We start from the raw sequence: 144,179 nt of genomic DNA on the forward strand, positions 1-144,179 counted from the left end.
AAAATGTGCAGAGACACTTTCAAATGCCAAGCTCACATAATAGGAAAGCAATATAAACCCTCTAAATATAAAAATGGTAGTGAATTTACTTGTATGTAATAATAGATTATACTCTATGTGCATGGCTAACCATATGGTAAAGAAGCTGGTAGTCTTTTGCGTCTATCTGAAAGAATAGCATCTCTATACAAAGAAACTGCCTTTTCACCGTAATCAAAAGAAGTGGGAGGAATCATTTTACTGTAGAATCATTTGCTCCTTACTAAGAGAAGGAACAACAAATTGTATTTACTGTCACTCAAACTTCATCCGAAACAGTCTGACAAAAAATACATATAGATTTAGGAGTTTGGCAGACAGTAAGTTGCTGTGAAGTAAAGTTTTTGTGGTTTTGCCTGATACTTTTAAAAAAGTAGCTCTGTCATAAGTGATAATCCAGTAAACCCAGACTGTTTCTGTTTGTTTGTTTACTTTCTACACTATAAATTAGACTTAAAATAATCCTGCCTGTGTGTCGTCAACTCTACATCAGACAGTCACAGATCATAATGCAGCATTCAGTGCCACCTTTGCACTAAGAATTACTGTTTTCAACATCCTGAGACAAAACAATGAGTGAATGGGACTTCTCTTTATATTTTACTTTTGGTCCAGTGGAGGGTGACTGCAGCCACTTGTGTTTAAAATTCTAAAAGAGGCATCTAAAGTCAAGATAGAAGGAGAAAAGCGTTACATCATCTAACAAAATACCATATATCTGCCCCCCCCCCCAATTTTTTGGCTTTATCCACTGAAGTCTTACCTCTCATAGCAGCTTTCTTTTTGCCATTGTGCTTGTAAAAAAGAAAAAGAGATTGAAAAAAAAAGTAAAAAGGAAAAGAAAGAAAAAGAAAAAGAGAAAAAGAGAAAAAGGAAAAGGAAAAGGAAAAGGAAAAGGAAAAGAAAAAGAAAAAGAAAAAGAAAAAGAAAAAGAAAAAGAAAAAGAAAAAGAAAAAGAAAAAGAAAAAGAAAAAGAAAAAGAAAAAGAAAAAGAAAAAGAAAAAGAAAAAGAAAAAGAAAAAGAAAAAGAGGAGAAAGGAAGAGAAAAGGATAAAAAGAATGAAAAGAAAGAAAAAGAGAACAAATATTCATAAATGTTTTTAGACGTAGTTTATGCACTGGTGAATGGTTCTTTATACATGATACTTATGGGGTATTTGGTTTGTTTTGTGATTTTGTTTTAACTTTTAAGAAGTGCTGTTAATGTGATTAATTAGCAAGAATTTATTGACTAAAAAACTCTGCACAGCCAAACATATATGATTTTTAAAATGTATTTTTTCAGGTGAAACTATAAACCAGGGTCCTAATTAAGCCCTGCTGTTTCCTGAGATTTTGTGTGCACTACGCTGGGAAGGAAAGTTACATGGAACTTTACTTGATCATGGAAGAAAAATCTGGAGAGTAAATTCAAGCATTCTATTCAGTTCTCAAATATAGTCTTCACTTGAGGGCTACAGTGAATTTATGCCCATGTTAAACATTAAAGCTCTGTTATGGGGCCAAATAAGGGGAAAACTCAAATCAGCTCAAACATCAGGAGGGTAGAACTTCAGCACCACTGTAGCAGAGATCCCTGGCATTCCTCGATTTTCCCTGAAATACTGTGATTGATCACAGAGTTTGTTATTATGACATTCTATTACACGCATTCTCTTCCCATTACTTTGCTAAATTGGGAACCTTATTTTCTATAATACAAAACAATTTGTAATAAGTATAGTGTATTATAAAAGGGATTTGAAGCTTTGAAATTTGCCTTGGAGGGAGCTTGTGGGTAGCTATAGATGAAACTATACTCCACTGAGATCTTAACCCACTTCAGAGAGAAGGTCTTTATAAAAACTGGGGGGGGGGGAAGATTAGCATAATCACTGATTTACGTAAATTTCTGACAGAATCTAGGTTTCTGTCTCCTATGAGATATCTACATAGCTAAGACTCAGATGTGCAAATATGAATATACACACTTGAATGCCATCAAAAAGTACTACCACTTTAACACAGTGCCATAAATAACTGTGGAATTCACAGGAAAGGATAAGCAGAGCTGCTAGATTTATACAGGAAACTTTTTTAAGGTAATTTAGGAAGAAACAACTAGGTTGTCCATTAGGGAAGGATCCAAATTCAATTAACATGTATGCATTTATAACAAAAACAGTCTCACCAAGAAAAAATGTATATAGATCTTTTAATGTAAATGGTAAAATATTCCTGTTGACACTTTTATCTGTAAATCCCATTTCAGTTATTTTGCACTTAAATACAGAAAATAGAGTCTGGATTAAATTAAATTGTGTACAGGCAAATGTATTATATATAAGCTATCCTACAGTTGAGTCCCTGTCTCTTAAATAGTTTGTGTTAAGAAGGTGATCATGCTACCTGTCATTTGCAAATCATTGCCTTTCTCATTTCTGTGGCTCCATACGTAGTGTATTTTGGGAAAGTGTAAGTCATTTCCATTTTCTCTGCTGTGATTACTTCCACTTTATCTCTTCTACATCAAACTTCGAGATGCAGACCAAGTCCAGGCTGCAGCTTTTGGCTTGAAAATAAACAACCTAGACATTTCATATAGATATTCAACCTTAGATTTTTATACCTGATATGATTCAGGCAGGTGCATTTCTCTAAAATGAACCTTGAAACAAGGCACTTGTTCTTCTTTAAGGTATCTCACAGACTTGTTCATATTCCTCTTTAGGCACTAAGGTAAGCTCCCAAAATCCCACCCCTTGACATTTCAAGTGCTTCATGTAAAATGCTGCTATCTTCTCTCAGCTTGGAGAATGGGGAATCATACAAGAGCACACTGCTGAACAATAGCACTGTGACAGCCAGACACCCTCCTCCAACAGTGGAGTGCCTTGACAAATATCTTTGCTGACCCCCTTCAGCACAGTCAAACTTGCCTTGTCATGGTAGCCATGTCAATGAAAGATCCGTTCAAATGAATAAAACATTGGGATGTACCTAGTTCATCCAGCTGCACTAGATAAGGGCATAGAAATTGCTTTTGGTGGATGCAAAACATGCAACACAGATAGAAACATCAAAGAAATTATTTTTAACTGGATATCTGAAATTTCTTCAGCTGTTCATATCAGCAAGTCTTTCAATAGTGAACCTTTGTAACATGATTGGAAGCTATTTAGTATACCTAAGATCCTATAGGAACAAAATCTGACTTTTGAAATACCTTCCCCATTGCCTTGTCTTCGAAAGGCATTAAAAGACTGTGAAGGATGATTTTTGCTTATGTTTCACCCCCTTTTCAGCAGGTTTTAGGCCTTGGGCTATTGGTATCCAAGTAGTTAAAACTACATCAGCACTAATAGCTATGAGCTCATCTTGTATAAGCACACTTTTAGTTAAACACCGCAATCTTGGAAAAAAAATGTTAGTGTGCTTAAACAGCCTGGCTCAGAATAGCTCACAATATGACGCATACCACAGGAAATAAACTGGTATGAGGCACCTACAAAATATTTTTCAAACAAGTCATTGAAGCTGTAAGCCCCATGCCTCAGCTTTAGGAAGTCACTTATTAAGAATCAACACCAGACGTGCCAAGCTAAGCTCTTGCTCTTGGTGATTTTCCAATTGAATATTCAGGGCCCTGTCTCGGTCTTGTTTTCAGGGAAGTACATGCCTGGAATGTTAGCAAGCTATTTGCTGGAAAAAATGCCCACAACAGGCCCAATGTTGATCACATTAATGCGTTTGAGTGGGTATAGAGTGCAAATGATTGAAAGTGCTTCCAGATCTTGGTTGCTGGGGACAAAGCAGGCTCTGTTCTCTGATCTGGTGGTCATTTTTTTCAGCGGAGGATGTGGTGCAGGAAGAGGGAACAGTGCCAATCTGTGTCTAATGGCTCCAAACAGGGCCTGGGCCTGGTTCTTTGGATGCTGATGAGTGGGAAATGAAACACAGATGGGTCAGATGGGTAAGGAGAGGGGGGATTACAGGTCAGGCCAAAGAGTTGGAATAAATTAAGTGCTTATGAGGTACAGAATGGCACATTGTTAAAGTAAATGGACAGGAAAAAAAAAACCCAACATTTTGCCATTGTTAGGCACAGTGAGCAGAAAAAACATCTTGTCTTCCCAGACCACTTTCGCACATCACACCCTCATTGGAATTATCACGTTTGATATATGAATTACTTTCTATAACACGGGCACTACAAGGCTGCAGTGCTCTGTAGTACCTAAGAGGAGCTAATTTTCTAGTAAACACTTCAGATGTCATTTATTGGGAGAAATACTTTGGTTCATGGTTCCAATCATAAGAGGTAAGCAACCATGTATGAATATTCTGAGGAAACTAAGCAACAAAAGGAGTATTTCATGCATTCTTGAAATGCTGAATCCATGTTTGGTTTTAGTCCTTTCAAATCTTTGAATCTGAATGAAAAAAAAAAAATAGAAAAGGCATTTGGTTTAAAGAAAGAATCCAAAAGGATTCTGGCAAAGAAACAAAACGGGGGATTTTCCTGGAAACATACATCAGCAATTTTACCCTGTACACCAAAAAAACCCCATGCTGTTATAAAAAAACCTTTTTGTTAAATAATATGCACAGAGGTTCACTGCACTTACTTTTGGCACATCTATTCCATACATAAAAACCAAAAATGCATTACCAAACTCTCTGTTGACTTGTACAGCAGATTTGAAAATCATTGAATTAGTAAAACTTGTAAATGAAAACTGTGCCCATGAATTCAAACTAAGTTTGGAGGGAGTTTCAACAGCTTTTTTCTTCAGTCCTCAAATCCAGATTCTTTCTTGACCCATGACTATTTATTCCTCATGCAAACATGGTAAGTATGACAGGCAAAATAAATCCTTGTCCTTCCACAGAGAATGACTAGAGATCAAGTGAGAGTCCTCACAATGTGGTACAGGCATGTATCAAAATTGGGATCAAAGCTAAGAAGTGACAGCCTTAGTGACAGAATGGCTAAAAGAAACACTGAATAACAGGCAACAACCCTCTCAAGCTCTTTTTACCACAGAAAGCCATTTGTCTTTTTAGCAGCAAAACTTCTGGCATATGTGTCCACCTCTCGTCTACCAGCCACAGCAGCTTTCACACTGTGACCCACCTGAGGTCATGCCCATGGGTAATGTCTCTGAATTTCCCAGTATTCCTCTTCTTTTCCTGCCTTCCTCCTTCCCAGCTGATAGAGCCACAGACCCACACTTCATGTGCTGATGAGCCAGATAGAAGACACATGTAGAGGGGCCAACTGACATGCCAGAGCAGATACAGCTTTTCCATAGGTGAAGGCAGTGAGGGAAGAGGAAGAGATTAGACCATCTGGAGTGTTTGACCTAAATCATCTATAAGTCACTACGAAGCCTGAATGAACTTTACATTTTTAAGGCAATGCTTTATTGAATTTAACTGAGCTTGATTTGAAGAGGAATTGTGCTTGGGAGATGAGGAGATCAAAGACAGACAGTTATACTGATGATCAGAAATTTGCAGGAAATAAGGCCAAAAAGAACCTAGACTTGTGCAAAGCATCTGACATGATATACTAGCACATGATATACTAGTTTCTGAATTGAAGAGACATGGATTTAACAGATGGGCTTCTTGGTGGATAAGGAATTGGCTTGGATGATTGCACTCATAGTGTTGCAGTCAACGGCTCAATGTCCAATCAAGGATCAGTGACAAATGGTGTTCCTCAGGGGCTGGTATTGGGACCATCATTGTTTGACATCTTTGTCAGCAACGGGGACAGTGGGACTGAGTGCACCCTCAGCAAGTTTGCTGACAACACTAAACTCTGTGGTGCAGTTAACACACCGGAGAGAAGGGATGCTGTCCAAAGGGACCTTGACAGGCTTGAGAGGTGGGCTTGTGCAAACCTCCTGAAGTTCAACAAGGCCAAGTTCAAGGCCCTGCACATGGGCCAGGGCAATCCAAAGCACAAATACAGGCTGGGTGAAGAGTGAAGAGCAGCCCTGAGGAGAAGGATGTGAGTGTGTTTGCTGATGAGAAGCTCAACACGATTTGGCAAAGTGCACGAGCAGCCCTGAGGAGAAGAACATGAGGATATTTGTTGATGAGAAGCTCAACATGATCTGGCAATGTGCATTTGCCATCCAGAAAGCTAATTGTACCCTGGACTACCTCAAAAGAAATGTGACCAGCAGGTTGAGGGAGGTGGTTCTGTCTCTCTACTCCATTCTTGTGAGACCCCATCTCGAGTATTGTGTCCAGATCTGGGGCCCTCCACATAAGAAGGACATGGACCTGTTAGAGCAAGTCCAGAGATGAGCCACCAAGATGATCAGAGGGCCACCAAGGTGATCAGAGGGCTGGAGTACCTCTCCTATGAATACAGGTTGAGAGGGTTGGGGTTGTTCAGCCTGGAGAAGAGAAGACTCTGGAGAGACCTTATTGCAGCTTTCCAGTACATAAAGAGGACCTATAAGAAAGCTCAAGAGGGACTTTTTACAAGGGCATGTAGTGACAAGACAAGGGGTAATGGCTTTACACTGAAAGATGGTAGATTTAGATTGGATACGAGGAAGAAACTCTTTACTATGAGGGTGGCAAAGCACTGTAACAGGTTGCCCATATAAGTTGTGGATGCCACATCCCTGGAAGTGTTCAAAACCAGGTTAGATAGGGCTTTGAGCAACCTGGTCTAGTAGAAGGTGTCCCTGCCTGTGACAGCAGGGTTGTAACTATATGATCTTCCAACCCAACCCATTCTATGATTCTGTGAATTAGAGTGATAGAAATAATGGAAAAGAAAAAAAAAATAGAAAGGGAAAGAAATAAGGCACATTTCTGAAAGTAAAGGCAGAAATACAGTTAAAAGAAGTGGTCTTTGTACAGCATAAAAGAGCAACAAGCTGCTGAGAGAAGACAAAGGGAAGGCAGGATACGGCAACATTCAGATGAGAAGCATTCCTGAAAGGTTGCCTGCTAGAGGCCCAATGTAGATATTTTTTAAGAATTGCTTTCTGAAATTCTCTGCTCCTGCCTGATCAAGAGAGGAGCTCAAATTTGGTAGGAAGAAGAACAGAGTAGGCACCAGACCTGTCTGAAAGACTGGTATTTACACAGTCAGAAGGGAATCAGGAGAGCTCAGGCTGGAATGCAGCATGCCTTGTGCTCCCATACAGTACCACACTGTCTGAGCTCTGCAGTGTTTCTCACGGCCAGTGGGAAAGATGTTTTTTTCCTTTTAGGTCCTGCTCTGAGCAAGTGGTAGGACATATAGAAGGCAAGATGCAGACACATGGATCTCTCTACCTTCCAAATTCCTGTTCAATCTAGATGGCTATTTTCTGAATAACTGCAATTGGCCTTTTCTTCACCCAAAGTCTCAAATTTAAAGTAGCGTTTTCAGTGGTTTCAGTCCTAGTGTAGACTGAAAGGAGATTTAATATTAGAAAAAAATACAAGATGAAGGGACTAACATCCTATTTGCAAAGAGTAGGAGTCCAAGTGAAGGCTATCAGAAAGTACGAACCATGCTCTTGCAATTTACCCTGCTTACATTTCACACTTTCCCTGCAGTATTTAACATGAGACACTTCTAGTAAGAGGCATATGTGGATTGCTTATATGACACTGACCATCTGACAGCCCTATAAGGTGTCCGTGGTTACCGGGTGGATGACTTTGTTGAACAACCCTGGTTGAGGTTATGCCCTGCTTATACATAATGCAGACACATCCTTGAGCTACCACATCCTGAGGTAGAACAGGAAGAGGAGTCCATCTAGGATGTCTTACAGAAGATGCACTCAGAAATGAGTGTAAGCAAGAGCATTGTAACGAAACAAAAAGTGCAGAAGTTAAAATTATTGGCACACACTTCTGATCAGAAAAGTCCAAAGGCAGTGTAGACAGTTATTCTAGTCTTGGGAAGGTAAAAGCTGTCCCTGTGATTCAACAAAAATAAATTCCGGTGACAAAACTCCCTCATCATAGCATAGCATTAGGTGGTAACTATCAAAATGACAGTGTGGGAAAGTGAGACCATTGTTTTGCCTCATTTTGCATGGCCAGTAAAACTGGCGGGGCGTTGGAAAAGAAATACATTTCACCTTGCTTCATAGGCCAAATTTGCCTGTTGTTCCAGCACGTGAGCTCCTTCTCTAGTAGCAAATATAGCTGAATTCTTCCTTATATTTGAGGGCAAAGTTTCCCTCACAGAGCTGGAAAGTTCAATGTGGAAGGAATTCCACTTCAGAACTACATTATTCTACCTGCTTGGTAGCACCTGTTGGTTTAAAAATAAATGATAGTTATTGTCTATTATTAGGCAAAATATTATATCTTGTTGGGAAGCTGCAGTTTATGTCAGTCTCAGGGATTTTTATAAAACTTTTCAGTGGTTTCATATGCTCTTAAGTAACCTAGACCTCAGAAATTAAAAAAGCTCTCCATCTTCCAGAGAAAATGTAGGTTTTTGCCCTAATATTTATTCATAATGAACTAATTATATTAAACCAACCCCTAAATGACTCACTAAGATAATGAGAGGTACTTAGGATGATGGAGGCACTTAGGTAATGAAAAACCTAGACAGACAGAAAAATAGATCTTATTTTAAAAACTAGCAGTTTGTGAAGAGTGTTTTTCTAAATAAGAAGTGCAACTCAGTATGTAAAAACAGCAATGGAAAGGGAATCTGGTCCAACTTATGCAAAAAGCCTCACTCTTCAATATTTGCTAGTTCTCAACCCTGCCTCTCTGGCCTTTACTTTTAGAACAAGGCTTCTTTAAGTCCTGCTGATGCAATAACTAAAAACAGGGCTCAGCCTTCAATGGCTGGTATTAAACTGGTGCTTTGCTGCTAATGTGCTCCATTGTATGGCTCTGCAAACAGTAGAGCCCTCATACAGTAAGCACCCTTATATGAAATGATTCCATTATCAGATACATGTCACAGAGGATTTCCTCCTATGTAAAACGTTGACATAAATTGCCGAGCTACAAGATTTATCCATTTACTGTGCCACATTTTTCACAGGATTTTGCCTTCTTACACACAGACATTACTTTATGAGTCTATTTCTGTACAAAGAAGCTTCGTAAAAAAAAAAAAATAAAAAAATCAGCATAGCACTTATTCTGTCAAGAAGTGTTTTTCCTTAAGTGGGAATTTCTTGAACCAGATTTGGCTGAATACAGTATGTTATGACCACTAGAATAAAATGGAAAACCTGTGGGACAATACCAGATTTTGGCAGGATACTGTTGTCGCTTTTCAGTTTTCACTTCAACCACTGGCCAAATGCCACACCACAGCCTTGTTCTAACAGTGTAAGTCACACCACAGTCATCACCATCCCATGTACTAAATGCACTGTACCAACCACTACCTACTCTGAAATAAAACATTGCCTGTCAACTCTTGCTGCACGTTCCTCATAGACTAATATTTGAGGTGTTACATATGTACAGGTTGTACATGCCTCTGAAATATTCATGTCGTTCCACTTTTGTGCACTGTGACAGACTGTTTCCATTCTCAGTTTGCCTTTAAACTTCTTGATATCATTTTACTGGACAGATTGTCTGTCGTAGAGAACTATGAATAAAGGAAAAAAGAAAAAAAAAAGGAAGCTATTTCATATTTTCAAGGTTCAATTTGGCTTGTCTTACATGCTCATCTGGGCAACTGGAAACTTACAAAAGTATTATCCCAAAGTTCTGAATCTAATATGAACCACACAGGTCAGGAAACCCCATCTTTAAAAATTCCTGACAGCCTTTGATCTCAAAATTATAAGACTATCCCACAGAACACACCCTGTCTCTGCTTGCTGCTTTTCCTGAAATAATTTGGCTAATAATAGAAAGGAAATTCTGAGTTACTGTGGACGACGTCCTGAGGACCTTACTCAGGTTTTACTCAGACTCGACTCAGATAATTTCCCTTGAATGGACAAGAGCTAGCCAGCTTGTGTTAAATCAGAGTGAAGTTCATAGGATTTTCCAGGAGTTACTCAATTTTCACTTTCTCATTGTGCTGAATCACACATGAAATACGTCACATCCTGCATAAAAATAACAACATTCCTGTTTCCTAATCCATCAAATACAGTGGTATTTTGTTGGTTTGCTTATACCTAGAAGAGGTTAGCATTTTTCAGATAAATACAGTTTTGATGAAAAACACTGAGGAAGTAAGCTCAAAAATTGTTCTCAGTCTCTCAGGGTTTCTGAAATTGGAGTTTTCTTGACCTTGTGGCAGGTGTGTGTGTACCTGGAACCCAGAGGGCTTCAGGCAGCTGGTTGAGGTCTGCAGCTAGAGAGAACAGCAGCTACCAGCTACCAGCTTCAGGATTTGGTAGACACAACAAACTATCTGATATTTTCTTCATCATGCCAAGACAAGGTCTGTTGTCCTATGTGAATAATGACCAAAGAAAGGGATCAGGCAGCCGTTTGTTCTGAAACTCTTAGGGTTTTTTCCAGTGACACACTCAGTGTATTTGGTCTTACATTTTCCTGAAGATGATATCCTATGTAATTGCTCACTTGCAGACTTTGCTAATATCAATTCCAGAATAATAATGAATTGTTGAATGAATAAATGAAGTAGTGAGTAGGAATCCAGCCCCCAGTAAGTGTCCAGGTGTCATGTGAGAAAGATGTAAAAACAGATGAGGATGAAGGTGACAAAGATTTTTAAAAAGAGAAGAGTTTTTGTCCTAGTACTCCAGAAGAAAACTGAACTCAAAAGCTTTTCATTTAGCAGAAGGGATGGATGGAAGTCATTGGAGAATCATCAACATGGAGGAAGGTCAAAGTTCAAGGTGCAAAATATTGAATAGAAATCAAAGATATGATCAAATGACAAGAGAATAACTCTCTATGATACATTTTCAGAGATGATTGATTATTAATATGGGAGAATAGTAATGGGATAGTACACCCAATGTCCTTGGAGGTTACAGAACCAGATGAATCAGGGGTCAATGAATGATTCTGTCATGACTGATCATATTCTAAAATATGGCAAAGATAATCTTTGCTTCTCATGTTGCAAAAAAAGAGTAGCACTAGCAATGAGCCATACTGTCTGTTGTGTAGTATCAGTTTTATGCCAGTAAAGTTTCAATAAAGTCCAGTTGCAATGGTACAAAGCTTGTGCAAGGTGTTGAAAGCCATGCCTGATATATCTACCCTTCTTGTATGAAAATCAATATTAGCAAGGTTTTCCAGACGTTGCAGTGCCTGTGCAACTGCTTTTCTTGGACAACTCCTGGGCAGCACAGGATCACGGCAGAGGAGGAGGGGAGCAACCATCCAGATCTGCCCCAAGGCCTAGACTCTGTTCTCCAGTCAGCACCATGCCCTGATTTACAACCTGGTCCAGGAATCCTACCTACAATGCAGCTATATCAACACCTGCATCCTGGGGAAAACAAATATTTTTTAAGGTGAGGTTGTTGGGTACAAATAAGCTGCAAAGTATAAAGCTGGCTGGGAGCCAGGCCCAACAAGGGCATTAGGCACTGCAACGCTCAGCGTTGCTAGTTCCAGAATGAACTATTAAAGGGATCATTAAAACGACATGTAAAATCAGCCTGTTACTGTGAGGTGCTAAGTGCTTCCATTGAAAAGCTTTAAGGGAGCCGAGCCTTCCCTGCGTCTTATAAGATTGGACCCATATTTTCTAAAAATGTGATGAAATGATGCATTTTTATTTTACATCTTGACAAATCAATTTCCTGAATGAGTGTTGAGTTCACAGAAGGGGCAGCACATGTTGCATTCCATTAAAAAGAATTTACTAACCATTTTTCTTTTTCTTTTTTTTAGGTGATGTATATGGTGTGCTGTGAACACTGAAAATTAATGTTAATTTATTTATCATTAAAAATAAGGAAATGGAGCTAGGCAGCATGGAGAGAAACTCTGGAAAGTGTGAAAGTATGTTCTGTATTCATTACTTTCTATAGGTACTATTTTTGTTTCACTCGATAATCTCAAAGGGACACCAAATAAATTGGGGGTGACTGAGCTATTAAAATCGCTTATTTAATGGCTTCTCTCTTAGTAGGGGGAAAACTTTTCAGTCTGTTTAGACTGAAACAATCTAGGTGGAAAAAATCTGGTCCCATAGATTTGTTTTGGCGCCAGTTAACAAAGCCCTCTGCCTCAGCTGTTTCATTTTGATCTTATTTAGTTACATTTTCATCAAGATGAACACGACAACTGCAGTGGACCATCTCTGAATACAATACAGATTAAAAAGTAACTGTCCTTATACACAAAATTATCTCAAGCTCAATGGTTGTCTGTCAGGCAGGTATCTAACTTTGTGTGGTTTCTACCACAATACAAATAACAATCATACCGCCAAAACAGACATTCACTGAAACATTTCCCTCCTTAAAGAAGTACTTTGGTCTCTCTTCACAAACAAAAATGCCTAAGATGGCTTGGAAAAAAGGTCCTGGAGGAGCTCTTTACAGAGATGCTAACACAGGATAGAAGGAAGCTCTCTGTGGAGTGGGGAAAGACAAGGAGAAGACGAGCCACATTTTTAGCACAGGGGAAGACAGTGAAAGGGACTCCAGTTTTGGATGTCCCTGTTCATTGCAAGAAGGTTGGACTAGATGACCTTTGAAGGTCCCTTCCAATCCAAACTATTCTATGATTCTACAGTTCTGTGAAACAAGAAGCATGCCTGGAAAAGCAAGTGCAGCTGGAGCGCTGGAGAGGGGAGAGGCTCCTCAAATTTCTGGCCTGGAGGGGTGGGAAATAAAGCACACAGTTTTGTCTTGCTGCAAGTTCTCCTTTGTGAGTGTGACAGAGGTTGAAATTCTGACCCTTTGGAGTCAAGAGGGCTAAGACTGCCGAGTGACCTCACTTGCTTTTCCAACACCTGAAGCGGAGTTTTTATTTTGGCTTAGCTGGTGCAATCCCTATATTCAGAGAATAGGTGTTATCTCAGGTTAGATTTCATAAATGTACTGTAATCTCTGCAGTTATTGTATCTTGTACACATTTTATACTGAGAAAAATCAGATCGACTATTTCAGAGAATCTGAAATGTGACCGCTAGACTTTCATTAGCTAAAGAACATGGGTTTTACTAGGTGCTAACTAGTAAGATGACTGAGTAGTTCCACTGAAAGATCAAACAAAACCAAATACTTAATACGTTTCTATTAATATGCTGAGTTTCCCAATCTGCAAAGACAGAAAGTGGAACAGTTTTTCATATTGCTGCAATTCCTATAATAATTTGGTTATAGTATATCTTTTCAAGTACAGCCAGATTATCTCTTCAAATATAACCAGTAATCTGAATATAGTATATAATGTCAGATTTCCAAACTAAAGTGAATGGAATTGTAAACTTCAGGAATTTTCCAAACCAGAAAGACAGGATGGAAATACAACATCGAAATCTGAGAAAGTTAATAAGTTTTAGCTTAGTAGGAAATATTTTTTTACCATAGGGAGGTTTAAAATCACTTCAGAAAAATAGAAGTGCAGGAGTCATTTCTCTTTTAAAAAATATGTCACAGTCAGTAGTCATGAAAAAGGTGATTTATTGCAGGATTCTATGCCCAAGTTGTAGGTGCTTAACGACAAGTATGTGCTTACGTGCTTTTCCAAATAGAAGTGTATTTAAGCAAATGCTTCAGTTTGGTATTGAACTAGAGCCTTAAAGGTCTAAGAGGACAGCCCTCAGGCCTGGATTTACGCAGCTACCTCCAACCACTTAGCTGAGACAAACCTAAAACAAGAGCCTTGTCATCCTACTCTCTCTTTATTGAATATAGGTGGAGTTCAGGGTAAACTAGCCTCCACAGTTAAATTCTTAGGTTCAGTGGGATGAATCCAGCCTCATCCTGAACTGAATCTAATCTAAATGAATGGCCCTATTGCTTTCAAGCCATCTCATTAGAAAATGTAGGAGAAGAAAGACAAAGTCTGCAGTATGCCATGAAATCACCTAACAAATATGAAAACAGCAGAAGCAGGAGGCAGTCACCAACAGCTAAAGCATTTATCTAGGAAATGAGAAAACAGGAATAAAATTCTACCTGAGGGGATTCTAAACTTCCTGCCTTTTATTTCCCAGGAGACAGTCTTAGTCACTGCAGTACAGGCTACAATAAACCAGGATAAGGCCACAATACATTTTTCCTCACGAAGCTATGCCATTGTTCAAGGAAGAATTCAGTATTTATAGGTCAAAGAGAAAATAAAGAGACATCTTGTTATTGTGTTTTTCTGTGATTAGAAGAGTCCTCTGTATGGGGAATTGTGAGTTCTTATCCTTGCTGACCATGTTCATTATGCTTTTAAAGATTTAATGAGTCTTTAAAGGAAAATTATAATAGTCCCTCTCTAATAGGGATGGAAGTACTGATGCCCTGAATTCTTAATTCAATCCACTTGTTGCTCATATGTTGTATATTTTTTAATGGTAACAGATAACAAAAGGGTTTGTACATAACATGACTTAACTGCCTACATGCAAAATTATGAAAATAAAAGTCACGTAAGCCACAAATGAAAATTTTGATATTTGACTGGGATCTGAGTTAAATGCTACATCCCTTGTAAATCTGGTCACTGATTATCATATGGTTATCATATGTTAAAGCAACAATAAATTAGCAAAATACACCATGTGAAATTTGGAACAGTGCAGCAGTCAGAACATGTGTCAAACCTGCAGGTCTCTGGAAAATTGTGATGTAGCTGGATCAAGTTGAAACAGACCATTCATTCTTTGTCTCTGAGACATGAGTGACAGTCAAGACAATGAAATTCAGAAAACAGCTTATTTTTACAACAGCTGTTTCTGAAGCACTTGGTGGTTTTAATAGTTTTCAGTCAGCTAAGGCTAATCATGAAAAGGTGATAAGAAACCTTATTCACAGAAACATGAATCTTATCTAAGAGATGATGCAGGAGGAGGGCAAAACCAGCATAGCAATTTGTGACTGATCTCAGGCTCAAAAGCTTGCAATATTAGCAAGCAAGCCCCTGATAGAAAACAGGTTTACAGGATCCTGGAAGAAAGGGGGGGTGAGAAGAGGAGAAACTCTGTTTGATGAATCTAGAAATGATTATTAACAAAACAGTTTGAGTTTGACAGGAGGCAAAGGCTCTAAGTTCAGAATGAAACTTACTGAAGATGGACATTGTTCTGACACTTCAGTGGATTGTTTCAAATCACTGTAAGAAAGGGAAGTAGGAATAGGAAAAGTCCCAGAAGAACTGGGAATAGAGCTGAAATAGACAAAAATTCAGCAACTCATACACAAAGGAAAGATCCTCTTACCCTAAGACAGACTATGTTGTTTATTGCTCTGGGAGACATGCAACAAAAAAGAACCACTAGAGTGTATACGTTTTCTAGCACTTTAGACTAAAAAAGAGACAAATCTCTGCCTATCTGAAGAATCAGATATACAAAATGGGACAATTTTCCACTGCCTATGAGAGGAGACATACTGGGGAACATGGGTAACGCCAAATAGCTTTCAACAGGGTGCCCTAAGAAAAACAGAAGATTTTTGTTCACACTCAACAGTGCCTTTGAGAAATATTGTTTCTGCAGACTACCATTTGGGTTGCTTCCAGCCCCTGAGGGGTTTCACTGCAAAATATAGCATTTTTTGTTAGTATGGAGGATAAGAAAGACTATAAAGATGATGTTTAAGTATGGGAAGAAAAGGTTGTATGGCACAACCAGAAGCTTTGAAGAAAGATGGAGCAGCTGGGATAAATCTAAATAAGTAGGAATGTAACTTCTCTGTGAAGACAATAAAATATGTGGGTGTGACAGTAACGTGAGAAAGTGTTCAGGTAGGTCACATCAAAGTTGAGGTCATGAATAGCAGGCAAGTCTTAATAGATGTGAAACTGGTACAAAATTCTTTGAAATTAAGATTTATGTAAATATGCTTAGTCTAACAGCCTAAACTGACTACTTAGGAATGCTTCGGTGCAAAGCTATTCAACAGGCATGGGAAACTGAGGCAATGAGGCCCTGATCCTGAAATATAATTACATGAGGAGCAACACTAAGTTCTCAGAAGATCCTGCAAGTAGGCTATTGTCTTGGTCTTCATGTAACAGCACAACTGAAACTAGCAACCAGTGTTTTATTCGTCCCACTTTCTAGCAGAGAACAATTATTCATCAGAGGGGTTTTGGCCCCGGTCAATGGTATAATGGTATAAATGGTATAAAAAGTTTCATGCTTTTGTTTATGTGAGGATGTTAGTAACTAAAATTGCCCATAAAGTTGTTCTCAGGGCTAAAAAGTGCCCCAAAAATACACAGCCCACAAGAAATACTCTTTCAGTTACAAATCACTGAGTTTTAGAACAATATGACACTCACAGGAACACTTTCTAGAGGTCTCAGCAAAAGTGATGAGATCAACATTCACCAAGAAATTTTTTATCCATCTTTTTTTTTTGAAAGTGTGCAGTGCCTATGTGCAATTGAAACAAGGTCACCAGTGACTTGACAGTACACAGAAGGCAATTGTGGCAAAAGACACATATTCCATATCATAAAATACAATTTGGTATTTGGACAAACTTTGTGTGCTGTAACTGGGGCGAAAAATGAACATGAACAGAAATATAATACTGAACAGTGAGATGTCTTGCAGTCTTGAGAAGTTGGCAGCTTAGACAGACATGAACCATGGGAGAACAGTGACAGATTTTCCACCTGTCTGAAGAGGGAAAACTAAGGTTAGTAGCAGGGAATTATGTCAAAAGTTGAAGGATTAGAGACACAAGAAATAAAAGCAAAAATAAAACTAGTGTCTCCTTTTGAAAGCAACAGTCTTTCTTGTGGAGCCTCAGTCAACCTAGACTGCCTCACAGACCAATTGAACATCCTCATTAAGTTTAATTATCTGACTGATTACTGGTATGTGCAATTGTGTGTTAAGTGATGAAGTTTTCCAAATGATATTATTCCACACCTTGACTTAACAGACACCAGACATTTAAAACAGTGACAGTGGGGTACTGCAAAGATCTCAGCATTGTTTGGCAAAGGCAGTTACACCCAGGTACAGAATAATTGACTTTCTGAAACCTTCAAGACAGAAATTCAGAACAGTCTCTGAACAATTTACTGTGTGACGGTGAAGACCTTATACATGCAGAAGGAGGTCCAAAGCCTGCCACAGTCATGAGATGTCTTCCTAGTGACTCTACTGGGCTTTGGATCAGAGGGACTTCCTTCATGGACCTACATCCACCACTATCCTCCTCAGTGCTGCCCAGTGCCTACTCTTAGTTGTAGCTGTTGATGCTGGTGGGTACGTAGCTCCATTTCACAGCATACATCTGGAGCACCAGCAGCTCTGGCAGCTGCGTCTCTCATGGCATTTCCATATAACCCTACAAAGCCTCAGTAAATAAACCTGCAAACACGTGAGAGAGGTTAAAAATATAATATTTCTGTTTGGATCTTGTGGGGGTGGTCAAAATGAGTTCATTTGCCTTTCAGTCCCTCTAACAGCAGCAACATACACAATATGAAACACACCACTTCCCAATTTCCAGGCTCAAGGCTACAGTGGTAGGCAGCACCTGCCCAAAATCCTTCCAGAGGAAATGGGGGGGAGTCACTAGAAGCACTTCGTACAATGCTCCCTTTTTCCCTTGAAGTTGGTCCATGGCCCCGCACTACCCCGCTTGCAAATTATGCAGAGATGGCTTCCCTGATCTGCTTTGTTTTAAAGATGAAGTGCTATACCCTGTTTTGCTTGGGGCCTCTGTACGTGAGGCATATGAGGGTAATCAAAAAACATCACATTAAAAGAGTGAACACACTGATCAGGAATGAATGAACATGAACCACAAGGGGAAACTTTAGTGAAAGCACGGGAGTACCAAATCATTATTCAGATGCTTTTTTTCTCTTTGTTATCTATCACTTCATCAGAGCTAAGTGGAAGCTGGCAAAAAAAAAATAAAAAAAATAAATGTTTGGGCATAAATATACCATTTTTACTTACTTGGTATCTGTGATGCTACAGCTATAAGTGTTCTTTGTGAACCAGGCATTCATACAGGGAAAAGAAGGCAGAGAGGGTTGCGATTACTAAGGCTACAGGCACTGTAGAATAAAAGGCTTGGCTTTTCAGACTTTATGTATTCCAAAACCCTCCACAAACAAACACAGCTAAAACTGTAGAACAAATACTTTTACTTCCTCTCAACTTTCTATTAGAGCGTTTAGCTTATGGACACATTTGTCCAAGTTTGATTCCTTCAGAAACATTTTAGTAGTCTAATTTAATCGTAAAGGGAGGGGGTAGGCAGGCTTTTTCTCCAATCCCTGCTGTTAAAAAAACACCCTTGGTGTGGAATTTGGGTGAGTCTCTCCCCAGAGGTACAGAATGCAATAAAGATAAGAAGGACTACACCTTGCACCACAGATCCGTGGGGTTGCATGAAAGGGGCTGCACAGTTACCAGCTGTCTCCCCCAGTCCCTTTCTGAAGAACAGCTGGAAATGCATTCTCCAGAGATTGCATCTGGCTGGCTTCCCCTGCACTCAAATCCCATTGATCTGGTTCCGTTCTAGCCCTCTGTACTCGCAGTTCAAAGAACAGCGAGGCCTGTAAAGAAATTACTGCCATATTGTTCAATCGGCCACAGTGAGCAATATATAGGATTATAATTAGGAACACATTAAGGGAAACAGCTCAGTGGAGATAAGCTGTTTGACTGCATATGCTTTTTGATGAGGGCTTAGTGCCAATCCCAGAATAAAAAAGATTAAATGTTTGTTACCAATCCTTTTGAACTGCTGGCAGAACATGTGGTAAAGCATTTTTGATTCAAATTAAAAGCATCCTAGGATAAAAATAACCCTGTTCTGTTAGACCTTTCCAAGTGAAACCATTTGTAGGCTGATTTATTGTCTTTTCCTTCACCTCCTTCCACCAGCATGATTAACATATGCATTTCAGAATCACATGTAAGCCTGGACAGGTATTTGTCTTGTTACACATCTGTGTAACAAATGGCAATACAAATTGTATACAGAACAGATGTAGATTTTCAAAGTTTCAGCAGATGGTATTTGACCAAGCACATAGATAAAAGTTTTATTGCAATTTATTGTTTCTTTCCGGTGGAGGCAGACTTACGAGGAGTCACCAGTCTGCAGGTGACAATACTGATGCAGAGCCCACTGCAACCAAAGCAGACAGGTTTATAATCAGGGAAAAACCTGTAGCAAGTGAAATACAGGCAAAGAAGAAAACAAATCTCCATTAATATCCTCATGAAGTGCTTATCACTGCTCTCTGTGGTGTCTAATTTATATATCTGGCAGATGTTGGGTTTAGGATTCTTTTTTCAATCTCTAGAAGGTTTTGAACTGGTGCCAAATATACCAAAGAGACTGGAATTTGACAGATTCATGCTACATTCATGGAGCCTCCCACACTGAGACAGGTTTATGATATTACTGCATGTAAATTACCAGGGCTCAGGGAAAGAGCTACTTTCTCACTCACGTCCCCGTACACACTGAAATATCTTTTTTTACACACTTTTAAATTTCCATTTTTAGTGAGCTAGTTAAAGATATGCAATTAGATAGGTACTGACTGCCTTCAACAGGAAATATGCCTACTAGCATTAACAGAAATATCCACAACAGACTGTCCAACTCCATTGTAGAAACAGGCTAAAAAAAAAAATCAGGAAATTTGTAACAAGAGGATGGATTTAAAAGGCTAAATATATAAAGTGATCTTACATTCAGAGCAGTATTTCTTCTTCTAGGAAATCCAATCTAATAACACTAAATGCTTTTAAGCAGTACTATTTTTACAACATGTGGAACTTCATATAATTGCCTCAGTTCCCATCTACTTGGGATTTAGAGAATTTGTACTAAGTCTAACATACCACGGGAACATACTCATACCAAGTGAAGAGTAGTCATTTTGCACATGATGTGCTCCGGAAATGACAGCCTGTTGTGAGGACAGACTTCCAGGCAGTCACGGACCCAAACTGCTGATTGCTTTTGGCCAGAGCGAATCCCGGGTGGTGTCCCTATAGATGGACAGAAGGCCCCCCTCCACTTAAAACAGGCATCCTCTTCTCCACACTGAGCCCTCAGCTGTTAGAATCATAGAATCACAGAATAGTCTGTGTTGGAAGTGACCTTCAAAAGTCATCTAGATCCACCCCCTCTGCAATGGGCAGGAACATCTTTAACTAGATCAGGTTGCTTAGAGCCCTGTCCAGCCTGGCCTTGAATGTCTCCAGGGATGGCTACTGTACCATACCTGAGAGATGTTTATAGAGGCTCTGCTCCCCACTCTCGTCCTTGCTGCTGTGCTTACAAGCCCTGGCCCTTTCCTCAAAGGCCCTTTCCTCACTTTTAGCTTCAGCTGCAGCAATCTCAATTCAGACAGACCCAACTTCTACTCAGTCCTTTCTCAAGGAAAATCCAACTGAATTCATTACAAGATTTCACTGAATGGATGCAGTCACAGGGCTGTGGGCATTGGCATGCATTTTATGAAGTCTGCAAGTTGCTTTGAGATCACTGGTTCAAAGTTTCAGTAGATGACACAAAATTATTGTTTTAAGATGTGAAATAAAATGCATGGGACCTAGACTGAAAAGGAGACAGTCACGTTAATGAAATATTCACTGCAGTAGATGCTTATGGTAATCATATTCAAGCTTTAGGCCAAAGCTCTTGTTAATTGCTGGCAGAGATGGTGCCAAACTTGGTCAGAAACTCCAGAGCAAAAGAATAAAGTGTATCAGGCAGGGGTCTGGCCTGGGTCCCAAACACAAAGAAGGACCATTTTGGTAGCTGAATTCAGGAATCAACATCCTACCAACAGCATCTTTAATTCCCAGGCCAAGAGGCATTCTTTTGCCTGGAGGTGGGATCCTGATTCTCCACTTCCTGATCCTGTGTTTTTGAAATAAAGCCTTTGTTGCATACCGCCCAGGTTTACTCATGTAATTCCTTTGAAGGTACAAACAACCCAGGTTGCTGTTCTTCACAAAAGCCTGTGTGTGTTGGGAAGTATTAGCAGAAATAATCACCCAGACTCACCGATGCTGATTTGACTTACCTGGTATGCCAGTGTTGCTCATGTTTTGGGGACTAGTATGATTAGAAAGGAATGTAGTAAACAAGGAATATTAAAAAGTTCACATGCTATATATCCAGAATCTCAGTAAAGAGAATCATGAAAATCAAATTAAACAAGCACTGGTAATGTTGCTGCAATGGTAACATGGAGAGAGATAATGATTAAAAGTTTTGATGTATGTCTCACAAAAATAATTAAAACAACAACAACAACCAAAATTTAAAAAACCACACAACAACAACAAAAAAAGTGGAGATTGAAATCTCAAAGGAAGGAAAGGAGAACAGAGAAGGGAGCTGGTACTAACCCAGTAGAGCTGTTTTGAAAATGACATTAAAACTTTTGAACTAAAGTTTTCTTCTTTCTTTTTCTTTTTTTTTTCTTTTTTTTTTTTTTTTTAAGGGAGGTAAGCAGTAGCTTTGTGGTGGAGAATACAATATAAATTTCGATTTAAGAATGCTAAAATATTCAAATAAATTTGCTATCTCAAATGCTAAGCTATCAAAAATAAACCTTCAAATTAATTTTCTTCTCAGGTAGACAGCAGAAAGCTCACATTGCAATATTACACCCAGAAAATTAAATAATTATTCCTTTTTATATATTAAAAAAAACTTGACTGAAATGCTTAACCAGAAATTTATATTTCTTTAACCTGCTCATTCTTTTTTGCACCTCTCTAAAATTCTTTCTTTCTGTCCCTTCCACCAAGGAAAAGTATCCCAAAATAAGAACTGTGTGTCTTCATTCTGCATTTAAGAAGGCTTGGCACTACTCTCATTTTTCAGAGAACCAGCTAAAAAGCAAAATAAAACACCTTCAAAGCAACCACATCACACAATTTGTTCCCTTGACTTCTGAAGTGGAAGATACATGCCTGTCTACGTGAGACGCCTGATTATCCATTGCCTTGCTCACATACATGCTCACTTAAAATTATCCAAAGGAACTGCGAGATGAGCACCAAATACTACCACTTCGGGTTTCCATTTGGCATTCAGTTTGCATCCACCTTTCCAAACGAATAAAGAACTGTAGATCTGCAAAAATAAAGGCATAACTTCACAAGTGTTTCCCTCACAAACATTACTCTCTCGCAGACCCTCCCTACTACTCATTACCAGCCAGGCATCTTCCCTTCCACATAATCCTCATATGGCCACAAGTGAACACATGCCAGTCCTCAAGATACTCCTGCCACAAACTCACAAACCCGACCACCTGTGAGGCCACCACAGATGTAAAGTACAGAAGGCTGGGCTGCGAAATGCTTTTGTATGCAAGCTGACTCTTATTTAGTCTATAAGAGGCTCTGTACTGAGGTCTCCTGTTGTTCCAGTGAATAACTCTAACCAAAGGGCAGCCTTCATAAGTGGCACTCTCCCCAAAGACCATTAGCTATAAAAGACAGATGATGAAGTATCTCACGTCCTCATTTCTATCACCCTGCAATGACAATGAAGCTTGCCAGCTGAGAATTAATTGCATTTAGATGGTTGTTTTGGAAGCTGTGGTCAACACTGTTGGTTGACAAAGTAGATGGTGGGCTTCTTGAACATGTTTTCCATCATGTAGTGTAGAATCAAAGAATCATTTTGATCACCCTTAAGATCATCAAGTCCAACCATAACCTAAATCTAGCACTAAACCATGTCCCTAAGAGCCTCATCTACATGTCTTCTAAACACCTCCAAGGATTGTGACTCAACCACTCCTGTAAGTGAGAAAATAGGCCTAAACAAATGAAGAACAAATGCTAGAAAAATATGAAGTGCTTAGAAACTGTACCGAGGGGGTTCAGCAAACAATTATAGATGGTCAGTGTTTGTCTGGAGAGGTCTCACAGTTTTTTCATAGCTTGATTTGCATATTTTCTCACCAAAATTTCCTGTCCTCTCTCTTTGTTAAGAGGGAGTCTATCATTTTCATCCAAGTGTCTTTAGAGGTGTCACTGTGCATGCCACAGTAACTGAATCTCTTATTCAAGAGGGTTTCTGCTCTTTTCCATTGCTGCACAAACTATGAGATCTCCACAAGTTTTCATTACCCTTAGGAATCATGAGAGCCAACTACAAAGTTTATCAGACTCTTAAAATAGATGCAGCTGGTGAAAGGAGCTTAATCTAAGAGAATAAGGAACATTTCTGAGCCAAGTTTGTATTACAGTTATTGCTTTTTTCATTGAAGGCAAATGTGTGTTTAGAATAATGTGACTGTCAAAGGAAATATTTACAGCAAAGAAGGACCTAGTCAAAAAAAGCCTTCATGCAAACCATGGGCACATGTGCATGCCTTTGGCCAGGTCTCCCTGTAGCTCCTGCCTGCCTGGGTCTGGTGAGTGCTCAGCAAGAGACAGGTTTTAACATACCTCCTCTCCAGAGCAAAGAATGGCATCTTCAGTGCCACTTACCCAAGAAGAATCTTGGGAGGCAGAGCATTTCAGAGATGCTGAGGCACAATTTCCTTCCTGTTTTCCATTTGCCCCCAAATGCTGCTAATTCACTGCAGGCTTACATCAGCATTGAACTACTTCTCTGTCAGTGCTAGCTCAGATGCTCTAGTTTGTCAATAAAGACGGCCATGTTCATTCCTTCCTTCTCAGTCCACCATATCCCACCTGCTCTTGGCCCACTTGCCCGCAGCAGATCACTGACTGAGGGGCATCAATTCTTCTGCACCTAACTCTTTCACTTGGGTAATCCAAAGCACCCTCCAGGAGTAAGTCCATGAAGAATGTTACGGAAAAGTTTTCCTTCATCTTAGGTGCTTGCAGAAAATCAGTGGAATATGGTTAATAATATACAGTGTAACTAACTGTAGGAATTTACTGAAACATGAGGCCCTGAAGTAAAACTCTTACTATGTGGAACTCTGATCCAGTTGTCTAAGCTTTTCCAGAAAGAACCCCAAGACAGTATTGTTAAGAGAAGATACCCAGAATATAATAAATAACTTTAAAAAATGGTGCTAAAGGAAAAAGTCCAATCCATCTGCAGGAAATGGTTCATATAACTTGGAGAAGCCTCAGCCTTGCTGAGTAGCAGTCTTGGCAAGGTTCAGAAGTTTTTCATATTGTTGTTGGCAGGGCCCTGCCTACAACCGTGATATCTTCAGTTGCTGAGGTACCACACTTCAGAAAGTTCTGTTATGGTTAATTAAGCAACAGGCAGAGCAAAGCTTGTTTATTCTTTATTTTACAGAAGCGTTAATTGAGAAATAAGCAAGCGGGTTGAAATTACCAATTGCCTCAGCAGTTTCTCATGATCTCAGAAAATTGTAAACAGTCTGTTCTCATTTCTCATTGGCTTTGTCATTTTTCTTTTAAATCAGAGAGCATAGTATCTATTCCGTATAAGGAATTTAATATCTTTAAAAAGGAATAATTTACTTACTTGATATATGTTTCACATTAAACTATACGCTTTGCAGATGTCATTGTCATGGAATAATTCACCCCAGAATTTGGATCAATTCTTAGACTTTCTGTTTTTCAAAAGACATTCAGCATTATATTCATGTTGTTGGTAATAACACACAAATAAAAACTAAGAATAGAGAGGAAAGCTGTGTGATTGCTCCATCCTGGTGTCTAATCAAAGCCTACTCATGTGTCTAGCTTCCAAGCAGGTAATACCATGTTACATGTAAAAGTATTGGTTACACCACAGAAACCTACGTCTAGTCTAAAATACTGTTTTGCTGCAATGGGAATAAGAAGTTGTCATTAAGCTGCACAAAGGCTGTGCACCTTTTCATATGGTAGTAAAGGAATGATATTAGAGTACATGATTAATTAAAATATGTCTTATGAGGCTCATGAACTTTTATATTTTAATATTTAGTCTAGAAAAGGAAGCAGGCAGAATATAGCAAACGGACGGCACCAAAAGATGGGTTGGTTGGTCTTACCATTTATTTTCCTTGTATCAGGACCCTCAAGCACAAGCTGTACTGAAGTAATTAGAGCAGTCACAAGTACTTAGGCCATGTGATGTTTTTCCAATGTTTCACTGTGGTTTGTACTGCATACTGTGTAAATACTCAAATTCTTCTCATTCTGGTTTCATTTGTGTACAGATTTGCCACTAAGACACTGTAGCCAACACATTGATGAATGTATATAACATATTTCATTATGAAGGTTTATTGTCCCCTACCATTACTCTCAAACTTAGATGTTCAGGATACATCTGTAATAGAAAATTAAACATCACTTGAATATTTTTTCTGGCACTGAGGCCAGCTGATAAGAACCAGGGTGTATCTGTAGTATCTCTTTTACCTTCAAAAACAGGGTGGCTACATGCACATCCCCGGGTAGGAATGGCTGCTGGTCTGTGGCCTCTGTGTGCTCCTAAACCAGGTCAAAGAATTGTTTTGTGGAGTCCTAAAAGGAATAGATGAAAAACACACCATGAGCTGTTTAAATAACTGATTATTATTGATGATTGAATTCCAGTGGCCAGGAACACTCACTGGCATTGCTTAATTTACCAACGGAAAGAAAAACCTCAAGGAATGATTCACCTAATGTAACTGTACAAGTCTTCGGTGTAGATGCCTTCACCTCAGCTAATCACGCTAAGTTGCTTTCAAAGCCAAAGAGTGAAGTAAATACTCTTAAAGAAAAAATCCTTTCAAATCCTCCAACTGCCTGAATTAGGATGAGATCAACTATTCTTTAAAAGCACCTTTGTTTCCCCACTACTCAAGAGGACTCAGGCAACCGGTTCAAATGTAGATGCCCACCATAGATCAGGTGTTTTTCTGCATGGGAGCTAGACCATGGAGTGCCACAGGTTTTACTGCATGGAGTTAGGACTGCGTTCCTTCTCAGCCTCTCTCTTTCTCTCAGAAGCATACACTTGAATTTTATTTTGGGACAGAAGCATGAAGAAAAGCAAAGCAGAAAAGTCTTTGTTTTGCTGCTTAATTACTAATAATTAAATCTGACTGGAAGTTACACAAAAGGTCAGTATCCCTGGAATCCCAGGCAGTATATGCCACTAGATGAGAAAACAGGTATTTTAAAAGAGCAGCTCAAACCTTTCCTAAGTTGTGCACTTTCCTGAAAAATACATGACAAGCAATTAGGAAAAATATTAGGGCTGAGAGGAAACCAATTTCCAACTGATAATGCAAAATCACCATGTGTTCAGTGGCTGGTGATTGCTGGGAATCAACCTGATTCAGCTATTGGGAATCTGTACTTTGACTGATCAAACTATGAAGTTTGCATTGTCCATTCTCTTCTTGTATTGCATTGTCTCTTCTCTCCTCAAACTTGTTGAAACAGCATTAATAGATTTTATGTATTGTTTATCTTGCACTAAATAGTGAAGCTTATGTAATCTCACAAAAAGAAACAGTGACATTTTACTTCCCCAAAGTTTGCAAATTAAAGACAGACAAAGAGTATCTGGCAAAGGGTAGGGGAATGTGACTGTAGATTTATTTGGATCAATACAGCACTAGAAGTACTTTTAATTTTTTTAATGTGCTGGATTTAACATTGCATTAGTTCAAATTCATGTCTCTGTAAATCTCCTAAATTCCTTGAAATTCAAATGGAAGAAAAATTAAAAAATAAAATAAAATTAAATTAAATTAAATTAAAATTAAAAAAAAAAAAAAAGACCACAGCCACAAGCCTGTACTTGTATATATAAAATCTCCACTTTCCAGGGATACGAAGTTAGATGAGTTGCTTGTTCCTGACTTTTAGAAGTGTCAGACAAACACCTGCTGGTAACTGCATTCCTTTAAGATGTCCTAAAAACTTAGGCTGTGTTGTTCCATTAATAAGATTTTTTTGTAAGAAGGATCATTAAAAAATGAGGCAAAAATATTATGTTTGGTGGTATAACAACACAGCAAGAAAAAAGACAGGGAAAGGAAACTTTGGACCAACCACATAAGTGGGATTCTTTTTTGTTTCGCCTTACTTTTTTTCTTTCCATTTTTTCTCATTGAAATCATAATACCCCTTTTCAGTTAAGCTTAACATAAACTATACATACAAAACTGGCTAGCTCTTTGTGTTTTCCCTCACAAGACCACTTAGGAGTGCTCAATTTTGAGGAATTAAATCCTTAATGTCCTGAATATGTCCAGGAATACTGCTGACAGTTTAACACACATTGAGAAAGAGATCACTCAGACTGTGCTGACCCTGGCAGTCCTGTCTCCAGAAAAGCTGCTATCACTTTCTGGAAAAGAACCATCCAAGCTGACCAAGGTAAAGTGAGACCTAATGGGTTATTTGCATTCTCAGCTATCTAGAAGACATGAGCAAAGTTAAGAAAGACAGCTTGCTCACAGAGAAAGTAGAGTGACAAGCATGAAACAATGGAGTGTTTTGTTTGTTTTGTTGTTGTTATTTTTTAAATAAACACTTTCCAAAAGGATATAGATATTGCCCAGCTAAGCATGACATCAGTATGAATGCAAAAAATGGCATTCACAGTTTTGAGTTAGTGCTCAACTGCATTAAACTCTGGACTTGAGGGATGCCTGTACCTAAAGTAGGAGATAGGAATGACAGAATCACAGAATGGTTGGTGTTGGAAGTAGCCTCTGGAGATCATCTAGTTCAAACCACCTGCTAAAGCAGGTTCACCCAGGGCAGATTGCACAGGAATATGTGCAGGTGGGTTTTGAATGTATCCAGAGAAGACTCCACAACCTCTCTGGGCAGCCTGTTCCAGTGCTTTGGCACCCTCAGCATACAGAAGTCTCTCCTCAGAGTCAGATGGAACCTCCTGTACTTCAGTCTGTGCCCTTTGCCCTTCACGCTATCATTGGGCACCACTGCTCCCATCCTCCTAACACTCACCCTTGAGATATTTATAAGCATTTATAAGATCCCCTCTCAACCTTCTCTTCTCCAGGCTGAACAGACCCAGTTCTCTCAGTCTCCTCATAAGAAAGGTGCTCCAGACCCTTGATCATCTTCATAGCCCACCACTGGATTCCCTCCAGTCATTCCTTGTCCTTCTTAAAATGGGGAGTCCAGAACTAGACACAGTACTCCAGATGTGGTCTCATCAGGGCAGAGTAGAGAGGGTCACACTCTTCCTAGTGCACCCCAGGATATCATTGGCCTTCTTGGCCACAAGGGCACATGGCTGGCTCATCATCAACCTGTTGTCAACCAGAACTCTCAAGTCCTTCTCTACAGTGCTGTTTTCCAGCAGGTCCACCCCTAACCTGTACTGGTGCCTGGGGTTATTCCTCCCCAGGAGAAGGACCCTACACTTGCCCTTGTTGAATTTCATCAGGTTCTTCTCTGCCCAGTCCTCCAGCCTGTCCAGATCTCGCTGGATGGCAGCACAGCCTTCTGGTGTATGAGCCACTCCTCCCAGTTTTGTATCAACAGCAAATTTGCCGAGGGTGCACTCAGTTTCTTCAGACAGGTCATTGATGAACAGGTTGAACAAGACTGGACCCAGTACTACAATATTTAGAAATGAAGCATGCTTGAAATCTTGTCTCTCCAGCATATGTAGAAGCATCTTTTCACAACTGAAGATAAAAACCTACATGCAATTTGGTTTCATAGCTCGAAATCTTCTCCCATACTTGGAGGTAAGAATTAGGTTCCCCTCATTACATATCTGGAAATTTTATTTTTAAACACATGGGCAGGAAAACCATTTGTGCTCGGATTTTTGCAGTTTCTTTGTAGTTAGAGCACAAAATGTGTAAGACCTTTTCCCTCACTTTCAGAAAGCACAGTCCCACAGCTCTCACCTGTACAGAAATCACCTTTACCACCACAGAGCCTTGAGCCAAAGGTCTTCCACTGTGCAGAGCAAAATGGGGCCACTGGGAAAATAAGCAAAAAGAAATGTTTCTCTTCTTCAGTGATGAGTACAGTCCTTTAAGAGGAGGAAGACGTTTCAGGTTCTCTTTATCTGCATAATGTACTATGTATTCTGTATTCATTAAGTTATTACTGAACAAAACACAAAGGCAGAGTCAGAACTTCAGGCAGTCCAACTATTCTTGTCAGAAGTCTATAGAATCATCTTCTCCTGGCTGTTGTTCTCTGTCCTAAGTCTGGGGAGTTTAAAGTGGCTTCATCATTCTTTGTAGTGCAGTAGTTTGGAGACATGCTTATTCCTTAAGTTTACTGAGCTGCTGCATCACCTGATGAATTAACAAATCCAACTTGATAAATTATCATAAGTCCTTGCTACAAGATCTTGCAGGGACATAGGCTAATTAGTTCAGCAACATGAAATTACGTCTGTCTGAACACCTATGTTGAACATGTTGAGTTTTACCCGTATTTTGCCTGCAAATATCTTACTTGCTACCTGTATTTCTTAATTTACTTAGTTTATCTTAATTTCCCTACTTTATCTTAATTTCTTTGTTCTAATGCTTATGTCACCTCTTCTGGATGACACAAAATACTCACTTTGTTCTATGTGTCATATTGATTTTGTGTTTCATCTGAACCCGTTCTCAGTGCTGAGACACCTCACATCTAATTCTGCTTTCTCTTAGATCTCAGGGAATAGTTTTCGTAAAGTTCTCTAGGCCTGTCTTTTTGAAATAAAGACTCACCATTGCTCTCTAGCCTGTATTTGGGTTTATATTTAATTTAAACTAAATCAGCTCAGAATTCAAAGCTATCTGCTATAATTAGAACTACCATTATCTCTCCACAATGTGCCAAAACAAAACTGATAAAAGTATTACATCCTGTTCATGAGTCCCTCAAACCCCACTATATCAGGATGTTATCAATATAGACTACAAATATTTTTCATACTGTTTACATGAAATTAAGTTTCCCATAATAGCACAATTCTGGCAATATTTCTATCTCTTAATCCATTAAGGAAACTTGTATCCATGTCTAAATCTGGTCTGGAATCACATCAGAATTCTGACATAAAATGTCACCACCAACTACATCTTCGGGGCGGGGGGAAGTTTAATTTGTCTTAATCTTGAATTTGTAAAGCTTGGTGGTAAAAGTTGCAAAGAGAGATCTCCTTGAGAAATTAAGAGATATTTCCAACTTTTTCTTTTTTTTTCTTTCTGGTAAGACAGCTCTACAAGCAAAGGTAGCTCTGTAGCATTTTCTGTTTCTACTTGCTTGCCTGGCTGGAACCAGGAATTAGAAAAGCAACTATAGAACAAAACTGGAAAGGTGATGTCAGCTGTTTGTTTAAAACCGAAGTACTGATACATTGGAAACACACTTTGAGTTTTGAACAGTTGTTTAAGTCAGTTCTTCTTTTGTTCAGACTGGTTTGCCCATTCCAGATTTGACAAAGACTTTTTCAGTAGTGCTATCAGGGAAAGTGGTCTCTGGCAGGTTCAACTTTGTTGGTAAGGTTAGCGTATAAAGTCTTCTAGCAAAATCGGCACCCACCAACCCACACTGACCACCTGTGATGAGTTTCCAGCAAAACCATTAAGGATGATGAATCCAGACTGGTGAAACTTTTTCTGGCCTTGTGAAGGCAGGATGAAAACTCTTGGTTACAGGGCAACCTTGGCAACAGACTCACCAACAATTGCGATTACAGAATTTTAAAACTTCAGAATTTAAGACATTAGAACAAAACTAATTGTTCTCTTGTGTATTTACCCAAAAGCACTTTTGAGTGCTTGTTTTAAGTATCCCTTCATTTTGCATATAAAACACCTTACAAGACTGAGACTCTTATTACACCTATTCTTCATGTATTGCTACTTTCCATAATTGCAGCATTTCATCCATACAAGCCAAACATGGAACTTATTGTTTGAATATTTTAAGCAGTCAATTATAAAAATACATATATACATTAAACAAGGTATAGTTTTTCATGACAATAGCAATATTAAGAATTTTAAAAATTGTTATAATGCTAGAATGGCTGCACTAGAGAAATGAGGCAGTCTCCCCCACATCTGTCTTGAGACCTGCTCTTTCTTCTCCACATATGAAAAAAGAATTGAGTAGAATTTCTCAATGATATGATTGTATGTTTAGATAACTATTTGGTCTTCGACTGCTCATTTTGCATGCAGTCAGAGGTTTCTAAGCACTTGGTCTTATATAAAGTTATTATCACAATATGAATTGGAAATATCATAGGAAACATTCATTTCTTTCTGCATGAATTGGAAATATTATGTCATACTGCTTTGTAATCAATATGATAATCTTGAGAAAATGTTTTTCCTGCATTTAATATCCTGTCATCCAAGTAAATGTTTCCTAAATCTGAATTCATTCAAAATAACTAGGTCACCTGCATCAAGATAGCAGAACTGCTAGAGGTGCTGATTGAGAGGTGTGGAAGGACTGCTCTCTAGCTCCAACTCATCTTCATTTTGTCATGCCTGTTTAAATTCTGTTGCAGTCAAATGGGATTATTCAGGGCTTAAAATCGAGCATGTGTTTAAGCACTTTGGCAAATCATAGTATTGTCCACGGAACTCATTCCAGGTATTAACCATAGACCTGAAGATATCCAGTTGGACAGTTTCTTAAGCTTTTACTGCATGAAAATATTTTTATTCTGTCTGCTCTTTTTTTCAATTTGGATTTGCAGGGAGAAGTTTTATAGTTCATCACTGGATGGGAATGTTAATGATGAGATAAAAAAATCAAACATTTTTCCAGCTGCTGGAAAAAGTTGGATGTTCTGTATTAATCAGTCAAGTGTCAGTGTGAGGTGTACAATAAAAAAAAAAAATCTGCTTCTCCGGCCTTCTTTTCTTAGCCATCTCTAGCACCTGTGCTGTTCTCTTAAGAGTTCATTGATTGAGGTCATATCACCGGCATAGTTTTCTGTGGATAAATCCAAATACAGTTTTTCTTCTTAAGCCCTAAATCCTAATAGCATGGACAGAGAAGAAGCCAACCACAGCAGTCTCTTAATTGCTCAGAGATTTTGTTCTGAAACTGACAGCATCTCTGTTTTCATTCATTCACTATTATTCAGCCTTTTGAAAATCTACTGAAAGACGATCTGTTGAAACAGGTACTCACATTTACAAAAAGAAAAATGGAATTATTTTTTCATAATGGCAGTTCATGCACAAGTTGGAAAGGGGGTTGATAAGCAATTGAGAAGATAAGCATCTGAAACACTGTTATTTGTCAGCTGGCTGACTTCTATTTTATGTTTGCAAAGACGGAACTTAATCTTTAAATTGCCATACAAAACACATGGAAGCCTAAAAAAGAAGGAAAAGAAAATCTATGCCCACCTAACAGGTACCCCTTCTCCCATCCATCAGCCAATAACTTTACAAAGACCACAGATACCATACCCTCAGATGATGCACTTGTGACTCTGCACTTTACACATGCCAAAGTTTTAGATTTTTTTCCTCCCTGTGAAAAAAATCACAACCCACCTTATCCCTTCAAGCACAATAATACACAAAAAAACCCCAACCAACCAACTAAAACAAAGCAAAACAAAACAAAACAAACCCCTGGTCATGGGTAACTTTCTAAAGAGAAGTTGTGGTAAGAGGTTAGAATGCCAGTCTGTGACATCGAGTACAAAAGTGGGAGTGAGTATTTGTGGCTGTAACCTGCTACTAGTGACAACGTTACTTTTCTGTCTTCTCTGTGTTTCTGTCAGGTATCTGTAAAGCAATTTCACCTGACTGACAGCTAAGGTTGTATATACTTTTGGTATAACATTTTTTGGTGTCAAAATACACAGCAGAAATTGGCGAAACTGCATAGGAATAGATTCCTCTGCTTTTCCACAGTTATTATTTCTAAAGATCAAGTTAATTCAGTTCAATCTGGTAAACCGTATTTCTGAGCTTCAGTTTTAGACTTTGTATTGAGTACTGTGTGAAAATACATCTTGCAGCCAAATCTGCAAATAAGCTGAAGTCATAAAGAAAATATCAGACATAGCAGTCGTGAGACACAGGAGCACTACACATAAAATGAATGTGTGGTGCCCCGGCTCGGGGGGACCGGCAATGGGGTGTTCACAGTGGAGGGCCCCCGCCGCTGAAACCTGCTTCCTTTGGCCCCTCGCCAGAGCCCCAGTTTGGCGAAATTCAGAGCACGATGTAAGGCCTGTCTGTTCAGCGGGGCGGTTAAAATACCGTTGGATTATTCTTAGCAATAGGATACGGTTTGGGGAGTTGGGGGTTTTATTTTGTTGTTTATAAGATCCTTGATTATTGAGAGTTCTATATTTTTCTGATGTTTAGGATTGTCATTCAAGAAGCGTGGTGCAGATGCACGATAGCGGGTGGCCAATATTCATTAATTAGATTTGCTTCGTTTTCAATCAGGCATTGCACACTTGAATGAGAGTACAATAAAATCATGCTCCAAATCATAGATTCAGGATGACTATTTCGTTCTTGGTAGAGAGCACAATTTTTAATCAACTTTCCGTGATTTCAAATATACACCATCCTCTCTGGCATGTCACCTTGCATTTAGCAAATGAATTGCATATTTTCCAATTTGAAGTTATCTGAGTTCTTGCCAATTTGGGCTGAAATTACTTCCTGAGCTATAGACAGTTTAGAAGGTTTTTGTTGTTGTTGTTTTAAAACCTGCTGTGCTGGAGGGAAATGAAGTCTTGACTTTGATGTTCTTAGTGCCTTTACAGCTGTAGAGTTGGACCATCTGTGCCCCCTCAGGTTTGCCTCAGAGAAGAGCAGTGGGATGCAGCTCACAGCCTTTGGGAATGAGATGTCTCTAGATGAAGAGAATGGCCGAGGACTCTCACAGACCTCAGATCCTGACTGCAAAGACATCGCCCATAAGGGTTACTGGAATTAACTTAAAATATCCTGTGATAATTTACAGCTTTGTTTCTTGCCTTGATCTCAAGAACATCTAGATGGTTAAAAGCAGGTTTTTCTGATTTTTCTTTCAGGGTAAGCCACACAGCCTGTTTTGAACTTATTTCATGGCCATATGACAAGGCCCCTCTTCTGTAACATGAATTATCTTTGTTACTGAGAAGAGTAACTAATAAAGCTGGGTTTCCTGCAGATTCGTGTCTTCTGTTCCATGCACTGGAATATCCCTATTTCCCTCCCAAATCCTCGACGTTCTGACCTGTTGGAAAGGAAAGGGCACTGTTAGTTATGGTTGAACCGTGTATGTGTGGTTAGCTAGTTATTTATACAAATCCTTCTTGATCAGATAGTAGTTACGTCTTGACTCTGAACATCCATACAGAAAAGACAAGAGAAGATCCCTCTATATATTTCCCTTAAATGGGACCCCAGCAGGGTATCTCTCTTCCAAAAAGTCAGTCAATGCTGATTAAACTCATGAGACATCTATGCTTCTATCAAAAACTGTCCAACACATTTTTACAGTTTGAGGGGGGCTGACAATAGAGAGGAAAATGGAAGGTTGTGTAGACGGTGTAATAACATACAACTTGCTTCTTTGGGAAATGAGGAAGAAATAGTCCTAAAGCTGGATGTTCACATATTCTGGCTGAAAAGTTTTGAAGAAAATTTATAATAGATGAAAGGTACTTCAGATACAAAAAAATGTAGGCTACTTAGAATCCCATCTTGTCAAAGACGATTTCAGTGGAAAATACTAAACAAATATTTTTTTCTTTATACATTATATATCGTGTATGTATACATGGAAATGTAAATCCTGTATTTTACTCTGTGTATGTCTATCATGGTATCATTGTTCATGTTCATAACTGAGGCTGTTGTGGTTTTTTTTTTAATACAAGAATTCTGCTACTTACAAGTACAAGCTTATGCTATCCAAAATTATAGTGCTTTCTCTTTAAATTTAGAAGACAGCTTCTTGAAAATTGCAAATAAAATAATCTTCATTCATAGTTTGATTGATTTAAAATGGAGATTTTAAGAAATATGCTATTATATTTCATGGGGTTTTTTCCTGATAAATTGCCTTGGCAACATAACAGCACTTGACATCGTGTTTACCAGAAATGGTAGGTTGTGGTGTCCCTTTTAGATTGAAAGAGTGAATCTTCATAAGGCTAGAAGGGATCATTAGACTTATTTATTTTACACAACTACATAACACAGAGCATAGAATTTCAACAGGTACTTCTGACATCCAGTCCATGACTATAGGCTGAAAGCGTATGTTTTAGATGTACTTGATTTAAGTGCTTAAACTCTCACAGGATCCAGAACAGCCTAGGAAAGGTGTTGTGGAGGTTATTTGCTTCAGCTTCTAGTTTGCAGCCATCACAAATCTTTTTCTGGTGAGACATGTACAGGCTCTATTTTTTAAATCACGCATTTCACCAGCCATTTTCAAAACAGATGGCCCAGAGAAGATGAGGATAACGTAAGTTTTGCAAGAAGGAGTGGGAAAGACGCCAGGGAATGAAGAGCCTGAAAAAGGGAGAGAATGTCAAAGATAGTGTGGGTTAAGAGATGTGTGAAGATAAGGGAATCCACAGGAAGCAGGAAGAAATATATGAGCATTTCAGTTACTTTCCACTGTTCTGGGGAGGCAAAACAGTTGTAAATCCAATTCAGTGAGCCAATCCATTCCACAGGCTTTGCACTACTGATAAGCAAACACTCAAAGAAGCCCACAACATCTGAACAACTAGATCACCCAGGCAACACCAGGACTGGGTGAGGCAAATAAGAAAAGAACTATTGTTCAAAAATCAGCCTAGTTTAATCTGGAACAACAAACACTGAAATGCCCAAATCATACTTTTCCCATGATATAACTTATGAGGCGGATTTAACATAATTTAAGTAGTATGCATGTCCAAAGACTGGAGTAAGTTTGGATTTCTTGAAAATTTCATGCTAGTTGTCATGATTCCTGTCTTTAATACCCTAACTTTCAAGGTCACCTGAACACAATTTTATCATTTGTTGGCTCCTCAGTTCAAAAATGCCTGTTTTTTAAACCAAAATAAACCAAGAAAAGGTGTTAATTCCAAAAATAACCAGGTTGGCTCTGTGGCAGCTTTTCCAGTCTCTGATTCCCGGGCTGTTAGTGTAGCTAACCATTTGGGTGCATATCAATATGGTGTCCATGGCTATGATGCTCTGTAGCTTATCTACAATGTGCAGTCATTAAGCCAGGTTATCCCAGGTGTGACACCAGATTTGTTTTGAAAAATCCCATTTCCATTTTTTTACATTTTATTTGTCATATCATTTCAAATATCATGATATTTCAAACATATACTTCTGAATATTTTTTATCATGATAGGATGTTTGATTCTGGTCCTCTCCTAAGACCAATATAGTATCACTGTATTTTTTTGCCTTAAACTATTGTTATGAACTCTCAGCATCCATTCCATTTTAACCTTATCTTTGACAAAGAAATAGAAATATGAGTAATTGGGAAGATGAAAGATAGAGAAAGGGAGCTATATATTAGCTGAGTGGGAAATATTCTTCTCTCTTTGATGCCAAAGGCTGATGTTCTAGGATAAATCCGAGATGAATTAACATAGTACAAGCATCAAAAATTGCTATTGATTTATTAATTTGATATTCTTTTACAAACTTTAAAAATCTTGCTTCCTAGTCCAGATCTGTATCTATTATAGCTGTGAAGCACTGAGCTCCCTCTTGTGACTAGCACTTGAACACTATTCTCATTTTGGTACTACACATCCTGCATATTCCTGAGAGAAGCAGAACTGTTTCAGATGCTGGATTCTAGCAGTCCAGCTCTACTTGCATTTATTAATGTTGTTTAAAAATGGCATGAGTAGCTGTCTGGAAAGAATACAGACTTAGTCTTCCTCATTTTTGGTAAATCACCCTTTCCCTAGCTGGACTTTCAAAGATAAAGCAACTGGGTCTCCTCAAAAAAATCACAATTTCTAATGGTGGATCTGTGTTTTCTTGGAAATTATTTGATTATCTCTTAGTGACCGATGATCCAATGAACAATATGGATAGTTGATAATGAAATTAAGGCTAAATATAAATTTACCAACCATAGAGCCATGCAATACAATCCGTCATATCTGACAGCAATTTCCTTACAGAGTTGTGAGGTTGTATTTCTTTATTTACATTTGGTGACTCAAGCAAAATGTTTCATTAGCATAGGTACAGTAATTTCTGTATGATCAGTGTTGCATGTGTATAGCTTATTCTGAGATGGTATTAGGAATAACATACTTATGTAACTATGAATACAGTATGTTTGCACTAATATATCAATAACAATCAACTTTCATTTCATACAAGTATATCGATAGAATTGTTCTGTGTAGACAGGATTCTCAGCAGAAGACTGAATTAAGAAAACGTCTGAAATGTACAGAACAAGAGGAGTCCAGGTCAATATGCTCTTGTTTAGCGTTCTGATCTGGAACATGAGTTCTTTGAGACTATTTCTTTATGCATGAGGAAGAACAAGCAACACCATTCCATAAAAAATCCGAGTTGTATAATCATATCTGGGCAACATATATCTATGAATAATGTAATTTATTGGTCTCTAACAGTTTTCCATCTCTTTGAATTTAAAAGGGAGCTATAAAGGGGTAATTTTAAAATCTTTTTAATTTAAAAGAGCAACAAAGGAACAATTAAAAAACATGTTGCTTAACAGAGTTATTTGTAAGAACATTCATTTTCACCTCTTCCAAGTTCTATTATTAACTAGTACCAAAAACTCCAGGTTGCCATTCTTAACATGCTCAGTTAATGTGAATCCCATCATCTGACAGTCTAAAAATAGGATTACGCTTACAATTGCTACCATTACGAAGGACCTAAAATCTAACACTGGATATAAATTTCCCATTTTCTCAAACTATTGCAAAACCCAATTTTATTGCATCTAGCGCACAGATAAGCACATGTCGCTGTGAAAAATCAAATGTCTTTGCTAATCTTGCTATCCACAGATGCAGTAATATATTTTTCCAGGCAGGAGAAAAACATATACCCTGAACTCTATAGTCCTTACTCATACTAATCTACTGCTGAAGTGGACTGGAGTTTTGAACAGTGTAGAGTTACAGTTTAATGAATGCTGGTTCTTCTGTATAGGAGAAATTCATATGCTTTCATACTCTCTCAGCTTCATTTCCTTCCAAGGCTCATTAAGTTTTAAAAGAGCTAGCTTTCTTACCCTTGCCTCCTAGTAGGTGGTGTTGCACTAGCATAAATATAAGAGTATTTATATTTTTAGCAGGGAGAAGAGGAAAGGAGTATGATAAAGCTCAATTGCTCAGCCAAAGAGGTTTGGCTAAGTATCCACATTAAGTCTAAGGAAAACATCAATAGATTTCATGGTGGTCACTGAGTTGCCTAAATTGGCCACACAACATTTCTGTTATTGTCCAGCAGGCATGGACACTTGGAACTTCACAGGACCCAAGCAATTTGTCTGGATTCAGATGCTGTGCCTGTCACAGTCTGACCACACAGTGAAGAAGGAACAGATATTTTCATTTTTCAGAATCCCAGGTTTATCCACCGCAACTTAGAGACTTTTTCAGCACAGTGGAGCATGTAATAAATAATGCATTCATTCTGATGTGTTCAAGTTACCGAATGTGGAGGTGTTTTCTTTTTTTTTTTCTTTTATTTTTTTTTTAAGCAAAATATTTTAAAATGTACCAGAAAAGTTGGCAACTTTAATGTTGGAAGATTCACCAAAATAAAAATTGCTTCTTGTCTGCAAAATGTTACCGAAGTAGTAAAAGGAGACAAGTGGAAACAGTAATAAACAGTGGTGAATGGCCCAGAAGTTATGGTAGAGACACAAGCAAAGTTTAAAATACCACTTAATCATCTTTGTTTCCTCATCTTCATAGCAATATTCTTAGTCAGTACTGTTGATATTCCCTTCAGGTCAGTAAAAAGCCTTTTCCCTTCCATTCAGTCTTTATCTTCTATTTCTTGAGTAGTTCTATAATCTACTGTCTAAATGATGCAATATACTACTTTCATCTTTACAGAGTAAGATATTGATCCCATTTTGTGGTGTATTTCCATCACTTCCTTTGATTTTTCTGTTCATTCTTTGCCATCTTAAAGAGACCAACAAAAATTCCAGGGTAAAAGTGAGAATGTGACCCTCTGACAGATGAGTGGAAGGTCCTTTGAAACCTGCCAAGGTCCTGGAAAAATCTTTCTCTTTCCTTTTCCATCCTACTGAGCTGATCTTGGCCTGACACATAGTTATCTAAGAAATATTTCAACGGCTCTTTGATTCAGTGTACCCTGTCAAAAGCCGGAAGTCTACAAATCCAAGTAGTATTACCAATCACAAGGTTCTCATTAAACAGACTAGTATACTAAGCTGAGTTTTGCTTGAGCAAAATTAGGGAAGGATTGGAGAATTTGATTTTTCTTTGCTCCTTTATGAGGACCATGCTGTGAGTGCTTTGGTTGGACACAATACATTGTTGACAATAATCCTTGGGTTTGTTAGGTGAAGCAAGACAATTTTTGTTTGCTGCAGAGGATCTCAGGAAACCTCTCCTGATCACAGTAGGCAAAAGAAGAAATTTCTCAGAGGTTAGTACTCCTTGAAAGATGCCTAGCAGCTTATGTGTCATCTGAAGCAAGCTTAATTAAAATTTGAATCTTCATAACACGGATTGCTGCAGCTGTAGGCAACCTCTATGTTGATACAGAAAGTTCTTTTCTTCCCACTGCATCCACACATAGGATGCATGTACAAGGGCAATTTTTATGCCAAGTGAGTGATCACAAATTTTTCAAAACAGTAGATACAGAACACTTTATGCTTAGGGCTTCTGAAAGAGTTGAAAAGCTTCAGTTATGGAAAGATTCATGAACATGAACTGTAAAATTTATTCATAACAAAGATCCTGAAAGAAACACTAATTTTGAAAGTATGTCCAGTCTGTAATTGCTGATTTGTCACCTAGAAGGCCCTGTATACTGACATTTCTCCTTCTGATTTGATAAGTAATATTCAAACTTCTGACACCACTTAGCTGTATGGTGGAGACTTGCTAACAAGGAGCTCCAGAAGGTAATCTCTGACTGTGGCTAATCAAAGCAGAAGAGAATAAAGAGGAATTGATTTTGCCCCTGATCCATGAGCAATTCCTTTCACACAGATATTGGAACTTTAAACTTCTCCTGTCAGGGTAAAAGTTACCATAAGATGCTTGTGTGGGCCTCTTCTGCCTCCTGCTTCTTTATGCTGCTCTATTTTATATTAATGATTTAAATGTCAGTTGATGCAGAGAGAGAGAGACAGAGAATGACTTCAGCTTAGGCACATGCAATGTTTTTGGATGCAGTCTCTTCAATAACAAATAGCCATGGATTCAGTGAAAAGTTAAATGTTTCTCACCTTGTTTAAAGTAGTCTGTCTTGGGCTGCAGAGCACTTTAGTTGTCCCAAAATATCTTCCAGTTTAGTGGATAAAAGCCCAACTGGGGAGCTGTGGAGAAAGAGTCAAGCCCCAAATGTAACAGAAGAGCAGGATCCGAATATTTCAAATGGTAGGTGAGTGCTCACTATTCACAGAAGAAAAGAACTAACAACATCCTATTTTTCCTCAGAGGGTGTTACCTGGCTGAGATATCTAACTCAATGGGAGGGTTCACAGCTGTGAGCCCTCACAGAAAGAAGAGTCTCTACCTAGAACCAGTGACTAGATCTTCTCCTTCACACTTCCTTTTGGCAAGCAAAGGCAGCTTCATTCTCTTTGTAACTATTGGGAAGTTCAGAATTAGGATCCTAACTCTCTGCATCCCACATTCCTCTCAAGCGAACAGCAGCAAATCAATTAAAAATCAGGCATTGTGACATCTGTGGCCCTTATTGAACTAGGGCAAGATAAAAAACAGGATTTAGAGAGACTTGGTTGATTAGCCTGAAATTGTAGCTCAGAAAGCTGTGCTTTGATTTTTGCCTTTCTTTTATGTTTTCTTATTTTACCTTGAAGTTTCTGAAGTATCTGCAGTTTTACTGCAATTCAAGTGAAGAACTAGTCTGGCCTAGCATCCCTGCACTTCGCTCCCTGCTAAGCCTAAGTGACATCTTCTCAGAGGGACCTTCTCTTTTTGCCAGGGTTACAGAGATAGGTTACAGGCATTTTTTTCTTTCTGGGCCTCCAGTCACCTCAGTTTCTGAGGAGCAGCCCCAGCCCAGCTCCAGCAAGATCTTCTTTCCCAGGCTCAACCTTCTTGGCTGGGCAGCAGGGGAGCAGGTTCAAACATCCTGGAATTACAGAAAGGAGTGATGCTCAGTTCTCCTGCTCCCTGGGCAAGCACTCTTACTGTTGGGTTATTGCACAGAGAGTGGGCAGCATCAGTTACAGTGCCTTCTCTGCCTGTGTTTTCAAAGGAAACACTAAGCTCTTGCTTCACTTTTTCAAAGAACTGAGATAGGCAGCTGCTCTCAGGAAAGGACCTGGTTTATGGCTGGATAGAGGCACCTGTTGGCTGCCATGGCAAAGGGGCTCTTTTCACTTCAAGTCAGTCAGCTTGGGCAGTTCTTTCTGCAAATGCTATTTTGAAACATCTTTCTCATCCTTCAGACGGTTTAGGAAGCCTAAATGAATAAGTGTGCTTTTTATTTTCACTAAGGAGCCAGGACAAGATTCAGAGAGGTTTTAAAGTTCGTACTCTAATGACACTAAGTGCTTAAATGCCTGTCTTTATTGAATGTACTCCTTAACCCCAAGGAACACAAATTCCTCTGGGCTCTTTTTTTTTAATTCCCATCCCCTTCCTGTCTGAATGGGATCTGCTCGCCTAAATGGGGACTGGCTTTTGAAAATCTCATCCATAAAATGCTCATTACTGAGGAAAACTTTGTGCAGCCATCGGAGTGAATTTTCAGTCATGTAAGCCAACCCAAACTGAATGTGGCAGGGTTCATTCAGAGCACTACCCCTGAGTATATTTTTCAGTAAGCAGGTAAATTAGCTACGCACACATGCACGGCACAACTTCCTTCCGAACATTCAGCTGTCATTAAAACCACTGCTGTTATTTAAAAACGTCTAAGCATGTATGATGTGCAGTTTTCAAGGGCTCATAATTCAACCAAATCAAAACCAGTTTTCACCAAACTGCTCCAAGGCTTCTTGATGGAAAAGGTTTCCTTGCAGAGTGCCATTGTTTCCAGTTATTTCATCCTGCTAGGTGTCTGAAAAAGAAAGTCACAAGAATTTGTATTTGTATAAGAACTTTCACTCTCTCATTCAAAAATATAGCACTGAGGATAAGCTTAGTAGGAGTAAGAAGGATTAGGCATTTATGTGGATAATGAGAACATCCATGATTACATCAGGGGGGTGAATAGGATGAAAACTCTGCAGCAACCAGCCCTCCCCTGGAATTTTTTAACATTTGTTTAAAAATTTTACAGGAGAAAAACTCCCATAATGGTGTAAACAAAGGAAGAGGGTTAATCAGACACGGATTAAATTGAAGTCGTCCACCTAAGCACATTGATCGCGGAGATTAAAAGCACCATCACCTTTCATCTATCTTGTTTACCTCCCAAGCACCCTCTGGCTTTTGTGTGGCATTTTGGTTTCCATGGCCACTGAAGGTTCCTTCCTATAATCAAAAACGACCTCCTGTTATAAAAGACTCAGAGCCTTTGCTCAGCAGGCCATTTCCCCCTTTTATTATTCTTTTCTCTTGCCTTCAGGGAAAGCTTTGTGTGAGCAGGACAGAGCACTTGGTTGGTTGGCGGTTGACCTCAGTCGCACACAATGAGCTCTGAGTGCTACCTGAAATGTGTGACAAAGAGGGAAGGGTCACTGGCTTAGAGCATTACAAGGGCATGGGCAGGCAACTGTGATGACACTTGCCAAATGTCAGCATTCACCTAATTCAGGAGGGTCCCCGCTGATTGACAGTTCCTCACTCTTCAGCAGCTAAAGACAGAAAATACACAAGTTCATTAATTAATAACCCTGCTAGACTCTGAAGACATAAAGGCTAAAAAAACCCCAAACAGCTAAGCGTGGGATGAAGTATATACAAATTATATATATATTTTAGGAGCACGCCTCACTAGTTTAAAGCCATTTTAACAGCCTACAGGCAAAATTTGTCATGGTATGTAGCTGAGTGCTGTGCTTGCTTAAAATGCTTTTGACAATGTGAGGAAAGCCTTTAAGCATTTGATGAAGGTAAGGTGGTTAGCAGGGCTTGGAAGCCAGTTTGGAGGTTCCAAGATAATTCCTCAGAATCCAATTAAACTGTTGAAATTTACATTCATTCAATTTTTCTAATGCGTTTAGTTAAGGGGATTTCTCCCACACTTCACCTCCCCACACACCCCATACTCCCAAACCAATGATTTTAAATAGTTTTGTGTGACTTTTTAGCTGGTTTCTCCCTTTGATTGTTGAAGTGTGTTACCTCTGAAAAAAAAAAAAAAAAAGCTTTGAGCACATTTTTCTCTCCTGGCTACAGCAACTGGGAGATTTGATGCTATATATCATAGCTGAAATAAGAGCTTTGGTTTTGATGCCGGAGTTGTATCTGAGAGCAATGCCTGTGGATAGTTGCTAAAGACAGTACAATGCTGATAGTTTCCTATACCAGAAACTTACTGTGTTTCTCAGATACCTGCTGTAGGATACCAAAACACTGAACAAAACAGGCTGTGAGAACAACAGAATTCATATTGCATACATGTACTCAGGACAAGGGAAATCTACAGTTATCAACACTATCAGATTTTCAACAAATATTATTTAAAGATGAGTTTAGCTGTTATTCTACTGTAAGAATTCTTACGACAAAAAAGAAGCAAGTGTGGGAGCTCAAGGTCTTTGTAAAAGTACTATTTTTACATGTGAGCACAGCAGATTCTAGTAGTGTAACCTTTATGTTTCCTAATGTGGAAATGCAAATATTTTCTGACATTTTCTATCACGTTAGCATCTTTTTTAGACATGAGCATGAATACTGTGTCATAACAAAGAATATGTTCAGCTGTCAGACTTAAATGACAAGCTGTCTTCCAAAAGGGTCTTGAAACCATGAAATATGATGTAGCATTGTATTGTAAGTTTTATACCAAAATACTTTTTTGCTCAGTCTGAATTAATAGCTTTTAGTAAACTCTAACAGAAATAATGAGAAAATTAAGACATTTATATACAGCAGTCAATTAACAAACTTCTGAATCTGAAAACAGTAACTTGTCTTCATGGTTGAAACTTTTATAGCGCACATACAAGATACCAACATGACCAGTGAAACTCTCCTGCCACTTACAAGAGTGTAATCACATCTGCAGAATACTGCAGTTTATCTTGGAGTAGGCACTTTCACTGCTCAGTTGTGAAGAGTATAAATTGGTCTTGTAGCTGAAAACATTTCTCCTGACAGAGGATATTGAGAACAGGGATTTCTGCCAGGAACTCCATGCTGCTGCTCGTACAGCTTTCATCTTTGGAATGTTACATTCAGATCTGCTTTAGATCATAAAAGGGCCATGATTTTCTCCACATCAGTAGGAATCAGGGCACAGTATGGCATATGCAAAATTTGAGGAAGAAGAAAGAATTCTATTGTTGAAAACGATTTTATTACCGAAAGAGTTGCTTTTGTTTTGTTGTTGTGTTGTCCTGTTTTGGTTTTTACATGGGTTTTGTTGTTGTTGTTGTTTTTTGGGTGTTGTTTTTTGTTGGTTTTTTTTTTTTTTTTGGTCAGGATTGAATGAATGACAGTTCACAGAAATACGTGGCCAGAATATGCAAATGGGTTAAATTTGAGCATACTGCAACATGTATTTTTCTCCCTACTGTGCAAAGAAAAAACAGAGGGATGTAGGGCCAAAGAGGAACTCATCTCTAAATTGTGTAAAATAGCCCAGTCTTAATTTTTACATACCAAAGCTCTCACTGAAGTTCCTAAGATAAATATACAGTATATCATACTTAAATTGGCATAAATATGGCTTGTCATAAACAATGTAATTACTTAGGAGTCTACTGCCTTAAATAGCATCTAATCACATTATTTAAATGATCTCTACCGACTAGGCACCATGCTCACCAAAGGCCCAGCCCAACATCTGAAAAGCCACCATTGGCATCAGCAGACCAGGAATGCCCTTTAAATGGTAAGAAGTTACCCATAACCAACTAACACTAGCTAAGTTATGCTTCTTGCACCTAATTTCTGGATTCCCTTGTAGTTCCATTTTCAAATATCAGGCGGGTATATTTCATGTTAAAGAAATATAGTTAAGAAATAATGTTAAAGAAATGCTCCCTTTGTTCTAAATTATCTTCCCACAGACAGTCACTCAGCTTCCAGTGCCTTCCAAACCAGCTAAGCTAAAGCACCTGAATGCAAATTCAGCTTTAAAAGAATAACGTTGTACGCATCTGGAGGAAAGGTCATTTAGCAGATTGATTTGGTCACTGAACATTTTCCCTGCTGCCATCTTAAGACTTAGACCTCTAATCAGTTGCACTTGCTGCTCCGTGACCCCCTGGCATTACCTTTCTTCATTCCAGTGGCAAGAGTTCACTGCTGGCTTCTGAGGCCATGTATTGTATGTTTTGTGAACAAAGCTCCTAGAAATGGTCAGTATTCTTCCTCCATCTCATCTCTACCATCTTAAGGTCATCTCTTTAACGGAAATAGACTGCAGGTGTGTATGCTTCCCCCTCCCCTCTTCCCCTTCACTTCTCAGAAAGGTCAATAAATGGGATTAAAATTCTCTCGCTGTGCATCAGGGTCTCAAAGCGAAGGCAACGTGGACATGTGCATGAGCAAGTGTATCCACACACACTCACACCCACGTGCGTAGGAATACATGTACCTCTTTACATTTGTGCATATAACAGATGTTGGTATGGGCCTCGAAATCTCTTCATTGCTCCAATGAAAGCAGGATTCAGGATGCATAGCACAGTGGGATTGCCATCTTGATACAGGCTTTTAGACTCTACAAATCAAATATGTCAAACAATAAATAACATGAAGCAGAGAAGAATCTAACTTTACCTAATTCAAAAGAACATGCCAAAACATTTGGACTTAGCTTTCTACATTCATTTCAATTATTTTCTTGAAAACACTAACACATTAAAACAATCAGTTTTTTCAAATGAAGAGCAAAGAGGAGAAATACGTTGACATTCCATTTTTCTAATGAGACACTCCTTTCTTTTCCTTGGGTAAAATATACGTAGGCAAGCATACCAAGTCTTAAAGTAAAAATTTAGTCCGTAATCAGAGCTACATATTTCAAATTCAGTCAACAGTTCCCCATATCAAGATTTCCATCAATTTTAATTTAAAGTTTTACCTCGGGGAAAACTTGCTCATTTCACTAATTCATGTAATTCTATTGAAATCAATGGGACTATTTGTGTTAGTAAATTAAACTCTAATTAACTATTTAATTCTAACTTTTTGGCCTATTCCAGGTTAAGAACATTATCAGAAATATCTTTTAAATAAATATTTCCTTTCTGAATCATGAGAATGTAGTTTTAATGAAGAAATTGTATGAACAGATTTTGAGCTAGGGAACGTAAGATGAAAATAGTTTTACATGACCAAGACTGGAAAAAGTGTAATTCACTTACATGTTGACAAACCTCCTCGTTTGGTGACAGGACAGCCATGTGACACATCCAAGTCATGTAGCTGAGGTGCAGGTTCTTGGCATGGTTTGAGGAATAAGCCAAGGGGCGTGTGGGTGAATATGGTGGAGAAGGCTTGAAGTCAGGCTGCTACCAATGAAACATAGCTTCCAGAAAAGTCCAGTGCAACACCAACACTTCTATTCCTGGAGTTCAGAAAACAGCACACTGAATAGTCCCTTGAGTGGAAGAGAAGCTGTTGAGCTGCACTGTGAACACATAAGACTGTGACACAGCAGCCAGCAGCGTGTGTTTGGATGAGCTTGCAGGACTGAAAAAGGTGATCTAAATCCATGCTTGGAGGGACACAGAGGATAGACCAAGCTGAGAGAGATGGTGAAAACAGTAGGGAGGTTCTCTTCAGCAATTAGGTCAAAGGCGAAACCTTCACAAAATCTTGCTTCAGCAGTAAGGGCCTGATTTGTACAACTGAATGCTGTTGATCTGGTTGATTGGGAAAAAAACACAATTCACTCTCAGAAGAAAAGATTGAAGTCCTACTGCTTCTGAGATTCATTACAGTGGTGGGTTGGTGGGTCACAATGTACACACACAGGTGTTTATCGGAGGGAACCGCAGGGTTCCAAGGCTTCAGTTCAGCTCATGTGGAAACCCTCCTTACCACTCCCAGCATGTAAGAAGTACAAGGGGAAGGTAAAAAGTATCATGTGTCACATCTTCCTTTCCTTGGGAAGAGGATCAATACACAACCATCTCTCAAGAAGTTATCACCTTTATCTCATTTCTCATCAGCAGATGGGATATGAAAGCCTGATCTGTCAGCATGTAGGTAATTTTTTTTTCCCTTTGGAGCTTTCCTTCCAAGTCTGACATTTCTTGCAGGTATTCATGGGCAGATTTAGCTTTTAAGTATTCATTCACTATGTAGCAATGGGATTTGTGTATTGCATCACTCAGCATCCCTTTGAGATGGCATGCAAAGAACTGGAAGTGCAAACACCTTCATTTCCTTCCAACCATAAAGTGCAACAGAAAGATTACTGAAGAGGCTCACTATTACTCAAGTTCAAGGTTTGTCTTTTCCACAGTATTTGACCAGTTTCATAAGACGTCATCTGCAACAAGCTGTATTTCCACATAAGGAGTGTCAGAAAATACTTCTTGCCTTTTTCAGAGCATGTTCCTCTCTTGATGTGCTGAAATTTCATGTCTGTCAGAGATGGCTTCTAGCCATGGAGAGCACCAGGTGTTCTTCCCTGTTGTCTTCTTATGGCAGTCTCGTTCACATGCCCAGTCCTGAAGAATTAGTCTGTTGAAGAAGCATCAGAGACCTAAGTGGGTTTTTTATGCATCTAAAAGGTTTATTGAGGTTTCAAAACATCAAACCTAGGGTTCTGATAATCTCATAAGGAATGAGGCATTGGAGAGGTATCTGTTTTGTGGAGAAAATTTCATGGATTTGTGGCAGCTACCCAGAATTCCTTGGTCTCTCTAAACAGATTTTGTGCTTGAACTTTTTAAGGTTGAATTTGCAAACAAGGGATATAATTTAGGTCTTCCCAGTATGTTCTAGACATGCGTAGTGTTGCATATCACATGCAATTTTAATTCTACATAGAGGGATACCAACAAGTTACTTGATACGGGCTTCCTAGCTGTGGAAAAAAACCAGTATACAATCTATGTGGTGTGAGAACTCAGTCCATTAATTACTTATGCCACACAATTCAAACAAAGGCCATTCAAACTTTTATGATCCAAACAGAGAAGAAAAATTCATGTCCTGTCCATGTTACACAATTACTAGTATGAATCTGCTGGTTCCTTTTGAGACATTCAGTATGGTAATGCACACATCACCTTCCTGAGTGAGCAAGTATCTTCTAATTTTAGAGACAACAGCTACTGAGTTGAAAACTTTGAAGGTTCTTAATTAATAATTGGGATGATGAGACAAACCTCTCTCAGCAAGATGCAGGCAATTCAGAATTGGGAGAAGTGGATGATACACCAGATGGGTGTGCTGAGAGGGACCTTGACAGGCTGGAGAAATGAGCTGTCAAGAACCTCATGAAGTCCCACAAAGGGAAGTGGAATGTCCTGCTCTTGGGTAGGAACAGCACCACGCATCATTATAGACTGCGGGCCAACCAGATGGAAAACGGCTTTCCAGAAGAGGACCTGGGAGTCCTATTGGACACCATGTTCAACCATGAGCTAGCAATCTGCCCTTGCAGCAAAGAAGGCAAACAGCCTTCTGGGCTTCAGCAGGGCATTGCCAGCCATTTAAGGGAGCTGATCTTTCCCTTCTAGTCAGCACTGGTAAGACGGATCTGGAGTGTCTCAAAACAGCCTCAAACGTCTTGATTCTAGATGATTCTGTGAAATAAATGGTTCCTTCCAATTAAGAAATTTATGAAAATGGCCTGTGGCAGTCTGTGTGTGACTCCTCAGCAACACAGGTACTGCTGTGATCTGGTACCGCTGCCACACTTTGACCTGAGCTGTTGTGCTCTTATAGAATGGTTTGGGTTGGAAGCGGTCTTAAAAACCACCTAGTTCCAACCACCCTGCAATGGGCAGGGACACCTTCCACTCGACCAGGTTGCTCAAAGCCCATCCAATTTGATCTCAAACACATCCACAACTTCTCTGAGTAACCTGTCCCAGTGCCTCACCACACTCATAGCAAAGAATTATCATTAAATTAAATATGCTGTCTTGGCTCAGCCTGATGTTGTGGTAGATTACATGGATTCAGCCAGGCACTATTTTTTACTTGCCTGCATACAAAGGGATTTTTTAACCTCTTCTTCAGTAGATATGGCCAATCTCCTAGGGTTTGATTTCTTTTTCTGGTATTTTTTCCTCGCCTCTGTTTAGTTTCAGTTTCTGTAATATACCATGCTAGTCCAGTTTATCTGGAGGTCATGGACTTCAGTTGTACTTCATTTATTGCCCAAATTTCTTAACCAGTGCTGTTGGCAACCCTGCCACAATAGAACATCACGGTCAACTGTATATGCTATTTAGCAGAGAACTCTGTGCCTTTGTGCATGCAGTGAAAGTAAGTAGTTGCAAAAATTACCTGGCCTGGGAGCAAGTGGTCCCAAACCAGACTATAGCTTCACTCTGAACCAGCCAGTTGTTTTCACTTCCAAACAGTTTTCCAGGCACTACAAGGAGGCAGTTTTGAAGGACTGGAACCAGGAGCTGAATTCCTATCATGCAGAACTGTCTTCTGCATGGGGATATTTGTGATGTGTGCAAAATGGGCAACGAGATGAAAATCAGATTCATAGGGCATAGAGGGAAGATCTGGTTCACTTCCAAACTCATTGGATGATTCTTATTTACTACAAAATCTTCCTGTTCCCATACTCTAATACTCTTGTTTTCATTACTTTGATTCCCTGATTTTTTCTTTTTTTGGGGAGGGGGAGGCTACTAATTTAATTTTAATTTTTTGTTTTAAAGATACAAAATAATTCAAATACATTAAATTCAGATACAGTAAGGAATTTAAACCTTTATTACACCCTTATTACACTTTTTATGACCTTTTCAATGAAATTTCTTGTAGTAAAATTAGCACAATATCTCACAGACAAGGATCTCTGATGACTGTATAGATGTTAATTAACTAATTAAGTATTTTGCAAGCATTTAAATATTATTATACCAATTTTGCAGAAGGATAATCTGAATTAGATTATATCAAAGCCAAAGAAAACTCAAAAACCTCAGATATAGTAATTTCAAAGTCCCACTTGTAATAAGTAGTTTACAGGTGCATCTGAAATGTTGGTCTTGCAACACATTTTGAAACAACATTTCATATTTTGAGGATTTCTGAAAAAAATCTGTCAGGTTCAGAGCTCGGTCATTCAGATTTCATTGTGAACAACCTGATAACTGACTTTATGAACAACATACTGTATTGCTCATATTAGCTAGAATATCTAAGAACTTTCTATTCTATTCTATAAACAGTACCTGTGATTACCTTTTTCTGTTATAAATCTGAGATTAAAAACTAAAATCCATTCTAAGGAAATATCTTTTGCTGTAGTTCCACCGTACTGTATAGAAAAGGGAGTTCACATTCCTTCAAGTAAAGGACACTTCACTCTTACCAAGCTGCATTTTAAAGGAAAGCAGAAATCCAGTCATGTATCCAAATACAACTTCTGGCTCTAGATCTTAACTTTAGAGGCCCCTGTCTCAAGGATGTAGTTAATTCTTGTGTCTGGGCAAGAGACACGATCTCAGATATATCTTTTTCACAGCTTTTACTTTTTGGTTCTTTAGGTATACCTCTGCTCAGTGTGCTAGGTGCTGTAAATCCTAGTCTTTGGCACGACCACTTCCTGTTCATGGACCAGACTTCTTATTTCCTAATTTAGAGTTGTATGCACCATTCTCATCTAACTAGCAAAAAGACATTATTGCACTGATTGACATCATTCCCAAGTTCTCCCTGATTCTATGTTCCTAAATCCTGTTGATGTCATTACTTAAGCTACTTTTGAAAATGCAAATTAGTCTCCAGAGACACTTCACTCTTGAATATTTTGTCTTTGGATCATGGATCGCATGGGAGTGAAGTCAAATGTTCTTAAAAACAAAGCAGGAGAAACCTAACATTTTGAAAAAAAAATAGTTCATGCTGATAATTCAAACAAGTTGTGTATAAGCAAAATAAGAAGGAACTCAAGGATTTCTATGGCAACAGAAAATAAAATATCTCACACTACATTTGCAATTTAAGCATCTATTTAAAAAAAAAAACACCCTCATGAATCGGCAGGAATAGCAATAATAATGATGAAGATATTCCTGTGTGTCATCACGAAAGTATATGTTTCCAGATGCATTTTGCTTGGGTAAAAGAGAAAAATCAAACTTTCATAGCACTTTGCCTCACTGGACCAAATTTATCTCTGTTGTAGCCTGATGATGTCAACAGAGTTACAGTGTGGATGAATACAGGTCATTGTTTGTGCAGTTGGCAGAGGGTACATGTGTGGGAGGAGAAAAATGAGATCTTCAAACCCGGATTTGCAGAAAAAAACATGGGTATGAGTTTAGACACATACTCCTATTAAAACCGCACAATAATTTTGTCACTGGAAGTTTCAGAACAAATGAGCTCCAAATGAAACAGAGCGAGGGCGTTTCTCCAAGTGATTTCCTGTGCTGCGGTCAGCACGGCTGCGTGATAGAGTGCGACCATGTGATGTTAGTCTTGAGATGTAAAACATTGCAACTGGCTTTTCTTAGTGGTTTCCAGACCGTGAATTCCAGCAAAGCTAGGTGTCTGGTTTCTACCCAGAACTTACCTGTCACTAATTAAAGCAAAAAAACCCCAGTCCGCATGGACCTCTTGGCTGTGTTTGATGCTCAGTCCCCTAGAAAGCAGATTGAGTGCCATGCTATTTATCCCGTTTTCTTCAGTATAAAGTTTCTCTTAAGTCATAAAAAACAGTTATATGAAAGAGGATTCAAGTGCAATGCAGAAAGCTACAGTACAAGCAGTATCTTTTTTTCTAATATTTTGACTTTGGCATTTGCTATGTACCTCATCGGCTCATTTGGCCAGGGACTGATCCCAAGTGTTCTAAAGTTCTTTGCTCTTTATTGAAGATCCCACTGCTGGGCTACAGAGATGCTCTTTACCACCTGCTTGACTTGCAGATGCCATGGGAATATCAATTTTTTTTGCTTTGGTTATTCATTGCCCAGTCAGCAACCGATAGATATAATTTCACAGAAGTAGTTTTGGGAAGCACTAAAGTTTTCTGGATGGATATCTGCGGCACAGATGGACTACAGCAGAACATGTACTCACAGTCAGAAAAAAATTATTTCTATCAAGACAACTGAAGAAGTTGCTGCAGTATCACCTCCACCCAAACTTAATTCCCCATACCACCAGCTTCTGCATTGTTTTGTAGAACTCCTTGGCATGAGTAGGAAATCAGAGCAGAGAGTCCTGGAAAATGTGTGAACATCTACAGTTTAGGAGTGAAACTGGTGTGTGACCTTGCCTCTTTGTACACAAGACTAGAAGAAGCCACCAGGTCTGGTGTTTTGAAACAAATGCAGTTTTCTTTGTCAATCATTCCTTCAAAACTGAGTCACCTGTATAAAACTGCTGTGATTAGATATCTAATTCTTCCAAATAGGTGTTGGCATCAAAAATAAGCATATTGTCCTTATTGCTAGAAAGGGTGAATGAAAATGAAAGCTATTTAAGTCATAGGTAGATCTTGAAGTACACTGGAGTATGCTGATATGTTCTGGAACATTTTCAAAACTATTCTTCTCTTTCTGAATTTATATAAAGAAAAAAACAAAAGTACTCCAGAAATTCCAATGTATCTGGTTTATGTATGCTGTAAAAGAAATCTTGTGAGCTTCTGCAAAGGCAATTTGAGATTTCAGGTAGAATGAAATTCATGTTCACAGTTCAGTAGTAAGAAGTGTAAAGGAAAACATTTCTAGCAGCCAGATTTATTTTTCACGGAGCATATATACCTTCTGCAGTCACCCTGTATAGCACACACACCTCCTTCTGTTCAAGGGAGCCATCCCCTGCTTTCCTGCTTCCCCACTTAAGAAACAGTGCACAGCAAATTTGTTTATGGCCTCCATTTTATTAATAGTGGCAATCAGAGGAGCTTTTATGGATATGCTTTGTTTGCTTCAACCCTCACTTTGTCTTCTGAGTTGGTGGGAACCCCCGCAGGACACTCATAAATGGACAAATTTACAATCTAGCCTGTGTAAAGTGCCCACAGCAGCATCTACATCCAAGTTGTCTTTGTGCTCATGCACCAGCTGTGATGCCAGAGGGCGTGGGGTCAGAGCAGAGGGCTTCCTCTGGCTTTCTGCAAACCGGGATCAGCCAGCCTTCATTTATCTACAGTTAAGGACTTGTTTTGGTTTCTCAGATCATGACTCTGCAGAGCTGTTTGGATATTTTTAATCGAAAGACAAAGCACTTCCTCTTCCAAACTTGGTGCCTGCAAGGAACATAACAAACTAATCATTCAGAATAATTAATTCTGTCAGAAAAATCTCTACAATTCTTACTAACGCTGAGTGTTTTGTAATCCTAATGAAAGGAAAAACCCGTCACTGTGATAATTTTCGATTGACCCACTTTCTTCAGTGGTTGGGGAGAAGGGAGTGTAGTGTGTTTTTATCTCTAAGGAGCATAAGCATGAAAATGATATCCATAAATCTTGCATTTCAGCCTCATATTCCCAACTCAGCCTTCAAAGGAAACATTAGCTAGTCAAAAGAGCCCAGTAAGATCATCAAATTGATCATGGGTATATGTGTAGCAGAGTGTCTTTCAGTTACCTGTGACTTTCATCTCAAAATGTTCCCAGGATAGGGAAACATTATTACTTTTCTGTGTTAGTAAATGGGAATCTGAGATGGAGAAAATATAAGCAGCTTGGCAAGGCCATGCAGGTAGTCTTTGCAAAGCCAGGGACTGGAATCCAAATCCTGAGTGTTCGAGCCTAGCATTTGAAAGCACACCCTCCCTGTGGGTTTTAATGTAATATTAGAAGTTTAGGATTGAGATGCTGTTTCTAAAAAAGTTTTTATGAGAAAACGTGGAAAACAAAATATTAGTTTCCTACATTTGCCTAATATTGTAAACACTTAACTACCAACCTCAGTGAGGAAGCTGTCAAACAAACACAAAAAGGCACAACAAAAAATACCTTCAGTATTAGAGATTTTTTTTTTTCCATATTGTTATACTTTAAGGTTATCTGTTTCTGTTGGATTTGACAGATGAAAGTTAAATGTGGCAGACAGTTGCATTTCTCATTACCGGAGACAGAACGGTATAGGAAATTTGTTCTTCAATATGCCGCCTTTTATTTCTAGGTCACTAATTTGAATCGATCCCTGATCAATAGTGACTGAAAGGCATTCATATCCGGCAGCTGTTCTGTGGTCTGTGTTAAATGAGGGAGCATCTTCGTTTTTTCCCAGCAGTAGCTGCTCTCTAGCACTACCAGAACAAGCTGGCAGTTTTCACAGAGAAACTATGGACTGATTGCACATGGCACTTGCAGAGATCTGAAAAGTAATTAACCTATTTTAGTTGTTTTTTAAGGAGAGTATTTGTTTTTCCTAATGATTCGTATTTTTTCACCATGGGCTTTTTTAATATTAAGCAGGATCATCCTGCTGCTTTTGTGTAAATGTATTCTGCCACATTCAGCATCATGACTGCAGTGGTGATGCTGCTGGCAATGATTAGAGGTTGGTTATTTACAAGTACAACAAGGAGGGACAAAACAACACACATAGATGGTTTCTGTGGATGGGATTCATATCGTTTAATTTCAACTATCTACAAGTCTTATGTCTAATGTTATCTGTCTGGTCTAAATGAATCACCTAGTCTGCTACTGTACTCCAGATCTCTCAATTAAAAGATGCATCCACAAATGCTTCATCCATACCAAGGATAGCTGGCTACAGAAGAATCCAATGTTTTTTACATTCCCTTCAGTAACAGCTGCAGAAACCCTCTGTCACTGTACAGAAGATACTGGCTTTCTTTATAAGGATGCATCTGTATCATCTAGCGGTTGAGAAAGGCAAGTTTAATTGCTAGATTCATATTTTCCAGGCACCAGATTCCTGGTGAGTAGGTGAAGATGATGAAATACAGTGTGGCTGCTTTTCTTTTTTTTTTTTTCTAAATTTCTCCTACCACTCTGACATGACCTCCCAAAAGGCTGGCATACAGTATACAATGCACAATGCCTCTACTCCCAAAATATCTCTGCTTTGAACAATGCTTTCCACAAATTACTTACTGTCTCTGGCAGTGTGCTGAAACCTAATCATTCATCCACCCACAAATAATTCTAGCATTTATTACCATCCTTTCTTCTCTTTTTCCAAACATGTTAAAACCTGCTGAACAGAAACAACACTAGAAATCATAATAACTGTCTAGTGCCACCAGTTCCCCAACATAATGAGTTGAGGAACTAGTATTTCTTTTAGCATTTTGATAACAATATGATGTAGCCAAATTGTCTGGTAGCATTAAAAAAAATGACAGAAAAAAATGTATAAGTTGGCTGTAAAAATTCACTGAAACTTGGCATAAAGGGTTTTAGACAAGAAGTTAGTTTTCTTTACAAAATATAAAATCCTTTCAGATTCTTTCCATGACCTTAAAAGCAGCTTTCATTGTTTTCAAAGAGGCATGTTGCAAGCCAGTAAACTATGATGTTTCTAACTATGCTTGTGAAAAGAAAACAGAATGAGGAAAGAAACCTAAAGTGCCTTCAAGATTTTGTGTGGAAACCAGGCTATTTTTAAATAGCATTTTAAGGAATTTCCTAGGCATTTAATTCACAGCCTCAAAGTTCATTCATAATAGTGCTCATGCTTAATTATAAACTTTGGTTTTTGTATTTTTCTTAAAGCCACATTTCCTACCATCTCAGGGTATGTATGGGGAGGTATATAGTAATTACCTAGTCTCTGTAGGTGAACAGAAAACCTAAAATAAGGAGAAAATTTTATTCTGCATTATACCCATATAAATGTGAATTATTTATATTTAAAGGAGTTACTCTTGATTTAGTTTTGTGTGACCGAGAAGGTTATTACTAATAATTACTACTTGTATTACCCAAGCAAACTGGAAACCCTAGTCAGGAATGAGGACCCCATTGCTTTAGGCATTGTACTAATGAGAACAAAAAAAGGAAGATTTCAGCGGTTTGAGTGCTTACACTAGATGGAATCAGACAGCCTGATGGGAGAGCTGGAGGAAACTATGTAATAGCACTGGTCTATGGAATAGACTTTTTGAGGTCAGAAAATAAAGCAGGTTTGCACGCATTTATGGGAATTTCCTCCCAAGCCTGCGTGGAGAGAAAGATGAAAAATTGGAAATGCATGCCTGAAAATTGAAAAGGAGATGATGGAAACCGATCCCACAGTCCAAATGGAGGTAATAGTTGGCCTTTTGGTACTGATTACAGCGATGTTTAAGTTGAAATACGGAAAAGTAGTGCATTTGTTACAGTAGAGAAGGAGGAGACAGTGCAAAGAGACAAATAGAGTTATGACAAACTCAAGGCAACAGATGGGGATAACGATCTTGACAGCAACAGTCCAGATAGATATGAAGAGAGCATGGCTGCTGCAATTTGTCAGAAAGAAAAACACAGGACACAGGAGTAACTGAGATACATGACTGCAACACCCAAAATGAGTCTGGATAAGAGTTTTAGCTATATGAAAGAGAGAAAAAAAGGCCTGCACTTGTGACACAACACAAAAATAATTAGCAAGGCGTGGGCATATTCTGGAAATGAGGTCCCTTGGAGACATGACCTATAGAGCAAGTCACTCTCTGGAGCTAAGTGGCAGGCCAGATGGTTTAGTTGTTCACAGTGATTGAACAAGAGAGGCTGTGGGGCACACTGAGGATGTGGATGTGATTGTTGCAGCCACGCAGGTCTGGGACTGACTGAATAAAAGGGGAGGGAGAGATGAGGAGGACGCTGCAAAGGAAGCAGAAAGAGCAACAGAAATGCAGGAGGTGCAGGTGGAAAGCAGCTTCTGATGCCCTTGTCATACCAAGTAGCATTTCAGCCTCCTGCCAATTAAGCACTATTTATACACACACTGGATATGGTACCACTCATCACACAACACTTTTATATGAGCACGAGTGGCAAGATCTGCTCCTTCCCACTCTGAAAGATGGATCATGAAGCTTTTAATTTATTAAAGGTCTGCCTTGAACAGATTTGTTATTTAAGTGTTCTTGGGAGTACCTGAAAATGACTACTTGGCATAGCTTTGAACTTCGATAGATTTCTAGTGCGCTAGCTTCACTGATTTCTGTCTCACTAGTCAGAGGGCTCAGAATTAGCACATTAGCCCTTATAACTCTCTGGATCTGACTCAAAAATATGCAACTCTACTGAAAATCCAGTGTTTTAAAACATCTGATTTTAACCAATTGTATCTTCACTGATGGACCATATCTTGTCAAGAAACAAAAAAAAAAAAAAGCTAACATGTATTAAGCATGCCAAATATGCTGAGATTTCAGGCTACATTTAGCTGAATTCATTTGGAAACTCAAATTTCAGCCACAGCCCTACCAGCTTTTGCCTTTTTGTCTCTACCTATCCAGAGATGTTTCCTCTCCTCAGACTGATTTTAAATATCTGGGGTTTGCATTTGCATATAAATGCAGATAGATTGAGCATATAAAGCTGTGATTTTGGCATTCAAATATGTGTTAAACCAAAATATTTTTAAGTCATATGCTCATATGCAGGAACATTTTTCCTGACTCAAAAAGAAAGAATATTTTTTTAAAATGCCTCGCTGGTGTCCTTAACGCATACTGATATATACACTGGTGTTCTTAATATACAGTTGTTCCTAAAGAATGAAAATTCTTTCTCTGCCTCATTTATGTAAAAGGGTTTTTAATTATTAAAGTCACATTTATTCTAATGTTTTAGGGATTTAGGTATTTTATTCTTTCACTGGTGTTTTAGTTATTCACTTAGTGAAATTTTCTGCCAACCCCCTCCCCTCGTGTTTTTTTTCTTTGCATGTGATAAATCAAGTTACTTTTTCACTCTGGACTCCATTATGGGATCACAGTGGCTATACAAACCACACGGAGTTAAGCAAACAAAGGAATTTTTTCATTTTCTCTTTCATTCAATAAAGTTCCATTTTCTGTCACCCTGCAACCTTTTGACCTGCATCCTAATGGCACTGGTCACTCAAGGGCAAAAGTTCAGCTGTAGGTTAAGTCTGTATATGTTTGCGCTGGGCAGGGAGACGGTCGCTTCTTGTTTCCTGCGTCTCCCCCCCAGCCCTGCCATCGCTCCCCAAACCGTCCCCCTTGCCCCTGCTGTGAGCTCCCCCCACTCCAGCCCTCCCCCTGTGAAGGAGGTAAGGAGGGCTTGGAGGAAGCATTCCCCCAGCCTTTTGTTTTTCTTGCAGCTGTCATCAAAAAAATATCATCTTATTTTCTTGCTCTGGGGGATGAAAAAGCAAGAAATATCTAGCCAGAATACCTTAGCCTGGCAGTCAGTGCGAACTTCTTACTTCCAGTCATTTTGGTCACTGTTACGCGTTCCTTTAGTCAGCATCTATAAGTTGCCTGTATTTCTGAGAGACTCTCTAGACCCCTTCCTTGCTCTGGAGAGCACTTGCACAAATTGTCTTACTTATTAGCTCCTGGTGTGAGTGGTGGACTCCTTGTTTACACTTTGCAGTTTTCAGAATAGTATTTCAAGGCACTTTGAATGCAAATTGTACCTCAGGTGCACCTGCCTCGCCCAAACCCCTCCAGTGGACTTTTCCAGGTAGCTTGGGAATGACCTAATGATACATTTCTGCAGGCCACAAGCATCATGCACATCCTCAGAGACTCATACTGCTGGACATACCATCCCACTCCAAGTCAGTGGCTCTGGCATGACATACTGCTGTCCTCTCTTTCCTAATAATACGTCACTGTCCTGTTCAATAGCTCCTCTCAGCCTCCTCTTGCTTGCTAAACTCATAGCTCTTCAGGCAGCACATCCTTCATCAGCAGACAACAGGCCACCACTTATCCAATGAAGTCACCCATATCCAACAGACCTGCCTGAATAGGTGAATTGCCTAAAGAGGTGCAGGGTAAGAGTAGCTCCTATGTTGTCAAAGGAGCTTCCTCCCTCCCAGACCACAGGAACTGATCAACAGGGTGCTACTGAGTACATTTCTGACTCTCTAGACCTGCAGAGGCAGAGCAGACATGTGCAGAGAGAGGAAGACTCCTTGTGCAAGAGAAACAGAACAAGTATTGGATGTACTCGGTAGTGAATAAAATCTCAGCCTTTTCTTAAACAAAATTTTGGTTTAACAATCTAACAAGCTGTTGTAGCATGCCCTGTTGGCTTAAAGGACCACATTATGCTTACCCAGTAACAGTCTGTGAACTTGCAATAACACAAGGTGAGTGCAATCTTGGCCCAAAATGAGGGCTAGTAGCAATGCAGATAGTGCTGTCCCACATCACCTCCCCTGTGGATAAGCAGGCTTCCTCATTTCCAGACTACCCAGCAGCTCCTGAAAGCAGCAAAGAGGACCCAGGTTATGGAGGAGTTTTGCTGGAAAGAGAGCAATCAGACTGCTCGCAACTTTGCCAAGAGCTCCGTGATTGCATGATAACTACAGACTATTAGGACTATCCATGTTTCTGATGGAGCAAAACCAGAGGTATGAGAAAAGTGGACCAGGAGTTTAAAATAACGGACTGGACTACAAACTGCAAAGGGAATGTCATAAACCCACCTCATCCAGCATTCCACCTTAGCCATAGTCATGCTTTACTTCCTCTAAATACGTAAGAGATGACTACACTGGCTAAACACCCACTGATTTTGTAGGCTCCCACAGCCTCAAGGGTAGAGAGCTGAGTTATGGAACTGTGCCTGCAAGGATCAAGCCATAAAGGGCATTTGGGTAGACAGTAATAAAGATGGTTACCACCTGTGTCTTGAGGCAGGTGGCCCAAGGGTGGCAGATGAGAAAGGAGTCTTGGGCGTGTAAACCTGCAGGAGAGCATGGCAGAATTCTTGAGAGTGATCTCTTCAGAGATCTGTGCTTTCTTTTCCCTAATTTTATCTCATATATAATAGAATTACTGAGCTGAATGAAAACTAAACTAGTAGCCTCCAAGCTTGTTAACTCAGCTTCTGCAGAAATGTATTTTCTGTCTTTTCCATAGTAACCTGCTGAAGGCCATTAACACAGCAAGGGCCTCCAGTTGTATTTAGTCTGAGAGGATCAAGAGGGACTCCAAATGGCCCCATAAATAGGGGAGCTGGGCTGCTTCTGTTGTAAAACCACGCCAAATCTGAGCTAGGCCTCGAGAACAAGGTGGCCTATATCAAAACCCTTCAAAACCCTTCTAAGCTGCAATTTCTGCATGCCGCAAAATGCGCTTGGAGGAAAAATGGGCCTATAGGTAATTTTTTTTCCTTCCTAATTTTAAGTCTCCCAGCACAAATGGCTATTGGGACTGCCCTAACTGAGGAAACTAAGCTCTCAACCTAGCTAATCTAGTTATAAGTATAGTCTGAGCTTTAAGCATAGATACACCAGTTGCAGTAGAACCCTTCATGTGCTAAAGTTAAGGCTAAGCGGGGCTCTGTCTTCTAGGGCACAAGGGAATGTACCATAAGCTTTAAGACTTTTCTGTCTAGTAAGGACGGAGTTCAGACTGCTCTATTTTTAAGTGATTTGTAAAGATCTATACACAAATTATTAGAATACATTGAAAAGTTCAGACAGTTGTCTGAGTATAAAATTAATTGGAACAAGCTTGAGCTGTTAGGATTGACTGAACAAACATACCAAGCATTACTTAGTCAGTGGGATTTTCCCAATAACATTAAAACATCTAGGTATTCTAATCCCCAGGGATTTAAAACAAACAGTTAAAATCAACTTAGCTCTGATTATCATGCAAATTATTAATGGCTTGGTAAATGGAGATCTGGCTTGGCTGCTGGGGAAAATTGACATAATGAAAAAAAATATACTAATTAGACTTGCTTACCAACTCAGAAGCCTTATTTTCTGAAGTCCCCCATACAAGCACTGATTCCCAAGGCTGCCTGGCCTTGGGGTCCCAGGGTTAGTGACACCTAGAACAGGCAGCTTGTCCAGTTTTCTTCAGTACCATGAGTCCCTGAGATGTTCTTATTACTCATTGCATGTTTTGTTCCCGTTCAAAATATCTAAAATAACATGAGAATTGTGTCACTGCTGCCACGGGGGACTAAAGTTATTTATTGCCTTCTTTAGTGGGTGCTGTGGAGGCCTGTATGGGTATTTGAGGGTTGGGATGCTGTTGGAAGATTGTTTAGGATAGATTGAGGCCAGATTGGTACAGTCATGTCCTCTGAAATGAACCCTCCTCAGCCACTCCCGAGCTTAGTCATAGAGGCAGCTAACAGGAACAGTTCAAAATGGAGTTAAGGAATGAAACAGTAGTTAAATACTATGGAAAATCAAGGATCTATTTCTTGATGGGATTGTGGCCTCACTTTTGTTTATTGGTGTCATCATACAGTCAGAGAATGCCTCAGAAATAAGGGAGGACATGTTGTTACCCAAACACCAAGAAGCTGCTGTTTCAGCTTCTGCAGCGTGCCTGCAAAGGTTCAGGTGGCTACCAAAATCAAACGGATTTATTCAATACACTTCTACAAGCTGTTGGATAGGAACCAACATTAAGGTTTTTGGTGAAAGCTGATATTCCTCCTTAATCCCCTTGCTCTGACAATGAAAGCTTTTGGAAAAAATGCAAAAAGACATACAGCAAGACTTCAGAACATTAGTTTTGTAAGGTAATCACGTTCTATGGATATTATTTTCTAGCAGGTATTGGTATAGGTTCTTCTGGGAAAAGGAGGGGTGTTTATATGTCTTGTATACCTCTATTTTCTTATATATATAGATAGATGTATATATAAAACCAGATATTGATATAAATGTCCTGCTGAAAGGTTAAAGTGCATCTTTACACATTGCAGTCAGTTTATTAGATGCACTAAAGAACATTAAAACATTTTCCACCAATTACAGGTTTCTAATAAATTACCATAAAGTTGAAATATATTATTTATAATTTATCTTTTATATTGCTGAAACAACAACAACAAATTAATCAGGACCAAAAAGCCATGGCTGTTTTAAAAAGTGTTGTTTGCATGTGAGCTCTTTAACTGGAAGGTATTTCTGAAATAACATCTAATTTTGCATTTTATAGAGAATTCACAATCTGATAGTAAAATAATAATGGAAATAATGGAAAGTTATTATTTTTAAATGTTCTTTAAAAATACATATCTTTGACGCTGAATACTCATGTAGTTGCAGCTTCTTTATAATCATGTATCCTTGCATTCCAGCATTTTTTTAAAAAGTTGGTTCTATAAATCAGCAGACAAAGACGGAAAACAACTCACAGCGCCACTTAGTAGAGTTTTAAGTAGGTTGGATACCGTAGTTACCAGTAATTAATTGCACAAACATCACTCTCAAGGCTTGAGAAATCTTAGCTCACATGCTGCATTCCACACTAAAACTCTTTTTTGCCTTACAGAGAATAAATAAGGTAAAACATCAATGTACTCTTCAGCACTGAGGAAGACGACACTAGTTGCCTTACAACCCAAAGGTAATACTGAAATCACTGTAGAGGGTAACTATGAAGTGTATGGTCTGCTACAACTTCACTCAAGGCTTTATGTGATTCATCAGCTTGACTAGACCCTAACAGCAGCACACAATGCAGTTTGAGTGTGCTTTTGGGGTTTTGCTGCAGCTACACCATTGAATCTTGCCCAGGCTGTGCCATTAAAAGCCAACTTGCCCACATGCCCATCCAACTGACCTACAAGACAAGACATTGACTTGAGGTCTAAGAGACTTGGCTTTCATCACTAAGGAAAATGCATCTTTAAATGACGGGAAGATTTTATTAATCTGCTATTAGCTCTCAACTAATGTGCTTCTCAGAGGGCTGTCTGACTGTACCATTGTCTCTTCCCTTTTCATTGTCAATCTGTCAGACCCAGCTGCAGGGAGATGGCTCTAGAACAGGCTGATTTATGTCAGGGAGACTTTCTAGACTGCTGAAATCAGGGAAGCAATTTGGTACTCAGATTCTACTATTTGCAAGGGAAAATGCAAGGGCATGGGTGGAGGGAAGGAGGAGAGGAGAATGTGCCTGAAGAAAGCTAAGAATCGCTAATAATGGTTTGGCAGGACTGTTAATAGCTTTTATTCTTATTCTGATATTCCACATTGATAGCCCCGTGGCTTGTTAATCGATTGTTTTTAAAAAAGTTTGCATGTTTTTGAGTGGCCTTCCATGGCTGCAGCTATTTTCATTACCCCATCACCATTAGCTTCTAAGTGCTTACTGGCAAAGTGACACACATGTGGTTAACACATGAGTATCTGTGAATTGGTTTCTTTAGCAGGGCCCAGGGGATAATACTTAAAACTGTCTGTCTACATGCTGTCTCATTTTTACTAGGAAAGGAGGGGTAGTTTGAAGAGGGACATTTGTAAATTGAATTTACTATAGCATGGGATCCAGATTGATTGAAGTCAAGCATGCTTGCTTCAGACCAGAGTTTAGGGAGACCCTGTGGTGGGAAACGATAATGTATACTAAGTGATGTTACTACGGCTCTGAAAAGAGAGGGATTCTCCAACTGTCAGCCTCAGGAACAATTTTTTTTTTTTAAAGCATAGTCTTTATACCCCTTCCCTGTGTCTTTGTATCACAAGGAATATGTTTAAAGGGAAGGCAGACGCAGGCCACCATCCTGGTTCGCCAAGTGTATTGGAAGATGCCAGGGCTCATTCCTCACCTCTGAACATGTTTTTTCCCCAAAGTGAGGACGGAGTGCAGACACCTCCAAGTCCAATGTGCACACCAGTGTTACTGGGGTACATGACTACGGGGCATGCTGTCCAGCTTAGTTAGCCTTTGGTTTGGGCATGGCCCACCTGACCCAGAGAGAGAGGTGGCAACCCTAGAGGAAGGACCCAGCCATTGAGGCAGCCAAAGAAAAGCACTGAAAACGGGAAATGGAAACAGAGGCTGAGCCACATTCTGCTATTGGCAATTTCAGGCAACTGCAGCCATTGGAAACAACAGTTTGGATGCCTCACTGCCTATTGCCACCTTTTGTTAACCATTTTTCAGACCCCTTCAAGCCAGAACAAGAGCAGTTTGGGCCCTTGCATTTGCTTGTTTAGGCATTATGAGAAGTGAAGGTTTAGAGTCAAAAGCAATCAGTTTCAAGCTACAAGGTGGATTTTTCTCTTTTCTTTCTTTACCATGACAGTGAATAACCATTGGCACAAACTACCTAGGGAAGTGCTGGGTCCTTCATCTCTCAAAGCCTTTAAATCAAAACTGAATGTCCTTCTGGAATATATACTTAATCTAAAAACAGGTTGTGTGTTTCAGTGTAGGAGTTAACTGGAAGAAATTATGACATCTTCAGGTGAGGTAAGACTGGGTTATCCAAGGCCAGAAGGGAGCATTACATAAACCAACAAGTTCTTAGGGAAGACTTCTCTCTGTAACCCTTTAATTTCTTCTTTGTTCTGATTGTTATAATCCATCCACCTCTTAATATTAACACGTAAGCGCAAAATCCTAGTATTGATATATTTTGGAGAGCACCGTAGGGATAAACACAGAGCAGTAAGTACCAATATCAGAATTTCTCACTCAATTCCATCAATATTGAATTTCTGGAAAGGTCAGGTCTTGACTTGCCTAATGCTACAGTAAACACTAGAGCCTTTTTGCTGTTTCTTTTAACAGTGTCTGCACAATCCCACTAATTTTAAGTAAAGGTACAGTTGAGACCTATACTCTCCATTTGTGGTTGAGGCTTCTGTTCAGAGTAACTCCCAGACAGTTGTGGAAGTGGCCCTTGTTTGTACCAGATAAACAAAACTAATTTAAGAACTCTGGCTGAAGAAAAGCTGGAAGGATGGTAAGTGTTAAAACCTCCCTGCACTGTAGTAAACAGATACGCCCTTCATGAGGCTGGGCAACATTTCCCAGGCACAGATAACAAACTGGCAGTGCCCAGCCAATGGATCTCTCAACACCACTGATTTGCTGCGGATGGAAATGAGACTGCATTTGCCTAATGCACCCTGGAGCCTGACAGACATAATTGTGCATCCAAACTGTCAGAGAAGAGATGGAGCAAGAGGCGACCTTCTTCCCATGCAGACAGCTGCAATAAAGACACCTCCCTATCCACTGTTTGTTGAATGAGACCTAGATGATAGTAATCCTGTTGTAACAACCCAAAACCAAAACTGAATTCATTCATTTTATTGAGCACCGTAGACTGACTGCAACAATAAAGTGGTAATACCTGTCCTCCACTGATTTTATCTTTATTGTTCACAGCTTAATTGTCCCTCTAGCACTAGGATATACAAATGTATTATTGAAATGAGACATCTGGCAGTGGCCCTAAATGCCTCTATGTCAGGAATTTACTGTGCATTACTTGTAACAGTAAATCTGTTGTGCACATCTGCACCGGCAGAGAAAATCACATCTGACAGCAATGATACAAAACATTCACAGGAGCTTTGCAAAAGCACGAGACTGAATGAATCCAGGCTTTTACAGTCCTTTACGATCTTCGCTGAACCTGATCGAGCTGAAGAAACCCATTTTATGGCACTTCTCTCAATTTCAAATCATCCATCCGTCCTTTCTTGAAGCAGAACACCAAAAAATCTTTTAAATAAATACGCCTACAATGAATTATTTTTCATGGCACTGTTTATGAACTGGAAATTGTGTGCATGTTTGTGTGCTTTGTGGATTCAGGCCTAGCTGTTTTATTTGCTAGAAATAATTTCAGATGCTCACGTGAACAAATCCAAAAGACTCCTAAACAATCTATGTGGTCAAGTTACTACCTCAAAACTTGTTTCCTTTAAACCCATTTGTAAGACAAGGATTTCCTTAAAAATATCCAGTAATATTCTTGATATTCAGGAAATGTTAACATTTCTATGTAGTTTCATCTTACCCTAGGTTTAGGAAAGATTGTCTTGAAGCAAAACTTCACATTTTAAATTGCATTTCAGAAATTATTATAAGTTTTATTTGATGGGTACAGTTTTGTTTTGTATAGTCAATGTTCCTGAAAGTTTGGTTATATTGAAACAATTTAATTTAAAATTTAAAATTCTAATCCTCTCGTGGTCTCTTCTCCTCCCTCCCCCCCCAAATAAATAAATAAATATATATTTTTTTAGCATGAGGATCAAATTTATAATATTGAAAAATAATTTACATTTTTGTTTTAAACATGCAAGCTCAGATGTATTTTTTCAGGCCTGATGAGGAAAAATAGAGATACACTAGCATGAATGCTTGCAGTACATCACATTAAAATAACAGATTTAGTCTTAACAGCATACATAATGTTTCATATTATCTGATATATATAAAATTTTACAGAATGAGTGACATTGAACTTGTCAAGTTACAGAAAAAAATTACTTTATAAACAAGAGCACAGTCTTGCACTATATTTTACAGTGAGGGTTTTTCAGATATAGCCATAGTCTATCAGAGTTATACAATAAAGAAGCTATTTGGTGTTATTCTCATCTGGTAGTTACTTCTCATATTCCTATCTTTATGTGTATTAATTTAAAATAGTCTTGTCTGATGAGTGAGCCAGAGCTCTGGTTTTGTCTCCCAGGACCGATATGCAGTTTTTTATTATGTTTCTAGAGCAAGGATCAATTCTGTTATATATTCTGCTGCTTCTCAAAATCAACAATAAGTACTTCTTAGTATAGACTCAGAAAATACTTTTTTATTTCTATAAAGGTGTTTTGCTTGGATATTGTTTTCCCTTTTCATGACAGTGAAGAACCAACTCTGATATCAGTAAATATTTTACTGTCTTGATGTAGCTCCTGGGGAAAATAACACTACATCTCCAGATTCTCTCTTTGCAGTTTCATCAGACCCATAATTTGGGTGACAGAAATTACAAGCCAATCACAAAAGACCCCTATACATTCTAGATACAGTTTTGCAAGTCACAGGGAGAATCCTGCAATTCTTCCTCAAGCAAGAGGAGAGAGCAGAGGCTGTGTCTGTGCACAGACAGATAACTCATACCGAAACATGAAAGTATCTGATTAGGAGGAAAAAGAAATAAAAAGACACTATGAAGCTGCACAAATGAGCAAAAGAGAGAGAGTTACACACTGAGGCAAGCACACCCACATACTCCTGGCACGAAAGCGTGGTAGCTAACTGCTCTGTCACAGAGATGGGCCAGGCGCCGAGGAAGCATCACTCATTTTAATTGTCAAGAGCGCCCCTTCTCAAAGAGCAAACATCTGAAGGCTTCTAGGAATATCAAAATCAACACTTAACATCGGACCAGAAATATAAAATAATAATATAACTTGGTTACATAAAATGGCACCAGCACAGACTCAGACGAACTAAGTCTGTGTGCTTTTTTCAGCATACAGCTCTTATTAGCCAGATACTTTTTTAGAATTAACTGATATTTCCAAGTGGCCTGTATTGCGTTAACAAGCAGCATTAACTTGCATTTGCTCTACGCTGTCACGTGTATGTTCTCTTGCCAACAGATATCGTGTGAGAATCCAGGACTAATCTCAAACCTCTCTTGGTTGCTGTACTTTTGGACAAAGGGTGAGTGAATCCTCTCAATAACAGGGATTAACATCAGTCCTGCTATGCTTTCTCTCTTTATGACTCAGGATACAAACACCATTCCCTGTTCCTTGGATCCAGAGAAATCATCTCCCACACTAGAGCCTGAAGCCTTGTGTCATGTGGAAAGAAGCCACCAGGAAGAGCAAGATTACAAACCAGCATGAGGATGGGAAAGGAAAGCTTAAGCAGAAAGTATTCCTCCAAACTAAAACTACCCAGTGCCCAGGAGTTAATATTTCCACCCATGCAAAAATTAACTGCCATGGGATCCAGAACAACAGTAATCGGTCACCACATTACTCTCTTCTCCCATCGGAAGGACAGTACTTCAAAGAGAGCTGCGTAGCTGGATAGTGGGGCGTAAGTTCAATATTGACAGAGGGAAGCTTGCCACCTACTGAATCATCACCTGAATCACCCCGTAGCTGAACCACATATTAGAAAGCTGGAAGCATGTGCTGCCATGCTGGAAACCATCGGCAATGATGCTACACTGAGGTCTGAGCCAGGGGAACTTCACAGGTTGCAGATTTTCTGTCTTGTGGTTCATTGGCACAGGAAACATGAAGTGTACACAACAGGCTATAAAATCCACTTTTAGTATAAACCACAGAGCTTGACGTGCATGAGGCTTGAGAAAATAGTTTCCATTTTCTGTAACAGTGATAGTGTATACAACATCTACCTGTAAATGTAAAATACAAACTTGGATTATCTAAACATCCGCCTGCAAGCCTCTCACAGCTGCAAAACCCCTGAAGGAGCCGCAGGAAGAAACATAGCAATGGTTAGTGTTACATTTGAAGCACTGGAAAAATAATGACTGATCCTTATTAAAAACTTAAAACTATTTGAGAGGTTTTTTCCAGACCATTGAGAATGTTAAGGTGGTGGTGAGTCCTGAGCTCATGTCAGTTTGCTTTCTGTTCCTGCTGCTTTCATTGCTGTTGTATGAATATGACCGTTGTTACTTGAAGATTTGCTGCAGATGTTTACAGAATGAGTTTTAGTTAATCTGAGCCAGTTAACCTGGTTCCTGCTCACAGGCTGTCCCCAGGAAAATTGGTGAAAGTACAGAATAGGTAGGATAAATTGCATCCACGGTTTACTTTTCCCTTACATATCTAAAATAGTAGGACAATATGTTCAAGCAAGAATCCTAGTTTGTTCCACATTTCAATATTCCTTTATTGCTTCATCCTCTTGTCATCAATTAACACCGAGCTTCACCCATCCCAATGTACAGTGATAAAAACCTGCATTCCACAGGCTTCTGTATGATTGCTCGCTCTCTGAGCTCAGCAGCTCTCCATCTGATGTAAAATTGGTGAAAAACAATGTGCAGTGCAGAGCAGGCGTTCTTGGCATGGTGAAGCTCCCATTTTGGCTAATGGGCTTGGTCCTCCCCACTCCAGTGGCACTTAGGAAACAGAGTCTGTTTAGGGCTGAGGGCTGCATATGTAGTTATGTAGGGTACGACACCAAGTCATAGGAGTCATGTCCAGTGTGTCTGCAGAAGGGATGTGCTGCAAGGAAGGGGGCCAGGGCAGTGTGTCCCTGTGGGGAAGGGTAGCAGGTTGCAGCCACCCCAGACCAGAAATGACTCAAGGAGCCCAACTCTCAGACGGGCCCCAGGCCTGGCTTTTGTGAACTCGTGAGACAGGCAGGCTTTTATTTGCATGAAAATAGACTTTAGGAAGCCATTAAAATGTAACAAAAAAGTCTTTAATGCCCTAGAGTGTACCAAGCTTATATCAACCTCCTTATTAGACCTTCCTTTTCTCTTTTTTTTTCTTCTCCTCCCCTCCCTTGGCATGGCACTGCTGCACAAACAGCCCATATGGAAAACAGCGCAGGCTGGAAACACCTAGCTCTCACCGTCCTCTTTTGCTTTTGGCTTTTGCAGCTGCTGTTTTCTCAGTGTTGTCTTGGGGCAGTTTCCTGTTGCCATAGCTGATAGCCTGCCAGCGCCTGCCTGGGCCTTTCAAGTGTCAACACGGCGAAGTTTGCTGCGATGGCCAAACGCTTGTTAATGAGATATAGCAGCTGGGTAGGGGTGAACCACTGAGATGGATAAAGGCACGCCGCTGGTGCAGGAAGCGATGCCTTTTGAATCTTTTCAGCGCTCTGAAAGCATTCAAATCAAAGAGGGTATGTTGTATTCATTAATAAGCCCAAGTTCCCATGCAACTGTGTTAAAGCCAGTAGTTTAACTTTGCAATGGACAGGTGAATTTTTCAACAGTGTTTTACACTGGAAGACAAAGGGCAAGAAAACAAGAGTTTATGTACTGCCAAAAGCATTACTTCCCTATCTAGCAGCCAGACAGAATTGTTAAACTGAGCTAGGTATTTGCCTTTTCCTGACAATAAAAGCTTCTTTTTTTCCTTTATTTTTCGTGCTTCAAAGCTCACAGCAGCCTGCTTGATCTCTGTCTCTCACACTTCTTTTAGACTCATTTCTTATTTTTTTGTAAACCATGATTAAAAGCTAGAATTAAAAAAAAAAAAAAGAAATATTGTTAAAAAAAAAAAAAAAGGCAAAGTACATACAGACAGGATTAATGACCAAAGCTGCTTTCATTCAACTGGAGCAGTCCATGTGATCTGTATTCTGCATCTGTTTTGCTATAACAGGACATCGCAGTGCCCAACAGCTGGGCAAAACAGGCAGAAGGCAAAAACAAAAGAAAATAGCACACAGTGCAAAGTTTTGAAGGCAACATGAGCCAAAGAGCATCTTAAAGTGTTTTCCAGCATTTAATTGGGTTGGAACATTTTCTTTTCTTCTCTCTTTTTTCTTTCTTTTTTTTTTTTTTTTTTTTTTTTAGGAGAGGGGCAGCTGGGGAAAAGATTGAATGCTAGGAAAACATACTTAAAACTGAAACAACCACAGTAATAATAGTAACAAAATTGCTTTGGAAAAGTTAAACAAAAGAAGTGTTAGAAACAGGAAAGGGCCATATGGCTCAACACGCCTGCCATTTTCTGGTTTATCTTAATTGTTTCCCTCACTTCTCCGCAAATGAATACAAGTGTCTCAGACTCATTTATATGCTTTCATTTCCCTTTCACAGTAACTTGTTCCAAGGTAATTTAAGCCAAGCCACTTAAGTGATATTCAGCTATTTGACTGTTTAGAGAACAGCAGTTTAGCTATATTCATCAGCCCACTGCAGCTACTGTACTTGTTTTCAGAATTTAGTTACACCAATCAACTATCTCCTAAATGGCTCTCTTTGGGGTAAACTAAGTCACACAGGCCCTGATCCAGAAGCCACTAAGGTCAAGAGAAGTCATGCCATCCACTTTAACAGATTTTTGTTCAGACATATTCTTCCACTCTAAAATTTAATTTCAGTGAAATCTAAAAGGTTTGGGCTGGTTTTTGTTTGTTTGTTTTTAATTCACAGAAATGTAGACCTTTAATTTATATTTTCTGTAAAATGCTTCATTTTAAGATAGTCACATATCACATTAGTGTGATTGAAATGACAGATAAAACCTGAATTCTCTGTAATACTTCCCCAAAACATTTTCCACCAGACTTTGTCTGGGGGGGGGGGGGGAAGGCGGGGAGGGAGAAGGGTGGAGAGAGAGGGTACTGTGGATTAAAGGATATTTTTCTATGTGAAAATTTCTTCCAAATAGAAGATTTCAAATCAGGCCAGCCCTGCACTGAGCCAGGCTCTGATCATTTTGGCCTTGATTTTAGATATTGTGGTCCCTGTGCTGCCTATGTGGTCATGCAGATGTGACTGCAGAACATGTGGAAGGAGCCTGAAGGAAAGTGTATTTAGATGTCTGGGGATGACCACATTGCAAAAAGGACCCTAAGTCAGGGAGGAAAGAGAGTCAAAACAAAACACTTCCTATTAACAAGAATATCAAATGAAACCATGGCAAGCTGTTAAGCCTTTAAATAAACACACTATGACAAGCTGAAGCATAAGCTTCAACCAGCTTGTTAGAACACAGTCCTCTACCATGACAGAAGTTAAGACGTTCTGCATGCACGATGCCCGTGCCAAAACACAAGCTGCATCTTGGCTACTCTGGCCACTCAGAGGAAGCAGCAGATGATGTGGGAAGCACTGTTAATGGAGGAAGACAGCAGTTTTCTCATCTTCAGGCCCTTTTCAGCCTCAGAAAATGCTGACTTGTAGAATCCGCTCAGAAAACTCTTGTTCAGACACAAGCCAGTAAATTCGTTCATTCTTACAAAAGATAATGAATGATTAATAAATGAGTCAATTCAGTGAATGTCTGGCCTGTGCTCCTCCCCATATGGCTTCAAGAAGATAATTGCAGCAGTGGGGACACAGAAAGGAGGGACAGACATCTGTTGAGTGAGAGCAGAGATAATTTTTTTGAACAGTTTCTGGAGGTTTACTCATTTGATGGAGAAAAAGGGGGGAAAGGGGGGATTTTCATATCAATTACTTTACCGAGTGTTTAAAACAAGGCGGGAATATAACTATATGTTTCCTTCTTCCACTATAGTAACACCACAGACTGGGGAGCAGTGGGCTTTCTAGGGTACCCAGACCAGAACTCCTGCCTTCAGTAGGAGATTTAAGTGAAAAGAAGTCAAAGTAGAAAACAAACAGACCTGTTTGGTTTTCTCTTGCTTTTCTAGTAGTCTTTCAGAATACTATCAAACCTGTAAGTCATCGTATTCCTGAAAGGAAAAGATTAATAGAGATAATGGCTGATATTGTCACAGACAATTAGTTTGTCTATTGCAAAGGTAAGAAAAGTGTAAACTCTTCTCACAGATGATCTCATTTAAAAGGAAAAAACTTTTTTAAGGTCCTCCAAAAAAAAAATCTTGAAAGATGGCTAATGTCCTTTGGAATCACTTGCATTTGCTACACAATTTAATTGAATATATACATACAGAAAACACCATGGTGAGGGGCAGGGGGTAAGAACAAGCAGCTTTTCTAGATCCCCAAAACACTGTCTAATTTTACCATAGCACACCACTGTGCTTTCTGATTGAGCTTATGACACGGCTGTTCCTAAACCTAGGCTTAATTCTTAAGCTCAGTTTTCTCATCTCCAGATCATGTTTTTTTCCATACTAAATGCTATCTGCATGTGCACTTCTGAGTTTATACAGTTTATATTATTGTATCAGCATGTGGTTTATACCCCAAATACCTTGTCCTTTACTTTGGATGTGTTAGGTTTTCTAAATTGCAGACAGACAAACTGTGACTGGTTCCTTCCTTCCTTATGTTATGCCTGACGCTTTTCTCATCTTAACCTTCCTAAACTTAACTTCACAGATTGTTCCTAGTGTCTCATCCTCAGCTCTTGGGTTTATTGGAGATTTCCTCTGACTTTGGATACAAAACAAGACCACTGCTAAATGCCAGCTCCTGAGCAGAAAGAAGCACATCTCTTCCCCAGGTTTGTCCTTGGCACATTAATGAAAAAAAACACACATCAACGGTCTTTCTCCTTTTATTTCCAGAACAGTAGTTGTATATGCATGTTTGTATGTCCCTTTTTCAGAGAAAGACAGACCGAGCCCATAAGGATCTCAGACTCTCCCGTCTACCTGAAAGTGACACTTGTGTAACCCTACAGTTTCCTTCATCTTGCTTTCCTGAAAGCCTACAGACCTCATCTTCCCTCAAGGAATTATAGACTCTTCATGCTTATTCCTAAAACAGGCATTAGGGGCATTTCCTCAGGGGAACAGTGCAACTTGTTTGACACCCCCTTCTCAGACAGAGACTGCAATAAGCTGTGTGGATTACAAAGAGGAATGCTGGAGGGGATTCCAACATTATATTAGGTCTGCCAACCTGACAGGTTCAGCAGAAACCTCTGAAGTTTCCTATCCCCATGCAGTGACCCGTAGCTAATCTGCATGACAATGTTCTGTGTAATTGCAGGAAGCCACTACAATATCGTTCAGGAACAGGAAGCCTGGGAACTGTTTACAGCCACCGCTATGGTGACAAAACTTGTCCTTGCCTTGTGCACTGTTTCTTCTGAAACATGGATGCAATTGCAAAGTCTTATCACTCAGCTTTATAGGGAAGATATGCTGAAGTAATAGAATAACATGGGAAGAACAAAAAAAGAGACTGGGTTTGGTTGATTGCTGTCATGATTACATTACATGGGTTGAAAGACAGTTTCGGCAATTGCTTATTGTGCATGAGAAGACAGAATTGTTTGCCATCAGTTAGGCTTCAGTTAAGTTTACTGTTCCTTATCTCTTGTTTAAGGTAGTACTTCAAAGGAGTACTTGCTTCTTGTCCTTTGACTCAAGTGGGCACAGCAACAGGATGCCATGTGGGAGATGCAGATTTGAGAGCATTCATGTGCTCCCAACTCTCAGGCTAACAAGAGGTGGGCAATTCTGCCAATTATTTTCCCTGCTAATTTAGATTACCTCATTTATTCAGGCACAGAACTTTCAAAATGCAAAATAATAAGTATTGCTGTAACTGAGTCACATATTTTTTGGTTCACTAACCAGCTCTTCCCTATCACCCCAAGCCCCCTGGAAATAGATTGGACAAATTCGATAGGAATGCACAAAGTGCTTCATTAGCTCAAATAGGTGGAGAGGTATTAGTTTAAATTTTTACTAAGCTGTATTGCTCTTCCGAGGTTAGGGTTTGAATTCATTGTACTTTTAGCCACAGAGAGCTAGCATGTGTTTATTTGATGTAGTGTTGAAATTAATGTTATTTGTATTACAGTAGCATCCTAATACCCAGGTTATGGAGCATTGTGTCTTCTTGTGGTCTACAGAGCCAGTCAGTAAAAGACAATATTTGCGTCAGTGAAGAATTTATAACCTAAACATTTAGAGTAGAATATAGGAAACAAACAGTCTGACCAACAGTTAGTCAGAAACAGGTACCAACACTGTAGCTGGGATTCATCTGTCCAAATTTCAAAAGCTACAAAGTGCATGCTTATGTTTGATGGACTTTTTCTAGACTCATTTTTTAATCAATAGAGAGAATCAGACCCTTCCAGGGTAGAACTTATTTCATCTAAAATGACCTTATAGGATAGATCAGATGAGCTACAAGCATCTGTTTTTCTATTCTTGTTAGAAAGGCAGTACAAATCTGCAGATCAGCCATGATGTCAGTACTGCTGAAGCCCACAGCTGGGTGTGATGAACCCCATGCTGTGGGCCAGGGAGCTGTGAGAACAGGCTGCACCGAGGGGGAAAGCAGCCTGGGAGCCACAGGTCACAGCAATGCAGGCAAGGCAACGGCCTGCCTGACAAGAGACCCAGCCCCACAGCACCTGTGCAGGGCAGGGCAGGTCTGGGGATGGTGATCAGCATCAACCGAGAGCTCGTTAATCACTCTGCAAATCCACTGAGGTGAACCAGGTGTAAGGCCAAGTAAAAAGGCCAAGTCAGTGGGTCAGGGTCAAGGTCCAAATTAGGGAGATAGGAGACCAGGAGCAGGCACACCTCTGGTATAACTCGGGCAGAGACCAAGAGTGAGATCCAGAGCTAACAAACAGCTCCCAAGTAAAGGAGACATAGCCCCACTGAGGAGTGCCATGGCTGGACATCTAAATCATCTCTATGGTGGCCCTGAGTCCAGGCAGTCAAAGCCCCCAGAGCATGGATTCCCCTTGGATACTGTCAGCCTGTTGCTCAAAGCTTGCTCCTTTTGTATCAGACCACAGGATTACTGCAAATCCGGAGATGCAAAACCATCATTTTATTGATAACTAAGCAAAAGTAATGCTTTGGGACCCTGTGACCTTCACTCACAAGGTGTTTGGTGCAACTTGCCTCAGGTGTAGCCAAGTCACACTGAGGCCAGCCCACACTGCAATTCTAGTTTGATGTCTGCGTGGGAAAAATAGGTGTACGTGGCTAAACCATAGTAAAGCTTGGACAAATTTCCCTGCTCCTGGCATGTACGAAAGTGAGCTCCCTTTGGTACAAAGTACCACTCTGGCCTACAGGCTTCTATTATATGTAGTTTGATTATCCACACCTGTGGTCAGGGTCTTAGGAAAGCCTGGTCAGCTCATGCTATGGTCTTTCTATTGCAGTGACACTGCTTTTGGTGTCCAAACTACTTTTCATAATTGTACACTTGCAATACATAATGGAAACACCGTGTTTATGTGACCTTATAGCAGGCATGTGTTTTAGTGGTCAAAATACTGTTATTTTGAAGGAACACTGTACGCTGCCTTTAGTACTCTTGCAATCTTAAGGACTCTTGTGGAGGAGGGTACTACTTATTCTAAGAAAAGTTATCTGATGTGGCCCTAAATGGGTAACTGTTCAAAAATCAAGAGAGCTCTTCTATTTAATCAAACACTTTTTTAGAGAAGAGGAACTGAAGGAGGAGAAGAGAAGAAGGGGAGTGAGAATATGCCTCAGAACATGTTCTAGTGGTTTCAGTCCTTGGTTTAAGTCAATGTCTCTCATGTCCTTGAAAATACCATTGGCATCCAGTCATCCATTTGAAGTACACATCTCTGATCTGCCTATGCAATTCACTTATGTTTTTTTCCAGGTTACAAAAGGGATAAAGAAAGAGAAGGAGATAGAAACTATATTTCAAAAGACTAGCTACATGTTTTAATCACTTGCACTTTCCATTGTTTAAGATTACACTTTTATTAAATGAGTGTTTCACTTTCAAGTAGATGAGAGTATTTCAAATATTTCAAGAGTACTTCTTTTAGCTTCTAACAAGTAGGCGTTGCTGCCACCACTGGACTATTATTTAGGAGTATGAACCAAAGATATTCTGGCCTCAGAAGTCATGTTGCTTCACTGACAGGCATGTAGTCAGGTGTATCTTAAGTAACGGAATGCTTATTTTTCATTATTACTATAATCAGTTGAGGAAATTCATCATGGAAAACTTGAGAAACATTAGACCATTTTTTCCAGTCCTTCTCTTAGCTGAAGTAAAGCCAATAGAGGTACATGAGGCTTAAGACATTGAGAAATATTTTTTTTTTCTTTTTTTGAGACTACTATTCTTAAAGGAATGTCATAATTTTTAACTTCTTGCTTGTAAACAAAGTAAAAGACAAATTTCTTAACCCGCACGTTCTGTCATTTAAGAAGACATTAAAAATAAGTTAGCCACAGTGTGTGATGATGCACAGATTTGCTTAAACCAAAGCAGACGAGATCACATTTTGCTTCTAAATGAGACTCAACACACTTATGAACTGCTGCTCAGGTGAATTTGTGAGTGATCCGGTACCAAAATGCCCTGCTACCTCAAACGTCACAGCTCCGATATACCACAGGAAAATGGCACATTTTGAAAGACGGTATAGCACAGCAGGTCATCACAGTTTACCAAAAGTATTTCTAAATATTTTCTTACATATTTCATATAGAAATGTCATATCTTTTTAATTACTATTACAACTACTAAAAAATACTGTTTCCGCCCCCCTGCCCTTAAAAAAAAAAAGGCTACCTCACTTCTAAGTCAAGTAATTCAAATCAAATCTGTGGCCAGGCTTTCATTTTGGGGTCAAATTCTGTTTGCAGGTGGTTCTCATTGAGTTCAATATGATCCCAAAGAATGCAGCAAAGGGCTGAATTTGGCCTCTACCAGCTAGCCTAAATATATGATGCGGTTCTGACTTTACACTGTATTGGAAAGAGATACTGTACCTCTTTAGTTTATGAGTCTGCTTATTATCAGTCTTTGGGAAAGAAAAGATGGTTAAATTTAGATTTCCACAGAATGTTTTGATTTAAGTAAAAGAATTCAGTGACCACCAGTTTGGAACATCCTTCTAGTGTCATAAGTAAGCAGCAAGAAGATTCAAAAAAGCTGTGCACGTACACTTAATTGATTGAAGCAGAGAACAAAGAAAATGTCAGCCTTCCAGGTTTAGATGAGGATCAGGTGGTTTCAAGCTGAAAAGAAACAGGAGCCCTTGTTTTGTTTTGTTTTAAGCAAAATTCTGGGAACCTCCACAGTTCCGGACGTTCTGCACTGCTCTCAAATGCAGGCGGAAAAAGCCTCTACAAAGACACTTGTTTCACCATTTTTCTCAATCATTCTGTTGGTATGTGAAATTTCCCACATTTTCCATCTTTGAACAAATTCCCTCAAAAACAATGCTGTTATTTAGCACTAGGTAAGTGTCAACTATAGCAATGCAGTAACATTGACCCAATGCAGACCCATTGACCCAAGCACAGGGCTTGACGTTGTGATGCTTCAACAGGAAATGTATAGCCTCAAAAGTAATTTCTAATTATTTAAATCCTACAGGAAATAAATAAACACTGAAATAAGTAAATAAATAAATTAATGCATATGGGGAAGCAGTGCACTAAAAAGGTAAGAATGATTGGCAGGACCATCAGCGAACTGTAGCTCGGTAAGGATTAGCACTGGTGATGTGAGATTCCTCTCTTATTCCTGTCCGAACACTTGGCAGTTTCTGCTGCTGCCTGGCAAACCTCCCCTTTCACACTTCTGCCCTGTAGGTTAGAAATTCCAGCCTGCTCACACCTTTCACTTCAGGAGCTTATGCGGATGGAAAATTAATATTCTACTGTGTTGGGTCCTCTGATCACACTCTTTGGCTAATATGGAATTAATCTGCCAAGCCTGCTTCAGAAAATGTACTGAACAAGAAGCCCAGGCACTTAGGAGAATCTGTTGCTGTCATATAACATAGCCAGGAATGCTGTATTATAGGGTGGCCAAGTGAATTATTTTCAATAATTAATTTATTTTCTGGGAAAAAAAGCAATTTCAACTGGAAGGGTTTCTTCAATATGCATCAAATTTGGCAAATTTGGGTTGGCACAAAAAATTAGGAAAACAATCAAAAATCACATGTTGGCTTATCTAAATCTTTTCAAAAAGCAACCAAAAAAACTGATAAAGAGAGGGGCTACATTTATGAAGGAGGTTTGGAACAATTCACAAATCAGAGGAGGCATATATCTTTCTGGTTAGGATAATATCCAACATAGGAAGCCAAAGTTCAAATCTTCCCTTTGCCTCATTCAGGAGATTAAAATGTGTCCTTCGATGTTCCAAAGCATGTAACCAGCCTAGCAAACACGTGGGCTTTTCCATGGAAAGGTGTTCTGCTTTGCACAGCAAATGGGAGCCACCGGGACTGGCATCAAAGAACGACCTTTCTCTCCCAACTTTCTGCACTATACACCTCTAATCTTTTTCTTCACCCAAGCCACATTTATTTGAAGTGCACCATTTTCAGTAGGACAGAAAAATTAGGCCTCTCTCAAGGATTCTGTTACTTAGTCACAGAATCACAGAATCACAGAATGTTAGGGATTGGAAGGGACCTCGAAAGATCATCTAGTTCCCTATTGTAAAATCCTAACCCAGATCCCGGATCTGATGAGCTAGGTGCAAAGCAATTTGAAAGCATGTGTCCTACTTCACCACCAGCCAACACATTTATCACTAGAATTTGGATCTAAAGGGAAATAAACTATTCTCCCTCTGATTTGTGGGATTTTCTTCCAAATCGACAGTAGCTGTAGCCCAGCTTCTACAAAAGCAATGGAGATGTCCTTCATTCAGACATTGTTCATGCGACTGCACTGAGCTCTGGGTTGTTGCGCCTCCACAGTCTGTGTTTCTGAATGGAAAGAGATGCAGCTGCTCTGCACTGTCCGTCTCTCAAAAGCAAAACATTGTAGACCAGCTCCCAAAAAGGTTGTTCTCCAATTGCTTTGCTATTTTTTTCTTTCTTCTTTTCCTTTAATGAATGGAATCAAAATAGTTGTCTTGCTACCCTACCAAGCTAGAAACTGAGAATAGTGAAATGCATCCTAGTGAAAGTGATCAGCTTTGAAAGCTGCTTTTGGCTTTGAGCTACACTATTATACCTCATAAGGAGCTAAATAATTTAATCTCTGAAGAATAAAGTTTATAATAAAGCAGGCTATATATAGCAGAGTTCTATATTTGAATGAGAAACACTGTCTCTGTTCTGTGACAGAGATTATCTTTGGCTGATACTATCTGGTTTGTGTAAAAGAAGAGATCACAGTGTACATATTTTAGGCTATCAAATTCCCTCTTTTGTTAGTATTAATGTCTTTATCAGGTTCTTCATGCATTTAACATAGGTGCATTTAAAAAAAAAAGTTGCATTTAAGTGTCCCTGTGTGTGGAAAAAGTAGAGAAAGAATTATTTCTTCCTCTCATATATTTACTGTATCACAATTCCTCTTTCTGTCTTCTGTCTGCTTTAACTGCCAAACTGTCTGATATTTCATGAATTTTCCATTCTTCACCTTACAAAAAAAAAAAATCTCAGCTATTCAAACTTACATTGTCCACTCTTTAGTCTTGATTGAATTAGCTGAAATGCTACATAGAATAATTTTAGACCATGGTCAATTCAGCAGTTCCAGTTTTTGAGATGTTTCTATAAACGTAGTCTCTCTAAATCTACATTTGTTTACTGAGAGCAGTATTTTACATAGGCAAAACAAAACATTTAGGAATTTTGTTATATTCCACTCAATATTTGCATGAAATCAGGTATAAAATTTGGAAATGTAACCCTTTGTAAAAGAGTTTTCCTCATCTGAGATTGAAGCATGCAGGCAGAAAATGCAGGCTGTAATGCACATTGGGAGCACCCATTCCCTACAGCTAAGGGAGCTCCATTGTGATAGCACCTGAGCTCCCACAACACGGCAGAACTCTAAGACACTTCTTTACACAGGGAAAAATGAGGCACAGACTCTAATAAGTACGGAGTGTTTGATACCTGAATAGCTTTGAGCTTTTTAAGCAAAGAGAAGATTCAGGTAATGGTTCTGTGGAGATTTTAGAAAAAGCTTCATAAGCAGCTGCCACCAAAATCAAAATAATCTGAATGCACAAAATCAGCTCTACTCCTCAGTATCCCCAGACCTAATCCTTCACCAAATATACTCTCTCCTCCTTCATGGTAAGTCACTGGTAAGATGGGGACCCATCTTACTGTCACCCGTGGGTGGGATGTATCCAGCGCAGGGATGTATCTGGAGCTGCCCAGGGAAGTGTTGTGTCTCATGGGACTCCTGGGGCTGGTTGCAGCAGCTCTGGGACTGTGCAGAGCCACGGAGCTGCCAGTGGTACAGACATGGCTGCTGAAGAGCCCTACCTTGACACAGAATGGGTGACTTAACCCATCAAAATGTTTCACTGCATTTTGCAGGTGCCTCGCTTTCTTCAAAGGGTATATAGAGAGCCTATAGGGAAATTATGTTCCCAGTCTAAGCCTTCTTCTCATTGTTGTCCCCACCACCTAGATAGATATCTAGATCTATATCTAGATCTAGATCTAGATATAGATATAGATATAGAGATGATAGATGATAGATAGATAGATAGATAGATAGATAGATAGATAGATAGATAGATAGATAGAGATATTTAAAGCAAGATACTTGCAAGGATTTGGGTTGGAACACAGATAAAAGAATACTCAAACAAGAGCAGAGGACATGGTAATGTCCGGTAGAGTTGACACTGAAAAACTGGGCCTGTGCTAACCACTTAGCACATGTAAGCTGCTGAAATCTTTTAATCTGATTTTCAGTGACAATGTTAAAGAGCAGTATAAATATCTATAGATAGAGAGAAAGGCCATGCACACTGCCATCAGGTGCTCAAAATTAGTCCACACCTTAGTTCACAAGGATTTTTTTCAGTCCATGATTGCATGTCAAGGGGGAAAATACAGAAGAAAAAAATGAGGAGATTAATTTCCACTTATTACTAGGGATAATCAGGATTCTTACAAACCTTATACTAAAATTCAATGCACTAAGTATGGTTTTGGCAGTCTTCCAGTGAGCCTTTCTTGAATGGAAATAAAATTTCAACAAGAAATCAAAACTGTTAGTAAAAGGGCTAAAAATACACTACATGTGCTCTAGGCTACAGCATAACCTGATGTACTTTTTTAGTATTTTAATATCAGGGATTCTAAAATTTTGTTTGTAAAAGGCAATCCTTGTGCTTCTATTTTAAGTGGAAAAGTGATAAATATTTATGTATTATCAGCCGTTTCTGCTTATAGGTTGAAGAGGAACTTTAGAGTGTATTTGATGGTCTTTCTCAGAGTAAATGTGCTGACAGAATCTCATCTCCATATCTGCACCAGAAAAAAAAAAAAACAAACAACTGATCTATCTATTACAATGAAGACTTGGAGTCTAGTCTGGGAAGTCTAGTAAATTAAGAAAACATTTAAGCCCCAGAAATAACTAGCTTATGATCTGAATTTTCTCTTTTCCCTTTTTCTCCTTCTTTGGTTAAATACAGGCTAAGAAAACCCCAATATCCTCAGCTGGCTGTTGCCAACTTGATACCACGAGAGATTGGCTCTCACTGCCCCCAGTAATACATATAAGTCCTATCCAGACTTTTAATCATGCTATATACGTACAGATATACAGATAAATTGTTCATTGAGCAGTGGGATGAACTGGTTTTGTTTCCCCATGCGTTCCCACTCCACGTGTCCCTCCACAGTCCCCTGGGATGCCTCCCATGTTCCCTGGCTTTTTGGTTGGGAAAGCAGCCGTGTGTGCAAACTGGTCACCTGCAATCCCTTCAGACTCTACAGAGCTAAATTATAATGGCTTTTCCTTCAGTAGCAGCCCTTATTTGGGTCTCTCTTGCCTCTGCAGCCATCAGTTTCCACAAAATGTGTAGGAAGTCCTGCTTGTTAGTTTTGGTTGTCACATAGCCACTGGTTCAAAAGTTATTATGGAGGAGTAATGAGCAAAACATATGGAGATACTCTTCACCATGTGATGGCCTAAGCCTCATTCCTCTCAGAAACCAAGCTAAAATCATGCACATATGTGTATAAGTCAGGGAAATTACTAAGAGAGTTATCTCAATTTAAATATATAGATTATAAAATCTGCTGAAGAGCAGTTCAAACTGAAAAGCAGGTGATTTTATGTGACAGATTTTTAGCCATCTCACACTTTAAACAAAACAGTCACGTCATTTCTCATTTCAGTTATATCAAAATGTAGCACATGCAAAGCATTGATTTTGGCAATTCAAGATCCTAATTTAAGCTAACAGTAGCCTTATGCAGGGAAGCTATTGTTTCCCCCTAGTGCATACTTTCCAGTTTTACTGTCTGTTTTTAAAGAGTGGCTACACCAGACACAAAACAACCAGTGAAGTCTGAAGTATGTTTTGGAACACTATACAGTGATATGAAATAATAAACCTATGAAACCAGTAATGTCATTTAAAAAAATCACTTTCATGAACCTTGTCATCTAAGGAGTTAAAGGTAGTAAAGAGCCCCAAGAAGGGTTTTGCATTTTGACAACGCTTGAAAAATAAACTTAGATTTTTATAGAAACTATAAAACATAGTGATTAACTTTTTTTTTTTTTTTTAATTTAATGTTCTTGGACCAACTCTTGCATTGCTAATACAAAAAATTATTTAAAAGCAAACGGAAGTGTTTGTATTGGTAGAGCAGAAAAGCTTCGGTCCATGCCCTTTCTTTCAGAGGAAGGCTGATGCACTAGTAATAACTACATTCACAAATATGGTTGAACAGTATTTAGATTTCCATAAAACATACTCTAAAGTGTGGAAGAAAGCCCCAAAGCTGCAGAATACCTGCTAGTCAGCAAGCCTTGGTTCCCGTCTCTCCGGCTCAAGTGTCTCAGTGTTATGTAACAGGAGAAGGGAATGTTCCTCTTTTTTGGCAAAGGACACAGAACCCGGCAATTTGTCTTGATGGGACTGAGCAGAGCGCATGAAACCAAGTGAGTTATTACAGCCTGCGGTTTCAGGAACTGGTTTAAAGATAGCCTCCAAATTATCAAAATTTACATAAAGAAAGACATCTGACTATGGCCATGAAATACTTCTACCAAGTTTGGAAAGCAAAACTCAAGCAATGAATGGTCTATGTCATAAATCAATTTTTTGGCTGCATGAACAGGCCAGCGAAGAAAGAACATTGAATAAGCAAAGGTTTTAATATTCTGACAATTATAAACAGTCCTTTGTTTTTCTTTTTCTCTTACATGCACATGGGTGTGGGCTGGGGAAGCCATATATTCATAAAACATCTGGTGTTCAGCTTGTTGTTATAATCAGTCAGTCTTTTTATTTTATTTTTCCAACACTGTGGAAAAAAAAAAGGACTCGGACCGCTTAATTAAAGAACTAAAGCCTCCTCCTTCTGGGTACAAAGGCAGCGGGATCTGGCTCACAGTCTATTATTTGTGAGATTTGCCTTAAGGGAGAGAGGTCCTCACAGTTGGAAAGAGCAGTCTCTTGTTTTCTAATATCTTATGGTAAAAGTTGTTGAACTGAGGGTAGATAGTCTCCAGAGCATTCTCACAGGACAGAGAATGGCATTGCTGACTCACTCTTTTTACTCATTTACAGTCATTATTCCTGGTTTAGAGAGACAATACATAGCAGGAAATCTATACTTTAGGTTTTAATCCCTACACTTACAAACGTAGTAATAACACAAGTAATATAAACATAAACATACATAGTAGCCTATTAAGCATACATAACTATAACACTTCCACAGAGCTGCAATGCTTTCTAGCTCCCATCGTCCACAATAAGGCATCACAGCTTCCCCAGATGATTTATAACCTGCCAGAAGTAAGTTTGAAACCTCATTCAGCAGCTAAAGTCACCCCAATTGCTAGGCCGGGATGTTTTTGTACTTCTGATTTAGAAGGGCCACATTTGCAACATCACTTTTCATCCTACCAGCCCTGCAGAGGACAATGAAGTTTGCCACAGGATCTTTGAAAATCTGTCTTCATTTCTGAAAATGTAGTTAGTGACACTGATTTTTACCTGCACTCTTACCTGTAGTTCTATCACCATTCATGCCAAGAGGGGACACACAACTGCTTAGCACCTACATCCTGGCTGTTCCTTCATCTTCAGGTCTTTGGAGTCTTAGAAATAAATAAATATTAGGAATAAAATTAGCTATCAGCCATGGCTCCTTCAATACAGTAGGTGTTTCATGTGTATATGTGTGTTTATGCTTCCACATGAATCTAGCTACATGCTAACCATTAATATGTTCTCAATTGGTCTACTTGAGACACTGTTATAAAAGCCATAGTTTCCGTCTTCCCAGAGCTACATGCAACTGTTATGCAGTTGGTGGTGGGAAAGACAGCAAAGCCAGGGATCTGACCTCTGAAAAATCATTGAACAGCAGCACTGAGAAATAATACAGAGAAGAGTACACAATAGCAGCAGCAAAGATCACATATGATGTGCATACTGCAGCGCACAGATGCAAAACAATGGGGCTAGGATGCAGCTCCTGGTTCAAACACCATGTGGTTCTGCTTCGAGCATCTGTGCCACTTGAGGTAGCCTGGGATATCCTGATCACCCACATGGGACTGATAGACAGGCAATAGGACCCATCTGCAAGTGACATGAACCTCTTCTCTGAGGCACCAGAAGGAACCTGGTGGGAGACGTGGGCATCTGACATGATGCCAGATACACAAATTTAGGTGATTGAATCCTGCTCTAGCTCTCCACTGATGGTTTTTTGTTTGTTTGTTTGTTTGTTTATGTGCACATACTTTTATTTAGATACCCAAAATCAGGTGTCTGAATCTGAGGGTGAACCCCAGTCAGCCAGTGTGACTTCGGTGCTCTCTGGATTTCACTGTCCAATTTTAGTGACTTGGAGCTTGTGTCTGTCAGTGACTAAGTGAACTGCAAAGCAGAGTTAGTCAGGATACGAATTAGATGCACAAGGTGATTTGCAAACATTTTTGCATTTGTGAAAATAAGATGTAACCCACATTTTCACATGTTAAATAAAACTTTAAAATGCCAGAATGTCTCTGAGTTCTTTCATTTCTCTCTGAAAGTTTGCTTTTCCTCCACAAGGTTTGTCTCTCATAAACATATTAAAACACCACAAGCAAAGGAATAAGATAACCCACTGATGAAATGACTAGCCACAGAAGTGTCCTCACTCTGCAGGAAACCTCGTCATGACTTTACCTTGCCTACACATTAATGAAAAAATCTTGTGTTTTGTAAATAAGCTCTGCAAAGTCTGGTGGAAAAGTGCTTTCTTCCTTGTTTCATCAATAAAGTTACTATGTGACTTTTAAAAAATTCCACTGCACTAGGAAAACTTCTGTTTCCTTTTATGTCCAGATTTAGCAAGTTTTTCAAAGCCCTTCTTATTAGGAAAAGTTGTGGCTGGAAACATGGATAAGTAGCTACAACGATTCCAGAAGCTATAAATATTCAGGTTATGATATTCAAGAAATTATCCTCTCTGAGGTGGGCTTTATTGTCTCCTAGGGCCCACCTGCAGCTAGGTAAGGGCCTCCCAAAGTGAAGTGGATGGCCCTAAATGATCATAGGTGGTTTTTTAAAAATAAACACAAAATTAGTTTCACACCTACTTAGACAGTTTAGAATTTTAATGTGCAAAGTCTGCCAGGGCTTTGCAGTGAAATAAGGCCATGCATTCAAGCTCCCTAAAGCCAATCAGAATTCAGCCACGCTGAGTACTACCCATTTCGCAATTAGGAATCACTGTTCAGTTCTAGAGCACGTTATTAATGAACAAAGTGTCACTTTGATCATGTTTTAACATTTATAAGCTCACAAAAACTAAGTGTTTAAAAAGGAACTGTTCTAGCCTCAAAAACATGGAGAGGAGTTCAGATCTGTTTCATGTCACTGTCTGCAGGCACTCTAGCACACAGCAGGCTTTTCTGAATTTTTCTGAACATGTCCCCCTCCCTTTCTACTGTGAGGCTCCCTCTAGGTGTATTTTGATGCATTTATAGGGGTTTTTTTTTGTGATTTCTGGGTGTCTGGTAGACTTGGCACAGGTCAAAGCTTTATATCTGGGGTCACCAGCCATACAACAGCTGGGTCCCATCTCCTCCAAGGTGCCCTGTCTGGCCACCCACCTTCACCTGACACCTCCCGAGAGCAGCAGCAGGCAGGCAGCCCCAGCACTGCCCCTTGCGTTGCACGTGCAGCCCATTCAGCATGTCCTGCATTCGTCTTGGATTTATTCCACATCTGCCAGACAGCTGTTATGCACTTTACTGCTTTAGAAAAAGCTCTAGGTATGACTGAGCTTTACTCAAACCACTCACTGGCTTCGGAGGAGGGATGGATGGAGGTATGTTTCACTGTTTTATATCAGCATTTCGGTATGTTGTTCAACGTTGGGCAGTGCTTGTTCTTACTGGAGCTCCGGTATTCTGAGGGATTTAACTCTGCTGCTTCTGTTCCGCCTTCTAAGGAGTGTGAAGGGGGCAGCCTCAGACTGCCTATACTGCCTGTGCATCCTAAATGGGGATCAGCCTCCACTGTGCCTGGCACTGCTTGGATTTGTATGAAAGAACATCTTTTCATCCTGAAAAAATTTTTCCAATTAACACTGCAATGTTTTAGTTTGTTTTTTCCTGTTGCTTACAGTGACTCATTAAGTCCCAAGATATATGAGTTTATGATAGCAGGATAATTCTGTCACTGTTTTTTATGAGTGTATTTTGGATTAACAGGTTCTAGTACCACAAAGTTCCTGCCCAGCACCACATACAAACAATACCACATTATGAATGTTCTCATAATCAGATTCATTAAAGGACTATGGTGCCCGAAGTGCACCTACAGTCAAACCCAGACCCTCTTTTAGGTTTAACATAGTTAGTAGGTGTAGGACAGGTGTCTCAGGAGGACTCCACCACAGCCAGCATATTATTCATACAGGGAAATAATAATTTAGAAAATAGTAGTTATTTTTACACTGCCAAATACCTTGGCATCCCCCCCATACGCTCCCCATTAGATAATGTCCCTAATCTAGTTCTAATTTTTTTGAAATGAAGCAACGGATTCTCTGTGACACCAGACTTGTGAGTTGTTCCAGACAGATACAACTCGGGGATGGGTCCCACCATGGGCTGCTGCCCCGGGACCACTGCGTTTTGTTGAGTAGACACAGTCACCGAGGACAAGGGTGTCCCTGAAATGTTTCCTCTGTTTGTCCTTTATCTGATCTTCCTTTGCTATTATAAGTTGATGATGATGATGGAACAGCTGATATCTGGGTCTTGGCTAGCTAGTTTAAGGACCTGGCTCTAGGGCATGTGTGGCTATACCTGGCATGTATCACCATAAGTGAGCAGTACGGTCCTGATAAATGATGCAAGATGTTTCCCTCTACTCTCAGTGAAGAGGCATGTGTGCCTATGAAGAGCTCCAGAAGAAAAACCAAACACCCTAAGCCTATATTTCTCTATACAGACTGAAAAAAAGAGACAATGTAAATGCTGTGTCACTCTACCACAGCCAAAACCCAGGTCACCTCACCTTCTTCTGAATGAAATCAGAAATAAAAAGAGACTTTACCGACTGTGGAAAAAAGGGCTGGCTACTTATGAAGAATTTATGGAAATAGCTAGATCATGCAGAAAAAAAATCAGGGAAACAAAAGTGCAATTTGAAGTTAATTTGGCCAATTCTGTCAGGGATAATAAAAAGTCCTTCTTCAAATATGTTAACAACAAAAGGAGGGGCAAGGAAAATCTCCATTCTCTGTTGGACTCTGAGGGAAATATAGTTAACAAAGATGAGGAGAAAGCTGAGGTACTTAATACCTACTTTGCCTCAGTTTTTACCAGTAAGACAGGTGGCCCTCAGGACAACTCATGTCTGGAGGTGGTTGACAGAGATAGGAACCCAAATAGGCCCCTTGTATTCCAGGAGGAAATAGTTGGTGATTTACTGAGCCATCTGGATCCTCACAAGTCTATGGGACCAGATGGGATCCATCCTAGGGTGATGAGGGAGCTAGCAGAAGAACTTGCCAAGCCTCTCTCCATCATCTTCCAACAGTCCTGGCTCACTGGGGAGGTCCCATATGATTGGAAATTGGCCAATGTTACCCCAGTCCACAAAAAGGGCTGCAAAGCTGACCCTGGCAACTACAGGCCTGTCAGCCTGACCTCGGTGCCTGGCAGGGTTATGGAGCAGATCATCCTGAATGCAATCACACAGCACCTTCAGGATGGACAAGGGATCAGACCCAGCCAGCATGGGTTTAGGAGAGGCAGGTCCTGTCTGACCAACCTGATCTCCTTTTATGATCAGGTAACTCACCTGGTGGATGAGGGGAAAGCTGTGGATGTGGTCTATCTGGACTTCAGCAAGGCCTTTGACACTGTCTCCCATAATATACTCCTGCAAAAGCTGGTAGCCCATGGCTTGGACAAGTGTACTCTACGCTGGGTTAAGAACTGGCTGGAGGGCCGGGCCCAGAGAGTGCTGGTGAATGGGGCTGCATCTAGCTGGCGGCCAGTCACTAGTGGTGTTCCCCAGGGGTCGGTGTTGGGTCCAGTCCTATTTAACATCTTTATTGACGATTTAGATGAAGGGATTGAGACCATCATCAGCAAATTTGCTGATGACACCAAGTTGGGAGGGAGTGTCGACCTGCTGGAAGGCAGGAGGGCTCTGTAGAGGGATCTGGACAGACTGGAAAAATGGGCTGATTCCAATGGGATGAAGTTCAATAAGGCCAAGTGCCGGGTGCTGCACTTTGGTCACAACAACCCCCTGCAGCGCTACAGGCTGGGCGCAGAGTGGCTGGAGAGCAGTCAGACAGAAAGGGACCTGGGGGTACTAATTGACAGGAAGCTCAACATGAGCCATCACTGTGCCCGAGTGGCCAAGAAGGCCAATGGTATCCTGTCCTGTATCAAAAATAGCGTGGTCAGCAGGACAAGGGAAGTGATCCTTCCCCTGTACTCTGCATTGGTGAGGCCACACCTGGAGTATTGTGTTCAGTTCTGGGCCCCTCAGTTCAGGAAAGATATTGAAGTGCTGGAGCGAGTCCAGAGAAGAGCAACAAGACTGGTGAAGGGACTTGAGCATAAGACCTATGGGGAGAGGCTGAGGGAGCTGGGGTTGTTTAGTCTGGAGAAGAGGAGGCTTAGAGGTGACCTCATCACTCTCTATAACTACCTGAAGGGAAGTTATAGCCAGGTGGGGATTGGTCTCTTCTCCCAGGCAGTCAGCAATAGGACAAGGGGGCATGGGCTTAAACTCTGCCAGGGGAAATTTAGGCTGGATATTAGAAAGAAATTCTTTACAGAGAGAGTGGTCAGGCATTGGAATGGCCTGCCAAGGGAGGTGGTGGACTCGCCGTCCCTGGAGGTTCTTAAACTGAGATTGGACATGGCACTTAGTGCCATGATCTAATAAACGGACTAGAGTTGGACCAAGGGTTGGACTCGATGATCTCTGAGGTCTTTTCCAACCCAGTCGATTCTGTGATTCTGTGATTCTGTGATTCTTCTGAGAAGATGACCCACATTCAGACAGGTGGGTATTTTTGCACAGCAATGTAATTGTTAAAACGTGCAACATCAGCTCTACTCAAGACGTTTGTGAAACCATCACCTATTTCATCATAATGACCTGCCTACAAAGAGCAGGTTTAAACAGCACAGGTTGAAGTGTTAGCTGTCCTTTTTAGCTTGCTTACACCAGCAATCACACCATTATAATTTCTGTAGGGGTTAAACAGCATTAGTACTGGAAAGGAAATGTAAAATTACTTCAGAAGCTATGATTTTAATTACAGTCAGTGCAATGGGAAAGAGGACAGAATAGGAAATATAAATACAAAGGGAATATAAATAGCATTCCCTCTTAGGACAGTACTATTTGTCTTACTCCGGCCATAAAGTTGCTTTATTTTCTTAACTTCCTGCTTTGGAAAGCAGCCACTAAATTAAAAGAAAATGTGGTTTTGTAATGCAAGGATGATTTTTTTTTTTTTTTTAATTTAGAAAACTGAAGAATCCAAAGCAATGAATATGTTAAAAAGCAGATTGTAGAAAGGTTTATCTGATTCTGAATTCTTAAGAAAAAAAAAGTAATTAATTTGCAAATAAAAAGAATTCGAGTTAATGGGGAGTATAACAGGGAGTACTAGGAACAGTTCCCCTTTCTCATACATTCATCTTTGGCCTGGTTTTGTCATTCTCACATTCATCAGCAGAGTTGTTACTGAGGTAAATAGTACTGAAACTAACATCTACTGATAATGCAAAGTGCTATTCATTTTCAGTAAGGGTATCACAATTCCCTAAAAAGCTTTACAGAAAAAGAAGAAAAGACAAAACAGATTTTGAAATAAATTCCTGAAACAAAATGTGTAAACCTGTGATTAATTAATGGTACGGCTGCCTAAACATACAGGGCTGTTGTGCATGTCGGCGCTGCAGGGAAGCCCAGTGGGTCCCTGGCTCCCATGCCAGATGCATATCCCCTATAGACTCTGTCCTGTGTTTCCCAGCACAGACTGGACACGTTTGGTACCTTAGGGCATCTCAAACAGCTCCAAATGCCTTTGTTTGTGAAATTGGACCTCTCCCATAGAGTCATCATTCCACATCCTTATTTTTAAAAACACTTCCTGACTTCTTCCTTGAAACCCAGCACTTTATTTGTACCTCAGGTCCATTCAACACACAGTAATCTAATGTTGCACTGGCAATAACTGTGTCTCTGCTGCTAAATCAAAAATTATTTCCTGTCGATTGACTTGGGCCCTCCTGAGAAGATTTGTCTTGGAGACAGCTAGTTGGAGTGGTCCAAAACAGAGCCAAAGAGCTATTTGTTGACCAGGGTGGATGATCACAAGTCTGGCACCCAAGCACATACCTTAACCTCTTCCCTTTAGCAGTGTATGTACACACACACATACACCCTTGTGTGTGCATGCACACACACACATTCACATACCCAAGACCCAAAGACTCCAAAACTAGCATGAAACTTCATGAAGTCCTGCTGTGGTACTGGGCTGTGATATCTCCATAATGAGATGCTGGGCTGCCAGTGAAATTCTCAAAGCTGTTTAACCCACAGAGCACTAAAATCAGATTGCTGTGTAGGAAAGGTTGTTTCTTCTTTAAAAGTCAGAGAAACATGTTGGTTTGGAGTAGAGACCAGACAACCTCCAGGAAAGAGAAAGAAGGGAATAATATCTTGTCTCCTCTACCTCTGTAGCCAGTGGAGAGGGATAAGCCTGCTGAAGGGATATCTAGCGCAGCCATCCATTGCTAGTTTAGGACTGAATGAACATGCAGCTGAAGGTGCCTGTTGCTCTCCGTTGACCACAGAGGGATCTTGATCCATAACTGTAGACTAGAGACGTGACTTTGGATTAGTTAAATAGTCAGACAGTTTCCACACGTGACTGTAAATTTGCATATTGACAAAATTGCCAGCAGTGAGAGCTGCAGGGGACTCTGTGAGGAGAGGCCGGGGCTGCCCCATGCTGGACACAGATGGCTCCAGCTGGCTCAAACCCACCCACCGCAGGGCACGGCTGGGCCCCTCAGCCAAGGTGGTGGTGACTTGGGGAAAATGTATTTAAGAAAGGGCAAAAAAAACACAGGACAGAGTGGAAAAGTGAACAGACTGAGGAACAACAGAGGGAACACCAGGGTCAGAGGGGAGGAGGTGGTCCAGATGCCAGAGCAGAGATTCCCTTGCAACCAGCCCCTGGAAGAGAACATGGTGGAGCAGGTATCTCCCTGCACCACACCCCAGCAGGCTCCTTGCAGGAACTGCAGCCCAGGGGAAAGACCCATGCCGGAGGAAGAGAAAAGTGTGAGGAGGAAGGGATGGCAGAGAGGAGCTGTTATGGACTGACACCAACCTCCATTCCTCATCCCCCTGCACCATTCCTGGAGGAGGAGATCGATGACTTGGTAATGAAGGAGTGAAGTTGAGCACGGGAAGAAGGGGAGGAGAGGGAAGATGTATTAGTTGTAGTCTTTGTTTATCACCATCCTACTCTATTTTAACTGGCAATAAATTAAATTAATTTTCACTGTGAACAGTCTGTTTTGCCAGTAACAGTAACTGGTGAGTGATCTCTCTGTCCTTATCTCAGCCCAGGAGCTTTTCCATCCTAATTTTTCTCCCTTGTCCTGTTGAGGATGGGGAATGAGAGAGTGGTTGGGTGGGTCTCTGGCAGCCAGCCAAAGTCAGCCCATCACAGGAGATAAAGATGTTCATTCCTGTCATAAAACATAACTAATTCAAAGTCCTTCACATTCCCACTGATCCATCTAGCAGCAGAAAACAAAGGTGAAAGCCAATGCAAGAATATAAACAGAATCAGCATGCACTGCATTGTTTATAAAGTGATGGGATGCAGTGCCAGGAGGTGGAGCAATAAAGAGTTGCACCAGTATGGGCCAAAATACTGACCCAAATCATTAAGTACTTCTTGTTTAACACTCAAAATTTTATGTAGTTTTAGGAAGAGAACATCATAACCTACTTTCCTCAATATGCTGGAGCTCATCCTCATTTTCATTAGGCCCATTCATGGTTGCAAGTTAAATACAAGTGCCATAAATAGATCTGTATTGGCATAAACATAATTTCTGTACTTGGCACTTGATTTAGGTAAACAACCATGCACTTCCAGCAAGCCTTAGGTTTGGAGCCTCATCATTTCACACTGTTAATGCAGTCTTCTACAGTTAGGCAATTTAAATCTGAGGTAGGCTGAACTGACCTTTGGGGTTGTCTGCTTTCCTCCATTGATTACAGAAAGAGCTTCGTACAGCACCGCTCCTCACTAGTGCACCCCTGGCACTCAAGGTGGGGAGACGGCTCAGGATTTTGGCTTCACTGTGCCTTTGCGGATGTACAGGCTTGGGATCTCACAGGCCAGGCCACAGCCAAGCCCCCAGCCCACAACTGCCCTGCCCTGCAGCAGAGCAGGCTGGCTCTCAAGTTGTTGATGAGCACAGCGGTGACCCACAACACACCAACTGACAGCAGAATTTCATCTCCTGGAGAGGCAGGAGCTCCCGCCCACTTTTCCTGGCTCCCACTAAATCCCTGGGCAGCAGGAGCCAAGGCTTGTGTCTTGAACAGGAGAGCAATTGCAAGGCAGCAGTTCCTCAGTGCCAGGAAAAGAGGGAAACAGAAGTAATCTTCACAGCTTGTCAGTAGCCATGGCATTGAGTTCTCCAGGGTTTCCAGCTTGTTGTCTCAGTAGTGTTAGTCTGAAGCCGCGGATGTTAGCATAGAAGTCATTTACAAGACAGTACCTCCAAAGTTGGATTTCAGACGTTAGAGATTGCTGAAATGGCATAATGCACAAAGTTTAACAACTGTAACCCCCCACAACTTTCTCATAGAAAAACTACAAGCAGCCTTTAAAGAATATTGAAGATGTAATACAGCGTCTAAGAGTTTGGTTGTTTGCCATAACTGGAACTCCTGTGCCTTGACTAAGGATATGCTTGGGACTTCCATTAAATTCAGTGCGTGTGGGGGGAGCCTGTTGAAGGTACAAGGTTGTCCTGTGCGTACAGAATCAGCTGCAGGACTGGAGACATGGACAATACCTGACATTTATTTGCAAAGGAAATAACTTTCTTGCCCTGAAAAACATACACGCAAAGTTAAAAGCAGTGCATTTGTGATTTTTACGTTGTTGTGTTACACCAATTTGTGAGTTAACTTCTTCCACGGAGTTTGCAGACTCCTTCAACGGCAGTGCTGTTCCCAGTGAAGCATGCAGCGAGTAGTTAATCATTAATTCTTCATGGTTCATATTTGCTGTCTGCTTTACTGCATATAGTTTGATATAGTTCCTTCCAGTAGACTTAATGCTGTCATTAGGAGTCACATGCTGGATCTTTATCTGAACTATTATCACAGTCCAGACATACCATTACAGCCTTCTTTGTAAGCCAAAGTTATGGAGTTCAGAAAGGCTTAAAACTGAATAAATACTATGGTTTTTATGGTAATGGAACAGCTGCAGTGGCAGACTGACACATATACACACCCGGACTGAGCCTGTCTAGTTGCTGTAAACAGGTGCACCTAGAGGCTAAAGCTCTATTTTTTTTATCCACAACACTAATTTCATTGTCAAAGTCTAGCTTGACAATTGTGTGTGTGTGTTAGGATAATGTAAAGGAATCCAGACACATGTGGCAAACAAAATTCCTGGTTCTTGCAAATGGGGTGAATTTTTAAATTGAAAGTGCAGTTATCATAAAACAGCCGTCCACTTGCAAAAACAAAATCTTTTGTTATTACTGGAAATCATAAACTGTATGATATAGGGAGTCTGCCCTCAGAATAATAAAAATCACCACAAAATGGTGAATTATGGTACATAGTGTTCGTTCTAGGTACATTCTACGAAGATATAAACCTTTATTTTAAAATCCCAGGCATTGTCTGGGATCAGATTCATATGTGCTTTGGAAGAACTCGTTTCTCACTGTGTTAAAGTGCACAAGTGGGAAGGCAGAGGCATTTGAAAACTTCAGCTCAAGTGCTTCAGATCAGATCAGTAGGCCTGTGGCTAACCTGTTCAACCACACTAAAAACACTTTCCTCCTCCTCGCTGTGCATTAGTCTGCTTATTTCTTGGAAGATAATCTCGAAGATCAGGATCAACAGTAAATAATTGCATTCAGCATTAATATTTGCTGACACCTTCCATAGGGGATGAAGTGAATTTAACTTAATGTTGGATGAGTCATCTCTCACGCAAACATTTTCTTCCTTCCAGACACTTTTGGAGGGTCTGCTTAACAGGATGTGATGCCCCAAAAAGGCCAAGTGAAATCTGAATAGGTTACTGTGGAACCACCAAAAAGCTCTTTGTGTCAGTACGACACCTTCTATAGTCTAATAAACCCAGATGAGAAGCAAACGATATGAGCCTGAGTAGAGTCCTGTGTTAATGGAGCTGTAATGCTTCCCATAACCCAGCAAGACTATCCAGGGCAGCTTCCAGTATCTCTGCATGACACTGAACTGTGCCATACCAGCACACTTTCACCCATTGGCTTTTAAATGGGCAGGTTTCCCTTGTTTCAGGTAATGAAGGGCTTTTCCTCATCCATGTGGAAAATCCTATGGACTAGAATAGAGATGAAACCAATAAAGATGTATAGAAATATTCTGTAGAAATTAATGTAGAATTAGATTGTTTCTGAAAGTATATTAGACATCCAATAAAATTCAACACAGTATTATGTCTCTGCAAATTGATGAGTTGATTGAAAGGTGAATATTGTCTTTAAATTCCATATGATTTTCCTCTGATGACTTGAAACGGTGCAGAAATAGTAATTTTTTTTTAGATTTCATATTCTCCCAGTCAAACACTGAACCCAGAGTTTCCAGAGATAGTTTTTGTCACCCCTCTTTTATAGAGTATTTCTTGGCTTTAAAATTGACAGCTGTGATCTGAGCATTTATGGAGATGTCACAATCAGGCTTCCTCTGCTTGATATCTGGAAAAGTCATTTTTACTTGCCTTCAAGAAATTAAACTTTCCAGACAATTTCCACATAGCAGGACAAGTTATGGACTTGTAATGTCTCAAAATTGATTTAGAGATATCTCTAAGAGAATGCTTTTAATAATCTTCAACCAGAAGAGTTTTGCATAAAGTCTACTGGAGGGTGGCCAGCTGGGTTTGAACTTCCTTGTGTTTAAACCTAAAAAGTTCCACACATTTTTCAGATGCTAGTCTATCAAACAGTGGTCTGCTGTCAGGTTTGATAAAAGTTAGTTACCACATGTGCTCAGTATATGATCCAAAACAGGAAGCATAGCATCCGATGAAGTAGATGACAAAATGCCAGCAATGGATATCTGGAATACACATTCCTCAAAAATAAAAGATATTTTGCCATTAGGCAACAGTTCACAGAAATCAGCTGCAATTGTCTCCTTTCACTCGGTGCTCTGCAATTCAGATATTTGAATTGTTCTGAGAGCCTTCTCCACACCCCGTGAAATTACTGAAGAAAATGATAGTGATTAATCTCTTCTTCTGCCAGTTTGCCAATGAATGAAGAACATAATTTCCCTTTAACACTTCTTTAGTGTGCACTGCAGATTCACGAATTCAGTACAGACTGTAATTTGGGTTTATTTCAGACAAATTTTTAAAACATATACACTTATTTATCAGTCTTTAAATGTTTTAGCTTTCCCCATAGCTCCTATCTCACAAGCCAAGATTACAATTTTTGTGGTTTCTTCTGAGATTGACAAGGCCCAGCAGTTTTTAATGTTTTTCTGATGTCTTAAGTGGATGGCTCGATCCCTTGCTCTCTCCCTTTTAGGAGCTAACATTCTGATTAATATCATACAAGTGTCCCCTGGAAAGACTTGGCCCTCCTGTGACTTTATTTCATCAGTGTTGTAAAAGATTCATCTGGTACTTTCCATTCTTGGTCCTGACAACATGATCTACTTTGATACATTGATGTGTATACATTATATGCAATTTTTGTTTATACATAGTTACTGCCTAGATGTAATAGGAACAAAGTCCCAGACTTTCAAGTGACAAGGAAAGTGAGGGGCTCAACTGTGGTTTTTGGAGATGCCAAGAGCCAGCTTGGGCTGTTTGCATAGAGCAGGGTCCACACCAATCTGGAGTGCCTAAATGCAACTATTTTTAGTGCTTATTGTTCTCTGGTTGATTGGGGTTTTTTTTTGTTTTGTTTTGTTGTCGTTGGGGGTTTTTTGATTTTTTGTGGAGTTTCGGGGGGATTTTTTGGTGGGGTTTTGAGGGAGGGGTTTGTTTGTTTTTTAATACAGAGGAATGTGACCATGTTCGATTCCTTCTTTTATTTTACCAACATTTTTCCCTTCAGTATTCTCTTGTCTCAATATTGCATTTTGGTAAGTATCAATTGTTAGTTTTCTGTTATTTCTGGCACTTCACTTATTTTAATCCACTCTTCCCTACGTCTTTGACAACCCTTCTCTAGATGTTTTGTGCCCAAGCCTGTTATGTGTACAGACAACTATGATAATATACTAATGGGAAAGCAAGTTCAATATAGGACGATGCACATGCCCCAGTTCCTTTACAGATCAAGATGTGACTCACAGATTCTGGAGTCACCAAACTAGCAGCAACATAAGCCTGGTCAAGGGAAAAGCAAACTCCTCACCCAAGGAGAGACTACATCGTACATTAAGATTCAGTTTTGAAGCAGGCTTTTTCAAATTGTTTTATTATTTTTCCTCCATTGTCTCACTGCAAGATAAAGAAAATAATAAGAAAATTTAAAGTAATTAAGCAGAACTACCAGAAAAGTTCCTGCCAATCTCCAGACTCTGGGTTTTCGTCCCTATTTAAGAAGTCAAGCAAGCTCTGCTCAGAGGTTCAGCTACCAGCTTTAAATTATTACCCCAGAAACAGGGAACATTTGAAATAAATGGAACAGCTGTCTGTATCGCCTCAGCTATAAAAGAGACTGTATTTCAATAAAGAAACACAAATAATGAAGTATTTTCTCCAGCTCTGGTAGGAGGCAGTTGGGAGTTTTTCCCTTTCAGCCTGCTGGTTCCCCCTGGAGCTTAGAGCACCTGTTCCGAGGAGCTTCTGGGGCTAAATGGCTGGAAGGTGGATTTCCTTCTGAAACTGAACCAAAAGGCAGGGAGGATGTCAGTAAGGGAAGGCTCACTATTGTTGTTGTTTCAATTGTTTGAGGGGTTTTTTTGCTTCGAATAGAAGGGTGATTTCAGACAAATATTATGTGCTTGCTTAAGGCTTGTGATTTTTCTTTTTTTTTTAATTGATTTGTCATCATGCTTGTATTTTTTATATCTGTTTTTAAAAAGGACAGTGGAATAGTTTTTCTTCTGTCAGACAGGGAGTAAGGAACAAACCTGAAGAGGGTTTTTTTCCCCTGACCTTCAATTACACTGAGTTGTTTTGTATCATCTGACTTGTGACAATGCCTAGATCAATGCAAACACCTGTTTTCTGGGGAACTAAATATTGCCATATAGCAGTTAGCTTTGCAGCCTGACACAGAGATGCATTTTGTCATTATTTTAAATTAAATTAAGCCTTTGCATTTGTAAGAAGAAATGTTTGGATGATTTCTAGGCTGGGAGGAAGGATTAGAGAAAAAAACTTTGTATCCCCTTTTCTTGGTTTCAGCTTTCTGCTTACCATTGAGACAGAGACGGCACGATACACCATAGCCTCTGCTGTAAATATAACAAGTGACAAACTGGGACATCCTCTTCTTCCATCATCACTGAGTAAGGTGCAACCCAGGGTACAATTGACATCAGAAATGCACCTCTGGGAGACAGAGTGACTCCAAGGAGGTTCGTGACTATGGGGTTTATGCAGTTCATTATGAATTTCCAAGATTGATTCCAAGATCGTTATGAAATTCCAGATCCTGGATGAGGAAGAAGAGATGGCTATACTGTTTTAACAAAAATAACTTCTGGGTTTCCATTAAAAAAAAAAAAAACCCTCTTTCAAAACATGCAAGATTGTTTCATTAAAAAATAAAACTAATTTTTAAAACATATTAAAAGCGTTAACACAGTGCCTGCTGCCAGAAGAGCCCCACTGCAGTGCTGTTGAAGGAAGGAGGACAGCATCGTTATTTATGAGCGTCTGCACTCTCTCAGCCTTTCATGAAACCCTAATTTTATCTGGCAGCTCTTAAGAATCTCTGAGAAACTGGGTCCTTTGTTACCAATGCATCCATCTAACTTCTGCACCTAAAGAGACATGGACACTTTTTTCATAAATAAAGAAGTCCAAACTTTCTGACAGTAATATCACACTATTGTTTTAGACCCTAAACCTTCAAGTTTCTCTCTCTGGGCAAGCTCCAACAAGCGCCCCTTTTTGCTCAACTTCCAACTGTAGCTTCTACAATAATTTTACTGAGAAAAGGATAAGGCCTCAGTCGTCTATTTTCACTGGAGGAAAAACAAGACAAAACAAAACAAACAAAACCCCTTTATTACTCTTTGACAGGAGTAGAGTTAAGCCTGAGGGGGTTATTTTTCTCCCATTAACTTTTTCTAACCTCATCCCTCCCTTGTTGTCTTTCTCTGATTTACTCCCAAACACTTCACGCATACATGTGCATGTGCCTGTGTGTCTGTGTGTGTAAGTGTACATGCACACTTATCCCTTCTATGGAAAAGAATCTATCTGTTCAGATAATTTGCTGTTGTTTGCAACATGATACAGCTAGTCCTTTTGACTTCAGCGTGAATAAACAGCCTTACCCCATAAAATAGGCCTTTTTCTCTCCCGAGAGCTTGTTCCAAGATTGCGGAATCCAGGCTAGCAAAGAACATCTGCAACAGTTAGTGGAAACCCTAAGAATTCTTGTGAATAAATAGATTGGAAACTAAGTTGGAAATTTCTCAGTGAGATATAAATTTTAAAAAATGAATTGCAGTTCAAGTACCCAGTTTCCCTGGGAGAATACAAGTCTAGCCAACCCAAGTCTAAATACATGTGGTAGTGATCAATGTATGCTGTTTCCAGTTTATCATCAAAAACAATCATAGCAAAATTATTGTCACTCAAATTTAGCTTCTAATAAAGAAAAGTTACACTTTTCATCGTAAGTTTGATGGCAAACCTCCTTTATAATAAAGACATTAGAAAAAGATGGAACAATGCATTTTTTAAAACTTCCTCTGTATTTTTTTCCTATTGCCGGATATAACCAGAATCCTAGATGAACACTAAATATATCAGTAAAAGCCACCAATTATGAGCAATAGAGATCAGGTAGATTTAAGGGCTGTAATTCAAGGTTTACATTAGTCTGCTTTTCAGAATATTCATGGTGGTAACTCTCTCCAGATCAGAATCAGTGAAAAACCTCTTTTCAAAGGCTGAGATCTCTTAACAATTTAGGCTTTCACTTTTATATTCCCTTTTTTTTAGATGTGCCATCTTCATTTCAGTTGCATGCTCACTCTCCCAGTTATTAACTTAACTCAGTCCCCTAGAGACCATCTTCCGTTTTTTTGATGCTTACCACTGGCAGAGCATTATAAAGCAAAACATTTGGGTTATATAGATTATAAACTAATAGACAGAAGTTACCAGCTTCGTGGGAAATACTTCACTCTTATTAAAAAAAAAAAAAAAAAGAAAAAAAAAAAAAAGAGGCAATATTTTTTGGCTTGATTTAGTATAGCTTTGGTACGTAGAATAAATTGTTTGCAGCTGGCTTAGCCATGCACATGCTCTGGGGGTGAGGAACACATGCGTGTTATCAATCCCTTATTTGTGCTGCAGTTCGTTACCACTTATGTGCTGGACAGCGACATCACTGTCTACCCAACATCTGAGGGTATGACATTAATGGCAAGAGATATCAAGCTGTTGGGAAGAAAGCAAAAGCTAGACTGTGGTCGGATTAACATTTGATTGCCTAAACAGTACAGCTTTGAAAGCATGGGAAAATCTGCCTAGTGAGCAAGCTGGATTTTTTTAAAAAACATAAAGCCTGCCAAGCTCCCAAAACTAAGGGGGGGGGAAAAAAGGCTTGTGGAGAACTTTAATTAAAGTAAATGAAGAAATCTCCCCTCCTTCTCCTGAAAAGAACTTAAATATGTATTTTAACTTTATGCTCATGCTGGCTCTTTTTCTCTACTCAAAAGAAAAGGTTAAGCAAGAACTTTTCACAAAAGTTTTCAAGTCTTCAAGTCCCTATTTCCCCTTTTTTTGCTTATTATGGTGAGGAGAAAACCTGTTCGAGTGAATACTGGCCCAAATTGTTCCCCAAGACCTAGTGTTTCTCATAAACATGCACATGTACCAAGTTCAATCTACTTTGGAGGCAATATGAAGTTTTCTCCCACTCGTTGCTGTATGGCTACAGACTACTGAAGTGACTGTACTAAGGATGCCCTCTACTGAGTAAAAAAGGATAGAAATCTAAATACAAGCGCTACAGAGGATCTTCACTAGCTAGTACAAGTAGTAGAAGACTGATTGTTTAGAGACATACAGAACACTGAGCTTTATTTCATTTTTCAGTTTGAGAACAGTTCTGATGAGACTGTACACAGACTTGACCAGAGAATTATAGGTTATAGCTATACCAGTAAATTAAACTGGACAGGGGAATGCTACCGAACAATTTGTCTTGATCATCTGCACTGTTCAAATGCTAGAAGGGTCTCCACACTGCTTTGCCCAACACCAGTTGGCAGCTCCCTAAACAATTTCTGAGCATGATTTGGCAGCTAGCACAAGCCAGTGTCTGTCCTGAGTAGGATGGAGTTGGCCACCTTGTTTTTGGTGGCCAAGGCAGTTTAATACTATGGAAACACATTGCTCTGTTCTAGCTGGCATCTTGTAATCTATTAGTATAGGTGTAGCCTTAGAAAACAGGGATACAGGGAGCCTGATAAGATCATGTGCTTCTTGCAGTGGGGTAGATCATGCATGATAAATGCTTATTGCTCCTGATGAATGTTTGTCCATCCAGTTCTCAAAAACCTCCAGAGACAGAGATCCCATAATATCCATTGGCTGCTCATTTAGTTGATATTCATATTTGTTTTTCTTCAAATCTAACCTAAATATACTCTACAGCAATATTAGGCAGCTATAATTTTCCTAATACAGTGGATTAATGAAATAATATCGTTCCTTTCTCTTCAACTACCATTTGATTAATTTGGGGTGACAATAAATGGTTTCAGTCTTTTCTTCTTAAGATTAAAAAATACTCAATTATTTGAATGTATCTTGTGGGTCGTGGTTTGCAGATCATATATATATATGTATATATAAAAGAGATGTTTAAGTCAACACATTGACAAGTAAGAGAAAATTCAGTCAGTAAACTGACTCTCGCCTCTTGTCAACGTAAAGATATACACAGCTCCCAAGGTTGAGTCATCTGATCCAAAACCAGCTAACAGAGGTATGATGAGTATGTTCTGAAGATACTCGTTTTCTTCCACTGACAACAGAATTAGTCAAGGTTTACCAACTCCTACTGAAATGTCTTACAGAGAAGTGCTAAAACAAGAGCTGGAGAAGGAAGAGTTGGTTGTGAACATTTGCCAAGAAGTCTGTCAGCAAATCTTGAATGCTTGAAAACTGCAGCACCTGCGACATGTTCCTTTAATAGCTACCACAGGCCCAAACAGAACCGAATGGCTTCCTGACAATATGAATAATTTTGTTCTTGCTCATTTGATTTCATGATCAATAGTTCTAGTGCAGTCAGCTAGCACATGGGCTGCAGACATTTACGGGAAAGCAGTAAATGCTCTGCATGCTGGGCAAGTGGATCTGATGACCACGGTATTTGTGTTCAGAGGAGTCTCCTGAGGGTAAAACAAACATTCTATCTGAATGTGGTCTACATAATCTTACTACTATGCACAGGATGACATATATAGTGTATGGCACTACCAACCATTTATGTATGAACCCTTAGAAGTGACAAGCTTCACTGAGCCCGTTCTTAGAGGAGTATCCAAAATACATCCTCTGACATTTAATCATCCTCTTAGCTATGAGTAAGAGACAGACATAACTAGTTTTGGCCATTGTGAGAGATCTCTTCCTGGACCCTGAATATCTTCTACAGTAGTAATGAAAACATATGTAATGGAAAGCAAAGCATTTGTGTTTTTTGCCAGAAGGAATGCAATATTGGGAAAATTATTTTTCAAATTATGTTACCCACATGCATTATTTACCATGTTTTCTCCACCCTATCAAAAGGAAGGCCCGTTTTATTGCCAGTTTCTGTGTCAAAAGAAGTGGCCTACTCCCTCCTTTAATGTGGGAGGAGGGAGCCCACCAGCGTTCTTTCACTCACCCAATCTGGGCACTCTCCTGAATCCCCTCCCTTTTCAAGGATCTTTGAGGTTTTCCCATGTCTTTTGATCCCAGAAGAGATGGAGGCAGACAGGCAAATGCTTCCCATCACTTGATGGCCTAGCCATTGTTATCTGAAATTCTTTGAAGCCCCGAACCTGAAGCTCTTATCTGTGCCATTGTCTCACCTTTCCGGTTAAGTTCTGCAGCCCTTCCTTTTACAGTTTCCTTTGACTTCACTGAGCATTCAGAGAGGCACCAGTACAAGAGAAAACAGAATCACACAGAGCCCCTGAAATATTGCACAGACAGTTTTCTAGCATTGCCACAGAGGCAATTTCAGGACATGGAGAAGCAGTGAGGTTTTTTTACATGCTTCAAGGGAGTCTGCCCACAACATCAGGAGAAAGTGATTTCTTGGTGACTATGACAAATGACTCAGGGTGCATTCTGGATGGCACTCCCTCATTTCATCCTCTTTTGAATGGAATGTGCATCTGGTAGCTGCAACACAGCGGTGTGAGACTGCAGGTCCCCAGAGTCTGAGGCCTCCTCCCAGTACTGTCTCTGGTGACAAGGAGCCCTTAGATAAAGTTCAATCATTTGGAATTCTTTCTGTGGAAAGACATTCTGCAATCTAAAAGCTGTACGTATAAAAACTGAAATTAAATCAATGTTGTGTTCTGACTTTGACTGTGTGGACATAGAAATCTTTTGAGTTGCTTGAATAAAGTTAGTTACCTGGTGAGGCAGCAAGGAAGCGTCAAGATTTCAGTAGATTTCTTGCACAGATTAGTCTCAAACTATTTTAAGTGGTGAGACCAGTGTCTCTTGCACTCTCCTAGAATTAATGGAGAAAGAGGCTCTTCAAAAACAGTCTAGAAAACTTCTCTCTCTAACGTAACATTTTGCTGTAATGATAATAAAATAAATACAGGTAGGACAATATTTGCAGGCAGAGGTAGTATCTGTTATTTATCAAATGATGTGGCTGGAAGAATTAAATGAGTCATTAGGAATAGAAACCTTTCTTCAGGTCAGAAAGAAAAGCAACAAAATCTTTGACATGTGGAATTGGAATTGAATAGTATATCCTTTGTTAAAAAATTTCCAAGGTCTATTAATTCAAGTTTTTGGTATGCAAATGAGGGAGTTATCAAAATGAATTTTAATGAAAGAGAAGGCATCCTTAAGAAAGAAAATCTAGTATCAGATAAGAGATGAAGGGGTGGTCATAATTGCTTATTTTTTTATTTTGTCCCAATAACTTTCAATTGTTTCTCAACACCTTGACATAAAAATTAAAAAAAAAAAAAAAAAATGGACTTCTTACTACTCTTTTGTTGTACCAGAATTTTCCTTGTGAAAGCTGCAATCTCAGCTTTTTCTGGTTAGGACTGGAACATACACAGAGAAGTAACAGTCATCTCAGAAAATAACTGAATGAATATTCATATTTTTGTTCAGTAGAATAACAAAAAAGACCAGAGAATAGGAAAGTGAGAATAGTTCCAAAAGAACAAAATAATCAAACTAAGATGTTTTTGCAAAATAGCCAAGCAAGCTTTTTTTGAAAGAAGATTTTTGGATCAATATAAAATAATTCAATTCCCAATGAAAGGTATTTATTATCTTCCCATCTGCTTTTTAACTTTTTTGTCTTTTTCTTGTTGTTTTGGGTTTTGGGGTTTTTTTTGTTGTTGTTTGTTTTGTTTTGTTTTTTAATTTAGGTCACCATTCTAAATGAAAATACCACTTCAAAATGAAAAGACAAAAAAGTTTAATTCTAAATATGTTAAAAAATCCATTGGCAGTCCCCTGGTAGACTGATAGACTCATACCACAGTTCAACATGATAATATAGTCTGATTGTTTATCTTCTTTACATTTTATCTGTTTTAATCTCATATCAATGTCTTTTACCGTCTCTGTTAGATATAAATGAGCTTTTATCCTCTGTTTCTGGAAAACTTTGCCTTAAAAAAATCATGGTTTATGTGTAGATCTCTTTGAAATTATAGCCATGCATATAACTTGTTAGAAGTCTTTCAACTGAAGTCTTTTTGGATGAAGACAGGTGAGTAATCAAAAGTGAAACATTTCTCAGAAATGGGATGAGGCTGACAACATTGTGAAGAAGCACAGGTGGGTTTCAGAATCTGCTGATTCTGAAAGTTTCCATGCAAAAAATTGAGTTTGTTCCTGTCATTTTGTTTGTCTTCCTGATAGGCTACCAGGTGGACTGCTGGAGAGCTGAGCCTAAAGGCTACTGGCTATTCATCAGCTCATATGGTAGGCAAATAAATGACATCATTGTTAAATAACTTATTCCCACAGAGTGATACCTATGACTACCACCACATGGTACAAATAGTCTTCTGGAAAAGACCGTGTCTACTTGTCGTATGTCCCTAAGTTACTTCTAAGCCCCTTGAGTCTGCCTATGTCCCTAAAACACATCATGCTAAACACATGCTGACCAATAAGCCAGGACAATCTCTGGCACTTAAGAGAAAATCTAAGATTACAATGCAGTGCATTATTTTGCAAAACTGTCCAAATGCCAGCAGAATATTCAATGCTTAGACAAGGAAGAGGGCAACAGAAGCATTACCTTAAATGACCTTTCTTAGCTGGAGTATTTGTTTATGTCACAGCAAAACATGAGTAGATCATGAAAGCAAGTGGAATATCATTAATTTTAAGCTGGACAAGTGCATAGGCTAATACAAAGGGACAACAACACAAGCATTGTAAGAAAAGTCAAAGATGAAGAAATAAAACAGATAAAACTCACGCATCTTTCAAAGCTGGGTTTATATCCATAAGGGGAATTTATACAGTATATGTGAATACTACATTTGGAAAGCAACACCATTCATTATGCTAAGAGAGGAGTCTCCCACCTGTTCAATGTTAAAAATAAAGTAAAAGCCAAACAGCATATGATCAAACCTGAGTTTCTAGACTAGCCACTGTGAAGTTCCCTTTGTGCAAAATCAGAAGATTAATTTCTCTACAAATCAGACAGTGAGTAAAGGAGACAAAAAAGAATCACTTTAGATAGAAAAGATAGAGATAGAGAGATAGAGAGACAGATATATTTACTTATATAGACACAGAATTATCAACAGATGTAGAAAAAGATAATATGGTCTCTGCAAAGTAATTTTTTTGAGAGATATCTTTGACATCAAATATTTTTCTACACTTGGAGACATAACAGCATGTTTGCCTATATTAAATATAATCTTTTGGAAAAATAAGCCACCATCTGGCTTGTATTTGGTTACAAGTTTTGGAAGGAAACAGAGATATTATTTTAAACAAAATTAACATTTTGTAATTAGCAAAATAGTCCATCAAATAAGAATAGCATTGGGGAAAGAAAATGGACTACAGTAAGATCAGGACAATCATGGCCTGCTTGACTGATCGGAGAATGAATAGATACAAGAGTGTGGCCATTACAGTGCAAAGTTGGGAATGAGACACTACAAAAAGATTACTGAAAAGGAACAAAATTTAGTGCAGGAATCTCAATCCTTACTTGTCCACAGATGCCTCCACAGGGTGTGATTAGTGCAGTTCCCAGTCAGTAGGACAGACAAAAGTGCAAGTCAGTAGTTTGTGCTTGTTCTACTAAATACTAAGCACTCAAACAGACAAATAGTTTTGTTTATGGTCTTATGTTATAAAAATGTATGTGACTTTACCTGATAAGGCCACAGGTAGCTGAAACTGCCATGGAAGTTAAAAGGGACACATAAAATTCCCCAAAATAAAGACAGAAATATTGTTTTTCAGTCATACATATGTGATTTAGAATTTTACTACCTTAAAAATGTTAATGGCACAATAGACGTCACTGAACAAAACTGCACTAGACCAGATTTTGCAGTCAGAGCATGCACCTATCAATCAGACAGTGATAAAAACAGAAGAAAGAAAATATTTTCCTAACCTCAAATAAAAACAGTTGGAGGCAGCCCTGCTGAAAGTAATTGCCTCTACCACTAGACAAAAAAGCACAGGAATTGATCTCTGATTTTTAAGCCACATGTCAAGGACTTGTATCCATGATGCTCATCTTGTGTCTTGTCAAATAGCATGGCCATCATGTAGCTGCTGGCCTTGATCTTCTCTGCCCACTGTGTTACTCCTTTAGCCCTGAGTCACGATGACTATTCTGAGTGCTTATTGTAGATTGAAGTGTCTAACTACTGATGGCATTCTCACAATCACCAAAGTGGGGTGTTTACAGGAGGCATGTGGTGCATGTCCCGGGATGTGGTAGGAGGACAAAGGAGTGTTTCTTTGTGTACAAAACCAGGTGGAATACTACGGCACATCTGTGGAGAGCAGAGGGTGCCAGACATTGTACAGCCTTATCGGTAACATCTTTAGAACACCCTCTGGAGAGAACTATCACCCAAAACATGTAGGAGAATTGACTGGCAGAAAGAGCAGTGAATGTTGTTTACCTCAACTTCAGTAAGGCTTTTATACTGTCTCTCTGAACATTCACATGCTTGACCAGTTGTCAATACTGGGGCAAATACTGCTCAGTCTCTTCATTAATGACCTCATACTGGGACAGAGTGCATCCTCAAATCATTTACAGCCTAAAAAAAAAGAAAAAATTGTGTGAAAGACACACACCAGATGGGTATGCTGCCATTCAGAGGGACTTTGACAGGCTGAAGAACTGTTCAGAAAATAATCTTATGAAGTTCAATAAAGGGAAATGGCCATGCCACTTGACAAGACACAAGGTGAGCACCACGTTGGGTGCTCATGGGAGCACCCATACCTTGGGAGAGGATTAATCCCAGGCAACAATACACAATGAAAATCAACTGTCTGGAAAGAATCTTTATTGAGTAACTCAGGGTCTTCATGGAGATCAAATTGACCATAAGCCAGCAAAATGTTCTTGCACCAAAGGAAACAGTTTCCTGGGCTGCATCAGAAAGCATTGCCAGAAGGTTGAGTGAGGTGATTCTTCCTCCCTGCTCAACACTGGTAAGGTTGCATCTGCAGTATTGTGTCCAGTTCTGGGCTCACCAGTACAAGAAAGGTATGGACATGCTTGAGCTAGTCCAGCAAAGAGCCATGAAGATGATTAAGGATAGAACCCTCTTTCATATGAATACTGTCTGAGAGAGCTGGGATTGTTCAGCCTGGAGAAGAGAAACCTTGGAGTTGAGGGGGGACTATCTTATCAATGTGTATAAAAATATACACTGATATACTGATAAAGAAGAGGCAGACAGAGTCTTCTCAGTTGTGCCCAGTTATAGCACAAGTGGCAATGGGTACAGCTTAAAACACTTGACATTCCATCTGAAAGAAAAACAAAACAAAGTAGAACAAAACTTTTTACTGTGAAGCTGGTCAAACACTGGAGCAGGTGGTCCAGAGAGGTTGTGGAGTTTCCTTGGAGGTATTCAGAACCTGACTGGACATGGTCCTGGACAACCTGCTCTAGGAAACCTACTTGAGCAGGGGAGGATGTTGACTAGATGATCTCAAGAGCTCCCTTCCAACCTAAACCCCTCCATGATTCTGTGACACTTCGAAATAGCTCAAAACCAGACAGAGAGTGAGCTAGCAGGTAAGCTGTGTGGACAATCAGGGGTTCAATAGAGGGTTCAGTGCTGCTTCTTCTTAGCAACATAGGTGAACTGATTTTACAAATAACCTTTCTCCTTACTGAAGAAAGGAGGGACATAATTGTCAGTGAGCTAATTGCTCAGCAAGGCACCTAAAGAAAGCAGCTCAAACAAGTTCAGACAACTGTTCCCTCAGACATGACATAACTTGAACTAACTCAATTACAACTGCCTAGGAAAGATTAAGACTGATGGGAAAACCATGCTACAGCACACAGCACATCAAGCCACATCTAAATGGCAGATGGATGTTTGCTCTAATGTTTCTTGGTCCTGCTATGGGACCTGCTGGACCTCACAATAACTTTGCCACTGCTTGGGTAGGTTTCTCTTGCAATATCTGTCTGTAGGAGATGTAACCTACTTTGTGATTGTCGCTGACATTTTCCTTTCTATGAGGGTGATTGGAGAATAAAGCCATGCTAGGCAATGAGACCTGCACTATAGAAACATCTGCTAAACTCTCCACATTCAGGTATCACGAGTCCATGAGCAAACCGATCTATAAGTCCTCCCTTTCACTTCATTTATCCACTCATCTTCCATCTGCATTTCCCAATAAAGGATGATGAAGGTCCTCTGTTAACCTGGCTATTTGGTTTTTGCTTCCCATCCAGCCAGCAAATGTGTGCAAAGTCAAAAATCAGACACCCCAGAGGTGGTCTTTTGTCCCAGAAGGGATCCAGAAAGGAAACCCAGGTTGTATATAAGTTTATTGAACTCTTGGTGACAATTTCTATTTCTGTGTTTCACTAGGTATAGCAACTGTGAGGGAATAGGCATTTATAACACAGTAGGTTCATCATTTCCACTGCTGGCGGAACAGCTTGCAAACCGTTTTCATTCAGATGTGACCAATTCACTTTCAAAGAGCTTAAATGGTTCATTACTCTCCAGCTAGTGACTTTGAATTTTATTGATATGGCTGAACACTGTACTATTTAAACATGGACTATCTCTGACTAAATATGCATTTAAAGCTTTCATACTGACTGAATATTTTTAATGGGAACTGAATTGGAAGTTCCCAGGTTTCTTCCTATGACCCAAGATTCTTTTTTTCTTTTTTTTTCCAGATCACAAAGTTTCCAGTGGTCTTAGAAGAAAAATAGAAATATCTTAATGAAAATACTAGGTAATACCTGTTATTTTGCCAGTCAAGGACTCACACTGTGGAGTTATTACACTGAGCAAGCTGAAAACATGTTCAAGAAGTAATCTCTAATTATATTTGCCCATGCTGCTTATAAGCAGACAATTAGTCTGATATTTCAAAGAGGTTAGAGAAATTTAAAAAAATAAAAGGATCAAGGTAAACTTTCACACCTAATTTTGTTTGATTTTTCTTTTAAAAATGAAATAATGGAAATTACAGCTCTTATAATTCTGGAGGAAGTTTTCTGGAAATAGGCGTGCAATTAGGTTGGATGAAGTAGACCTTAGTTGCAAAGAAGAAAATTGATTTAAGCCTCTAAAATACAGAGAAGGATATTCATGAAGAGTTCACTGAATTCCGTGGTCTTAGCCCATCAGCATCAGAGTTAATCAGTGTTACTACTATTTATTTTTTCAGTTATCATAGCATAGGACAGCAAATGCTCTATATATTTTAGAGAGCCAGCACAACTAGGTAGTTATTAACCAGTGTTATTGTGTCTAAATCTGAGCCAAAGATAAACAAATGTGTTAGAAAATTCCATGTTGGAGCTGCTAGCATGTAGACTTTAGTATCAAGTGTAATAACCAATCTGTAACAGGAGAAACCATGAGTATGTATATTTTTAGAGCTATAGGAATGTTTTGAGTTCAGCCTGACTGGGCTATATGAAAAATACTCTCAGAAAGGATGTTATTCAAGTTATTTATGAACTCATGGTGTTAATGATTTATTTTAGTCAGGCAGGTGAGATGCTATATTTCAGAGCATAACAAATGAAATATTTAGTTTATGACACATTTTGTTCTCTTTCCAGCAAAGTTGTCTGGCTCTGAGAAATACTAAATTCTGCTTTTGAGAATTACATTTGTGAGTCTAATTTGGGGGGGGGGGGGGGGGAGAGAAAGAAAATGAAAGAAAATGAAAAAGGAAAGTTGAGTAAAAATCCTCATGAGCATCTCTATTTTGTTTTTAATGTAAAAATTTTATTCCTCACACCTCTGATTAGGAAAATATGTTTTGCACCTACCAACCAAAGTGAAAAAAAAAAAGGGAAAGGGAACAGTTGGAAATTACATTTCTTGGTATGAATAATAAAATCAGAATACAGTCTTGTGTGAACAGTAAATATGTTGAACAGGGAATTTTGGATGCTCAGTTCTGGTTTTTTGTATTAAACAATAAAAACATATGAAATGTGGGTTTGTCATTCTCAAAAACCTGATACAGTGCAAGAATACCTGGTGGACACAGTAATCACAGTCAGCCTTTTCTCACTGAGTTTTAAAGAATTTTGCAAACTAAATGCACCTCCCAGGTAGCATTTTCTGTTTCTCTGCTCACGCTTGAGAGATGTGAGTCAAAGCACTTAAAGTTGGGGTAGGGATTCAAAGTACTGCTTTAGTAAGCTAGAAAGCACTTTTTCAGTTTTTCCTGACATGTATTAAATAAGAAAAGCAGCCATACAGTATAGAATGAATGAAAAGCATTATGATAAAGAACAGTGAAGTGTATGGCATGCCTTGTACTTTAACATTGTTGTTGACACAGGACAATATAGGGGCTTGCAAAACCATTGGTGAGAATTAATGCTAAAATTAATGCATATAATGTAAACCATTTTTAGTACAGGCTCAGAAACCACCTTCAGCAGCAGCTCTGTTTCTTGTATAACAGGAGTATGAGGGAAGCAGCCACTTTGTACTTGGGTCATAGCTGCAAATTCATGAACAGGTCAAACAAAATATAAAATCTATCTATAGGGACTTATGGAACTTGACCAAGAACATTACAATTTAGTCCTATTTGTTTTAGAAGAGGAGGGCTATTTCCTGATTCAAGAAAGATGGAAGTTGAAGAGAACATAATCCAATTTTCTTCCCAGCATGTGGTCACTCAACATTCTCTGAGAAGTCTCTGTCAAGAAAATCTTGATAACTCTCCAAGAAATCCATTTACTGCACATTTAACCTCTGAACAAGATGATGGGTGATGGTAACTGGAGGAGTGGATGGGCCACCATCTGTGTCTGCTTAAGTGACAGGGGCACAGCCACTCTCACTGTATCAGATGACAAGGTTAGCCCCGAAATCATTTTGTGACTTGCTGGTAAAATCAGTGGCAGGCAGTTAATCTATGCCACAGTATTTCCTGGGAAAAGAGGGAAGCTGTAGGGTCACAAAGCCAGCAAGGACTGGATGACATGTGGCAGGGGGTGGCAGAGGAGCTAATGGAGCCCTGAAGGACCTTAATCTTCCGCATCCTCACCCCAGATACAGCAGCATCAGAAACAGTGGCTATTAATTTACAAGAGAGATCAATGGAGCAAATATTTCATATATTCATGGGAAAGAGAAAACTGTGAAAAGACCTTTGGTACCTTGCAATGCAGGTTTGTTTTGTTTTTTAATGTTCTGTTCTTTACTGGTATTTTCCCTTGGATGTTATTTCCATTTTGGGGTATTCACCCCTCTGTGTACCCCTCTTCTCTGCCCCAAACATTACATCAAGGTCCCTAATAGATCCAAAAGACAGATTCAGAGGTACCAAGGGATATGTTAAGTAAGTGTAGCCAAACTGCCCTATGAGCCTTTGTAATTATGTGTTATATAATTGTTAGTTATACCCTCTTTGATACAAGGATTTGTAGCTCTTAATTAACATAGTATTTTAATTTTGTGTCCTATAATCTTAGATGCAGGACAAGAACTACAAAGACTATGGATTTTAAAAATATGTAATTGTTGATGTCTAAAGTCTTCAGTGAATGCATTATTTCCTTATCACATAAAGTCATTGCCAAGGAATATTGTGATTGAATTTGGCAGACCTGAAGCCTGCATTCATCTGTGACTATTTCCCTTTCATCCTCTCTCCCTGCTACAGAATTAGTGGTTTGGGTCAGTTCAGAAGGTGTCACTTATCATTTTGAGTATCTTTGTGTGATTCAGCCCTGCATGATGAGTGGCCCAGCCTATTCTCTCATTTGCTTTATGTGTTCATTCACTAACGTCAAAGAAGCCTCAGTCACATTCACACAACACTCAGATATTTTAGTTTAGGCCTCAATGCTGTATCGTGACAGACATTTGGTGTTTGATGTAGATTTCCACTGTTTACCGTGGGAAATAAAAATGAAACGCACAATTTTCTGACTAATTTTTTGTTTGTTTGGTTTGGTTTGGTTTGGTTTGGTTTGTTTTTTTCCCATGAGGAGATAAAATGGATTAATTCAGCTGCTGTTGTGTGGTGCAAATGGAAAGACCAATTCCTACAGTTCCTTCATCATTACTGAACTTTTGCAAATGTGTTGTCATTTAAGAGGTTTATTCTTTTAACATACAGGCAAATACATCACACATTTATTAATGGTTTGTCTGGTTTATGATAAGAACACAGGCACAATTATTATCTTACTGTTGGTATCAGTTACAGTAAATTCAATGGAGTTGTATTGCAGTTTAAGAGTATTTAAACTTTGAATGTTATTTGTCGCTTTTTAAAAATGTATTTATTCATCTTTCTTGTGAATGAACCCTAGAATAGCAGGATTTTTTTCAAAATTTATATTGGTGTTCTTTATATCTTGCAAATAAATGCAAACTTTTCTATTCCATCAGGTAAGTCATAGACAGTAGGGAATCCTGTAACTGTTCTTCCTGTGATGCTTTCTCTACTCAAACACCTACTGTTATAAAACTTCAGGAAAACAGAAATTTTCCATAAAAATTCAATGAAATTGTGGAACAAAGCTGTGCTAGATCATGCAAGAATTCCAGTGCAAGAATTCCAGTTTTCTCTGTCCTATTGAAAATAGATATAAAGCACATTTCCAATTATTTTTTAAAAGGCAAATATGATTTGTTCTGTCATGCTCTATTTGTAATCGAACATTGCTAACAAAGCTGCTGGACACTGCTGACAAGTCGGCATGAAAGGTGTTTGCACACATTTTACCCTGTTGTTTTGAAAAGCTTTCCCTTTCAGAATACGCTTTAGAAAAGATTTTTAATATGTATAATTGAATAATAATTAGAAATTGATTGCTCCACAGAAGTATTTCTGTCAGTTGTCAAATTAATCACAAATAACTTTCCATATTGTTCTGCCGCATTTCAGTAACTAAGTGGTTTGGAGACAGAAAGTCATTCCAAAATATTTTTCTTTTTGTCTTTGTACAAGGAACTGAATAAGGAATGGATTTCCACGGCCAGAGCAGATGCAACCCTGAGCTGATCTCCTTCATTCTGGGGCTTATCCTTGCAAAGGCAAGTTGTGCACATGCAGGTATGGAGTGTAAGAGAAGGGAAGGGAACAGCCTGCCACCCTCCTTCTCCTTCTTCTTAACACGGTGCCACACTATTTATATGCGTACCAAAACACAGCCAGACAGAGGAGTCTAGCATACATGGACTAAGGCTTCTGCAGATCAGTGTAGTAGTTATTTAAACTTAGTCTTTTGTAAAGAAAAGAGTGATGTTCTCCGTCTTGCACCTAGTACAGATCTGACATGATAGATCAATGATGAAAACGGTGACGGGAAAAATAGGATGGGGGGGTTCGCTACAGTTCTTGCCATCTGGTGACACCTCATTGAAGGCACGAGGTAAGAAATAAGAGAGATTATTGTGAACTTTCTTTATCCCGTAGTGTTGGGAGGATGTTTACTTCCACTTACCTGGTGGCTACAGATCAGAAACGTCTCATAATATGCCTTGAAGCAAACAAACCTTTTTATGATGTTTTTGTCACCTCACCGTGGATTTATGTGCAGTCTCCATGGAGCCTGAGAAGCAAACGGATGTGAACAGTCTTGACCAGCAGGTGAGCTAAACAAAGAAGATGCCAAAGCAGGAAGACAGCATTCCTCCCTATACAAATATACACACACCGAGGAGCAGAGGAGAGGGGGGGGCTGTGAAAGTCGTGATGGAGAGTAGCAACTGGTTGAAGTTAAAACAGAATAAACAAAGGGAATGAACAAGACTGCAAATGAGAAAAAGGGAAAGAGGGAAGAGAAGGGAAGGGAAGGAAAAAGGGTAACATTTCTGTTTTGGGAACTTTCTTCAGTACGTTTTCTGTGTAGCTTGATAAAAAGTTGCAAAATTGGAGGGGAAAGGATTGACACCTACTACTCTGACCCCTGCTCCAAAAGCAGTTTTTCTTGTTTATCAGCTGATAATCTAATGCAGAGGGGGTGCACACTGCAGTTAGCTGTGTCCAGGTAGGCTTCATTAAGAGCTCTAAGGGCTCCACACACTCTTTGGATGAAAGAAAGATGCTAAATGGCATTTCTGTTCTGTTGTCAGTTTTCTGTCAGTGTGCTAACCACCCAGCATCTCCCTTCTGTCAACATGCTAGACACTCAGCTAATCAGCAACACATGGGCAGTGTCATTATGTCAAATTAAAGTAATCATTGATTTGATGAAATCACATTTTTCTATTCTTTTCTTTTTTTCCCAAGGGTCTTGGGCAGTATTTGAGTGTCTGTCCTCCTCAGATTGAATCCCAAACTGCTTTAGATGACAGACAGACACCCATTTCCTAGCAACAGCAATCTGAGCATTTGCAGGTGAATAAAACCAGGAACCAAAGGAGCTTTCAACTAGGTAGTGAAGCTTAGTGGTTTAGTGAATTTAGATTCCTACAGGATTAACCAAAACTGGAAATTTAGTAGCTTTTAGGAACCTAAATCCCAGCATAAGCAGAATTTTACAGACTGGATCTCTCTCAATATATTTATCACTTGATATTTTAAACAAAATTATTCAACCACCTACAGCAGTAGCCTGATTTCATTGTTCTTCAATCTTCTGTATCTCCTTAACAGTATTCACCAGCTTTTGAGCTTAGAAACAGCAATGAAAATGCTTAAATAAATATTCTACAGCTGCATATAGACACCAAAGTTAGACAGTTTGGGCCTACAACACCCCGTTAAAATGTAGCAAGTAAAATTATATTCCTTTTCCCATAATCGTGAACCAGTGATTATTCAAAGTCACATTTTGAATAGAGTTACTGTGAAACATTACTTCAGAACTAGACAACAACATTCACCTTATTTGACACATTTTAGTGCTGTTGCAATAGCTGATAACAGGCAAGAGAGGGAGGGAGGGGATGAGGGGGAGAAAGACATGCCAGGGAATGAGCAGCAAGTGCTTGCACAAACCTTTCTTTCAGTTCAAGTATGTAAAGTGAGATAAATGGTCAAACTGCAGACATACTGTACACAGCAGGAGCCAAAAGCTGCTCCCCGGATTGGCAGTTTCAGAAGCCATCAGCACCGGATCCTCTCAGCAATTACCAGCTCGGAAATGTCCTTCCATTGATTGTGATGGACGTAAACCAGCTGCGTCTCAATAGCCAGAGAACAGAGGGAGGAAGAGCCAGAATGCAGGACACAAACAGCACCGAACAGTGGGACCAGCTGCAGCCTGTGGGTCACACTTCCATGTCAACAAAAAAATGTTATTTAATATTTGCCAAACAATGAAGTAATTCATCACAAGGTATAAGTGGATCTATAACGTCTGAGATCGCCCGTTGAAGATTTAACTGGGCATATCACATTTCCAGTGCAGCAAGTGAAATGGGAAACAAAATAGCCTGAACCTCATACGTAAGGAGCTTATTCATTCTCTGCAGTAGCAGGGTTCCCATGCTGGTCAGCCTCAGCCGTGTAGGTCAGGAAACCCTCATGACAGAATATTTGTATGCATAAAGGACAGTGCTAAAACAGGACAGCGACAACCTGTCAGAATTCAGCTGACATGAGAGCCTGATGAAATGCATGCAGATGCCTTCGTCTAATCTAGAGCCTGTATACGACAAAATTACTGTGAATCACCAACTGAGAGAGGAAGAGCTTGATTATCTTTTAAACACAGAGATAAACTGGCAACCAACAGTTTGCTGCTGGAGGGTGCCTCTAAAAATATCTGCTTTCCCCTGCAGATGTTCTTCAAATGGACACCAGGCTTCTTGCCTGTACGAGGGGCAGAGTCACAGCAAGTTGCCTACAATCACCTGCTCTACCTGCTTCACGTCACATCAAGTTTCTACAGTAGAACAAAGAAAGACTTTTAAAATATATAATTTGGAGGGAAGTCCCATGAGAACTTTATAGAAAGAAGAAATTATGCCGCATATCCCAAAGCAGAGAGAAACAAAAAAGCCTGGAAATGGTTCTAATTTATGCTTTATTGCATTTTAGCACATCTAACTCAATCTGTAGCTGTTTCAGTTGTATCTAAAAAGCTACTAAATATCAATTCAATTCAAAGAGTCAATCACCAGTGGTTACAATTGACATTGCTGCTCCCTGACCTCTGTCTGCATCCCAGTTGGACTCCAGTACTGCTTGACATTGCCTCAGGTCGAGGGCAATGCTTACGTAGTGACTGTGAACCAAGACAGTTCTGACAGGGACAGCACTACTGTCCCTTGTATTGTCCCTTTGGAAATGCCATTTCCTGCCACAGGCATGAAGAGGCAGTAAGCTAGAAGGTTATGTACGTTCCCATAGTTATTATGCTATAACTAACCCATAGAGATCTCCTACAATATAGTGTTTCACAGGATTTCCTCAATAATTGCTTTAGGACCTATCCAGGACTGTTATGCAAAAGCAGTAAGTATGCCTCTAGAGAACTGAGTAATTGTAAGAGGTTTTAAATGACACAATTAAGTGTTTAAAATAATAAAACACCGTAATGACACTGAGTGATGAGAAAGTACAACAAGCAGTGTTCTCCTTCTTGCCACAACACTTTTCCTGGGACACCGCAGCAGTTATTATATGAGCTTTCTGGAGAAGCTTTCATAAAGCACAGCATTCAATTCCTCTTTTTCTTATTTTTGGTGGGTACGTTTGAAACACACATATTCTGCTGCAGCAAACACAAGACTCAGGCTTGGGCTTGTGCACAACCTCCTTCACTCACTGAGGGTGCAGCGGTTTTCTGCAGACCCAGCTCTCATTCAAGTCTGTGCTCCAATTAGTTTTTTTTTTACCCAGGTACCTGCCTTCTAATTCCTCCCATTCCACTTCTCTGTGCCATCTTCCACTCCTACTATCTTTCTGCAAAATTTCCTTTCCACCTACCAACCCTCATCTTTTCTACCTCAGCTTACTAGTTCCCCATTCTGTTTACCATCACTGAAGCATAACATCCCTTTCTTTATTTTTTTTTTTTTTTCCTAAAAGTTAAATGATGTAAATGAGACTTTAAAAGATTTTGACATTCTCCAAGACACTGGAACTTTGACCTTGACAATTTTTTCATAGATGTATACTTCACAAGGTAGTGAATTCCACAGGTCATCATTCACAAGTCTTTAATTAACGTACAAAATTAACAAACAGTATTATTTCACAAAGTCAGTGTGGATTCTAAGGCTCCACTTTATACTTTCATTCCCCTCCCGTCATTCCCCCATGCCAAAGTCAACAGTATTTTTGCTTGAAGCACTAAAGATGCATGACCCCACATTTCTCCATGGGAACACTGATTAAATGCAGCACTTACATACCACAGCACCGGATCTTCCGTCAGGCTGCAGGGTGGGGTTCGTGTGCCCTGTTACAGGTGTGTAAAACCTACATGGACAAGTCTGAATTCAGTAGACAGGATGAGGCATAACAAAAGTCATCATATAAACAAAACCTTTCATCTGACCCCAAAATATATTTTTTTTCCCACAAAGTTCCTTCAATAAATTTTAAAATGATCCATTGAGATTACAGTTCAGTGCTGACAGAACTGAGATTACAGTTCAGTGCTAACAGTTTGAAAATCTGGTACAGCTTTTCCTCTGTACAGATCCAGTCAGCACTGCTGGAAAAGCATTGCCAGAACCATTTGCTTAGAATGAAGGTGGAGAAGGATGTGCCCGTTCTGATTTTCTTTTTCATTCTTTTTTAAGAGCTCTCTCATTTTTCCAAGAGAAGTACCAAGGCTTATCAATACACATCCACCTGAAACTGAAGCCCAAACACGCAAGAACCGATGGACACACAACCAGCAACATTTCAAGTTCCCTTCTGATAAAATTCCATATTTCAACAGATTTTTTTAACAGTTAATTTTGCACTGGAGTAAAGGAGAAGTGATGAGGAACATTCCCTGCTGTATTGTCAAACAAAAAAAAAACTTAACTAGCAATATGGCTAATTTTAATTCAATTTCACTTTCTTTTTTATTTCTTAGAAACAGTGAGCCTTGTGCTGCACCTCTGTACTACCCGTCATACTCAGCAACACCCTCTTGGGGTAATGTAGCTGTCTAGCTGTATTCAAAAGAAGCAGAGAAAAATAGTGCCCCAGAAGTGAGATGTATGAGTTAATAAGCAAAGGGATGAAGGAAAAAGCCTGACAAGAAACTTCCAAGTGATGTCAGTACAAAGACTCGTCTCAGCATGATCCCAGAAAGAGAAACCACTGGGAAGAGTGAAAACTCCCCGTGTAATATGCAAGGTTTTGCTATAGCCAAAGTCTTCAGCGTGACAGACAGGAGCAGAGCAGGACTTTGCCCTGCCTGGAGGAGATGTGAACTTCTGATCATTAGAAAAAGAGAATGACTGACAGCTGATGAAATAAATTTCCTTTATCACAGCTGGTGGTCTCACAATTAGCAAAACTTAGGGCAATTACAGGACTTAAATCTCTTCCTTTCTAGGTTTTGTGGGTTTGTTTACGTATTACTTTATATTAGTATATTACTCCAGCACTTTTCTGGCTGAAATGACTTTTCAGACTGTATGGTGAGGTCTCTGTCCTGCAAGGCAATCTGTGCAGTCAAACCAGAGAAGTTTGTGCACAGGTGAAGGGCTGTGCTGAGGATGGGGCTTCCCAGGATGAGGGTGTTTTCAGGCTGCTGTGGTCACAGGGGACAGTGGAAGAAGCCAGCTGCTGCCCAGGAAAGTGCCAGCTGAAAGAAGGGATTAACCTCTGAATTCACAAAGGTGAGAGGAGATTTTTTTAATCAACAAGCAGAATGGAAAAGGGATTGATTTTTACACCCCTGACTTCTGAGAGTGCAGCACAGCACCGCACAAAATCAGCAGCAGCTCCAGAAGAGGTAAGAAAGTCTGTTCTGGGAAAGTCAGTCCCAAGATTCAGGAATGTCATCAGTATTCAAGGTTCCCTATGCAAAAAAAAAATCTCTAAGCTGATTTTGATTTGTCTTTTTTTAGAAAGACGAAAGGATAAACAGTGATGTGTCATCCTGAGTAATGCACATATTTCAACACTTTGAAATAATATGTAATATTATTTGTACTGCTTGCATTGGTGATGTGTACTTACGGCACCCAAATCACCTCAGAGGCATACTGTGCTGCGCACACATGCCATAGAAGCCAGTGCTCCTCCACTCTGTCAACCCATGAAGGAGTTTCTAGTCAAAATAAACATGATAGACAAAAGGTGTGAAGAGAAACCACAAATACAGAGTTGAAATGTCCTTGTTTCAGGCAGAGCTCAGCAGCAAGGGACGTGCTGATGCAAACTCAACCCAGACATACCCTGGCGCAGCTCCATCAGGAGTTTTTCCCAGGTCTCAACCCACTACCAAAGTTGGGAAGCCAGGTCTTTTCTTCAAAACGGAGTAACCCTCTTTCTTTCCTTTGAAAGATGGACTGGAAGGACTATCCACTTCCATCCAATAACACAGTATTTAAGGCTCAGTTCTGGTTTTTGGGAAGAGGAGGAGAGCAGGAGGAAAGGCAAAGCAACCCTTGCCTTGCCTTCAACGTATTCGTTTCGTGGCACTGTCAAAAATCTGCACAACTGGAGACACAGGTGACCCTAACTCACTAGGCAGGTAGTTTGGATGTGCTCATTATTAGGAGATGTAGTGTACAAACACCTGCGCTTTCTCATGAATTCACAGCACAGCCTGTCTGGTTTCTTGTCCCCACAAGAAAAAAAGGGGAATAAGAGACTTCCTTGTTCCACAGGGTGTTGTGAATACAAATCCATAAAAGAAAAAAAGTGCTTGCATCCTGTATTTAGAGAATCGTCCTTCTGTCCCACAAGCATTATTCTAACAAAAAGCGCCTGACTGTTACTACATTTAAGATGGGCTTTTTTTAAAGTGCCAAAATGTGTGTGCAAATACATTTTAGCAGAAAACTCAGCACACACTGCCCTTTAAAACGGACAGACCCTTCTCTGCCTTGAGTTTTTAAAACTTCCTCAAAAAAACAATAACCTGCCCTTCATCACCGCCGCCCCCGGACTCCTACCCAGAGCCTCCGCTGTGTGCCTAACTAATCAAAGTGTTGTGTTATGATTACCATAGCGACTGCAATCCAACAGCTGCCTTGACATTTCATCTTCTGCTGCTTTTAAAATGCTTTGTTTTTGCCAAGGAAAACTTTTCTCAATTATTTAATTTTTTTTACTACACACTGTTCACTCCACTTACAAAATAAACATTTAGAAAAAAAATATCAGCGGAAACTGCCTTCGTTCTAACCACATATTTTGCTAATTGCTTTTATTCTCCTCTCAAGTAATTTTAAAAGGTTGCTGAGTCTGTAGACTAAAAAGCTTGTGCTTTTTTCTGCAGATAAACTGATGACTGGGCACTACTGTGTGGGGCCACCACAGGTGGCCAGGAGCCATCTCCAGTCCCCAGGTGCAAAGGCAGCTGCCCAGCCACCTTGTGGGGAGACACCAACTGCATCCTCACCCTCCTTGCCACCCAAATCCTGCTTTATCATTTTGCTGCTCACTCTCCCACCGATGGTCTCAGCTCTCAGCTCTATCAGTCACACGCACTTCCCATGGAGCTCTAAGACTGTCACCACTTCTCCTGGCTTTTGAGGAGGTGAGGAGATAAGACAGTAAAGAATATGACTAAATGTGCTTTTTTGCTCCTGCCCTTAAAGAGGGAAGGTTGTGCTTGGTGAAGTACTCGGCTAGTGTGGAAGCCCCCAGGCAGGGTGTTGTGGTGTCAAGGAGGATGCAGCAGTGGAGAGCCATGGTCCCTGCCTGGTGACACAGCCACAGGGCCTAGCACCTGAAGTTGCTACGTTTCATGTACAGAAAGCACCATACAGACTTCAGGTAGGTACAGATGAGCTCTGCTAACTCATAATTAATTTAGCTGCCACTCATTTAACAAACAGGAAGGAGTTTTTAATTAGTTAAGCTGGTCACCCCCTTTATTTTCCAACAGAAGGGAAGGGCACAGCTTTCCTTTGAGCAGCCTGAGAGGTATGAGAAAGCACCTTCTCTGCGACATTTCAAAGTGCTTGCCCCCGAGATGCTCTCCCATCCTGGCCTGCACTCGAGCATGTCTCAGGGAGTCTGGTGCCAGGAAGGTGTGGGCTGGAGACATGCCGGGGCACAGAGATGTGTACATGACATATTGAAAAGAGATCGATTGAAAATCCCAGTAGTGTGTGTGTGTGTGCATGTTGAAGAGATTTTAACAATGGTAAGAACAAGGTTAAAACCCAAAGACATTCAGGCTGAGAAGGATTAGGGTTTAAAATGTAAGCATCGAACTACTTTTTAACAATTTTTCTTTAATTATCAGATATGACGACAAAATAAAATTAACAACCCTTATCTGAAAAGTACATATGTTTAACATGAGAAAGAAGGAAAACACCAGAAGCAGTCAGCTTCCTGTCTTGTGCTTTTAAAATGTAGCTGATGGCTCACAGAACAGATCTCAAATATGTATATATATAATCCCCACAGCTAAAAGTCGTCTATTTTAAAAGACAAGTGTTTGCTCACATGAAGAACATTGTACTCAAGTGTTCAGTCTTTGTGATGCATATGGATTTCATCAACTTGTTTGCCAGGAATTTAGGAAAAACAAACTTTATTCATGTTCCTTAGAGAAATGAATTTAGCTCATGGTCTGTGCAAAAAGAAATACAGCTTGGGAACAAAAAAGCCCAGGGCATTCTGGAACTGAGAGGTCAGAGAGCCAAAATAATTGATCCACTTAATAGGTGAAATGAGTGACTTGCAATGGCATCTTCATCAGCACTAGAAGTACATGTTTTCAGCTTAAAAAGTGATTTCACGTCACATCCCATAAAGGGCCCCCAAACATGAAGTGCTTTCACAAGCTCCCCTGGAACCAGGCACTCCCACTGCATTTGGAGCATTAACTCCAAATCCTGGGTTCCCTTTTCTGCTCTTCCTTTGACCTGATTATCACGGAAATCTTCTTTTCTGGATGGTCCCTCAGTGTGACAGAGGTTGGATTGCATGTACTTTCTACGCTGGACAGGGGATGGAAAAGAGAAACCACTTTCCAAACATAGGCCCAAACCCCCATCTTCTCAACCCCTGCTCGGTCTCCTGGTCTACTGCACAAGAACCATATCCCTTCTCTCCTGATCTCCCCCAGATCCCAGGACTCCTGTTGTTGTCATGTAGACATTGACAAGCTTCAAGAGAAGACTTGAGGGTCTCCCACCTCCCCAGCCTTGCTCTGGAGCATGGCATGAGAACATTTTCTGAAGTCATGGTAGAAATCACTGAGTTTCCTTGGCCACCTGGGTTTTCTGCTTCACAGGCTGGAATTATTTGGGTAAGGTTGCCCACCTTGTACACTTGACTAAACATAAAACCTAAGAGCTTACCACTGTAATGATATAAGAAGAGGAAGGCTAACAAACGTTAGAAGAAAGAGTCCCTGAAAGAGCTGTAGGGAGCTGCCAGGATCAAGTGATGCATGAGTTCACTTCCTGTCTGTCCATCCTTTTGTGACACAGATCTTCAGGAGGTGCAAATGACTTGCTCTTCCAAACATGGGCACCTACTTCTACCTAAAAAGTACTTGAGATGCCCAATGTGCTATTCTGAAACTGTTCTTCTGTGTCTTTGAGGAGTTTATTCCCAGTAATGTTTTGTTTTGTTTTGTTTTGAGCTCATTAACTTTTCTGTTTCTCGCAATATTTTTAGGCAGAAAAAAATGAAGATCTGTCTCATTTGGTGTTATATGTTTAGATGGAGAGAAAAAACTTCAGATAAGAACCTTTTCAACTCCAACTTAAAGATGGGGTGTACAATCCACTAGAAGCACATATGCATGGAGACCCACGTTTTGGGAGCTAAAGTCAGATGAAATGAGATCTATCCCAAATCACCTCATACCATGCCTTGGTGCATCAGTTTGTGTATATAGAATCTAGTTTTATAACCCTAGGTTTAGTTTTCAAGGATGATAAAAACCTATGGACCTCTACAAAATTTATCAGTGGGTTTTTTTTTCCTGTATCATAAAGAACAGGAAGTTTCTGGAAGATGTGTTAACATACATTCCTACTGCAAACAGAAGCATGACACTTACTTTTAAAGTATAGATAAATGCAGGAAATACATACTCTGATTCATTCTTAAAGCAAATAATTATGCAGATTAATCTCTATACTGCCCAAATTTAAATAGCCAGCCTAAAACTAATACATTGCAAATCTTTATGGTTGTGGAAATATAACGTGGTGTCTCATCAACTTTTAAAGGAAGCCGTATTACTCCTCAAGAAGTTTGTTACATTGAATTAACATTGCATTAGAATCCTTTCAGTAAGTCAAATGGCATTACTCACTCATATAGCATTCTTGGCAAGACTCAAAAAACATTTGTAATACTTAGGAACTACGCGACCACCTTATTTCCAAATTGCAGTAGAGAAAGAGAGAAAAAAAAAAAAAAGGAAAACAATGTCATTAGTGCTTAAGCCTGAAGACACCTACTTTTGGTACATATTTCTACATACCCCTGAATCCTGACCAGAGTACAGTAATTCAGCCTTTTCTTCCCTTATTACTGTGAGAAATAACTTGTGAAACCACAATTATTCTTCAAATGATGCTGAGAAAAACGTTTGTAGCCGATCTGTTCTTAGAAAATGGACCTGATGTATTTTAATTGTGTGTGTGGGACCCGCACAGGCTGGTGCTGGCAAGAAGGGAGGGACTGTCCCCTTCTGTCCTACGCTGGAAAGGCCCCAGCAGTGTTTCATCTGCCCCTTTCTCTGCCTGAGCAGCGCAAAGGAGCCGAATCACATGAGCAAATCCATGGTTACCCCTGTTCAGCATTCAGATGATGACACTTGGCTTGCCTTTCTCATGGCAACAACCACCCTTCAAACGCATTCAGGTCCTTGGCTGTCCATCTCTTGACGAGTCTTCAGGTGGCTCTTGGATACGTGCTAAGAAAGTGAAAAATACTGCGTGTCATGGGTTAATTTTTATGCTGATGATGGCTGTAGCTGTTTACTTTTTAAACAAATGCCTGATATGCACTGCAACTGGCTGACTGCACAGCCAAACGCAGACCACAGGAAATCTCTTTGACAGCCAGGAAGGCAGAATTGTTAACATGGATCTGCATTACAGTAAAAACAAAAAAAATAAAAAAAACAACTGTGAGATCTTGGGGAGAAAAGTTGATGCTACAAAAAAACCCACAAATGGCTGACTTCTAAGAAGAGACATCTATTAATAGCACAGGCATAAATAACTCTTTCCATTTTAACGGAAGGATTATTGTGGCTTTTCACCCTTGTTTTTTTCAACAGAAGTAAAGAAGACTCTGTAACACCAAGCAAACAAACCAGTCTAATATAAAATTCTCGCTGGAGATAAGAAAGCATACCAGGTTATTTGTTGCTATATTTGTATATTTTGTTTCAGTTCTCCTTTGATCTGTGTTAACACAGGCACTAAATCAACAGCTTAGGGTCACAATACGTACTATGATATTGAAAGCCAGTCATGTATAAGGGAGTATCAAACTGTTCATTTAGAGTGAGTAAGAAGTTTCAATTAATGCAGTTCTCTGGGCTCTAGATCCATCCGTACAGATAAAATGTTTACTGGCTTTTTCAAAAACAATTAGATAGAGAAGCTGTGTGTACTCCTGTTTTTCAAGGTATAAACATCTGCAGCAGATACCGGGGTTGATTCTCCTTCCAGTTACAGTGGTGTAACAAGAGTTGCTTCACAGACGGCAGAGGAATTTCAGCAATAAATGAAAAAAGAATAAGGCTCATTGTGCTTTTAATTTTGTTTCATGTAGGCAAGAGGGGAGAAAATTGATTTTAGTCCCAGCCTTTTTTTTCTCATACATGTCACTGATGCATTTTCAACCCTTGGAGAATTGGTGAATGTGGGAATACAGGCTCTAATACAAAACACTTGGCCTGTTTTCAGTTCCTAACACATACTCCAGAGTTCATGTTATGGTTATCAGAAAGAATCTATGAAAAATGAAGCTGCACACAACTGCAGACCATCAGCGTGGCTTAACCCCGTCAGGCGGGGATGAAGCAGGAAGTGCTTTGTGACACTGACTGGCAGAAACACAAACTGATGAAGAAAACACGCGGCAGGAAAGAGGGTCTTAGACGGTGAGTTAGAACTGAAGACATTAACTACAACTATACTCTGCCAGGGCCAAGATCAGAGGAGCCCTGACATACTTGTTAAAGGTTTCATCAAAAGGATTAGTTCCAGCAGCTTTTTTTAACCTTTCCTACAACACAATTTACCCAAAGGTGGCCGAGGGCAACAGGGGCTGCCTTGTGAGATAACATTTTTAATTGTACAAATGCCATTCCTGATGTCATAATCCTGAGGTTAATGCAGTTGCAGGTCCTGAACAGATGTGCCGAAGGCTGCCCATTGCACAGAGAGGTGGCCATGCAGATATAAAACAGATAAAATAGCCACAGTTCAGCCACAGATTAAGCGACAGCCTGGGTGTTTTTCTACATTTCACCCACACACTTTTTCACTCTATTTAACATTCCTAGCCCCTACATAAAGAAAACAACAACAAAAATTATTCATACAATGTATTATCAAGGATCAACAGGCAAGTATAGTCCCTGTCTAATGGGACAGCTCAGGGACAGGACACGGCGATCTGTGAATGAACAAAAGGAAAAGCAAAAGAGGAAGAAAGAACCCAGAAAACATTTGATACCACCATGCTGTATCTTACATCTCATTGTACTTTGGCAGTACTGATTAATAAGGAAAAAGAGAACCTTGACATCTGTTATATTCAAATAGACCTGCTAGATTTTAGCAGAGATTATATTTTCCACATGCGGAGAATTTGTCTATGGGCTTGCAGATGACGTACACTCTTCTTCCTTAAGAAAAAACATTTCTTAGAAGACATGTTCACACCACACAGTTCAAAGAGTAAAGATTTCTTCACTTTTAAAGAGAGCAAATGTTTTGCTCCATGTGCTGTCACCTATACCACCAGTTCCCAGGTGGGGATGCATCTCTCATTGATGTGACTCAAGCATACAAGGGTTGCAGTTCTGTTAAGCAAATGAACTGAATCTAGACAAGTTTCACATGGAGGCCAAAATGTGCAGTGTGGGATAGAGTAGTCCAGAGTCATTCACATGGGGGTGGGAATGAGTGAAAAGCTGAAGGCAAGGACACTGGAAAGGGGGAGAGCAGTTTTAAGAAAAGGAGATTCCATTTGGCGGGATACAATTTGAGTTGGGTGTCACTAGGAGGTGCACAAAGTTGGGTCACGCTCATATAGGTTTCAGAAACATTGAGGAAAGTCAACAACTGGTCATTTTCCTGTTTTGTATGTCATCTGTGTTGCCTACAAAAGAGGTGCTGCTCCTCTCAGGTGCAGCAATTGTGATCCAGCATTTTCTGCTCTCAGGCCTTGGTTATCAAGGGTAACCCCATGCATCACAAGTCTGGAGGGTATCTCACCATGGATCCACTTTGCTCTTCTAATGGCCACAGTCTTGTATCACACATCTAGGGGAGGAGTTAAGAGATCAGGGGAGCGAATCTTTGATTGTCAAGGACATGGTTTGAATTTTGGACTTCTGTGTTATTAAGTCCTCTCTTGTGCTATTTCAGTTCTACATACCAGTTGGACCTCACAATCTTAGGCCATGCCCAAACTTCAATAGTGTGGTACCATTGCAGTTTATCCCACACTAAGTACATTGTACAGAACACATCTCTTTATACAAGTATGAATACACAGTCATTAGGGCTGAAATTGCCACACAAATCCTATCCTGAGCTGCTCTTCATTGCTACACCTTGCAGTGGCTGGTATTTGCAGAAGATATGTAAAAGACTGGTTACTCTTCCTAAATATTGGATAAGATGGGAATAAGGAGGGGAAGGATCATACAAGATAAGGAGTATTTAGCATGGTGGAGCCAAGTTATTCAACAAGAAAACTGTTGGAACTGAGAGGGGAAGGGGTTATTTAAAATAGGAATTGGGGAAAAGCTAACAGGTGCTGGGGAGCACTCAGGTCAGATAAAGACATCTGCTAGAGATGTCAAGAGCACAAAGGTAACTCTGTGTCTGGGAGCAGAGGGTAGGATAAAAATGACAACTGAACAGGAAATGGGAAAGACTGGGACTGAAGAGGTACATCTCAGCAAAGAAACAGGGTGTCAGATGGCGGAGTAAAATACAGACAGACACACAAAAACTGTGAATACACACGATTGTGAGAAGCCTAAGGAAAAAAAAAAAGGCAAAAAAGAAAAAAAAAGAAACAGGTGCACTGGAGTGGCTGGCACAGGGGGAGGATAGCATAAAAGCATTTCTGAAACGCGACGAACTAGTAAATATTAAGGCGGAAATATCCTACCACTGGGCTTTATAAGTGAATGAGAAGCTTTTGAGAGACTCCCGAGCTCCTATAGACACTATAGGCTTGACTCAAAATTGTTAGTTGACCTACAGACCGCATTACATAGGAGATCTAACAGAATGTTCATAATCATCCTCTGACTAAAATATCAAAACGAACCAGTACAAAATACAACAGATGGACAGATCAGCTTGCACAGATGAAGCAATTTGTATCAGCAATTCTGTGAGATTTTAGATCACTGAAAGCTGATCTTTTTCCTTTAACAAATGTGTGACTACATTTAGTCAGATTATGGTGAAGCATATTGCAACATATGCATTCATTCAAAGAAGTGAGTGAAAAAAGAGTTAAACTGCCAGACCCTTTATGCAATATAATTTCATTTAATACAAAAAACACAGAACCCTTTCAGTTAATTATGTGTTTGATCATCAATATCCTGTCTTTTGCAAGTAAATACTCCCACACAAGAAATTCAAATAAGGTAATTCTGAGTATAGAAGCTTTCAACTACTTTCAGTTTATTTATCTAGGTTATTCCCCATGTCGGTGTTCATCTTTCTCATAACAGGACTTAAAAACAATCTGCTTGATGAACTTTAATAGAAGGCAATAAACAGAGCTAACAATGTAAATTGAAAGTAAACACATAGGACCAGTAGCATCGTTATAACATGGCAGGATTTATGAAACAACTCTCAGCAAAACCACTTCATTAGACTTCTATTCCAAAAACATTTTTACCTAGGGCATGTGTGAATTCAGACTCTGTCTCTAAACTCATAGTTTATAAGAAAGGTGAGCACTGCTGCATTCTCTGCAAAGAAATGTTTGTAAGGTAAGGGTGATTCATTTCCACCAAGTCTGTGGCAAAAGTCCCATTTATTGTAGTGGCACAGGACAAGGTTTCCACACCAAGCACTACTGAGGAATCCCAGACATCTCAACCTTCTTTTCATTGCCTACATGGGCAAACCAACTATGCTCTTAAACTTAGATACTTCTGGTGATTTCAGGTCCATATAGGCTCCAGGTTTTGAGTCTCTCAGGTTTTGAGTTTTGGGGACTAAACAAAAGGTCTAGAAAAACTATGGGGTCAATCCCCTCTATGGTTAGAATTGACTCTACAAGATATGTAGAAATGTTCATAACTGAAGTAGCAAAACATAACTTGCCTAAGGTTGGCGTAGGCCCACCTGGTGGGACATGTTCATAGAATCATAGAATCACAGAATCATAGAATCATAGAATCATAGAATCATAGAATCATAGAATCATAGAATCACAGAATAGTTAGGGTTGGAAGGGACCTTCAAAGGTTATCTAGTCCAACCCCTCTGCAATGAGCAGGGACATCTTCAACTAGATGAGGTTGTGTTATTTGGGAACTGGAAGACATCTAGCCCCCACAGCTCTGAGTTCATGGCAGGCAGCACAAGTGAACTCTGGTAAGGACTCAAAAGGTGACCCTGGGCTAAGTTCCATCTGGCCTTACAGAGCAGCTACCAGGACATGCCCCTTGCAGAATTGCCTCACTGCTGTTCTATGTCTCTAAGGTCAAATCTGGATTTTCAAATTCTCTGTTTAGGTGTCATGTCACCCTGGAGGTATGCAGCTCGTGGTTTCTATAGTAAACTTTCTTTGATACCTAAACATATTTCTCCTCAGCACACCCACAACAACCTAAGTTTTGATGGTGTCAAGCGAGTTGGCACGTAATTCACTTCTAAAGACAAGCAATCCACAGATTACATACTCCTCTGCCTCCAAAGGCCAGTCTAGGAGTTGGTTTTGTGCTGTTGTGTTTTTCCACAACTCTACAAACAAAGTAATCAGAGAAGTCTAAACAGCAAGGACCTGCATCACTCTGTGGGGAAATCATGGCCAAGAACCCTCTCTTGGATGTCAGCTGTTAAACCAGCCACTTCCCACAAGTGGCAGCCAAAAGAAGAAAGAAAGGCCTTGTATTTCTGACATTGTCAGACAATACTTGAACCCTGGCTCACATCTTCTACTGGCCTTTATGAGAACAGATGCACTGAGGTAACCAGCTCCAGGAGTTTTGTAGCTGTGACCCCAATTAGCAGTAGGTGTTTCTTTGCAACCTCAAAGTAGGTGTCTCACTCTCAGAAGTAGTGCCTGACCCACACTATCTTCTTGTGAGTATTTCCTAATAGTTTTTCCACTCTGTACCAACTCCTGTGGACCTGCTTTCTGGCTCCTTCTCTCCTCATGGTTTGATTTCACTAGTGGCAAAGGCACAGATTCCTCTAATGTAATGTCAGCAGTTTGAAAGATGAATGTGTGATCTAAGCTAGCCCTCTGGGCTCCCTCTACAGTTAGTGGAGAGGAACTGGTGTTTACAGATAGTGCCATATCGCTTACCACAACAGACCCATCTAAAACACCAGGTCGAATCCACTTTTTAAAGAAACTTCTAAAAGAAACAAGGAAAAATGAAATTGTGAAATACGGTACCAGTTAGAAAAGTTTCCCAGTTTCTATTCCACAACACTGGGAGGTTTTTGAAGGCTTTACCTAAATCCTCAACACTGAGAGGTTATAAATCAGTCAGTCAGTTCCTGCGACTGTAGAAGCTGAATATAGGATTATCTTCCAACTCAAGGCTATATAAGGCTTTCCAGTCCCAAACAATGAATATCAGAAATGGCAAGAGCCTGTGCAACTCAGAGCCAAGCACTGACAATGTTTGAAGTCAAGCTAAAAATACAGCCCCTGTCCAGTTCCCAAACAAGGCAGCCAGCGACTGCAGATGGTTATCAGGATACAGTGGCAGGGATGCACAAACACGTGCACAGTGAGACACAACATTGTGCCAGCACTGCTTTCTCACGCTGCCTGCTACCTCCATTCAGTGCGTTTCCTGGAATTTCTTACAAATATTCGGTTATTTTACATTCATTCTGAAAGATATTTTACCAAGTTGGTAAGTTCACGTCAGGCAGGGCTTGGATGCCTGGTTTCCAAGTTTGTGTCATGTAACTCATTAATGCAAATGGCTTTTCAGCAGCCCTTGTTGAATAAGGTACTGGCCACTCAGACTTCTGTTATTATCCTTGTATTCACACATTCTTAGCATGATGCAAAATTTTCCTCCAAATCCAGAGTCATCAGTTCAGCCACTCTCCGACACCATGCAAGACAACCTCCTGCTTTCAACAACTGCTTGCCACAGGAACAGTGGGAAGGAGACTTCAGTGCCCAGAGGTCAGTGTTCAGAAGCCCATTCTGCAACTTTGGAACATGTCCATCTTTCTTCTACTGATACTTTTTCTTTATACAAACTAAACCAAAGTTTGTTTAACCTCTGATTGCTAGACCTCTAGTGGTAGGTTTCCATGGCCTCCTAGTCTAGCTTATCATTTAGTCACCCTTTATGTCAGAAAGACTTTTTACCAAAATCTCACTCCATTTTTATGAAACTATTTGTTGTCCTTATGGACCTGAAAAGCAGATGATTCACCTCCTTATGGAGGTTAAATTTAAAAGCTATCATCACCCTTCCCTCTTCCACTGCATCTTCTTATGTTATGCTGGGAATCAGCAAACAGCTCTGGTAATTACAAACTGTCACATGTGTTAGAGGTAGAAGCACCACACAGCTTTTAAAGAAGTCCCATGTGTGGCTTCATGTTGTGGGATGTTTGGAGGAAGCTTTGCAAGCCTCTCTGTATTAACCTGATCATTCTCTGGGTACCTGGACTTCCAGCTGGGAACTACCTTTTTTTGTTCATGGTGGGATTCACCTTGTATAAAAGTGTGGAACATGTAGTCAGCTTGTGTAGGGACATCACTCAGGTTACTCCTGAACAACGGGAGAGAAGAATCCCTGGAAACTGATTCACTTCACCTATTTCAGACCTTTCCTCTTGAGTGGGATGACTCCACCCGTGACCATAGAGGAACCTTACAGGATGGGTTTAACCTTAACTCTAGCAACCAGCTCTGGGATCAAAAACTGAGTATTTATGTGTCTGATTCACCAAGAAAAATTGTGATTTCCACGTACAGACTTTTCAGGAGACAGGATAAAAAGGGTTTTTATCACCTTTCAATCAATGTCCTGTGTGGTGTTCTAGGATAGAAGCAATACAGTCTGATCCTATCCAAAGTGTGTTGGGACCCCATCCTGTTAAGGAATGTTTTTGCACAGCTTTGCAAACCGTACCTGAATACTGAGTATTGTAGCACTGGTGGAAATTCATGTGACCTGCATCGAAACAAAGAATTTGTCACATGGAGTTACATTAAAAACTTAGATTAAAAAATAGGGCTTGAAAAGCCATAAGACAAACCTATTAATTGGGTGTGGCCTGATGGAGGCCATAAGGTTAGAAAATGTTTGGCCATACTGGTGTATGGCTTGCTTCCCATAATTTAAAAAAAAGACCAACCAACCAAAAAGCAGCAGAGCTCCCTCAAAGTCCAGAAAGATGGTGGTAGGTAGGATATTTTCCCCGCTGATGTTCAGATACACTTCCTGGTACTCCACCCTCCAATTTAATTTACTGTGAAACTGTGCCTTAAATTGTCAGTATATCCCTGAATAAAGATTAGACGGTACGGTTTTGTAGAAGCACCAAGAGCTTCTTTCTTTCTTTCTTTCTTTTTTTTCCTTTCTTTTTTCATCTTAGTATTGAATGCAGAGAGGAAAAGGCAGGCAGATGCATGTCATAAATAAACCCAAAGTGAACAAAGAACAGATCTCCCAAGGAACTTGCTGTCTCAGTACTTGGAGCACAAAGAAATGAAGTAAGCATGGCCCTTCATAGAGGAAGTCCTTCACTTCCTCAAGATGTTCGAACATGCCAAGAAAGCAAAACAATTTCACAAGGCCAAAGTATATGGGTTTCTAATCCCATGAAAGTAGTATATGCTCTGTTGCAAATCCAGAGTAAACAGAGCTTTCCTTTAATGCAGGCACAGCACAGTTAAACTGCGGGTCTAATACCAATAAGGTTGTTATCACTTAGGAATTATTTTAGAAAGTGTCAGTTTTTTCTTTGTGGGATTAAAGCAGAGATTAGAAAAATATATCTCAGTCTCTCCTTTCTCCTCCCTTAGCTAATTCAATGGATTATAACACAGAGGGACATTAATGTGCTTCAGACCTGGGAGGCAGCAACAGCACAAGCGCAAGGAAAACTCGTAAGCATTTTAAAGCACTGTCTCTTTTAAAAGCTGTCACCCGTAGCAATTCATGTACTGTAAAAAAGCCCGGAAAACAGCAGGAAAAAATGTGCAGAATGCACCATACATTGCAATGAAAGGTTGGTAGGCTCTGCTCTATTTCCCCTGCATTAAGCACAATTGTTTTACTTCCTTTTCAGCAAATCCCCTACAAAGAGAGCTGCAGGTGGGTGCAGCGTTAGGGACATGGAGCAGAGCCAGACGTCTCCCTGGTCCCTGGGCTGCTGCCGCTTGGCACCGGGGCTCCACACCTACAGTGAGTGGACGGCAGCTGGGGCAGGAGGGGGTTGGAGGGAGGAACCGCTCAGCTCTAGCCACAAATATTTACTGACAAGCACTGCCGGAGCAATGATGTCTGGGGACATAAGCAAGGAAGATTCTTGGAAGGAAACATCTTATTAGTTCTAACCGATATCACCAAGGAAAAAAAAAGAAGACAAGATTTCATGACCTAAGATGAGCCGCTGTATCTGGAAGTTGTCTATTTTTTCAGCAGTATCAGTGCACCTAACAAAAGACATTGCCTCTCCCCACAGCTCTTGGTCCATATTGTCCTGGTTTTGTTAAAAGCAAGACCAGTTCTCTTTTGGTGAATTTTCCTTTCAGCTAAGTTATTCTAAGTGCCTTCTAAGTAACTACACTTCTCTGAATTTTTGCCTGCATGTTTTTCAGACACTGCACTCCAGACTGATAAAAGTGGCCAATGGAATGCTGAAGAAGCTCATGTTTAGATTTATTGCTATAACAACCAAGAATTCTGATCAAATTCCACATGTTCCATTGCAAGAGGGGTGTATTTGCAAGGAGGGGTGAGCAGGACAGGTGATTAAAACTGACCAACTGAGCATTCCATCCCATCCGTGTCATACACCCTATAAAAGAGGGAGATCATGAGAGTCTCACTCTCCTCGACCATGGCCACCATCTGAAGAGGACCCTGCCTGTCTGCCTGCCAACCCAGGCCTACTTCCAGGCCCTGCATCCCTGAATCCAATTCCGGTTTGCTGAGAAGTCCCACCCAGGACGTCTGGGTGCCTGCCCTGCAGCTGCTGGAGTGACGCCAACTCCAAATGGGGGAAAGCTGCTCTACCCCAGGAAATTCAAGATTGGGTTTGTATATTTTGTATTATTTTCTCTATTTATTAGTAGCATTAGTAAAGCCTTTTAAAACTGTTCCAACTTGCAAAGTCTCTCTTCCTTCTTCCTTATCTTTCCTATGCAGGGAGGGTAAGGGGTTAACAGAGAGCATCTGCCATGGTTTATGGTCACCTTACAGTTAAACCTTGATACATATATTTTCCCAGATCAGCATTTTCAGCTCTTACATTTCTAATCCAGTCTTTCAGAAAGCTCATGGGAAATTAAAAATTAAGAAGCCACTGATCACAAGCCACAGGGAGAAGTAACTAAATAAATAAACAGGAAAACCATTATAACCCTAAGAATGGTCCTTGTCAGTTGCAATTTTTGGACATAGGCACATACCTGTTTTGACAGCTCTTGGTATTGGCACGTGCTGAGGAAAAGGGAGGGAGGTGGTAGCTGGAGTTACTGGCTTACTCGGTGTCACAGCAACTGCAACAGACTGGAATGCAGACAGAGCTGGATCCCACTTCCAGCTATGGTGGAAGATGGCCAGAAAGGAGACTAAGGATGTAGGATGGCTGGTTCACAGCAAAGCCATGACTCCTCGAAGTGTAAGGTTGGCCCCAGAACTGCAGACAGCATCTGCCCTTGCTTATTTTCACTAGACTCACGCTCAGGCTTGTCACCACCTACCACTTTTGGTATTTTCCCTCTCTCATCTTCCCTCTGCACCCATTTTTGTGCTCCTCTGCACTTCCCTGCCTCACTGCAACACCAGCAATCCCTGCCCAGCTCTGTCTCCTCCTGGGCATGTTAGCTCCTGCTCCACACAGCTGAAACAAGCTGGGTCCATCCAGCACTCCTTCCCCACCAGCATGGCAGCAAACTGTACCCAAGGCACCGCTGTTGTCACCAGGGGCCAGGGAAGGATGGCTTCTCATCTGCAGGGGATGGTTCCTTCCAGCCCCTGCCCCAGCTCCTGCTCTCCCCTTGACCTCCTTGTGCATCACCAGCAGCGGGAGGCTGCAACCAGCAAAAGCAGACCTGTTGGCTGAAAACAGGTTAGACCACAGACACCTGCTTCCAACGGCAAGCTTTTCCCTACCCAATCTGAATTTTCTCAAAGACAAAGGGTCTCTCACATCACAGGGAATGGGGAGCAGCTGCAGCGGGGAGCAGGAGAAGTGGGGGACTGCAGAAAGCAATTCATCCTTCTGAGCACAGGAGCAACACAAGAGGCAGGAACATGCCCTGGTTATGTAATATGCCCAGGGAGAAACTCAGGAACCGTAGCTTTCTGAAAAATCACATCTATAACTATAAATGTGACCCCTATTTTCTCTTATTTGAACTCCTGTATCATCTTTTTCCCCATACATGCACTCATCACCTTATATATTGTCCCAGCTGAAATGACAGTATTTGCCCTACAAATGCCACAGGGAAAAGCTACAAATACTGGTTTTTCTTAGAGCATGTTTTTATTTCTTCCAGTAGAATTTAAATGCTTTTTCTGCAATTAGCTTCCAAAGGGTTAATTTAAGATGCTTTAAAAAAAAATAATAAAAGCTCACAGCTCCTGAGATAGTATCAGCCCATTAAACATAGGTAAGAATATGAGAGGGAAAGAGAAGGGAACAGATATTATATATGTAAGGAAAATTAAAACTCAGGATGTTGGGCGTGGGGGGAATGTGCTTTGAAGTACAAAAGATCCATTGTTAATGTGGGACAAAACCTCCCCAGTATGGGACAGAGATAAAAAGGAGGGAGTTTCTTACAGATCAAGGTCAACCAAGATATATGAATAACATAAATGCTATTAATCTCGTACAGCATGAATCAGAGAATTGCAGCAGGGTATAGCTGTGTGGCGGAGTTCATGGCATGAGTGTTTTATGCACTTTGTATTAGATAATGAGTGTATTCATCACAGACTCCTACACATCATCCAAACTGGCAGAGAACGAGCTTTAAGGAGCTTGAGAGAACAAATCAAAGAGCTGGATCTAAAGCTCAGAAAGGTAATAGGGATGTTCAAATACTGCCCCAAGTTTAGATGTTTGCAGGCATCCATACAATCTGACTCTGCAGGAAATAGCGTGAGAAAGAAGCTCTTAGTTGGACAGCTTGCTGCTTATTATTTATGATGCTGCCTCTGTCATAACAGCCAATTTTACCAATTAGAAAAGCTGTGGAGCAATACAGGAAAAGACTACACCAGAAAAAATGTCTCTCTTTCTTGCCTTTTTTTTTTTTTTCTGATTGTTATGGCTGCAAATTCAAAGACACAAAGAGAATCAATTTTCATCTTGGAGGGCTTAATCTAAACATTGTTGAAGCAATAGGCTGAGCCATACTGGAGTCAAAAAGTACATAACCAGATGTAATTCTGATTTCACATGTTGCATTTCCACACATTATAGTCTCCTGAAATTCCAGAGACACATGTGTTCCACAGGAGAAGCTTAAGGGATAATTTATCTTGTGGAGGAAGGAAATGAAAATGTATACATATGTGTATATAATTTTGACAACAATCTGCAACCAGATTGCTTGCAGTGGTATGCACTTCCATTTATTTATTCCAAACAAACATTTTAACTCAATGACATGGATCTATGTAGCATGGCTTTCCTGATTGTTATGCTTTTCAGATTTTTTAAAGAAAATTGAAATACAATTGGGACCAAGTTAAAACTCCAAAACCAACTAATTCCTTCTCCCTGAGGTTAGCAGGGTTTTCTCAGCATGAACCTAGACTTGCATTCAATTCTACACTTTGGTGCCATGTAATCAGTGGAAAAGAGCAAGCCCCATAATGGGGCCAGCTCTCCACAATGAGCACATCTGAACTTAAAGAGATTTTTGAAAGAAGGGTTGTAACACAGGAGCATCTAGAGCCTACACTGCATTTGGAGCTATTCTGCACCTACTGTATATATGCATATATATACATATATAAATACATACTCTGTGTGAGTGCATATGCACTACTCATGCATGCGTACGTGTATTGTACATATACACACATACATAAATTACACATACTATAAATTGCTTCTCTACCTGATCTTTAGGAAATATATTGTTTGAGGTCAGTGAAGGGAAGGTGTAACAGGGAAGGAGGGAATAAAAAGAGAAGGAAGGGCTGGAATGGTTCAAGGTAAAGAGCCCCTCAGCAAACATCTGAGGAGTGTTCAAAGGCAATGCCAGTACTATGAACATGAAAAATACCGTCACTCCTCCAGTTGAATTACAAAATGAGCTTGAGAAGGACAGGAAGAGGGATGGGAGATCAAAAGAAAAGCAGCAGATTTGTTTAAAAACTATCAGCACTATCATCACTTTGAATAGAGGAAATCAGGCAAAAGCACAGAGCAAGATTCAGATGACCAAATTCTCCTTGTGGTTACCTATGTCCAAGTAGTTAAAAGATCCCAAAAGCCTATACTGTTCAGCAGCACCTAAGCCTGAGGCTCCTACAGTCTCCCAGTGCCTCCCTGGAGAGCCTGAGAGATTCCAGAGCCCCTTGTATTGGGCACAGTTCTCTCCAGGAAGAGACACCCATCTTCCACATGGGCTCTGCAAGCTCTCGTTTCATGTCCTGCAGACCTTACTCGCACTACTGAATACAACAGGCCTGGGATGTCTAAATGCTCTTCCTCTTAACATAGGTGCTTGCTGCATCAGGGATCCCTTCTGGGAATTGCTCCGGTGCCCTACATGGATTATGTCACTGGAGAAGGCATTTCAGGCCCATCTCACCTACAAGTCTACATAGAAAGCCCACATGGTTCAGAGAATCATTTCGCCACTGGACTGCCCCGCTGCCAGCGCCTGCTGATGGGGACAGGCCATCAAGAGCAGGAGTCAGAGGAGAACCAGGAGCTAGAGGCAGAGGGAGCCCAACCCTATGGGCTCATCACCAGGTCATTAAGCTGAGTGGGGGAAATAAAAAATACCAGACCCAGCTTCCACAACTTTCTAACCAATGCTTGTCTACGATAAGACCCATTCACAGTCTTGTCCTGCTCCATGAAAATTTCTGGCTACACCAAACAGGTACCCTCAAGCAGCCATTGCTCATACATAGCTATGCTGCCCTAGTGAGGGGAAACTGAGCAGCCTCTATTTCTGTAGAAGTGGAGGAACCATCATGAGACAGGCACAAGAAATGGCCCATTCCCATGAAAAACTTAAGTGGGTCAGAGTATCTCTTCCCAGAAATGAAATACGATAGCATAGCATAGCATAGTATAGCACTATTTCCATTGGAAAGGACCTGCAAAGATCATCTAGTTCAACTGCCTGACCACTTCAGGGCTGAATAAAAGTTTAAACATGTTGTTAAGGGCATTGTTCAAATGCCTCTTAAATACTGACAGGCTCGGGGAATCGACCACCTCTCTAGGAAGCTTGTTCCAGTGTTTGACCACCCTCTTGATAAAGAAATGCTTCCCAATGTCCAGTCTGAACCACCCCTGATGCAGAGAATTAAAACAGACAATTAAAATATGAACTCTTTACTTGGGACAGCAGCCCTACGAAGCTGGGAAGGCAGCGGGAGATGCTTCAACCTTCACCAAACAGACACTCAGCCAGGGCATAAGAATTACCAAAACCATGGTAATATTCATAGGCACATAGTTACGGAGTTCTGAACATAAAATTTCATGGGTTTTCAATGTAATTGCTATCTTCAGTTTATTCAGATATGTGAGACCAAAAAAAAAGCACCTCTCTCAGAGGCTTTTACCTCATAGTTAAATACAGTCGTGAAGTAGTTAACATAGTTATGTATCACTGTGTTGGCATGGGGTTTTTATCTTTTATTGGCACCGTTTTACCCCCAGAGACAATAGGAGATTGTTCTCACTGTGTGTAAAAGATCTTGTTCTGGCAAGTAGGGTTTTCCCAGTCAACAAGTTTAAAATCCACGGTAAGGGGGATGTGCACTGTGTTGGGACCGGCCTGCTGAGCATCTCCTTGCAGCAGCAATTGCTTCACCATTAACCACTCTTGGAGCTGCTGCAGCACCGAGCCTCTCCTGCTGTCAAATGAGGTGGAGGGGAGAGAGACAAACCCCCAACCCCCTACTATACTGTTGCTACAAAGAGAGGGGAAAAACCTGATTGATCGTCTCTAGACATAACCTATACGAAGAAGAGACCGGACAATGGCCTCAGATACATAGTGTGACCTGTGAGGTTGTCATATGCAGGGACGGGAGCTGGACTCCATGGTCCTTGTGGGTCCCTTCCAATTCAGGACATTCTATGATTCTATGACTCTATGATTCTCTACCATAACAATCAGAAACTACTCAGTAAGAGAAAAATACATGTGCTTAGGAGTCAATTTGTTTGCTAAAAAACATATAATCCATATCAAAACAAATGATCTGATTCCTTGCTTTGGGTGTTTTGTGTGCACTAATATAAAAGATGTACAGGATTTCCTTCTTAATTCATATTTTCCTGGTTGTATAAATAGTGCAGTACATAATTACAGCAGTCAGAGGCTTTAGGGATAAGAAGATGTTTACATCAAGGATGTACATACAAGATTATGTGTGCATGGCAAATTTTTATCTCTATCTTTAAATAAATATTATGCTTCATCCACACCCAAAGTCTTGAAAGAAAGCTGTTTTAGTGTAAACAATGAACTTCCTGGCCAATCGCTGAATTATTTGATGACTTGCTGCTGAGAAATTCAGATTCTGTACTGTTGAATACACCTTGCAAATTTTGATTAGACAGATAATGCACCCTAGATTCATCCAGATATTGTAGTTTATTTGTAGTTGTACCACGGTGTTTGGCTGGCCTAGTGTTTCAGTTGTTCTCATTTGCAGAGGCTATAAAGTGATTTGGTTGCTAACAGACTTCTCAGCAATTAAAAGTATAGGCAAGAATGATGGCAGACTCTGCAGTGTATTTCATGAGCGCCCACAGTTCAACTCTTCTGCAAAACGTGCTCTGGATCTCAGATTATACCGAAAAATAAAGTCTCTAGCAGTTGGAGCTGCAGTCAGATTTCAGTATGTGTACTGAGCCTAAGGAGGTGCGGCAACAGTTACAAACCCAACCAAACCCCCAGGCTCCGCAGCAACACAAACCGCCCAGAAGGTCATAGCTGAGCTGCGATCCTATAGCCATGACTGTTTTCCAGATGCAGTGAAATTCATCATCTTGTGGCAGACAGAAAATGAAAAGCTATCTCCTTGCCCTGCAGGGATCAACCTGCAGCTGCATTTCCCTCACTGCCTTTTCTCTGTAAGGCCCAGCTTGCTATAGATGTGTCAATAAATTCTTCGGGGCTTTTTTTTTCATTTTACTTAAACCTTGGAAGTAAACCACTGAAAAAAATAAAAAGTATTTTTTTCCAAAGTAAAATGGGACTTGAAGAGAGGTGTCCTCATTGACAATAAATCAAACCAATCTTTTTCAGGTCAAACAAAATGTTTCCTTCCTAATTGTTGAAATGGCTGCGCTTAGGCATCGTTTGCAAAACAAAGGCAGTAGCGCTTTTATTTGTAGAATCAAAGAATCATAGAATAATCTGGGTTGGAAAGGACCTTCAAAGGGCATCTAGTCCAATGCCCCTGCAATGAGCAGGAACATCTTCAACTAGATCAGGTTGCTCAGAGTCCCATCCAGCCTGGCCTGGAATGTCTCCAGCCCGTATGCAGGATTTGGGAGAAATGAGTTCAACCTCTGTTTTTCCCTACTAGGATGTGAAATCCTCAGCAGTCATTTCTTGGGAGAAGATCCTGCCCATCTTGACAAAGCAGCCCTACTCTGCCAAGCTCTCCTCCTGGAGCTGTTCCACTCCTTTGTATAAAGTAATTACTTAAATATACATTGAACAAAGAGAGAAGGAAATTACTTTAAGGTCTATCAGTTAGGGCACTTTACTGGGAGGTAAAGCAAACCAGTGAATAATGAATTAATTATGTTATTATTTCAGCGACCCAATACATTTTTATTGAGGGAAAAAAAGTCACCCTCAGAAATTTGCAAAAAACAGCCTGCAGACACCCTGTCACTTGGGGGCACCGTTTTGGGAGGTCATGGTTCAAATCCCCTCTAGGTGAAATGAGAACTAAAGCCTCTCCAAGCAAAATTTGGGGGAAGTGAAGTTTGTTTGGGGAGTTTTTTTGTTCTTTTTTTTTTTTTTTTTTTTTTTCCAGAAGTTTAAAAAGGCTCACATCTTACAATAACAGCAACTAAAGCTACTTGAGCCAGCCCACATCTTTAATAAATTAATTAAACATAGGGCTGAACTGCAGAGTTCCTGAGCTAATTGTTTTAAAAGCATCCTCCTTGCTTTATTTGGAGGCTCTGGATGTTGGTGGCAGGATACCTCCGGGTCCTGCCAATGTCTGGTACAGCTCCTTCACTTGCTGGTGCCACAGCCCAGGAAGAGCCGGAGGTGCCGGCTGGGCAGACAGACTGCCTGAGAGCAACTTAGATGCCACAAAAGTCAATAATAAACTCCCACATTTCCTGATATACACGAAAGGAAGAAGAACGAGATGCCTGACGGTACCACATTACAGGCCCTAAGTGTTGCCAAAGAAGGACAACTGGAAAATGCAGCTTATTGAGCCAAGTGTCATCAGGAGTAATGGCCATGTCTGTCAAGGAACTTTATACCCATGATATTTTCACCTTCCTGCAATAGTTAAGCAAAGGGAAGGTGGCTGGCTGCAAAAGCTGAGTTATTGTGACAAAATGCATGGTATTGAAGGATTTAGACATTCCTGCTGCAGAAAGAGGTGACACAGTGCACTGAGGAGAGCTCCTCGTCCCACCTCCTCCTGGCCATGGAGAAGTTTCTCTCTGCCTTCCAGAGCCTGAAAACTTTGCCATCTGTTCTCACTTGAGGAAAATTCGCATTTTATCTTTTCCATTTGTTTTAAGCTGTTTTTAAACAGGAGAGGCTCAAAATACAGGCTGTGCAATAGCATATGATACAGTTAATTTCTCTCACCATCTAATGTTAACAACATATGGAGACTGGCCTGAGCTGCCAAGGACATAAATCTATCCCTGCCTCCTGGTTTGTTCACTGAATCTCCATTTTTTATTACTGAACATTCCTCGACAGGGCTGCACCAAAACACCTGGTGGGGACCTTCCAGAGGAATGAATCTCACTGTGCAGGAGAGACTCCTCTTCCCCCCACCTCAGGAAACAAAAAAAATCTCTCATCAGTCTCCTTTCCACTAAATCCAGACTCCCATTTCCATGGATAAAGCATTTCCCATTAATAAAATTGATTCATGTTTGCAGTGCTGTACAAACACCTACAACGCACCGGGTGTTTCTTTAACGTTGTTTGACTTGTGGGTGACTTCAGAGCTCCAGACGGCAAGGGACATGAGCATCAGCTGGAGCCAAACCCACGGCGGGCAGGTATTGTGCAAGCTTCCTCTCCATGTCGCCAGCTGACCTCGCTCCTGACCTGCCAGTTTGCTGTTATTCCCTTCCCCTGCCAAACTATGCAGCGGTTTGGAGATGCACACAAACTATGGGGCTCTTTCCAACACGCTGAATTAACCAATGTTTGAACCCAGGTTTCAGGATGAAG

Source organism: Streptopelia decaocto (assembly GCF_964273445.1).
Source record: "Streptopelia decaocto genome assembly, chromosome: 1".
In the NCBI taxonomy this organism is placed as follows: domain Eukaryota; kingdom Metazoa; phylum Chordata; class Aves; order Columbiformes; family Columbidae; genus Streptopelia; species Streptopelia decaocto.